General features: G+C 46.2%; 4 protein-coding genes and 4 non-coding genes across 11 annotated transcripts in view; 5 read left to right on the top strand and 3 right to left on the bottom strand.

Annotated features, from left to right (window-relative positions):
• Positions 1-18,583, bottom strand: part of stas (Transmembrane protein stas) — a 25,063-nt gene extending 6,480 nt beyond the window's left edge. The window contains exons 1-6 of one of the 3 annotated variants that reach the window (XM_065450333.1): positions 18,422-18,583; positions 14,739-14,868; positions 13,226-13,354; positions 9,450-9,543; positions 4,841-4,945; positions 3,019-3,157 (exon numbers count right to left, since the gene is read on the bottom strand). In XM_065450333.1, coding sequence (XP_065306405.1) covers positions 3,019-3,157; positions 4,841-4,945; positions 9,450-9,543; positions 13,226-13,354; positions 14,739-14,868; positions 18,422-18,455 — 631 coding nt within the window. In that variant the 5' untranslated portion in view covers positions 18,456-18,583. Of the gene's footprint in view, positions 1-3,018; positions 3,158-4,840; positions 4,946-9,449; positions 9,544-13,225; positions 13,355-14,738; positions 14,872-18,212; positions 18,238-18,421 lie in introns of those variants that run through there. The other 2 variants (XM_065450332.1, XM_065450334.1) reach the window with 2 other exon arrangements.
• Positions 18,584-44,079: 25,496 nt separating this feature from the next.
• On the top strand, positions 44,080-105,301 carry LOC135916895 (acyl-CoA synthetase short-chain family member 3, mitochondrial). Its single transcript, XM_065450338.1, has 16 exons — positions 44,080-44,401; positions 47,283-47,427; positions 50,974-51,162; positions 53,110-53,244; positions 53,832-53,972; positions 55,684-55,860; positions 58,075-58,185; positions 58,247-58,287; positions 60,682-60,785; positions 61,525-61,620; positions 63,876-63,939; positions 66,848-66,929; positions 67,000-67,122; positions 68,016-68,115; positions 101,472-101,647; positions 103,598-105,301. The coding sequence occupies exons 1-16, from the start codon at positions 44,124-44,126 to the stop codon at positions 103,691-103,693; spliced, it is 2,058 nt and encodes a 685-aa protein (XP_065306410.1). The 5' UTR covers positions 44,080-44,123; the 3' UTR covers positions 103,694-105,301.
• Positions 80,358-83,372, top strand: LOC135916893 (uncharacterized). Its single transcript, XM_065450335.2, has 2 exons — positions 80,358-81,400; positions 83,366-83,372. Exons 1-2 carry the CDS (start codon positions 80,358-80,360, stop codon positions 83,370-83,372), a joined length of 1,050 nt encoding a protein of 349 aa, XP_065306407.2.
• On the top strand, positions 97,203-97,283 carry TRNAS-GCU (transfer RNA serine (anticodon GCU)). Its single transcript has one exon. It is a non-coding gene; the product is annotated as a tRNA-Ser (tRNA).
• Positions 97,445-97,526, top strand: TRNAS-GCU (transfer RNA serine (anticodon GCU)). The gene has a single exon. It is a non-coding gene; the product is annotated as a tRNA-Ser (tRNA).
• On the top strand, positions 97,685-97,766 carry TRNAS-GCU (transfer RNA serine (anticodon GCU)). The gene has a single exon. It is a non-coding gene; the product is annotated as a tRNA-Ser (tRNA).
• On the bottom strand, positions 100,509-100,590 carry TRNAS-GCU (transfer RNA serine (anticodon GCU)). Its single transcript has one exon. It is a non-coding gene; the product is annotated as a tRNA-Ser (tRNA).
• cass (apoptosis inhibitor cassowary) lies at positions 104,311-142,691 on the bottom strand. 2 transcript variants are annotated; one of them, XM_065450340.1, is made up of 11 exons: positions 142,492-142,691; positions 142,010-142,171; positions 136,693-137,010; positions 134,291-134,521; positions 131,370-131,552; positions 128,602-128,786; positions 125,725-125,818; positions 120,321-120,446; positions 110,589-110,632; positions 109,745-109,895; positions 104,311-105,732 (listed from the first exon to the last, which is right to left on the bottom strand). In XM_065450340.1, exons 1-11 carry the CDS (start codon positions 142,558-142,560, stop codon positions 105,724-105,726), a joined length of 1,572 nt encoding a protein of 523 aa, XP_065306412.1. In that variant the 5' UTR covers positions 142,561-142,691; the 3' UTR covers positions 104,311-105,723. The 2 variants fall into 2 exon arrangements, with proteins under 2 accessions (XP_065306412.1, XP_065306411.1); XM_065450339.1 differs by having other exon boundaries at positions 109,753-109,895; positions 142,492-142,690.
• Positions 142,692-144,179: the final 1,488 nt, after the last annotated feature.

The raw sequence follows: 144,179 nt of genomic DNA, 5'->3' as shown, positions 1-144,179 counted from the left end.
TGCGTACCAGCCAATTCAGACGGATGACCCCTAGAAATAACGAGCACTGCAAATGTGTGACGCAAAGAGCAGTGTGTATGCAAATGACAAGAAAATGTTGTGCCACTTAAGTGCATTTAGCAACGTGCATGGCACCGCATGCCTTCAAGACTGCATGGTAGCCATCCATTGTCACCCGATGGCGACCATGAATTCATCTCTATCGGTTGCAGCGGGCACTGGTTTCACTTTAAGTTGGTACGCGGCAATTGAAGTGGTCAAATTGTCAAAAGTTTCAATTTTCTGACTTATTTTTTTTTTCGCAATCCACGGACCTTTATTTACTATGTGGTAAAATAATATAACGAGATACGCGGTAGAAATTGAGAAAACAGCACTTTCCTAGAGTGCTGTCTTCAAAAATTACGAAAAAATCTGGCTTCGGAAGGCCCCATCACACCTCGGAACGCACGGCTATCCGTTGACGCAGCGCCGCCATCTTTGTGTCATCGTAAAGAGGAGAGATCGGAGCTAAAGACAGCTGGAGCGACGTATTTCTCCTCCGAAAAATAAACCAGCAAACGCAAGCGAAACAAAGGCGAATGCAGCTTTGCGATTGAGCACAGGGCGCACTCCTAATGGCTGTCATGGATTTGAATTGCTGACGAGCCCCTCTCACTCACATTTGCACAGCAGCGAGCTGCGCCGCGTTCTGAGCAACATGATTGATGATCGTGGCAGCTTATGCACGTTTTCCGTGGTGAGCCCCAAAGGAACCAAGTTCGGAACGGCCCACGCGTATGGATGACCACGAAAGGCGTGGAAAAAAGGGAGAAAACTACTCATAGAAGCGGAGAAACTACACGTAGAAGCACGTCCGCGAGCAATGGTGAAGGCGCGACCACGAGCGATGGTGGCGGTGTGTCCGCATGTGGTCGTCACATCGGCGGAGCAGAAGTTTTCACGTCAAATATTTAACCGTGGATTTCACCAATAAGAGGTTGCGCAATGAGAGACAAGAGCAGACGTTTTGAATGCGCTGTCATCTACCTCTGCACGACAGATGGATGCATGATGACTAAAAAGGCAGCTAAGGTGCATGAAACTGCTGCAAGAAAGCGAAAAACTACATGAAAATGTAAAGAAAATGTGTCCTCACAGGCAAAGGACTACATCCCAGGCGAGTTTTAGGTGGTCAAAGTAAAGATTTAAATGTTTACAACAAACAAAAGTTAGAGCTCCGTTTTCTCAGCTTTAATTTTTTGTGCAGTTACTTTCAGTCAATCCAGTGCCATTTCACAACGAATGAAGACAAAATCATTGTCTTTTGCACTTGGATCCTGAAACATTGATGAGTGCAATAAACCCGTCCATGTTTAACTGCACCTCATGATAAAAGTTATAATGCGGTTTTTTTTTTTCAAAAGTCGTTAGTAAGACAGTATGCATGGGAAAGTTTAAAGGATACTTTCTTGCTAATTTCGGCATTTAGAAGATAAACCAATAGCTTTATTGCACAGAATGGGCCATTGTGAACATGCGGATGTGAAAATCTCAGCGAACTTATGAGTAATTAATGAATTCATTAATTTGGGGATGACCAATAGAGGCTGTCAATTGCTCTAACTCGAAAACTATGATAGGTAGCACAAAACTAATTTCCGTTATGATATCAGCATAACAAATCACACCTGTATGCCGAATTTCACTAATTTATTCCCATAAATAAACAAAAACGTTTTCGTTGCCCTTAATTCAGTACAATGAATGTAATGGCACAAACACTGCGGAAGCTGTTGAGAAAGAAAAGTCGGTCTACCGTGGCCTGTGTGCTGGTATCAAACCTGCCCGCTACACTCTGATCAATGATTAGTTGTCACTGACGAAAATATAATTGGAATGTGCACGTCATGGTGAATAGCACATCCACTTGGATGAAGACAGATATCTTGCACCGCTACTGCAGTGTGAACGAAGTTGCAAGGCCCTAGCTACCGCGAGCACTCATCAGTCACAAGAAGATTAAAATCGCAGCTGCCGCACAGATTTTGTGCAAAATGGAAGCGTGGGTAGTGGACCTATTTAGTAAACAAAGGCACATTGATAATTTAAGCATTTGGTTATTGCTTTCTCGGTCCACTTGTCAATTTTTCATTCTGTCAATTTGGACATTTTTTTTGTGCTGTGAAATCCAAATTAACTTTATTTTATTGCATATATAGAATGAACAAAAACAATCGACATTCACGGTCTAACATGCATATTCAGTAGTCAAATTTCATAAGCACATTTATATAAAATTACACACTTATGTTGAACTTATGAAGGCTTTCTTGCAAGTGCCAATATGAATGGGTGTGTCCATACAAAGGCAATCAAATGTGGTTGAATAAGGACTGCGAACAAAAGTAAATGTCAAGACCGCTAGATGATGGTGTTAGCATGCAGGCAGAAACACTGGCAAAGCTGAGCAAGCAGCTGAATGGGATCAAGCAAATTGGGATGTGCTACTGGACTGTTGACTGAAATGTGCAGCTACAGAAACAACAGACATACATACAGAGAAAAGGACCCAAGAAAGACATGGATAATGTGCGAAAAAAGATACGTTTTCTATGCCTCTTCCCCCAATCCCCTTTTTCTGCATCTTTGTCATTCCAGCAGCAGATTTCAGTGAACATGTGCGATCATCTAGCGCCAACCTTGACTCTTTTACTCGACTGCTCCTGCCTATTGTGCACTGTTGGCACACAAAGTAGAAGTGTCCGACGAAAACTCGTCTGACGAGAAAACATAATGGTGCCAAAAAAAAAAAAATTAATAACGTGCACTCACCAAGAATGAAATAAAAATAAAGAACCGACGTTTCGGGCCCCGTACTAATAAAAATAAAGAAACGACGTTTCAAGCCCCATACGGGGCCCGAAACATCGGTTCTTTATTTTTATTTAATTCTTGGCGAGTGCACGTTTTTTTTTTTGGCACTGTTGGCACACAAATGCTGACTGGCAAAACCGTCTGACAAAACGAGATGCTCACCTACAAATGTGCCCAGAAAGAAAGGGGCTATGGGCACATCTATGACGGGTGCTGTGACGTTGATGAACCAGTTGGGCAGGAACGGCGTGACGCGCAGGAAGATCATGTAGTTGAGCAGATTGTCCTGATGCCGTGCCACCTGCATTAAGGGCAAAGCAAGGAGTCAGGCAAAGGAGCCTGGTGATAGGGAAGCAATTCCAGATGCCAAGAATTACAATGCAGCAGAATAGCCCCAATGCAATTCATAAACATGGTACAAGGTTAGATCTATGGACGGCATACTGCACTTTGCAATTAGGCACGCATGCTTACTAAAAACAAGAAAAAGAAGAACATGCAAAAGGACACAGACAGCATTTCATGATACATTATTTTACTCTCGGAGACAAAATTTTAGCACGGTTTTCTTGTTGTCAATATCTGTTTGGAACAAGTACTGGTATTTAAAAACATTTAGTTTTTGTATTATAGAGCTCCATATTTTTTAGCCTTTTTTTTTTCCCCACTTTGCGCTACTATACTGTGGACCCCTCATAGGGGTCCACAGAATTATCTTGGCAGACCATGCACAACCATCATGAGCTTATCATCCCAATGTTATGCCAATGCACTAACAATGTAAGAAGATAACCTACAGCTTCTTTGCAGTAAGCAATTTCCAAGCAGTAAGAGGTGAAAATGGGCTGAGGGGTGATTGTAGACATTGAATCCCTCCTACAGCACAAGTAATTCCAACTAAGGTGAAAAAAATTCAAAAATGTGGAGTGCTTTGGTAGTAAAACATGTTTTCCAGTCATGTGTACATGGAAAACATCACCAGAAGTTCACTGTGATGTTACTTACACTGTTAGCACAAATTTAGCTCTAGGCTTTGTCGCTATAGTGCAATCATTTAATAGATGACTTCACTAAATTATTCAGTGCAGCTTTCCAGGACTGCTTGTTAGGTGGATGTCGAAAAAGTTAACATAGCCGTGTTTTCATCATAAAAAGTACAAGGCTTCATTGTCACAACCAACCCCACTGATCTGTGTAAGACATCATGATGTGGCCACAGCAATGAAAAATCTGTTGGTGTGTGCAAGAACTTTGTGAACAGATTTGTTATGTTACCACGTGTCATTGTATTACCTTATTTACATTGTTCGTTTTCATCAGATTACCATTGTTGTGAAGTTGCTCAGCGAAAGATGCACCTACGGCGTTCAAAATTTCTGTAACATTGTTGCCAATTCTAAACGAAAGGAGGCATGCTTGATGAGCTATCACATGTGTTGCGAATAGTGTTGTACATTCTCAAATTTACGCGAGTGCCAACGATTACTCTTTTAAGTGTACACTGAGTCATGTACAAATAGCGGACGCATATGGTCCAGGAGATCAGATACGACAACCGACCACTTGACTCACAGCTACCACTGTGATTTGACAGTCGCTCGTTTTTTCCGGGCACAATTTTGCCTAATAAAGAATTAGACAGTTAACTCAAACTTCTAGCAGTATTCGGTTCTTGACCGTCACTATAAAGTGACATCTGGTGGAGCTGCTTCTCTTTCAATGTTCAAGGCATACCTGGCAAGCCACGAGCCAAGCCTAAACTCATGGAAAATAATGCCAGCAGAAAGTAAAATGACGAGGCTGCGCTGAATTACAACAAATTGGATGAATCAGAGTAGCTTTGGCCTGGCAATGGCTACATTGTTGTAAGCAGTAGTAGTAATTAGTAAATTCTGATAAGGATAGAGAAAACTGTGCATGATGCAATGCCTTTGATGCCCTATGTTCACATCCTAAGGTGGTAAACTGCTGCAGTGGTCATTACCTGCTCGGACCACTTCAAGGCCTTGGCAGGAAAGTACTTGAACACCAGGCGCCTCCCGACCAGGTACGAGAAGAAGTAGCAGAAGGAGGCTCCCAATGCTGAGCACTGCAGAAGAGCAGGCACATGTCACTCACAGATCTCACAGATTGGTTGATTGACGACTTAAACAGAGAATGCATAAAAAAAGACAAATTAAGGAAGTGAAAATAATACTGGGCACTCATTGACCTTCGAACCAGACTGCACACACACTGTTGAAGTTTTCAGTCCTGGAGCAGCATCAGATATGTAAGAGAGTGAGCTAAGACAAAGCCTTGTTAAAAAAATATGAATGCATGTTTATATGTAGCATTTGTTCAGCGACGTAAGCCTACGTAACAGAGGAAACATTATACGCATCAACCAGGGGCATTTACCGAAATCTTTACTGCCTGCACACATCAAACACACAGTATTATTTTTACCTTGAGAAAGCTATACTAATATGCATTAAAAAGAGCCGTAACTCGGCAGTGGAATGCGCTCCCAAGTTCAACGGTCTATGCATTCTTATTTAAGGACATATAAACTGACCTAATTTCATTCAAAAAGTCAAGTTTCACTAATTTAACGTTAGCAAGACCATAAGATTTATTCAAATTACATGAAAGTTCAGATGAAAAGAAAAAGGTCTACTGGCTAGACGTCCACTAGGTATTCATCCAGAGTACCATTGTTTGCATTAAATTTTCATCAGTAATGCTGCACCAAAGTGGTGGAGTCTGCTGACTTCAGGCCATTGAGAAAACTTACTGGTTCATGGACAAAGAGGCAATTCAAGATAGTGCCAGCATAGCTCAGCAACACTGCAGCACTGAAACGCTGTTATCAGCCCTTTTGCCGGAATGTTAACGAACAACTCACAGTGAGAACCAACCTCTCGTCACAGTCAGCTTTCTGCGAAGTATTGAACTTAGAGTGTCACCACGAGTAATGTTAAGTTAAGCTGGATTGGAAAATTAATTAATTAATTATACTGCTGCAATACCAGAAATGTCACTCCTACTGTGAAAGGAGTCTTGGTAAACCAGGAATATGCAAAATCAAGTGACAGTTTACAGCTCTCACACTAGCTGCCCATGACATTGAGATTTCGGCAACGCCTGCTCAAAACTAGTTAGCATGTTCATCAGAATTACACTGCAGTCTAAAAGAAACAAGGACTCAGACGAGTGAACTTCGAAAAGCTTTCTGAATAAAAACAACTTTGGCATCTGAAAACAACTTAAAGTTCGCAATCTGTGGTATAAAGGTTATAAACAAAAATAAGATGCCTCAGAAAGGCTGGCCAACGTTTTGACAGGAGGACCTATATTCGTCAAATACGGCCTCGTCATCCTCGGCAGGTTAGTCTTGACGGGTTAATAGAGTGACGTTATGTGCGGTTGTTATCGGTGGCGGCTGGCTGTAAATGGAGGGACTGCAAAAAAAATGAGTGCTGTCGCCTGATGTCTCTAGGCGTGGTTTCTAAGATGACGGGAAAAGAGCAGGAGAGTGGGAAGGCAGGGAGAAAAAAAAACTAAAAGCAAGAGAAAAAGAAAAACAAGAAAAAGAAAGGCATAGGAGGGTGTTGGAGGAGCGAGATGTTAGCAAGCCTTCAGGGGTGTCGTTGGCAGCATGCTTTTGTGGCTTTAGAAGAGCCCGTCAGCCAGTCAGTGTGCAAGTAACAAAAAAGAAGAAACAAAAAATTTGCAATGTCATACGGAGGTTATTGGGAAAGTTTTGCAATATGATGCAACCAACATTCACACATCGTGACAAGTTCATTATGTTGAGACACTGCCCTAGAGCTGGCAACGAAAGCACAAAGTTTTAGTTTCTTCCGAGCTGTGCAAGTGCTCAAATTGCTGTCGTGGTTGAAAGCAGTTAGCCAGGAAATGTCACGCTACCACTCTGCATGTGGTGTGAGTGAAGACCAGGGTCTGGAAGAAATAACTCCGGTGCCGGGTGACCATTGCCCTCATTGCACAACAATATTCAGATGGTGGGTCTGTTCAGATGAGAATCCACAAACACCAACTTTTTTTAATTCAACAAAATTGTCATATCTTTCAGGCACCATTTAATTAAGTCCACTGAAAATTTAGTTTCACCACATTTTTTAAAATCTTTAGACTCATGAAAAGCAATTTAATTCTGGGGTTTTACGTGCCAAAACCACAATTAGGTTATGAGGCGTACAGTAGTGGGGCATCTCTGGATTAATTTTAACCACCAGGGGATCTTTAACGTGCCCCCAATGCACAGGACATGGGCGTTTTTGCGTTTCGTCCACACAGACATGCGGCCACCATGGCCGGGATTCACACCTGCAACCTCACGCCTAGCAGCGCAACACCATAGCCACTAAGCCACCGTGGCGGGTAATCATGAAAGGCATACTGCTGCAGAACAAAATTACAATTTACAATTCTTCAGTGTGTCTTGTTAAGTTTACAAAATGTATGTATGAATGTATAATTATGAATACTAACTCTAAACAGGAACAAAAGATATGAGAGAAACTATTTCATATCTAGCATACTTTGGAAGAACTGATCCTGCCACTTGAAATAGATGCTGGGTGTAAAACATCGTGAAAAACAATGAAAGAAGTGAACATGCTACATGATGACACACTGATACCGAGAGCAAACACCCAGGCGTCTATCTTGCAACACGTTTTACTAATACACCAAGCACATATTATTTAAACCTGCATTACAGGCTGAATAAGAAGTGTTTCAAGATGTTTGCGACACATTTTAAATACCGTATTTACTCGCATAATGATCGCACTTTTTTTGTCAGAAAAATTGACGCAAATTCAGGGGTGCGATCATTACGCGGGTTAAATTTCCCGCGAAAAAAAAATTTTTTTTTCGTCCCGCGTTTGCTGCGAGATGTGAGATTGCGGGTGTGGGACACCAAAACAAAAATGGTGGCTGGCGGAGCAAGCCGAACGCGCCGAACGCGATGTTTTTTTCTTCTCGTGAGTACATTACGTGCATTGAAACAGTTTCTTCCGTATCAGTGATGAATAATATCGTTAATATCGGCACGTTTGAGCAATAACGTAGCCATGTCCACTTTGAGTGGACAGAAAAAGGTGGGCGCGCTTACCTGCCAGTGACATATAAACACGTGACGGGCATGCTGCGGAAACTGCGGCATCTGTCTTCACTACTATCCTAATACGGCACGTTTCCGCTAAGGGTGGGCGAATATCTTAGCTGTTTTACAAGCGTCGGCGTATGAATAGGGTACACTTTTAACGTATCGGAGTAAACGTGGCTAATATCATTGCCGCGCGCGATTTGTTGCGTGCTCACGAGTGCAAAAGCAGATGAAAAGAATCGAAGTGCGCCTTTATTGTTTTTGTTGACATCAGCCATTATAAAGCCAACCCATAATAAAGGCAAGTTTGGTTGTACCTCATTTTGTCAAAGAAGTGCGGAAAGTGATGAAAGTAATGAAATGAGGCATCTACTTAAGAATGTTTAGTGCGTGCAGGCCGCTTGGCTTGTCTTAAAAAGAGTCGTTCGCGTAGCATTCGACAGATGGTAAGCGCGATCATTATTCGCTAGGCTTAGCACACGACATATCGCTGCGGCAAGTTCGGGGTGCGATCATTACGCGGGAAATAAACAAAAATAAAATTTTGACGACAAAATTTAGGGGTGCGATCATTACGCGAGTGCGATCATTATGCGAGTAAATACGGTATATCATTATTTTCATCAGTGCTTTTTCTTTCGATGCATTATGTTGGCGTCACGGTTCTCTCCTACAGTAGTCGGCAGTGGAATGCCACCCACCGTTCTGGTTAACCGGTCACAATTTTCAATTCTTTCTTTTTCCCCTGTTATCCTCGAGTGTTCCTTTATCATATGGGGAAATATCAGAAAGAAAGATAACATGTCAGTTGAGAAAATTTGACTTTTATAATGCACTGTCGGCAAAAACTGAGTAGAAAATCGAGCGTCGGGGGATGCCATCGCAACACAGTGCGTGACTTCCCACTGATGCAATGCCGCCATTTTGGAACCATCATAAAGAGGAGAGATCTGACCTTCAAATGACCATAGCACCATATTTCATCGCGCAGAAATAAAGCAAAAGAAGTGAAGGAAAAATGAAAATTACTAGTGTCAAAACTCATTACTGCTGCCACATGGACAAAGGAAGCACTCCTAGTAGCTGACGCAGATTTTAATCACCTGCGCGTACTTTGCGTGCATTTTGACAGCAGTGAGCTGTGCATTTGTTTGTCCCGACAAAGTTTTGCAATCGCAGTAGGATGTGTCGCTGGGTCCCATTATTTTCATTATTGCATCCAGAATTGGTGAACTTAAAATTCGAAATGATCGAATGGTCCTATAGAGAAAAGAAAGAGAGAGGGGCTAGTCGTGCATGTAACCCACCCACCCCTTTTTTCAGTCACAAAATGTCCGCCCCTCAAAAATTTCTGGGGAGAACCCTGCTTGGCGTGCACAATTGCATGGCGTGCACAGCGCATGAATGGATGCACCACAGCAAAATCATTCCACACATTAGAACCAAACTTATCTTTCCTAAGTGTCAAACTTACGAGGCAAACCAGGAACAGAGCCAATGGGAACGGAAAGAGGAAACCAGAGAGGATGCTCAGGAAGATTGAGCCTGGAATCGCAAAGGACTGCAAGCTGTACACACACTGCTGTCAAGGAAAAACACTTGTTCTTTTACAATTCAACTCATGCACTTCTCTATGCATGCAGCAGATAAGTGCAACTCATAAAGCTACATTTCTCAGTCCAGCACTGCCCATTCGAGAACTCCCAGTTCAAAGGTATTCCCACAAGCAAGCCAAAGCCTACTATACTAAAACAAGATATTATTAGCACAGTGCCATGTTAAAAGGTGCAATACTAGTCTCCTATCATAATGCCCGAGCCAAATACACCTATTTTTAAACGTAGGACAATTTTTTGTCACTGTGCCCATAAATGTAACCCTCGACGCTCCTCCCTTATGCGAGACAGAATCAGAATGCCTCAGGAACTTGAGACAGAAGTTTATTATATCAACTCTGTTTTGACTGACACAACACCAGAATCACAGCTGAACAAAGAACTTCATTTTCAAAACAACGGAAAATTCCATTTGAAACCAATGAAGGTCATGCACTTTGGTGGGGCTGTCTAGAGACTTGCATTCGCCATGCCACGACATACCAGTAGATTCCTTACAGTAACTAAATGACACTTTTTGATTATATAATACATTTCTTACTTTTTAATTTTTCTTTTCCCCTCTCCCCTTCCTGAAGTGTAAGGTAGCCAACAGGGCAAGGCCTTGGCCTTTCCTTCTTCTTGCTCTTTAATACAATGCATAACATTTTTATCTGCAGCAATATTTCAATTTTTCAATTACCGTTTGCAGTCTTTCAATTACCATTTGCAGGTGGCCCTGAACCACTTCTTGGACTTGGTGAAAAAATGGCAGTTTGCGGATAGCATATGCTGCTGTGAACACCTCAGCCAAATTTTGCACTAGTCATGCACGGCGCGTGGATCACGTGAGCAGAGAGTGAAGTTACCTTTCTCTCAAATGCCCTCTTTTTTAACAAAAGCCTTCTCCTCACTCTTTTCTGGTTGATGAGGTGACCTCACCTGAGAGTCAGTTACGGCGCTGTACTTATCTCTTCATGTTTCCACCTAAAAGACACATTCTCTCTTTTTTCTGGACACATTATTTCGTTATATAGCACATTCCCGTACACGGCTGCTACTTGTGAATAGCCGACATCAATCCAGAAGGGTGTTTGGATCAGCGCGCTTCTTCCTACTGTTATTGTGTGTTCATTGATGCAGTTTAATAAACAGGCTGACGTAAGCGAAAATCGCTTTCATATTTTGATAATTGAGTAGTTCTGAAAGAAGTCTACTACAGTCTGCTCACACTCAGTCGCGGCTACCAGTGCAGGAATTTAACTTTGGCCACCCTGCTTATCATTGTCATAGCCGTTGGGTCTCACTAATTTCGACTAGACTTGAATGCTCAACTAGCCTAGAACCACACGAAACTTAAGACTAGGCCACACGCATGCTTGTAAACGCCCCCTCACTCGCTGGCGGCTCCAGGTAAACATTGCTTCATAATGAGCAACTGATAGCGTTTCAAAATGCGCAAGTTGGATGTGGCTACTATCCGTCGGTCAAGCTGGTGCAGAATATAGTGAGTCCGCACCACATAGCACAGCCAGACAGGAGCACATGAGGGCAAGCGCACACTCTAGCCTTCTCGTGCACAAAGCAAAAGCTGCAGTTGCATGTTGCTGTGGCCTGCTACATACTAGCATAGATACCGTGGCTGCCGTGGGGTGCCGCGACAAGTCCACTGGCTAAGCGCACTGCAGCTTGCTGAGGACAACCACGTTTGGCCGTCGTAGGTGCCGAAGTCGGAAATAGTGGCGTCTACGTGAACATCCAAAATCAAATTTGAACTGCACACCACGGTGACGTTCAGTAGGCGGAGCATTGTGGGCACATCCCACTCCGCCATAGCCTTTGCTGTGCAAATCATTGAAGAAGGAGCGGAAGCACAGCGAACAGTATGTTTGACTGCCAAAAATTCCGCTTATGCTGAACGCACTGAAGACCTTTTGTGGCAAAGTATTTCCGAAATAGTCAAATTTAACTTCAAATCCATTTTTTGAATTTTATAAAAAGTGGTTCAGGGCCCCTTTAAATCTGCATTCAGCCTAGGAAAAATTTAGATTGCTGCTGCTCCAACCTTAGATTAGACTGGCACGCACATAACCTGACAACTACGAAAGCAAGGCAGTTGGAGCATGCAAAGCTGACATTTTTTTCTCAACAGCCTACATATTTCATTATTCACTACAGTACACTTTTAACTTCTAGACTCCGCTTCCACATGACAGATGTTAGAGCTTGCACATTGGAAAACTTTGTTCAGAGCACATTCATTAGATTCAGTGTAAAACTAGAATGTCCTGCCAATAATATTTTTTGCTGCAGTAAACAGTTATTTATTAAAGAAAGAAAGAAGGAAGAAAATAGCTTCAAATTTCAATTTTGAATCCACCGTGTTTGGTCAAATAAAAACAAGACTGTGAAATGCTTCTGTTTTATACAAATGTAACTGAACTATAACAAGCCTTGCTGTTACAATACTGCAGCTGAAACCTGTGATAATGAAATCCCATGACAACGAAATTCTCCCAACGAAACATTTCCTTATCGCCGGCGAACGCCCATAGGATTCAATGCATTTAGTACCTCTCGACAACGAAATGTTGCTGTACCACAATCCCGCATCAATGAAATTTGCCGGAATGTAACCCTGCACATTACTTACTCATGCAAGGCTAGCAGGCTCCAAAATGTGCTCAAATGCGATTGCTTTGCATCAAAATTGCATAAAATACCTTCACATTATACTTTCATGGGTGCCGCCATTTTTGTTTACAAAAACAACCAAGCGCCAGAAGCAATCGTATGTGCCACAAACATTTCATGGCCACCATCTTGTTTGTTGATGGCCCATTTGAAGCGGCACACATGTTGCCTCCGAGATGTGATGACGGTTTTTGCCCACCTAGTGCAGTGCATAATGTGCGCCTCGGCAACAAAAATGCAGCAAAAAGAAGGAAATACACGTTCCACCAATGTGGAATTGCTTATGGCACTTGAGATGGCGGTCGCAGCATGGAGTACCACGCATCGTGCAGTGTTTGAGCGATCGTCTGGGAATACGCATCCCTTGCTTCAAGAACGCTGGCTTTGGTGCCACCCATTAGGCATTGCGTGCAGATTCAGCACCAAATGGAGATTTGCACAAAGGGGCAGTTATCTCGAGCGATTGCCTTCACATATACGAGATACGAGCACTTTCGAGCTCAGCCCCAGATGCATCAGCGCCCAAGCGCTACAGCGTGCGCTGGAGGGTTGCTGCTGCCTGCGTGGTGCGTTGTTGCTCCGCATCCGGTGCCACGTTACGCAAAATCTCGTAAAAGTGATCGTATCTCACAAAGCAATTGACCGAGAATGCTGCTCCACAGCATTGCTGCCACTGTTTGTCGACGCATGCGGCGCACTTTGTGCCGTCGGCAATGCAGTTCTATATCCTCGAGCAAGCTTGCCAAAGTAAGCTAACGGAATTTTGACAGTAAAGTTTCATTCTTCAGCGCATTACCTTCCAGTGCTGGCTCATTTCGCATCAATGAAATTCTCGCAAAACCAATTTTTTTTCCGCTTTCCCCGCTCATTTCGTTATTGCGAGGCTCAACTGTATACCTATAAAACGCAATGTTTATGACCATTAAAAGAAGCACATCATCAACACATGTGAAAAGGATACAAGATGTAGGTGAAAAAGAAGCCAGATGTGACAGTGAAGAAATAACGATCTGTGTATCTGTTGAGCACTTGTCCCAAGCCTTTGGCGTCCTCTATATCTCGTGGCAGCTTCATGTGCTGCTTTTCAGACCTGCAATGTGGGTGGACAGGTGAAATCAGAATTTTAATGATTGAATTCTACTGATTGAGTTATCAACTGATTGGGCTACAGCCAAAATACACAAGTGAGACTACCGGAAACACCACAGTGGAGGGCTACAGATTAATTTTGAACAAATGGGACTCATTAAGATGCACCATTTTGATAAGTAAGCTTTATATATCCATTCCACTCCCATTGATAATACCAGCAATGGTCAACAGAAATAAAACCACACACTTGGACAAAACAAATCAAAAAGAATTCTTCTCTCTCTATATAACCGTGACACTATAGTCACGTGCAAAGCAGCGCAGTTTCTAGCGATTTTCAAAACATTCGGCCGGCACTATCGCATAAATTGCTTGATCTGTTGGAGCTGGCAATACTGGCAAAGAGGAATGAAACTGGTGACCTCCACAGCACGGCCATGGCAGCCACTCTGCTGTTGCTAATAAACAGCATTGCTGTACAGCCAAAGCTGAGTCTCGCTGTTTATAAGTGTTACCACCATCAGCCAGCATGTGGAGAGCAGCATTCGGTGAGTTGTCACATTTCTAATGTGAATGGGCGCCAAGCCGGGGCCAGGTAAGCACAGCTATGGCTTTTCGTACTGTCCCGTCCCAACCGTAGTTTCCCGAGAACTCTTGAGGTAGATGGCACTTGCTTGTTTGCATTCTTCGCTCAACAATCGGCACATGCTAAACACAAATTTTGAACATCAGTTAAATTCTGTAGTTTAGCACCTCTACATTCAGAAGTGCTGAAGTATGAGAAATTATTCATTGTAAAAAAATGAGGTGCTTGGCAAATGACTTAAAAATTGACTTCTTGCAAAATTCTGAAATTCGGTTTCCGTCACGGAGCAAGAATTATTGAGGAGGTGAAACAGGGCCCGCCCTCGGATGTCCCTGTAAAGTCACGGCATCAGGCATGGCGCCGACGCGCCCTCTGTCGTGAGTTGGCTTGCCAAAGAAAAACACATGCAGCGCGCTCTCCAATGAGGCAATATATGAGAAGATATCGAAATTTTTGTGCATCACGTCCATAAAAGAATATGTAAGCACAGTTTTCGCCGCAGCACGACAGATGACATGTAAGGCATGTAGGGCCCCTCGTGTGTTGTCACGGTCTAGCCAGATTCCTCTCCTCAAACACTCCTTGCTTCGTGACTTCTGTGCAATGCTCAAGTGTCACCAAGCTCTCTTGTTTACAGCCTACAGACAAGGACTGGCTGGCATTCCCTGCTTTCATTTCTGAACTACACATACAAGTTAGAAGTGGATATGGGAATGAGAACTTATGGTTAGAGCAAAGCCTTTAAGGGTGGGCAACGCACTATTTTGCAGATAATCTATTGGCACTTTATACTCACGGTTCAAGCGTCGGGAAATTCCAGTATACTAGAAAAAGGCACAGTAGTGAAGATAGAAATATCATCCCAAGAATCAACAATGATCGTCTTGTGCTCCCCCTTCCATGTTTCAAAGGCACTGACAGGGTCTCTGCTGATGGAGAACAAAGCAGAAAAAAAAAAAAAACGTTAATGCATGCCATAAGATTTCACCACAGTATTTGGATACAACTAAAGCACCTCACAAGTGTCAATGGACTAATAATTGGGGCTCACTGGTTTGACAGCATGACAGAACTTATAGTATAAATACACAGGCAGCCAAAAAAAGATGACAGATGAGCCCCAACTGGCTGGTCATTACCTATCATCTGTCGTCTATCTTTAGGTTTATCTGTGTGTTTCTGTACTACATTTTGTCAGCGCTAATAAGATTAGGCACTGATATTCACTGCTTTGTTGCGCGCCAGAAAGTTTATTACATAATAAAAAGCACACTGCACTAAGCCAACATGGTACAGAGATACCAGCAACGTTTAAAATGGGGATGCATGCAGTTCCTCTCATGTGTGTTGTTTTTTTATTAATCCCCATTCGCTCTGCAAAGTTCAATTTTCATTCACTTATGTTAGGAAGTTGAGCAATGCTAAGAATACCTCGAAAAGAAGACAGTGCGGCAACACAAAGTGTCAAATGTTGTTGCACTATTATAGCGTTGTCTTCTTGGTGCGGCTCAGTTTCCTAACGAAACAGATCAACTAGCCCAGCCTTCATCTAGTCATCCTATTTAGGCACAGCTGTCCAAACATTAAGTTGGCTCGTCTTGAACGCCATAGAAGTTGACCCTTTCCATGTCATGGATGAACCTCTCTCGTCCAAGTGTTCTTTTCGATATACAAAAGTGACGAGCTTCACTTGTCCAGAGATTTCCTTTCGTCCTCTGAGTACCCCAGATGTATGGCAGTAATTTTATCATGTTGATGACTGCTGCACTACTAAATGGTACAAGATTCCCAGAAAACTTCATTGTTGTGGTCACAGTTGGTGGAAATGCAGTTTAAGTCCGGCTCTCCTGGGTTTTAAAAATGGTAGCGCAGAGTTAAGCAGCTCTTTTTAATGCCACAAAACTGGTATTTTTATGCATCTCTTCACCTCAAGGAACAAAGCAGACGCAGAAAGTGTTAACGAGCCGCGTTTGAAGATCTAACTTGGTTTCTAACAATTGCGAGGATGAGTTTAAGTTTCTGGTGACCCCTCTCACATGGACGCAGCTCGACGGATACATTTGGCCGCCTGCATCTCTGCAATTTTCTTTTCTCACAGTGCCAGAAATTACCTGTTTCATGGAGACATCTAAAGCACGCTTGACTTTTGTGCCAAAAAATGTTAAGCCTTCTTCTATGGCTAAGCCTCTCTGCACCTCAAAGAACTGAAAAAGATTGATTGCAACAGACAAGATAAAATAAAAGACTGCTGATTTACTATAAGAAGAGCTGTTCACAATGAATCAGCCAAAAAATAATTTCAAAAATTTTGGGAATTTTCTGGAAGAGAAAATTTGGCACAGAAAGAGTTTACATCACTCACATATTCCAAGACAGGACACAGAATTGGACTGATAAGCATACTTTAGGTATGTGATCTTGTGCACACAATTGAGCCTTTCTACACATGAACCAGGTTTATCAAAATTTTTCTAAGGACACAAAATGACTACTAGTGAAAGACCCACAACAATGTTAAAGGAGCCATCTCTGTACATCACTGAACTATAACTGCCTCCGTGTGCTTTTGATGTGGCTATTAAATAGCAAATTTCTTGCCAGTTCTGCTTTCATAACATTTTATTCCTCTCAATGCTTGCGTCACAAGCTCTTTCAATTTATAAAGCAGCAAAGTTATTGTTTTTATTTTTTTTCATGCAATCTTCTTGCCATGTTAGTAGTTGACTGATGACGGGGCTTAGAGTTTTAAGAACTATGGGGTCATGAGTAGCACAGTAGTGGAGGGTTGGTGATTAATTTTTACCACCAGGTTTTTTTTTAATATGCCCCTAAATCTGAGTACTGCAAAAGTGTTTTTACATTTATGAACCCTCGCTAAAAAGATTTTCAAAGCTGGACAATCGTAAGACAAGAGGCAAAGCATTGCAGTAAAATCCAACAGTCAAGCATTAGATTACGCGACTACATTTCTTTAAACGAATGTCTCCATGAAAAATGTGGGTGACAGACAAGAATGGAACAATATGCTTTTTCAGGAATGCTTAGAACACAAGCACATATGAATCATAGTACAATTATAGTCAACACATTCACCACCGTTTTTAATGTGACAGCCTAAATATACGATCCACCCAGCTGTCACCCATCACCGCCTGTCACCACACAAACTAAAGAAAGGAAAAACTGCTTTAATGTCTGACACAACTTCCACATTTATGTGAACAATAAAACAGAATTTGTGTAAACACAAAACATTGGTGTTCATGCAGGAAATAACTTTCAAGCTACAGCCAAAAAAAAAAAAGTGGTAAGCAAGTTCTTGTTTCTACGGAAGGTTTTGCTTAGTAGTATATTGCAAGGCGTTCCAAACAAACTGAAAACATTTCACAAAAGAAAATATAGGGCAACTTCCAGTATTCTTCTTATAAAAGATATTTGATGTCTCTTTCTCATAGCTGAACATTTATGAAGCTAGTTTAACTTTGGTCAGACGCCTTTTCAAGACAAAAGCCCGAATTTTCTAAAGTGACACACGTTCCCAATAACGGAAAAACTTTTATTGTAGAAATGGGGTCATCAGGGAACTGGAAACGTAATGTGCTCGAATATGTTTGCAAAATCAAAACTTGAACGGCGCGACGCAGATCGCTTTTCTCGGCGTATTACCACAAGTATCGGACTTACAAGTGACCATCGCAATGCACGTTTCTTTCCTTCTCTCTGTCTTTCTTTTTGTCTCTTTCCAGTGCAATTCGAAAATAACAACCGCCACGCAGTGTGGAAACACTTGGAACACTCGTCCCCTCAAAACATCAGGTGATCTCACGGGCGCTTTGTTCATCGACCATAGAGCTCTGCGATTAACTGCGCAAGAAGGGTCAGCAGCCGAGCGCTCGGTCGTTGAAAGTGCAGCTGGCATCATGCGCGTTGCCTACGCACGAGAACCAAAACCCACATTTGTATGGCGAAACTATGTCAAGAACATGAACCTTTTCTATCCACCCAATGAAACAAACTCAAGCGTACGTCTCAGTTTGCAAATGTCAAAGATACATTTGACGCCGGCAGACGAATTTCATTCAAAGGGAAAAGGTCGCACTTGTTGACGCATATCCGTCATACGTTAACTGCTAGGCGCAGTTTCAATCTAGAATATTACGACATTCGCCTAAACTGGTTATAACCGACACGTGTACAGTGACGTGTTTCCCTTATTGAGCTACGCAGATCAATAAACCCATTTCTACGTATACCAACAAGCCCACTTAACCTTGAAACATAGCCGTCGCAACGGGCTACAACAAAGCTCAGTCCGGAAGCACGAACAGACTTCAGGGACGACGCAAGCTTTAGGTCAACCCTATTTTGAAGGACACATATACTACTGAAAGGACACCACATGCGCATGACGTTTAGGTATACGTGCGCCAATTTACGCCACGAAAGAATGAAACCACGCAGAAAAATTCTGAAACATACCTTGCTTCACACTCGCATCACACTCGGCTGCCATTTTTAAGCAACAAAATTTCCTTGATCCACCTGGTGGGGAACAAACGCGGTCCAGAAAGAAGAAAACAAGCCCCGCGAAGTCCCTGAAATCTCTTTTGAGAAAAGAGAAAACTGCAAGCTAAGGAAATGTTATGCCATGAATAGTAAAACATAAACTAAGCCCCACTACAACATTCGTTAGGAAAATGTGCAGCGAAAGAAATCAGCCAGTTTCAGTTTCATTTCAGTGCATCCCACTACAACACTACACGCGTAAGCAACGTATCTCAAATGGCTACATATGAAAATTTACCAGCCTTTCATCTTTTATAATTGCAATCATCGGCTTCATCATGAAACGCGCTTCTCAGTGAGTAGTGACCAGATGCTAAAGCATGACATTTAGCATCATGACATCTGACAGGCAAGGCTCCATTCTTTCAATGCTCTCAATAATAAACAATAATGCACATCCGATTCGCACGAAAAAGCCACTTTTGTTGATCGATTGATCAAGTATTCTACAAAATTCAAAAGGTGTAAATGGCGTGATGAAGCTCTCTGTTCCGGCATAGAGTTTGGCTGTCGTACAGCTCTGTACAAACTCGACAAATAACTACATCAGTGTCCTAGTAAAATAGCCAATAAATGGCGTGTGAGCACTGTCGACGTAAACTACATCCACAATGTCAATATCCCATTACAGTAAATATATACGATGTTCATATACATTTACCACAGCAGAGCACAAAAATTGGCACACTTGATGCAAAGATACGATTTGGGTAACTATAACATCACATGTCTACAATTAGGCAATGATGCAAAATACATTCGATTGAGCATAAAAAATATGAATTCCGTCAGAACTTCGACAGAACCAATCTCAACGACAAATGTCGCTGTTAATGCGATCAGCATTAAAGCAATATAGCAACAGACCGAATTGCCACCGTCGAAACGCGTCATGAGGCGCACTGTAGCTATAGTTCCTCTCTCGCGCTTTATGATGATAATGATTTATTGACATTCCCTTTGAAACGGGGCGGTGACAAATAGTTACCTAGCCTGCTTGAGTTAATCAGGTATACTCTACATGATTTTCATTCTAGTATTTTGTATACATATCCTTAATATCTTTTTTTTCTCTTCCTCAAAACTTTTAGTCTGCCTTGTACCACTACGTATGCCTGTAATGGTTGATGATGATGATTTATTGGCGTCGCCTTTTGAAACTGGGCGGTGACAAAGAATAACATAGCTAGCCTGCCTGAGTTACTCAGTTATGCCATACATGCTTTTCATTCTAGCATTCTCCTTAATCTGTTGTGTCTTCCTCAAAACTGCCTGGGCATGCTGCGCCATCTATCGATGCCGCCACGAAGTCCGTGCGTGACCTTCCCTTGGGTCGCGCGCTGATGCGTGCGAACGCTGAGAAACGCTTCATGTATAGTTTGAGGCTCTGTGCTGCAGTCGGTATCCTCTCTCGTGATTTCCTCTGAACACGCCGCGCCCCCTAGTGCCGCCGCCGCGAAGCCCGCGCGTGATGGCCTCCGAGATTCCGGTGCATGCGAACGCTGAGGATTGGTCTCTCGCTGCCCCGCTCGCATTCGGGGTGCAGCGCTAAAGCATCCGGCAGCTGTGTTTGAGGAACCCGCGTGACGCGAGTTCTGTTCCGCCTTGCAGCACCGGACATACATTAAATGATTTTTTTGTCTTTTTTTGCACTGAAGAGGCATTGTGAAAGAGGTTGATATCGCGGCGTACCCCACATCATACATACATACATACATACATACATACATACATACATACATACATACATACATACATACATACATACATACATACATACATACATACATACATACATACATACATACATACATATACACACACACATATACACATACATACATACCACAACGCGGGTTATGTTCCCCATGATGCTAATCGCATTAAAAATTGCATTATCCATCATTATCCATAAATATTGGAAGCGCAGAAACTTGGGAACTGAAACTAACATAGTGCCATAAGTAACTTCCAAAAAATATACTTCGCGAACGCGTAACGCAATCTTGGGGTGGCTAGCGTGTAAACACGAGGGTAAAGGAACATAAATGATTGTTGAAAGGGGCTGCACACATATGCCTCGCGATTGTGGCGGTATTCCGGTTTCGCAAGGCACAAGGATCGTCTACGGACACAGGAAAATGATAACGCTTAAAATAGCTGATAGGTTTGTAATAATCAAATGTCGCGACGCGAGTCTATCTGCCCCTCGCTTGGCTTATGCGATCGCGAAGGGGCCTTTTTGGAAGGTAGATGTGGCACTATACGTGAATTTTCGTCCCAAAGTTGTCTCATAAAATAAAAATTCGCATGAAATGAGTTTTTGGGTACAGTACGAAAGCCGATGTCCTTTATTGCATAAACTGATGAACCATTTTCCCCTCTTTATTTGTGGGCAGTTCTTACAGCGCAACGATATATGATAGTGTTCATCTCTTCTTAGTTTCTCGAAATTCGGAGTGTATTTTATGCGAAGCATATTACGAGAGCTCAACCCAGCTTCTCAGGCGCGGCGGTGACCATGAAACCACGTGACACCGTGACGTCACGACAGAGGAGAAGTGGCTTTGGCTCAACTCTTGCAAGACGGGCTGGGTGGGAATCGAACCAGGGTCTCCAGAGTGTGGGACGGAGACGCTACCACTGAGCCACGAGTACGATGCTTCAAAGCGGTACAAAGGCGCCTCTAGTGAATGCGGTGTTGCCTTAGAAACGAGCTGTTTCTAAGGCGTGCGTCTCTTGCTCAGGCGCACATTTCGTTGCCGCGCCGAACGCTGCTTTGCTCGACGCTCACCGCGTCCAATGCGGGGCGCGTAGTCGCTGCCCTGTAGCCCATTGTCTTACACCCCTTGGCGGGTCGACGGGAACGCTATCGCGTTCCACTCTTGAAGGCGAAGCAGTAATGCAAGAGTTGTTTCTTCGTCTAGCCGAACCAAATATAGCCAAGCAACAGCAGTTCACCAGGCTAAACAGTGGTTCAACAACTAAAATAAAGGCTAGTATGCTTCGCATCCTGGGCTTAACCTTACCTAAGCCACAGCCATTTTTTTGATCTTTCACTTCCACTACGAAATTTGTACGCTTTCTTTTTTATTGTTTTTCAGAAAACACATATTTTCCAGTAGATCTTTCCCTGTCTTTTTCTCGATGTATAATTTTTCGCGTGTACTTAAGCATTTCTAAAAATTTCGCGCAGTTAGTGTTTCTTTCTTTTTGTTCGTTTGTTTTCGGTTTAAACTGAAAATGCTAAACCCTAGCTTTATGAGATAACATAATGAACTATATTTTTCAATTTTAGCAAGCTTCGCTAATTTTGTGAGTAACAAATGGCCCATAAGCGCTGAGTGATTGCTGAGTGCACAGGTTTGCGCAATTTTGTAATAGGCACTTCGTCCCGAAATTCGGGCTCAGAAATCTCAGCGTCTCGTAAGATATCGCGCTTCATATTCATATGATCTCAATAGGGACGTTCAAACAGGACTGTGTTGACTCATACAATTAGGATAGACTAAACGCGACGAATATTTTTTTTTAATTTTTACTTAATATTTCGCAACGAAAACTTTTTTTCGCTTTTTTGTCAATGCGCTTCCCGTTGCCGCGTAAAGATGCCAGTCAAGTGACACGAAGTTTTTGAATGACTGTAAAATGTAGAGAGGTCGGCCGGATAATGGAGCATCTGGCCTGCTACTCTACGTAAGGGAAGAGGAAGAGGGGAAGAAAAATGGTCACAATGGGGGATGATAATGGGAGGAACGAGGTGGAGGACACATTACACAACTGGTATCGCAGGCGTGAGTCCAGGCCCGTGTCACCTAGGAAACGTGAAAGAGCACGCATTGTCTCTGTCGTCTGCCAACTCTGTGGCCATGCGCCTGGCAAGAGGTCCTCCGACAGTGGTCCATTGTGTAAATGTCTCAAGGTATCTGCCATTGTCAGGTGACACATTTAAATTATAATCCGGGGTTTTGATTACGTTGCAAAAAGCACGGTATTAATATATGAGGCACCCTGTGGTGACCACCCGAGGTACCTTAACGTGCAGCTACATTTAAGTATACACGGGCGTTCTTGCATTTCGCCCCCCACCGCAATGCATGCCGCTGTGGTCAGGATCGAACCCGCGACAAGTAGACGACAATACACAGCGATATGTGGTTGTGCGGTTCCACTTGACGGAGGTAAGACTGAGGCTGTTCGTAGCGACCCCATGCGGAGAAGAAAACAACTTCGGATAGGGAGCCTACATGAACCTCACCACCGAAGGCGGTCATATGTATATGCTTGGGAGTAAAACCCCTTGCTAATTTGAAAGTAGCGACACTCTCCTCCTCGTGGCGCCTTCCCCCTCGATTCTCCTCACCCGCCGGCTGCGCACGGCACGCTTTTTCTCCTGGGATCCCGCGGACGGGCCGCAGCATTCTATCGAGGCGTGTTACTTTGGGCCAGTCGCGCGCCCCAGTGGTGTTGAAAATTTTGAGAAATGCTCTTAAAAGAATCGATAATGCTGAAGGCAACGTTTATGAGTAGGTTGGTATTTTCTCAAAGCCGTATGAACGGGCTATAGTGATGTAAAAGGAGCTCTGAGGCGACTTCTATACTACAGACAATTTTTTTGCCACGTGATGAGATACTTTACTTTGTGCGTCTGATCTAGTGTTGCTTGTGGCACATCCATTTGTGTGTGGCTTATTAAGCGAAAGCCTTAGATCTCTGTTTCAAGGTCGCATTGTGAGCTACAGAAAATATGACGTCACCAAAGGAAGGCATGTGCAGTCATGTAAATAGTGCAGACATGTGCAGTCATGTAAATAGATTATTATTGATTAGCAAAGTTAATGATTGATTTGTGATTGGATTAAGATGAATGAAGGTGTATTAAGGAGGATTAATGTGGATTAGAGTGAATGAAGGTGCATTATAGAGGTTATGGTGGATTAGGGAGGATTAAAGTGAATAAAGAAGTATTAAGGTCGATGAAGGTGAGTTATGGTGAATGAAGGTGGATTAAGGTGCATTAAGGAAGGATTGTGGAGGATTAGGGTGGATTAAAGTGAATGAAGGACGATTAGGGTGGATTAATGAGGATTAGGGTGGGTTAATGTCGATGAAGGTGTATTAGGGCGTATTAAGGAGGATTATCATGGATTAGGGTGCATTAAAGTGAATGAAAGAGGATTGTGAAGAAATAAGGAGGATTAAGGTGCATTAGGAAGGATTCGGGTAGATTAAGGTCGATGAAAGGTTGGCATGAATTAAGGTTTATTACAGTAGGCTTTACAACCTTAATCCTCCTTCAACCACCCTAATCCTCCGTAATACAACTTAATCCACCTTATTCCACCCTAAGCGTTCTTAATATTTTCGTCAAGCCTAATTCACCTTAATGCACCTTAATGCTCTTTCATCCACCTTAATCCCCTTTCATAACCTTTGTAACTTTCATAACCTTTGTTGGAACAAAGTTATTTCGGCCAATGTTATGTAGCCACTGCTTCCTGCGCAAGCCGTCACGCTTTCCTTGCGATATCATAAATAAAGGCATAACCACCTTCAAGTTTCTTATTGCGGTTATATGTGCAACAGCACGGCATAGCGCTATCACATAGAGCAGTAAACACAGCATACAACGTTCGCTACGCCGACCTAAAGCGCCGAGCCAGCCGAGCTGAGGAGAGAAATGGCGCGAACGAAAAAGAAAAACACAAGCAAAACGCGAGATCCGTGCGTTTCCAAGGGCAACGGCAAGGAGACCAAACGTCGTGCAGAACAACGGGGGCAAAACTGGCTGGTGGGGGGGGGGGACGCGCAAGGGCCGAGCAGGTACTTGCCTTCAGAGGCTATGCGGCGAAGGCGAAACACGATGCAAATTTTCAGACCAGTTGGAAACAAATAAAAAAAACAAAGAAAAAAACCAGCTGAATCGCTTGAAACTACTTTGATAAAGATTTCTCAGTTTAGAAACTATACAATGTGCCATGAGATGTAGTATTTGGAACATTTTCACGGTGACCGCCTTAGTATTCAATTGGTGGCTTAACGTACGCTAGAAATAACTTTCTTTTTTTTTCATATTTATCGTCACTAATGCGCACTACCGCACAATATGTCTGCCTGAAAATATATATCGCTACATTGTATTTAACTAAAGCTACTGAGAAAATGTAGATGGTATAGCTTTTATAAAATTGAAGTTATTGTTTCAAGCCATCTTTTCGAACAAAATGCGGAAATATTTTGGGAATTACATTTTGTTCATTTCTAACGGGATATATATATATATATATATATATATATATATATATATATATATATATATATATATATATATATATATATATATATATATATATATATATATATATGTATATATTGGAGGAGTGAATAATAATATATGAATGCAATTTTTTGTGTAAGGCCTCCCTTCATTCTCCCGAGAAAAATTAGTCTGGCTTTTTTAATGAATGACCGCGCTTTATGGCGACACCTTTTATGGCGTATATACTTTCGCGGCATACGAGTAAGTTCCGGTGGTGCACCTGGGCGGAAAATAAGCCGGTGCAAAAAAAAAGACAAGTCAGCGAAAAATATTTTACGAAATGACTTTTGCGTTCTACTGAAGCGCCTAAAATTTTTAAACTAAAAAAACCGCAATATGACCGAGAGCCACGTTTGGTTGAGACAGTTGGTTAAAGGCTGAGACAGTTATAAGGTTGACATAATGACACGTGTACTTGTTTATCTTTCTCGCGTGAACTGCTTTTCGCCGGCTAACGAAAGTTATCGCTCGACGCAGGAACCGCCTGCGTGTATCGGAAAGTTTCTCGAATGTTATCGACGGTTCCATCCGTTGTCTGTTGTCACGGGACCAGGCGTAATCTGATTGTACACACGTATCCGCGTCGCGAATCGTGCACCACTTTCCGCAGGACATGCGCGTGCAGCAGCGATTACGGTGGAACCTCCGACGACCGCTGTGGATAAGAGCTCGACCCGCTCGGGACATTTTCGACGATCGCCGACTTTGCTCGCCGCCATCGTCGTGCGCTCGAGTTCGCCCAATAAGGAGTTATATTTGTAACTCAGCGTTTCGACACTGCGTCTCGCTTCACTGCCACGTGGCAATATTATTCAGCTGTATTATACACCAATAAATGTATTATTATTATTATTATTATTATTATTATTATTATTATTATTATTATTATTATTATTATTATTATTATTATTATTATTATTATTATTATTATTATTATTATTATTATTATTATTATTATTCACGTTGCGCCTTGTTGTACGCAGTACAGTGTTCCTTTTATTGATCGTTTATTTTTATACTTATATTCCGCTGGAATATGAACCTGGCAACGTTTAATGCTAGAACGTTATCTAGTGAGGCGAGTCTAGCAGTGCTATTGGAGGAATTAGAGGGCAGTAAATGGGATATGATAGGGCTCAGTGAAGTTAGGAGGCCAAAAGAAGCATATACAGTGCTAAATAGCGGGCACGTCCTGTGCTACCGGGGCTTAGCGGAGAGACGAGAACTAGGAGTCGGATTCCTGATTAATAAGAACATAGCTGGTAACATACAGGAATTCTATAGCATTAACGAGAGGGTTGCAGGTCTTGTTGTGAAACTTAATAAGAGGTACAAAATGAAGATTGTACAGGTCTACGCCCCTACATCAAGTCATGATGACCAGGAAGTCGAAAGCTTCTATGAAGACGTGGAATCGGCGATGGGTAGAGTGAAAACTAAATACACTATACTAATGGGCGACTTTAATGCCAAGGTAGGCAAGAAGCAGGCTGGAGACAAGGCAGTGGGGGAATATGGCATAGGCACTAGGAATAGCAGGGGAGAGTTATTAGTAGAGTTTGCGGAACAGAATAATATGAGGATAATGAATACCTTCTTCCGCAAGCGGGATAGCCGAAAGTGGACGTGGAGGAGCCCGAATGGTGAGACTAGAAATGAAATCGACTTCACACTCTGCGCGAACCCTGGCATCATACAAGATGTGGACGTGCTCGGCAACGTGCGCTGCAGTGACCACAGGATGGTAAGAACTCGAATTAGCCTAGACCTGAGGAGGGAACGGAAGAAACTGGTACATAAGAAGCCGATCAATGAGTTAGCAGTAAGAGGGAAAATAGAGGAATTCCAGATCAAGCTACAGAACAGGTATTCAGCTTTAACTCAGGAAGAGGACCTTAGTGTCGAAGCAATGAACGACAATCTTGTGGGCATCATTAAGGAGTGTGCAATGGAAGTCGGTGGTAACGCCGTTAGGCAGGATACCAGCAAACTATCGCAGGAGACGAAAGATCTGATCAAGAAACGCCAATGTATGAAAGCATCTAACCCTACAGCTAGAATAGAACTGGCAGAACTTTCGAAGTTAATCAACAAGCGTAAGACAGCTGACATAAGGAAGTATAATATGGATAGAATTGAACATGCTCTCAGGAACGGAGGAAGCCTAAAAACAGTGAAGAAGAAACTAGGAATTGGCAAGAATCAGATGTATGCATTAAGAGACAAAGCCGGCAATATCATTACTAATATGGATGAGATAGTTGAAGTGGCTGAGGAGTTCTATAGAGATTTATACAGTACCAGTGGCACCCACGACGATAATGGAAGAGAAAATAATCTAGAGGAATTCGAAATCCCGAAGGTAACGCCGGAAGAAGTAAAAAATGCCTTGGGAGATATGCAAAGGGGGAAGGCAGCTGGGGAGGATCAGGTAACAGCAGATTTGTTGAAGGATGGTGGACAGATTGTTCTAGAGAAACTGGCCACCCTGTATACGCAATGCCTCATGACCTCGAGCGTACCGGAATCTTGGAAGAACGCTAACATAATCCTAATCCATAAGAAAGGGGACGCCAAAGACTTGAAAAATTATAGGCCGATCAGCTTACTGTCCGTTGCCTACAAACTATTTACTAAGGTAATCGCAAATAGAATTAGGAACACCTTAGACTTCTGTCAAGCAAAGGACCAGGCAGGATTCCGTAAAGGCTACTCAACAATAGATCATATTCACACTATCAATCAAGTGATAGACAAATGTGCAGAATATAACCGACCCTTATATATAGCTTTCATTGATTACGAGAAAGCGTTTGATTCTGTCGAAACCTCAGCAGTCATGGAGGCATTACGGAATCAGCGTGTAGATGAGCCATATGTAAAAATACTGGAAGATATCTATAGCGGCTCCACAGCCACCGTAGTCCTACACAAAGAAAGCAACGAAATCCCAATAAAGAAAGGCGTCAGACAGGGAGATACGATCTCTCCAATGCTATTCACAGCATGTTTACAGGAGGTATTCAGAGACCTGGAGTGGGAAGAATTGGGGATAAGAGTTGATGGAGAATACCTTAGCAACTTGCGATTCGCTGATGATATCGCCTTGCTTAGTAACTCAGGGGACCAATTGCAATGCGTGCTCACTAACCTGGAGAGGCAAAGCAGAAGAGTGGGTCTAAAAGTTAATCTGCAGAAAACTAAAGTAATGTTTAACAGTCTCGGAAGAGAGCAGCAATTTACAATAGGTAGCGAGGCACTGGAAATCGTAAGGGAATACATCTACTTAGGACAGGTATTGACGGCGGATCGGGATCATGAGACGGAAATAATCAGAAGAATAAGAATGGGCTGGGGTGCGTTTGGCAGGCATTCCCAAATCATGAACAGCAGGTTGCCATTATCCCTCAAGAGAAAAGTATATAATAGCTGTGTCTTACCAGTACTCACTTACGGGGCAGAAACCTGGAGGCTTACGAAAAGGGTACTACTCAAATTAAGGACGACACAACGAGCTATGGAAAGAAGAATGATAGGTGTAACGTTAAGAGATAAGAAAAGAGCAGATTGGGTGAGGGAACAGACGCGAGTTAATGACATCTTAGTTGAAATCAAGAAAAAGAAATGGGCATGGGCAGGACATGTAATGAGGAGGGAAGATAACCGATGGTCATTAAGGGTTACGGACTGGATCTCAAGGGAAGGGAAGCGTAGCAGGGGGCGGCAGAAAGTTAGGTGGGCGGATGAGATTAAGAAGTTTGCAGGGACGGCATGGCCACAATTAGTACATGACCGGGGTTGTTGGAGAAATATGGGAGAGGCCTTTGCCCTGCAGTGGGCGTAACCAGGCTGATGATGATGATGATGATGATGATTATCATTGTTATTATTATTATTATTATTATTATTATTATTATTATTATTATTATTATTATTATTATTATTATTATTATTATTATTATTATTATTATTATTATTATTATTATTATTCCGCTGCAGTTTTGTTTTGTTTAGTGAATGCGTGCGCCAGCACTCAGACCTTATGGTTATGGTTGTTATATATGATTGATGATTGATTGATAGATAGATTATTATTATTGTTGCCTTGTTGAAGTAGTCAGGTGTCCTATGGCTGGACTTCAAAATGTACGTAGCAAGTATTCTGTCTGTATTGACATATTTTAGAGTTGCTTCTCCCCCCTCTTCTGTTCATATGTAAATAATGATGTTGTATATGATTAACTCCATTTTACGCCCCGACCAGCCCGTGTCGCGCCTTCTTTTAAAGTGCGGCAGTACAATAGCTCCGACCTGCTCTTGGGAACTATAATGAAACTTGATTGATTGATTGATTGATTGATTGATTGATTGATTGATTGATTGATTGATTGATTGATTGATTGATTGATTGATTGATTGATTGAGAAAAGAAGGCCGGGGGCGTCTTAACACCGCAGGAGACATTAGTGGGCGTGGCACCGGCAAGCTAAGGTTTGTTATCAAATTGCGCTTCTGCAATGGAAAAACGGCTACGGTTATCGAGAGATAAGAATTGGTATAAGTCAGAACTGGCGCAAAAGCAAGCGACGGTTGACGACGCCGCCCTGAACTTACCGCCACGAGGTCGCTGTGACGTCATAAATTTCAACATCGTCTGCTCGGGCCTAGATTATTGTTTATAGGTAAAAGCGCGACTAGATATCGCATACTAACGAAGCCAGGCACTCAACTTTAGCAAGCTTCGGATACTTTTCGTCCTCAAAATTAAGTCCCGAATATAAGGATTACTTTGGCATCAAAAGCGTCTCACAGAATTGAAGCATGATTTAACATCGCTTTTAGTGTTTAATTCAGTTTTAGGAACATCTCGCCGCTTATGCTGTCTCACGAGTTCTCAGTGCCGTGCGGCTGAAGCTGCAGCCAATCAGGACGAGGACCGGCTGCCTGCAGCAGAGGAAGTTAGAAGGCTTCCTTTATTTTGCGTCTCGAATCCTTGCGTTATCCTTCCATCTATCCCGTGTCCCGGACTGTCAGTGCACGACGGAGGAGCCCTCCTTGTGGTTCTCGTTCCGGTTGCCTGACGCGAGCCGCCCGCATAAACATAGCCTCGCTGCACTGCTGGGAACTAGCGGGGCGCAGCACAGTAAAACACGGTTCCTCGAGCGCTAAATGTGTTTCGATATATCGAGTAATTCCATGCATCCGAATTCGGCATAACGAACTGTTATGATGAGTTCGTTGTACACACGCGTGCACAATAGAGCCGCGCGTCATTGCTGAAACACCCCCATGATGACTGACTCCCGCAGCAGCATGCGGCAAACCCGATAGTGTATCTGCCTTTCCGCCATGTTGTACACCATGTACGTCATATCACACCCAGGAGCATAACCAGGGGTGGGAAAAGAACATTGGACATCCGCAATTTCTGTGCACCAGGATCTTTCTGTCCAAACCCCCACCCTCTTTTCCTTCCCACCCCCTCCATCTCCGGTCAAGTGCAACCCCGCCCCCCGCCCCCCATTCCATTAAACGATATCCTGTCTACGCCACTGCTATACCCGATTACTTCCGAACATGCTGTCAATATATAGAGCGCAACTCGCTTCGCCCAGGTTCGTTATAAGTGGCTTTGAGTTTATATATGATGTGACAGCGTTCATGGAAAAGGGAGAGTTTTGCGCCGAGTTAGCACTAACAGGGGCGTAGCCAGGGGGGGGGGGCTTATGGGGCTTCAGCCCCCCCCGAAATTTTTTCGTGCTGTCCATGCACCGCCGACCAAAGCGACCTCCGGCGCCGGAAATCACTCTGGATTTTGTCTAGAATGTCTTTTTGACGCTCGAAAAGACATTTAACCGCGAAGATTACGAACTCGGGCTGGATTTCGTGGCAACGCCCATACACGGGCAGTCACATAACGCCAACCAGTCCCATCCGAGGACAAAGTTTCAAGGGCGCTTTGATGGTGAGCGGGCTCGCCGCGGCATCTCACTGAGGCCACGGAATCTATGGAGCGCATGGATATCAATTGCGAAACTTTATGGGTATAAATCTCATAGGCTCTTGATGTGAAACGTGCATTGACATTTCCAAAGTTGGGCTTTAAATTTTCAATTGCGGAACTTTGTGGGTTTAATGTTGTTATAAACATTTGACGCCAAAGGTCCATTGACTTTTTTAAAGTCTTACATCGGAACATACAACGAGACAAGCCAAATCAACACACTAGCAGACGAGTTGACAAAGCACGCAGCGAGGTACAATGAGACGATGTGTTGGGGTGGTTCATTTGTGCCGTCATGTCACATAAAAAAATATCAACACTTTTTTAACCTACGCCGGAACATCCATGTCAAGACGCTAAAGCAAGCCAAATTAACTACATTCTTATTTGTTTTTTCTGCTTTGACTTTTATTCGCCGAGGACACATTAAGCCTCTTCATTTTTTTTTTTGCTTTCGCTACCCTACCCGCGGGCTGCCAGAGCAAGCCAGAGCGCATATGTTTTTCTCGTATGGCCCCGACCACCGCGCGGTGCACTTCGGTGGGCGTTCGGTTTGCTCTGGCCGAGTGGATTTTCACCTGACAGAGTTTTGGAAGCTTTCTGGCTAGCAGACGAGAAAAAAAAATACAATGCTCGCTTGCCGCCATCACTGTGGGGACTCGAAGGATTGCACCGCGTTCCTTGAGCGGAACCTTTCCGGAATGTCTTGTTTCGCCGGTGTAGGATACTGAGCAATATGCGTATGGTTCTCAGTGGGCCAATCGTCTCATGTTTTCTTCGGTATTAATTCCGTAACCCCATTAGGTGCCCGATGTAGGCATTCGATTCTGACCAACATACTTTCCTATGCGTTTTTTTTTTTCATTTCGGTGCCTCCGCCCCACAGAAAAAAAAAATACATTGTTGCGGCGCAGCGAATTTTCGTATGGTGAAAGTTCTATTTTGATACTTCTTTTGCGGAAAGTAATGGGCGACGGGACGCTTCAGTTGTCAGATACGTTTATTATATTATTGCGAAAGCAATTATATGGACACTCCAGGCGCATTCCTGCCGTCGCCGTCGCCCTCATGTTTCGTATAAAGTCCAAGGGTGATAACATCGTGACCACGCGCTGCATGCTGTATGTACGAGTGAAAGCGTAGGAGGGGAGGTGGAATGGGTAAGCCGACGATGGTGGCTCAGTATTGTGTGCGCAAAGGAGAAAAGCGGGGAGCAAGCGCGCCGCCTTCCGTCGCGCGCTTGCTCCCCGCTGGATGGAATGGGGCGGAATCTAGGATTCTGCGAACCTATGATTGTGCAACATGTTTATTTGCCTTGTTTGACGCATTACATACAATTACTTTTTCTCACATACATAGACTCATTGGAGACTTATATGTATACTTAAATATTTTGTTGCGATGTTTTGTGTATACATGCAGTGAACTTTGTTTCCAGTGACACTTTTTTGTCCCTTATCAAGCCGTATTTTCGCATTTGTATATCCCATTGTATCTTTGCATTTCTAATGTACGAGGGCGAGTCAAATGAAAGTGCGCCTACCCTAACCGCGCAATATTGGTTCGGTTCAATATCTGCGAGGCATGCGCGTAGGAGAACGGCATGTCTCATTTACAAAAGTGACACGCAGGTGTGAAGATAAATATTCTTTAATGCTCTCATACACTGGGTTGAATATGGTTGCGTCATATAATGTACACTTCAAAAGTTGAGCAGCTCGGTGTCGTGAAGTTTTTGACAGCTAAAGGTGTTTCCAAAACAGAAATTAATCGCCGTATGGCTGCCGTTTACGTCGAACACGGCATTTAATTGACCACTGAAGTGTTGGAGTAAACGGTTCAAAGGACGTTGTAAAGACATTCCAAGACCGGGCCAAAACCATCGTGCAATCACCCCCCACACAATTTCAAAGGTTCATGAGCTGATGAAACAAGAACGGAGGATAAGCATCGATGAACTGGCAGACCGTCAGAACATCAATCACAGTTCGGTTCACGCCATAATTCATGAGCTTCTCGGTTATCGGCTCTTTGATGCGCAATGGATCCCCAAGATTTTGATCCATCGCGAGAACACGGAGAACTTTCGCGCTGCCTTGACTCATCTGATCGGGTATCACAATGAGGATGACGACTTCTTGTTTGCAATTGTGATCGGGGACGAACCTTGGTGCCACAACTACGAGCCTGAAACACGACGGCAAAGCTTACAGTGGAAACATTCGAATTTATCATGCCCAAAGAATGCAAAGGCCATCATTTCCGCTGGAAAGGTGTTGTTGACTTTTCTTTCGGCCGTCAGGGTCCATTACACAACTACGAGCCTGAAACACGACGGCAAAGCTTACAGTGGAAACATTCGAATTTATCATGCCCAAAGAATGCAAAGGCCATCATTTCCGCTGGAAAGGTGTTGTTGACTTTTCTTTCGGCCGCCAGGGTCCATTACTGATAGAATTTGCTAAATCTTGAGAGGCTATCAATTGTTTCCGATATTGTGAAACGCCAGAACGGCAGTGTGTCGCAATCAAGAACGAACAACGTGAAAAATTGACGAATGCGGTCATCTTGTTCTACGAAAATGCCTGTCCCCACGTCGCTTATGTGGTTAATACAAAACTGGCAAAGACCTGTCACCTTGCGACTTCTACATTTTGAGGCAACCGAAAAAACAGCTGAAGGGAACCAGATACAGACTTTTTGAAGCAGCAACCTAAGGAGTTTTATAAGACGGGAATCACGCGACTCGTTAGTCATTGGGACAAATGTCTAAATTCTCATGGAGACTTCTTTTAAATAAAGTACCCCGTTGTTGGCTCACATTCATTTGACTTGCCCTCGTATATCATGGAGAATTCCTGCTTTTTATACGTGCCCTCTGTTGCGACTATGATTTCGGTGCAATTACTCACGATACACAACCGGTGACAGCTGCTTTTGCGTAATACATTAAAACAAATTACAGCGTCATTGAGATTTTTCACTGGCCATAGCATATATACAAGAATGTAAGCACGGTTCTTGAATGACAAAGTTTTATTAACATATTTGTCCTCAACTTGTTCAGTTCATTGCCTTTTAATTTTTCATATCAGTGGCATGCACTGCTTTCCTGGTTTCGAATTGATATAGTTCTAAATTTCGTGTGATATTTTCTTTACTTAGATAGACAAAAATATGGAAGCATTGATATCAGTTATTTTGGGCAAAAGTTTTGGCACATACGAGTACATTCTTTTATGAAAAAATACGTATTTTATTGTTTTGACTGTGCGTAGCGTTCAAGAATTCGTTTGCAGCATCTTTGGCAATGACAATGCAGGTATTATTCATGGATTTGATCCCTTGACATATTGTTTAAGAGGAAGCTTTAGCTCGGGCCCAATCCGACGCGGCCTATTCAAATACTTGTAAAATGCAGAAACGCATTTTTTAGATAATCCTGCTAATCGCTTTCATTGAAATTTGTTGCATTTGAGAGAGAAAGTTAAATCCTAGTTCTGTTGGAAACACAACTTTGATTTAGGGCCTGAATTTTGTTTAAAATATTTTGAAAATTTTGAAAGTTTGAAAAAATAGGAGCACGACGTTTACAAACGAATAGCTATGCATGAAGAACAGACATTGTGGTTCTGTAAACGACATCTACTATAACAGTCAAAGCGGACAAGTTTGCTATGTCAATTTGTATCTTACGTGAATTGGTTACGTTGTGTACAAGGGTTCTGCACAAGCCGTATTTCCACAATACTAAATTTTTTTGAGATTCATGTGTAACATATCCGTTTTGTCTGCTGTAGATGTACTATTAGATGCAATTCACAGAATTGTGATATCATTTTTCATTGTTGAGTCACGGAGTTTTATACTTGATAGGTTCGTTTTCTGAAAATTTTCGATTTGGCCATTTTTTTATAAATAATTGACCACCTAAATGAAAAATTCGAAACCAGTAGTAACTGGAATTAAACTTTTTCTTTTAAATGCAACAAACCTCCTCAAATTTGGTGAAGTGGTTGCAGAAAAAAACGAATTCCCCTTCTACATGTATGTGAATAGGAGCACCCGAGCTAAAGCTTCCTCGAACAAAATTTCTGGCTACGCCACTGGCCCCATGTGTGTGTATATATATATATATATATATATATATATATATATATATATATATATATATATATATATATATATATATATATATATATATATATATATATATATATATATGGGGCCACTGGCCCCATGTGTATATATATATATATATATATATATATATATATATATATATATATATATATATATATATATATATATATATATATATATATATATTATATAGATATATACATACATGGGGCCAGTGGCGTAGCCCCCCCCCGAACAAAATTTCTGGCTACGCCACTGAGCACTAATAATACAAAAACATAAGCGACGGGGATTCCCCACTTTACCGTGGAAGAAACGAAAATAGAGGCGTGGCCATTTCATTCAAATAATATGTGCGTGGCATATAAACACAAAAGCGTCTTTCAACGGCCCACCAGACCGCTTCCTAATCGTTTTTTTTTTCTGGAGTCGTTTGCTTATTGTATACGCCATGCTGAGCTACTTTGCCAGTAATGAGCGCAGCGCAAGGCAAAGACACGTCTCCATTGACCCAGACGCATGCCTAATCGTTTTGCTTCCGGAGCCACAATCGCCCGGCAGACGTACAGCATATCATAAAGCCGTCTGCTTGAGGCCGCATACATGACATACACAACGCAAGCCTCGGGTTCTTTTTTTTTCATAATTTAATGGCGCTGCTGCGTATGATGTCTATAATGAGGCTGTTGTGCCCTCCTCGGTCGATTCATCCACGTCGGAAGTGGCAGAATGATGTCAGCACCGCTCGTTCGGCGAAGTCGTTCCTTCGCATTTAACCTCTAAAACTCTCGATATCGTTTCCACACTCAACTAAAAACGGCAAAGGAGCGTCAGAGAACTTTCTTTCTTTTCTTTTCTCGTTGTTTTGAGCCTTTCGTTTCACTTTCTCCATTTCGCGCACATGAATAAACCAACGGTGCGTATACCTTGTAATGCGCCACGGGCGAGCCTTTCCGTTCCGACGCACACCGCGGGATCGTCCATGCGTGCGGGGCATTTACGGCAGAGATTCCCCGTTGCCGAAGCTGTAGCGTGCCTGCTCGCAACAGTGGCCGTATCCTGCGGGCGGCGACCATCGGTGCCCAGTCGTCGTCGTCGTCATCCTCGTTGCGCTGTTTCTCGACCGCGACTCGAACAAGGAAGCCACGCTTGCAAGGCAGTGACGGTGATTGAGAGAGATTGGGTTGAGAGCGCTGGCGACGTTGCACTTCGCAACATTGTTGCCTTCCGTGCAGCGTTCTGGGGCGAAGCTTAAAGCATTTCGCCGAAGCCCTTGACTGCCGTCGTAAATAGTGAGCTGTCGCTGTGTGCGCCACAAGAAAAAAGGAAGGGTTTAACGTTCATCATGACGCCCCCCAAAAAGTGTATATATCGGTGCTGACGGAAATCGGTTCGATCTGACCAGCTGCAACGAAAGGTATAATCATTTACGGCAGCGACTGTTCCTGCCGGCACGGCAGCCATTTGCAGCTATACCACAGTCGCCGACGCGCGCTGTGGCAGTTTAGTGCCCGAAGAAGGACGACATGGCGTCCAAGGTGGCTCTGTGCTGCAGCGTCAAGCTGGGGCTGGGTGTCGACACGAACAACGTGAACGCCATCAGAGACTGTTGCGCTCCTTCGAGGCCCTACGTTCGCGACTGCAGACGGGCCCTGGACGAGCCCGAGAACTTCTGGGCCGAGACGGCCGCGAGGCTCACCTGGTACCGCAAGTGGGACAGGGTGCTCGACCAGTCCAGGAGGCCACGGACCAAGTGGCAAGTAGCGTTCGTATATACAGCGCACTAGATATGCATGCTTTCACGGGTCGCACGTCTAGAGTGTCAAAATTTTCCAAGCCGTCTGCTCCTCTGCGAGCGACAATATCGGTCATCGGGCCTGGTGCTCCGAAGCAGGGCAGATCCAGTGAGAAGCTCTTGTGTATTAGGCTTAGTATCTACCACCGGGTTTCGATACGCGGCTCAAGCGTGAGGTCCGGTTTCACGCGTAGCAGCTTTAAAGAACCCTAATATAAGAACTTTAATATAAACTCAAAATTCATATTTGTATATGTTTAGATGTGGCGCTAATATTCGTTCAATGTTTTTTCTCCGTTTCGTTCGGCCAAAGTTCATTGAATGTTTATCTTTGTTTCGTTCGTCTTGGGCGAATTATCCGGGACCTTGGAACTTGGGTATCAGTGTGGGCTGCGGCAGGTCTGCCCAGTATAACAGCACCCCTACGGTTAAACATGACACTTACCGGAGCAACAGGTGCAACATTTGCGGGATAGGCCAGGTGGCCGCTAAACAGTGACGCAGTTAGGGTGCCCACAACTTGTTTTCCCCTTCGATATCCTGCTTTTTTGCCTTCTTTAATATAGAATGCCAATAAACAGTCGATCAATCAAGGTGTAACTGCGTCCAGGCAACTGCAAACGGGAACAATAGATGAAGAATCGAAAATCGTCAACGCTCACGTAGGAGAGGTGTAACACATTTTCAAAGAAAATACAAGTTTAAGACAGATACGGCCCAATTACATACCACTACCCAAACAAGAAAGTATTACTTAATAACTAACAGTCGTTCGTAATTACGTGTGCGCAAAATGTCTGAAAACAACACGTTGCGCAAACATGCACACACACGCGCGCGCACCCATACAATAAATATAATTGCAGAGAGAGAAACGCAGAATAACAATAAAAGAACGTATTCGCGCAGCCGTGTGTGAGATGAATTATTAAATATTGCATACGAAATCTGAAATCATCATGCACAGGTGCGAAATTGCGCACTTCCTTTTGTTGGTCAGCGGTGGAAACACGGCTGCTCTATAGTTTATTCGATGGTAACACTGTAATCAAAATATTGCCTCCTGAGGAGCACAACCGTAAGTATGGCCCTTGCTCATTCCAACCTTCATATTTGTAATATGGACTCTCAATATGCCAACGATGATATGGCGTCGAATCGGTCTGTACGTATATCGCAGAAACTTTTAAAGCTGGCTACTCCGCAACAACAGTGCTTATAAGAAGAAGCTTGCTTCTGAAAACCCCATAAATTTGTTGGCGAAGCATTTACCAATGCATGCGTGTAGTTAAAAAAAAATGTTGCCATGGAAACGGCAAGCGCCCTTTTGATTCATAAATAAATAACAAAGGCAGGTCAGCAGCTATCGAACACGTTGCATATTGATTCGGACAACGGCGAACCCAACCGATTGCAACATCACTTGCGACCAAGTGGGCCGTGTGCACGCAGTCTGCTGAACGCTGGCAGCTACTGCAGCGTCCGCTAGAGTAATAGTGACGTCACGATTGGTGCACGTCAAAGGAATGGAAATTATGGCGGGTAGACGTAAAACGGGTGCAATTTGGAAAAAAAGAGTCACGAAAGCAAGGCAAATCGTCGGTCATGTCGGAAGCTAGTGCAGTCGACTCGTGTTAACTCGAGTACCTAGCCAGGGGCTACGGATATTTAAATAGATAGCACGTTCCCAATAAAGGACACTGAATAAGCAGAATAAAGTAAGTGCGAATCCAGGAAGCTGCCTGGAACCCACCGGCTTTTTTTTTTTCCTTATAGGTAGAGATGTCTTCCGGTCTGGTTATCGGCAGGTTGTGGCGTGTCCTTAACTGTAGAGTTTTCTATATATGGTTGCCGTCTTCCAAACACAAATTGGCGTGTAGTAGAGCACCCGCCAATGTTCGGGAGGCCAACCAGAGCAGCTGCCGGTAAGCCACCTGTGAAATAAGCAGAACGTACTCCCGGCCAGGTGCTCGGCCATTACGGTATCCTAAAGCACCAAGAACGGGCCTTTTCCCAACCCGAGGGCGCACACATCTGTAAGGTGCCGCATGTATGCCACAGATAATTTCCACGGTTTTCACTGGTCCCCACATGACGTAGATTAAGTATTGTAAAGTGTGATGCGGAATAGAGTTGGGGCTCATTGCTTACAGAATTGGTGGTGTAGAACCACGACATGAACAGTTTATGGGGACATACATACGTTACATCTCGCGTGCATTTCGGGGAGGCTGGTGGCACCATTTCCCAGTGGCGATTGAGATTAGATAGATAGATAGATAGATAGATAGATAGATAGATAGATAGATAGATAGATAGATAGATAGATAGATAGATAGATAGATAGATAGATAGATAGATAGATAGATAGATAGATAGATAGATAGACAGACAGACAGACAGACAGACAGACAGACAGACAGACAGACAGACAGACAGACAGACAGACAGACAGACAGACAGACAGACAGACAGACAGACAGACAGACAGACAGACAGATAGATAGATAGATAGATAGATAGATAGATAGATAGATAGATAGATAGATAGATAGATAGATAGATAGATAGATAGATAGATAGATAGATAGATAGATAGATAGATAGATAGATAGATAGATAGATAGATAGATAGATAGATAGATAGATAGATAGATAGATAGATAGATAGATAGATAGATAGATAGATAGATAGATAGAAGGCCGGCCGGATGGACGGACGGACTCTTTATTGGAAGCAAATATTTTTGAAGGCGTGCATATTACTGTTGACGTGCTACTTAAATTCGCATATGGAGGGAAAAGGGGATCGAAAGATCCCAGGGGAAGAGAGAGAGAGAGAAACATTATTTGGTTCCTTCAAGAATTTAGCGTCTCGAGGTCTCCGTCGTCTTCTTGAAGAATAAGGGGAAAATGTGCGGGTAAACCTGCAGGTGACACAATGGCGAAAAATTCAGGCCCTTTGACGACGTGGGGTGAACCATGGTTAACGCTTTCCTAGAGGCTCAATTTCTGAGGGGCATCGGAGCAATAAATCCAAGGCCCGCTGCCGTTCTGAAGGGCAGGACATAGGACCTAAAATGCCGCGTGACGTATTAGCGGAGTGTGACAAACCATGTACATTTGGCGCTCAAGACGAGATCTCTCGTCGAGGTACGCGGGCCGTGTTCCACTGTTTCTAAACTGACGCGCTGTGGTGGCTTTAGTGACTCGTTGCGCTGCTAAGCACGAGGTCGCGGGCTCGATTCCCTGCGGCGGTGGCCGCATTTAGATAAGGGCGAAATGCAAGCACGTGCTCGTATACCGTGCATTTGGCGCACGTTAAAAAGCCCCAGGTGGTCAAAATAATTCCGGTGTCCCCCGCTACAATGTGCCTCATAATCAGATAACGGTTCTGGCACGTAAAACCCCAGAATTTCATTGTTGGTTTATAAACTGGCCACATTTATCGCCTCGCCACCATACACGGCAGCCTTGAAATATCAAACGAAGGTGTGTTTAACTATTCATGAGATTTAATTTTTTTCCACTCATTAGACATCTTCGTCTTTATTTATATTCGAAAAACCAACAATTTTGAATTGACCAAAATCCATCAACTGGCCTATTTGGTTTAAGCCGCTTGTTCTTGAGCGGTTTGAAAACGTATAGCGAGGTGGTGACTACCAAAATTTTGAATGTGTCTGAATTAGGCGGGAATTTCGGATTACACCCAAGTTTGAACTGTCGCGAGTTGACTGCGCTCGGAAATTTGTTAGAGATGGAGCCAAATCTAGTCCAAGGCGGTCGCGTCGTTAAACATCCTAAGTGACAACAGTGGCACTGCCTATTGAACAGAGGCTGATCGGCCACAGCCCCGTGAAAGGCCCGATTGCCTTTGCACCATCGAATCATAGTTCGCAAACAGGCACGATAAACAAGTCACTATACCGCATCCGCGTGCTAGCGTGCTCATTTTGTCGCAAACAGGAAGACAAGAGAAAAAAGGAGATAAACAAGCCGAGTTAGCGAGAGAGAAAAACAGCATAATGGCCTCACAGCGAAGAAAGTTCACCGATCAGTGTCTGCCCCCCCTCCCCTCCTCCATTTCTCCCTCAGCGGCGTTTTATGTCAAGCGTTTAAAAGCGACCTTCAGTCCTTGGAACTGCAAGTCCTTCCTCCAGGGCGGCGCCTTTAACGACTGTGAGAGGTTAATTACGTCGTTATATATGCCGCCCACCATCGTTTGCGCGAAGCATTAAGGTTGAATGCGCACGGAAACGAACGAGTTGACGCGAGCGCACTGCCTATACAAGGAAGAGAGCGGTTCGAGCGCGTTCTCCCTGGTGCACTTAAGTTCTAAGCACGTTAAGGAGGTACTCCTGCGCGGGAAGCACAGCGCGAAACTTCACGTGGGTAAAAAATTGTGTGCATGGACATCCAACGCAGCCGCGCCTTGCTTCGCAAACGTCTAACCACACCGATAGATCGAGCTTCCTGCTACGTGATCTTGGTGTGAAACGCGTATGATCACAGTCGAGGCGAAACGGAATGTCAGTGGAGAAAGTGGGGATTCACCACGCCTGGCAGTATACGTCACACAGGCAGATGTACTGTTTGCGGCCGGATATTCTATCCAAACGTACACGGAACCTTAATCTTGCGAGTACGTGTAGAAATCGTTAGGTATCGTCTAGAAAAAGAAGAAATATATTACAATGTGAGGAAGCTACACTGCACGAACATGTATGTATTGTAAAGCTTTGCAGAGCGCGGGGTCCGTATGCCTTCATTCTTTAAAGATAACGCGCCATCTCGAAACAGCATAAATTTTATATCGACTGACAGCAGTTGCCAGACAGGGACATAGTGATATCTAATGCAGTGATATCCATACGTAACGTTGATTGAAAGTCGCATATAGTTAAGGAGGGAGGTACTATGTACAGTCGTCCGTTGGGAAAGAGGCAGCTTTGTAAGGATGCACCTTGGTCAAGTCGGTCCCATGCAGGAAGATGACGTCTTTGTCGGGTACTGAGTCGTTAGACGAGTGGTCTGCTATGCTGAGAATGAACCCCCCCCCCGCCACCCCCCCACCCACCCCTCCTTTCCGCGAAAGGGGTTAATAAGAATCTATATACACCACTCTGCGCAGGCTACCTTTGACTCCTCAATATCGTGAAAACGAAACCTGCGCACCCGAATTACCGTGAGCAATGTGTCACGGTAATCTGTGTTTTTGTTTGACTGCGTGGCCTTTCCCCCGGGTCCGAATGCGGTGTACTGCACGATTAAGTGCAATACATGCTATATAATGTAGTAAGGTGCTAAAAATAGCAGACTAGAAGCGGCTTGCAATAACCAAACAATATAAGGTGGACGATCGAGCGAGACTAAGCGCGCGCAGAAACGTCAGCAACGTATTAAACGTCATAGTAGTGTAGTGCAGCGTTCCTAGCAAGAAGTGCTGTATAAAGGACGCAATCTTACTGAGACGGATGCTGTCCGCCATTTAATCTCACTTCTTCTCCCTTCCTCCCATTTTTTTTCTTCTTTCATGTGTCCAACTACAGTGCAGACCTCTTCACGTAGTTTTATCAATCCTTTATTAGATATCAAAGGACTCTGCTTTTATATATACTGCAGGAGGTCACAGACACATATATGTTTGTCACTTAAGTCGTTTTTCAACCGGCATAGCCGCGGTTTCGATTTCACGGAGCCGGCTTGAACCCCACACCAGCCCGCCGGTTTCTCGTTTTCCTGTTCTCCCATAACTTGCATCGAAACGCCCTCTAGGATGTTCGGCCTACCAGACAATTGACTGAAGTGTTCTTAATTTCTTAATTACTCAAACTCTTCTACACGCAAGACCGTACCCCCCGCCCTTTCGTTCTCATTTTTTTATTTCCTGAGCGCACCATCTGATTCTCTATGATGCATGCCTTCTCAGCGATATTACCAATTTTTGGCGCTTGTTGGCGTCAGCTGGCGCAACTATGGTGGGCCAACATGAGAAACACGGACGCGCATCGTTCGTTTTCCTACCCTCACGCATACCCGGAATTACGTGATCTTCGAGCGGTTGACGATGATATGTGGTGTTTAATGGCGCAAGGGCCAAGTATGGCCAAAGAGCGCCATGCCCATGGTATCTACGAGCGGGCTAAGTTTTATATAAAGCCGTAGAATAAATTGTTTAGAAATAATCGCTATCGCGCTCCCTCATCACTGTTACGAGCATGTTTACAACGTACGACTTCATGATCGCGATCGCGACTGGATGTCGAAAAATTTTGACTAAAAAAAAATATGTGCCACGACGCTTTTCATGTTGCCACTGCAGGATTGGACACTGTGACCGGTTAGCTTCCCGTCGTACTTACAAAAAAGAAGAATAAAAGTAATCTTAACTTTCCGTTGATTTGCAAACCACAAGAATTAAATAAAGCCCTTCAAAATTTCCTACCTACCATTAGGTACTCCTGCAAATCCTCAAAGTATTCTCCCCTTCGTGGCTTCTGCATAGAACCTTACATCTAGAGGAACGTCTGCAATGACATTCGCGAATAGCTCTGAGACACAAGGAGGAACGTACCACGTTAGTTTTCTGAGTCAATATTTGGATCCTTCACAAGATTGCCGATCGTTTTCGAAATAATTTCATTACGGTCCAATTCGCTGTATATATGTAAATCGCCCGACCGTGTTTTTTTTTTTTTTAAATCTGACTCTCTAAAACGAGTCTACTTCCGTATAATCAGCAGAATTTCCGCTTCCATACCCCGCCTTACTTTCTCTTTTAAGTTTTCTCTCGTCTCGTTCCTTTGACCGCCGGGACTGCGGTCAAGCTTACTGCGGTTTACTTTACTGCGGTTAGAAAAAGATGGTTGGAAATACCTTTTCAAAGAATTGGCCTGGACTTGACAGAACCTGCTATTCTTTCGTTCGGAGCGTCCACTTTGGGATTCAGCCACATGGATGCATGCTTCGCTGTCCGAACATTCCTTACGGAATCTAAACGAATGCTCTGCTAAATTCCTTTCTTTTTGTTTTTACTTTTGAGTTAATTATTACTCATTCAATATGACCTTCCTGATTTTATTCAACAGGTAATTCCTCGCAATTCAATGCTATTTCAGTAGCTATAAGGAAATTTATGCTCCATAATAATTTCGAATAATCCACACATTTCTTGGCCAGTCCCCCATCGTGGGTAGGAGCCACACGCATCACAGGCTACAACAACAACAACAACAACAACGACTATCGGTCGATCCCCCCCCGTGTGCTATATAGTGGGTAAGCGCCACGGGTATGAGGAGCAAACGAGCAATCGTACGAACGGTCGCTGTAGCGCGCATGCCGACCGAGCATGCTGCTTGTTCGGCGGCTGCTTCTGCCGCGCGGCCACACGTCGCGCTGCTGGTCGCCGTTGCCATGGACGCGCGGACGCCGGCACTGCCACGGACGCGCGTTTACCGAGAGGTACTCGCGCGGCGGTTCGAACCTCTTGGGCGCCGACTACGCGGACGCCTACCGGTCAGCGCTCGAGGAGCCCGATGCCTTCTGGCCCGAGGTGGCCCGCAGGCTCGTCTGGGAGCGAAAGTGGATGCGCGTCATTGACGACCACCGAAGTCCTTTCACCAAGTGGTGAGAGAGGACGCTATAGGGGTCTGTCTGTCTGTCTGTCTGTCTGTCTGTCTGTCTGTCTGTCTGTCTGTCTGTCTGTCTGTCTGTCTGTCTTGTCTGTCTGTCTGCTTGTTGTCTGTCTTGTCTGTCTGTCTGTCTGTCTGTCTGTCTGTCTGTCTGTCTGTCTGTCTGTCTGTCTGTCTGTCTGTCTGTCTGTCTGTCTGTCTGTCTGTCTGTCTGTCTGTCTGTCTTGTCTGTCTGTCTGCTTGTTGTCTGTCTTGTCTGTCTGTCTGTCTGTCTGTCTGTCTGTCTGTCTGTCTGTCTGTCTGTCTGTCTGTCTGTCTGTCTTGTCTGTCTGTCTGTCTGTCTGTCTGTCTGTCTGTCTGTCTGTCTGTCTGTCTGTCTGTCTGTCTGTCTGTCTGTCTGTCTGTCTGTCTGTCTGTCTGTCTGTCTGTCTGTCTGTCTGTCTGCTTGTTGTCTGTCTTGTCTGTCTGTCTGCTTGTTGTCTGTCTGTCTGTCTGTCTGTCTGTCTGTCTGTCTGTCTGTCTGTCTGTCTGTCTGTCTGTCTGTCTGTCTGTCTGTCTGTCTGTCTGTCTGTCTGTCTGTCTGTCTGTCTGTCTGTCTGTCTGTCTGTCTGTTATCTGTCTGTCTGTCTGCTTGTTGTCTGTCTGTCTGCTTGTTGTCTGTCTTGTCTGTCTGTCTGTCTGTCTGTCTGTCTGTCTGTCTGTCTGTCTGTCTGTCTGTCTGTCTGTCTGTCTGTCTGTCTGTCTGTCTGTCTGTCTGTCTTGTCTGTCTGTCTGCTTGTTGTCTGTCTTGTCTGTCTGTCTGTCTGTCTGTCTGTCTGTCTGTCTGTCTGTCTGTCTGTCTGTCTGTCTGTCTGTCTGTCTGTCTGTCTGTCTGTCTGTCTGTCTGTCTGTCTGTCTGTCTGTCTTGTCTGTCTGTCTGTCTGTCTGTCTGTCTGTCTGTCTGTCTGTCTGTCTGTCTGTCTGTCTGTCTGTCTGTCTGTCTGTCTGTCTGTCTGTCTGTCTGTCTGTCTGTCTGTCTGTCTGCTTGTTGTCTGTCTTGTCTGTCTGTCTGCTTGTTGTCTGTCTGTCTGTCTGTCTGTCTGTCTGTCTGTCTGTCTGTCTGTCTGTCTGTCTGTCTGTCTGTCTGTCTGTCTGTCTGTCTGTCTGTCTGTCTGTCTGTCTGTCTGTCTGTTATCTGTCTGTCTGTCTGCTTGTTGTCTGTCTGTCTGCTTGTTGTCTGTCTGCTTGTTGTCTGTCTGTCTGTCTGTCTGTCTGTCTGTCTGTCTGTCTGTCTGTCTGTCTGTCTGTCTGTCTGTCTGTCTGCAGAATGGGAACGCTGGGAACGAGGATTATACGGCTATACCGCCGGAGGTGTACGTACAATCCAAGATAAAAAGAAAGTTATCTTGGGTCGTGAAGCCCAGGCACGAGGCAACGATTCATCAACGCACCAGCAGCCACTCCCTTTTCCCGCCCTTCCCCTGTTGTATATGCGCCACGAACGACCCGGCAACGTGTTTTAGTGTTTGCGACGCAACGAACTCGGGAGGCGCTCATCCTACTATATATCGCGCCACGTCAGCTGTCTCGTCGCACCGCTAAAAAAATTATAAGTAGAGGAAATGCATGGCCTGGCCACGAGTTGGACGGGCCTGAGAAGGCGCCGCCGCAGCGACTGACTCTGCACAGCGGATGAAGAAGGGGGAGGAGGCGGTGTCCTCATGTCAGCTAACGGGGACTCTCAAAGCCCTGCTGCGTTTTTTTCAAGCCTCCGTTAACGTTTTTCGACGGTGCAGTTTCTTGCGGCCGTACGTAGCCATATCGAATATCCGCATTCCTTTTTTTTTTATTTGTCACGCGCCATTGTGCATAAACCGTTTTCACTCCCACTGAGCAGGGTAGCGACCCAAAATCTACCTTGGTGAACTTTTCTTTTTCTTTGTTTCTTCCCTCCTGGAGCACCATGGTGACGCGTCGCCGTCGCCGAACAAAAAAAAGTCCATCCATTGAAAATCCAACTATTGCTTCGCCAACCGATACCACCGGGGCAGCTGTCTAGGTGGCCTTCCCCTTTCCCGAAGGGAACGTTCACGCTGCCACACTTTGGGACAATGTCGAAAGAGGGGAGAGTGAATCAAAAGTTGGAGGAAGGAGAAAGAGGATAACCGTTCTACAGCTTGTAAAGCATCTGCTCGAATGGCTCTGAGCATTCATATGTCGTTGATTCCTGAATACAAAAAAAAAACGTCAAGTAATAAGGCGCAAGATATTGATATGTGACTTCGCCATCTTGAAAGTATTGAGATAAGTGGACAACAATATAAGCCTCTCATCTTCATCGCCGGCTCTGACGGCAAACACGCGCTTGAGTCAAGTAAACAGTGTCTGTATAGTTCCACCGCTGCTCGTAGCGTTACCGCGTAACGCAATGCGCGCCAGGTGCTTTAGCCAGAAAACACATTAAGCCCGTAAAGACACGTACTCTTAAAGACCAATTAAACACTTAGTCAATAAAACGTACACTCCGCGCTGTTTCCACAGTTGGCTATACGTAGCGTGCCACCAGTCGCTATCTGTTCCCGCTCCCGCCACATTTCTCTTTTGTACGCCCTTTGTTTTAGTCAAACTAACTAAGTTAGATGAACTAAGGCGAAGTCAGGATGCGATGCCGTGATCGGTCTTTGTGAGGGTGCCTTGATCGACGGTCATAAAATGGGCAGAAATGCGTAATTACAATGAATCAACGAGCCCAAGAATGCAGAACCACACGCTTAGTTACATACACGCATTATAACGGCGAGACCACGTCACGATTTACTCAGCGGTGCAGACACTGCGCAACTGGTTACGCGGTCGAGTGACGTCGGTATACCGGCTTGCATGCGCGCGCTCTGCAGGTTTCCAGGTGGCGAGATCAGCGTGTGCTACAACGCCGTCGACCGGCACGTGGAGGCTGGGCGAGGGGACAACGTGGCCATTATCTACGACAGCCCCGTGACCAACGTGGTGGCTAAGATCACCTACAAGGAGCTCAAGGAAGAGGTGCGCACGTCCACGGGTCTCGTTACTGTTAGCAACGTGCGTATTGCCCTCAATGTCGGCGGCACGATCTCCCGACAACAGCGTTCTACTCCGGTGGCTGCTGCGTATGGCGCTGCCGCGCAAGCCCCATCTTGAAAGGGTGGTTTTCTACTCCGGCGGCTGCTTCGCACGGCGCGGCCGCGCGAGCCCTATCTTAAAAGCGATCTGCGATGATATGGTATGGTACAACTTTATCGAGGTCTTGCTGATCGTGAGTCATCATGAAGCGGGCCACTCCCACGTGGGAACCAGAAGGCCGAGCCTATCGGCCGCATCGTGGGCCTGCTGGAAAGCCCAGAGTTGGTCAGCCAGAAAAGGGCTGCGGAGAGCGGCCTCCCATCTGGCCGAGCAGTTATCGATGATAGAGTGTGACTACGAACACCTGCAGAGCATGTGCTCTAACGTGGCTTTTTCTCCGCAATCGCGGCAAGTACTATGGGTGTAACTATACGAATAGATTGCATGTAAGAACGATGGATTAGGATACGTATTAGTTTGTAGTAGACGAAGCGTTAGTGCTTGAGCTCTATTGAGCCGCGGATGAGGAACGAGGTAGGTTACGGCTTATATAGTAGTATTTAGCAATCTGATCGTTGTAGGTGGAGGGCGTGTCCCTGTTCTCTGGAGAGTCGACTTCCGATTGGTCAGGGGCTGCGCGGGGGGCAAGTTCGCGCGCAGCCCCCTAAGCCGACTCGTTGAGGTTGGGAAGAGCTCCCGATATATCTGACCCTGATGTGCGGGAAACCAATAGATGAAGTAGTGCGTGATTTCGTTGCCCCCAAGAAGTATGTGTGCCTGTTTTGAAACGTTGCCTTTTTCAAATGTTCAAACTGCAGACCTTGAATCGCTATAGATAACATCCCGTGACCTATCCAGCAGGGCTAGCGCAATAGCCATTTGTTGAGAAATTCCCGAGCCCCTGGTCAGAACCGAGGCAGCATTGGTGATTCCTTGCCGACCATCGACCGTGACGATGGTGAACACCCGACGTCCCTTACAAGAGGCTGCATCCACAAAGCTGACCTGTCGCTGATCACTGTGTCCTAAGGAGGTTGGCGATGCGGACAGTTTATAGGCTGTAGGCGCACCGCGGGCAGATATAAGCTTCGAGTGCACTATAGCACCCATACGTTTGTGCTTCACCCGCGTTCACGAAGTGAAACGTCACTGTGACGTTTTTGAGAAACTCCCGTTTGGGTTTCCTTTGTAGCTTCGTGCTACATAATCGGGTGGATGACGGTTCTCTCCCTTTCGTGAACCATCCTCCACCTTGCTGGCTTCCGCGCGGAACTGATTTGCCAAATTCAGTCGTCCCGCGCTTCGAGTCGGCGATTGATTCCACCTTGCTCTGTGATCTGTTTGCCTCGTGGTTAGCTCAGATAATAGGGCGACTGCTCCGGAAAGGCGTAGGGCCAGGGTTAGATTCCCACCTCAGGATGAACTTTTCCTCTATTAGACGATAAAAAAAAAGGTTGTGTGGTTTTACGTGCCGAAACCAAGGTTTTGCACGTGCCCCTCGTATGATTACGAGGCACCCGATTAGAAGATAATGAACCGCGGATTATGCGAAGGAAAACGTGCACAAAAGTAATTCTTAAAATGGGATGGAGCATACAGCAAAGTCATGACCAGCAGTAAGCCTTCATCTACAGAGAAACGAAGAGGGTACAGTCATCATTTCATTCTGCCGGTACTAGTATACGGGTCAGAAACTCGGCCGCCAGCGTACAAGTCTGAGAAGCTACGAACCGCGCGGCGAACGGTGGAACGAAAAATGTTAGGCGCAACTTTAGGATACAGGAAGGCACCGGTGTGGATTAGAGTCGCAAGTGGGGGTAGCCGATATTCTGGCTGACAGAAAGAACCAGAAAGAAAGTCGAGCACGTAGCCGTGGATTTATGAGGGTTATACCGAATCTGTGTCAAAGTAAGGGAAGCGCATTTGCGCGTGGCAGAGAGATCTCTGCCATTATTATTATTATTATTATTATTATTATTATTATTATTATTATTATTATTATTATTATTATTATTATTATTATTATTATTATTATTATTATTATTATTATTATTATTATTATTATTATTATTATTATTATTATTCAAATATTATATCAAATATAACGTGTACGTTTCATACTGTTGTGTATATGCGTATATCCGTATTGTTAAAGCGAAAATCAGACATCCACCCGTTCAACAAATTCAACTTAGCCTTGCCATCTGCTAGCCCCCTGGTTAGCTCAGATGGTAGAGCGGCTGCCCCGGAAAGGCGGTGGTCCCGGGTTCGAGTCCCGGACCAGGACGAATTTTTCTTCCACTCTGAAGCTTTTCTTTCGAGCAACCCGTACGGGTTTCCTTTGCGGCAATTGCTACGAACGGGTAAATGTCTGATTTTCCCTTTATTAATTACTTCCCTCCACCTTGCGGGTTTCCGCAGAACTGCCACGTCACCCATATTGTTCTGTATAACTGTTGTCATGCTTGGTGCCATAGCGCATCTTTGCACACTGCTTTGATTCATATACTTCTAGTGTTTGCCTGTTCTTGTCCTAAGTGAGTCACAGTTGCTTTAACTGAAAAGCCCATTTCATGCACCCAACCAAATACTGTGACGTGGGCGCTTGACCGGATGTGTAAGTATTGTGGGGTCTCACACGTGCCCTTGCGATAAAGGAACGACAGCATAGTAGTGCAGGTAATCACAAGGACATTTATTCCGCCTTTTATACACTAATATAGCCAGTCAAAACAGTACCGATAGAACATGCCGATAGGCGCTCGACAAATCGAGGAAGTCCGACTCACCGCGACCGAATAGCGAGCGAATATGTTCGCCCTCATGCCGGACGCCAGCGGATAATCGTTCGCGTGTACAGTCACGCGAACGGTGGAGTGTTAGAACGACTGCGTTCGTCCATTCCGGTGTCCTGCTTCTAAGTTTTTAGTAGGACGGCCCCAGTAATGGCCGGCGAGCGCGCGAAAACCCCGAACCAAAGAGCAACAGGCTACTCCCTCTTGCGCCCGAGTAACCCCACCGTAAGGAGCTAGAGGGACTTTATTAGGAGAGCCACAGTCGCTCCATCTCTCGTACTAGTCTGCAACTACACCGACCGCCGACGGCGCAAAGCCAGGCGGCGAAGCCGGATTGCAGAAGACGCGAGCCATGCGTGGAAAACAATATCAGGGGACGCGTGAAAGTCCCATAGTCCCAGTGCCCCATAGTGTGTTATACCCAATTTTGCGCGCGCCAGTATCAAGACACTGCCAAGGCACTAGGGCACATTAATGAGATTGATTGATTGCTTGAGTGATTGATCGATCGATCGATTGATTGATTGATTGATTGATTGATTGATTGATTGATTGATTGATTGATTGATTGATTGATTGATTGATTGATTGATTGATTGATTGATTGATTGATGGAGATTGTCTAAGCCACTTCTCTCAGGTTAGACTTCGCGAACGAAGCAAACGAACCTCTCGAGAGTCGCTTCCCCTCCAGGTGTCCCGCGTGGCGGGCGTTCTGAAGGGGTGGGGCATCCGCAAGGGCGACCGCGTCATCATCTACATGCCCATGATCCCGGAGACCATCTACGCCATGCTGGCCTGCTCGCGCATCGGCGCCATACACTCGCTCGTCTTCGGAGGGTTCGCCGCCAAGGAGCTCGCCGTGCGAATCAACCACGCCAAGGTCAGTGGTGCGGTGTATACTACATATATAAGCCACATATCCTCCGCTAAAGCACACGATGCTTATACCGAAAGCGCGTCGGTACGCATACGCAGTATGCAAATGCGCTTCGAGGACGCACGTGTCGTTTCTTGCGCGTTTCTGCGATCTTCGCGTGCTCGCGTGACAAAATTCATTTGCTAGAGGCGAAGGCCAAAGAGGCTTAATGAGTTATATGTTACTACGGAAGCATGTTGGTACAATAGGTAAACGGCAGCCCTCACCGTGAAAGGTGGTTCGTTAAATCAGAAGATATATACGTAGGACGCCACATTGAAATTTACGCGACAGGTCATCGTGACGTCAAGGATTTTGACAGCGTCTGCAGTGCTGGCACAGAAAGGTATGAAGAGAAAGCAGGAGGGATCGACCGGAACAACGTGTCTCTAGTGGGCCTAGCCGATTCATTACGATAGCTTCATTCATCTGGCCACAATTAGGCCGCCTCTATACTAAAATAAATAAATAAAGTGTTGATAATGAAAGTAAATAATGAAAAGAGGGAGAACGGCATTTCCGCGTGTTGTTCAGTAAACCATAGTGAGTAATTATCACGTCAAGGTCATTAAATGTGGGTAACTGTACACCTCGAAGAAAGGAACAAACGAACAAGCAAACGATTAAGAAGAACAGTGCATTGCACGATGCAGCAATGTATCGTTGAACCGTGTGATGCGTTGGGTGCAGTTACTCGCAGTTTAAAGTTTTTGACATCATGATAATCGCTCACTGTGGTTTAATAAGCAACAGACGGAAATGTGGCTCTCCTTTTTCACTGTTTGCATTCTTCCTCAATACTTTCGTTTTCTTTTTTTTAGGATAGAGGCTACTTAATTGTGGCCATGGGTCTATATGAAGCTATGTTAATGAGTCGGATTTAGGCCCCACTAGAGACGCCTTCTTCCGGCCGACCTCTCATCCTTTCTCTTAATTAATATCTCCACCTGTGCCAGCACTGCAGACGTAGTCAAAATTTGTGACGTCACGGTGCGCTTACTCGTAAAATTCAACGCGGCATCGCCACCAGTCAATCGCTTCCACGTCTTTTCTGGCTTGACGAACATCCTTTCACTGTAAGAGTTGCCGTTTAGTTATTGCACAAATATGCTTCCATATTAATTGACATAGCAAGACTCATTGTTCCTCTTGAGCCTTCGCCTTTAGCAAATGAACTTATAGATAGATTGCAGCTTGTTTTTATAACAGCGACGTTTTAAAGATAAGAAGCAATTTATAGCCGTACTTTCGAAAGCACAGTTCGTACTAGTGAGCACTATGTATATGGATAAATATGCGAATTTATAGGGACCCTAATTTTTATAATCTGCTGTCTCCATCTGCGCGGGCAGCGAAGTTGAACAGCGAGCGTAATGGAGGAAACTACAGTTAGCCTAAACGTTCCGCAAAGACTACCACCGTTCAGCATAATAGACCACGGAGCAACGCGAAGTAGTAGTCTCCGCTAAATTAACCTCTATACGGCTCTTTATGCACCACGCATTTCGTGTGTTAAGAGGTATAGTTATAGTCCGCAAGAAATAGTAACCTAACATTTTGCTTGCGGTCACTTCTTACTGGTATTATTATCTTATTTTTCACAGTTGCATAAACTTAAACACGGGCAAGTCGAGAACTTCCGCAGTGATTCCTCGCGTTTTCAGGTTCAGCTGGGCATTTGTAACGGTCGCTTCATTCGCTCTCCAAAGTGCACAATGGGGACAACAACTAGCCACCGAGTGCTTGCAGGGTATATCCGGCGTTAATTTTAGTCGGTTTGTTTCCTGTTCGCGTTTCAAGTAAGAGAGGTTATGCGTACTGGGCTTCAAGAGCTACCAAGAAGGAGCATCAGTTGTGAAGCACAGCCTTTCCTATAGTAGCATCGTCTTTCTTTTTGCTCTGTTCACGCAGGCAGACGCCTGCCTGTCGGCCAACTTCGGCATCGAACCGAAAAGGACGGTGCCGTACAAGACGATCCTGGACGAAGCCATCAAGATATCCGAGTACAAGCCCAAGAAGTGCCTCATCTTCATCCGCCCGGGACAGGCAAGGCGCTAAGAGACGAAGTGTTTGGGCGATCGTTTCATCTCTAATCCGCAGCAGTAACGGTTCTTTTCTGCCAAGTAATGCAAGTAGAGTTATGAGAGGATATTTAGACAGTCTAACGCTCAATTTATTTCTGCTGCTTACGCTGGACGTTGCAGTTAGATGCAAGAGAATCAGGATAAACGCGTAGCTTTTCACCGAGCTTTGCTTTACAACATCATGGCAGTCGAGTGAAACCTTGACTCGGAATAGTTGGTAATCCAGAACGCTTAGATTTTTAGCGCACAATAACAGATGCGATAAAAGGCAGAAGGACATGCGCAACCGCTTGCGACTGTCTGCGTTTTGTCGTCTTTGTAATCACGCATTATAGCCGTTTTATCTTCTGCAGCAGTTGTCCTTGTCGTCTGCTCTAACCATTTGGTCGTCTGCACTGTAGTCGTCTTTGCCACCTCCACTAGCCGTTTTGTCGTCTGCACTTAGCCTGCACTACATGTCCAAGGGTCATGGCAGTCACGACGATTTGAGCGCATAACCCCGTAGACTATATGCCGCCTGTTCACGCAATGGACTTTGGGTGCGCTCAGGACGACATCCCCATGACTTCGGGTCGGGACGAAGTGTGGACGGAAGCGGTGGACGAAGCGCAGCCTGCCGAATGCGTCCCCATCGAGGCCATGGAACCCCTGTACATCCTCTACACCTCCGGAACCACCGGTCTGCCCAAGGTGCGCCACGAGAAATCTCATTAGAATTGGCACACCGCGTATGTCATGGCTGCTGCCTGGCCTGGCAGACAACTTGGGGCACTGAGTACGGGGACGTCCGAACTGACACCTTGATATGCAATGCTAGAACGATCAAAATCTAAATTAAACAGAAAAAAAAGCATGGTGAACATACAGAAGAGCTGCAAGCGCATTACTGCACGCAAGAAAAAGAAAAAAGAAAACGAAATATGTTCCGCAAAAAGATGAACATATCTATAGCAAATGAAAAAAAGAAAACGCAAAACATGCAAAGTTGGAGCAAGTGCATAAAATTATGATCAGGTACGACCACCAATTTACTGTAGAAGGTGGTGTTTGTTGTTTCATTCCACTCATTAATGGTACGGGCGGAAAAGAATATTGTAATCACTATTAGTCTACTGCATCGTTATCATATATATACATAGCCATGCATCATCATTCTCGATCTTCTGTTTCTTCGCGAAAAGGCCGGCGCGTTGTTTTTGGAATAAAGCGCGTGATTGCTCGGTTGGAAAACAAGAATTCACACATGAGGCAGGTACTATCGACGAAGAAGGGCAGAGCGTGGCGACAGAGATAGGTAGACGCTCGGCGAGGGTCGCCACAGCCGTTTCCTTAGGCAACAAGTCTAATTAAGTATATTAGCTCTTTTTCTCATTTACCTTATTTTAAGCCTACGTTCTGATACGGTGCGTGATGCAAACGTTAAGCAAATATTTCGGCTTGTTATTGCATGTATTATTATAAAAAATGTCACAAAAAATTTTAGACGCAAGAAACTATTTCATATCAATTTCAGTGCAGGTTAAAAGCTATAGATCTTCATTTTTTTAAAGTCAGCATGCACCGCCGAAGTACGTACATCTACGTGGAATCAGCAAACATATGCCGCGAAGATTACGCGTTGCACTGCGCGCCATATTGCACTCACAGTAGCGCCATCTGTGAGCTGGCTGACTTCGCCGCCATATTGACTTAATCGGGCGAATGCTCTGTTTTGTATACCAGTTATAGACTCGGCTGCATCTGGATTTGCTGGTGTGTTTCTTTTTTTCCGGGCTGGCACGGTGTACTTAGTATTACATGACGTTTTCTACGTTGGAAACAACTCTGCGAGGCGTACTCAGGTGATCGTACGCCACGTGGCCGGAGTTCCTGTTGCCGGTGAGGCGTATGAAACACCCAGTGCGACGCATGCATGCATTTGAACCTATAACGAGCCTCAGAGATCCGTTGCGTAACTATACTCGCAACATTCGTCTCGTAGTTCGCCCAAACTGTGGTGTAGTTATACGAGACGATCGTAATCGCATGGGTGCCATTCTACTGTTTGCATCGAAAATCGTTCAACTGTTATTTCTAGATACATTGCGCTACTGTAGTTCGTTAGTTGGACGTGGTTTTGGTTAGTATTAACAGCATGCCGTACGAGCCTCAAGGCACTCAAAGTAATATTTGTTGTTGTTGTTGTTGTTGTGTCTTGTTCGGCCTGTCCTCTCCGACGCACCCACGCACTTTGCGGAAACCGTATCCTCACATAGAACCGTCGCATTCTTTTAATACGGGAACCATTGCGTATATAACAATACAGCTCGACCCACGTTTAGCCAGGACATCCTGTACATAACGACTAACAGGCGACCTTCGTGGGAACGGCGTGCGATCACGTATACGCGTTTTCCCACAGGCTGTGGTCCGTCCAGCGGGCGGCCACGCGGTCAACCTGCTGTACACCCTGGAGAAGGTGTACGGAGTCAAGGACGACGACGTGTGGTGGGCCGCCTCGGACCTCGGCTGGGTGGTCGGGCACTCGTACATCTGCTACGCGCCCCTGCTCAAGGGTGTCACCACCGTCCTGTACGAGGTATACGCGCTGTCGGAACGTTGCCGAATGGTGGATGGACGTGGATTAGTCGTCGTACATATACTTTCCGTACCGTACACGCCGAACTTATTAAATTAATTAAACTATGGGGTTTTACGTTTCAGAACCACGATCTGATCATGAGGCTCGCCGTAGTGGGGTATACTCCGGAAATTTGGACCACCTGGGGTTCTTTAACGTGTACCTAAATCTAAAGTGCACGGGTGTTCTCGCATCTCGCCACGCGTCGAAATGTGGCGGCCGTGGCCGGGATTCGATCCCGCGACCTCCGTGCTCAGCAGCCCAACGCCATAGCCACTAAGCAGCCCTGGTGGGTTACCGAACTTATGACGTCATATAGAGGTCACATAATTTCCTTGATGACTGTTTGGCGGGAAAGCGAGCGTATACCCTCTTCGGCCTCCGAAGTCGTCGATCACTTTCAAATGCATCCGACCAAACTTTAAAAAATAATAAAAAAAAGCTTAGCGTACACTCCTGCAGCGCGTCCTTTGCTTGCAAACGTTGAGCTAATAGAATATTGCAGCAACAGCGTACCGAGTAGAATTGGCTTTCCATTTTGAATTGTGGGTACGTGGAGGAAGAAAAAAAAAAAAGACTTGGAGGAAACGTCGCGAGTCAATCTTGAAGTCTAAACATAAGAACCTGAAGGAAAAGCTCGTGGGAAATAGGTCCACTCTGCGTGATACGCAAGGAACAGTAGAACGGAGAACAGGCGGCGAGGGCCGATCGTGACCAGGGCGTAAGCTGTCTCGAACCAAACAGTGCCTTGAACGACCTGGGTACTGCTTCTCAAGAATCAACGCGCAGCTGGGTCCAGACGCAGTCGGGTGATGCTATAGCGTGCCGAGGCCTGTCGTTGTGCTCTTTCCTTCGTAGCCGTTTTCTTTCCTCCATGTGGGGAAGTACCGTGCAACGGGACTCATGAAGGAGCACAGATATGCGAGCGCGACGATGCACGTATAGCTTCCAGTGTGTTACTTTTCGTGCCTTTTTTTTTAATGGAATGAAACAGTGTAGTAGAGAGCTGAACGCTGGGCTTACCCGCCGTGGTTGCTCAGTGGCTATGGTGTTTGGCTGCTGAGCACGAGGTCGCGGGATCGAATCCCGGTCACGGGGGCCGCGTTTTGATGGGGGCGAGATGCGAAAACACACCTGTGTACTTGGATTTTAGATTGCCGTTAAAGAACCCCAGGTGGCCGAAATTTCCGGAGTCCTCCTCTACGGCGTGCCTCATAATGTCTCACAATGAAAAAGTGGTTTTGGTGCGTAAAACCCCAGAATTTAATTAATTTTTTTTAAAAGCTGGGCAAACTGACAAGCCGGTCGCGTATTGTCCACAGCAACTACGAAGTTTGGGAGAGTTGTGATATTTGTGCATCACAAAAGAAACGTCGCGAGAAAAAGGAGAAACGATACACGCACCTTTCTTTCCCCTATATTTCTTTTTTGCGTGCAAAAACTACGATTTGATGATGTTGCCCGCCGTAGTGGGGGACCCTCGATTAATTTTGACTACCAGGGGAACTTTATAACGCGCGCCCTATGCACGGGTCACGGGCATTATTCTTGCATTTCACCCTCATCGATATGCGGCCGCCGCCACCGGGATTTGATCCCGCAACCCCGTGCTTAGCAGCGCGACACCACAACCGCTAAGCCACCGCGACGGGTTGAATCTTTTTGTTCACCATGTGCCTATTTTCTTTTTTTTTTATTTGCCCTCTTTCACGATTTTTCTCGCCTCTTCGTTTCTGGTTTCTACGTTTCTACTAAAGTAATCTTTATTTTGCACTTTGGCTTCTTTACTTGTTCTTGGAAGCGTTCTTCGTGCGCTGCTTTCCTGCGCAAGTCCATTTGACGTATAGTTCCTTGTTTGTCAAGTAAAGGAAAGGTGTATCGCACAGGTGTACCTGTAAAATACACCTTATTTAATTTCTCTTTTGTGGGTTTACGCATTTTTATGGCGAATGGTGGACGTTATTCACATTTGTACTAGTAATGTACCCCCTAATTTGCATATAAGTTACCTCGGGTTCGGCCCCCCGAAATAAAATTCTGGGTACGTGCCTGTTATTCATGCATGCATGCGTGCGTGCGTGCGTGCGTGCGTGCGTGCCTGCCTGCCTGCCTCCGAGCACGGTGTGTGCAGACGTCTCGCGTGGCTCGCTTCGTCTCGTCCCCGGTGCGCAGGGCAAGCCCGTGGGCACTCCCGACGCGAGCAGCTTCTTCCGGGTGGTCAGCGAGTACGGCGTCTGCGGCATGTTCACCGCGCCCACGGCCATGAGGGTCATCCGCAAGGAGGTGCGCGCGCCGCTCGCTCAGTCGTGACAGCCTCAATCTGTGCCTCATTGCATACACGCAGGATCCAGAAGGACAGCTGGGAAAGAAGTTTCCTGGAAAAAAGTACGCACGGTGCATTGTTGCCCTTTTCTCTCTCTCTCTCTCTCTCTCTCGTTCACTGATAGATAGATAGATAGATAGATAGATAGATAGATAGATAGATAGATAGATAGATAGATAGATAGATAGATAGATAGATAGATAGATAGATAGATAGATAGATAGATAGATAGATAGATAGATAGATAGATAGATAGATAGATAGATAGATAGATAGATAGATAGATAGATAGATAGATAGATAGATAGATAGATAGATAGATAGATAGATAGATAGATAGATAGATAGATAGATAGATAGATAGATAGATAGATAGATAGATAGATAGATAGATAGATAATGGAGGACTCCCGTGGCCACTGTTTATTTCCTGAACCGACCAGCCAATAAGTTCCCGAAGCGTGCAGATGAAGCGACGGCTGCTAAGTCCGGGTGACTAAGCTAAATTCGACACATCGTCGCGTCTCGACCATAGCTCGACATAGCGTCGCGTCGCGACCGTCTAGGCTCACTACCGCCGAGTCTTTTTGAAATATACGTACTTAAATAGAGAGAAGATGCGACGAGTACGGCTAAAGACTCCGTGCAGAGGGGACAGAAATAAGAAACACGAGCGGCAGTCTATTGTGTCAGTGACCTAGTCATCCTCGATTCCGTGCGAAGACGAATGGGGTGATAAGAGCAAAGCAGCGGTTCTTGGCTACTGTCGCCGCTGAGGTGCGAGACCTCAGCTCTAATTACGTTCTCCGGTTCAACTAAAGCCAGCAAGTTCCCTCGCACTCTGACGGAGGTGCCCACGACTATCGATCCCACGTGCCTCTCGCATTACAATGATCAATGAATTGCACTAGAACGCTAGAGCAAAAGAATAGAAAGTTGGGCGAGTTAGTACAGTAACAAATTCTTGGTTTGTAGGTCTTATAGTCTACGTGTGTGTCCCTTCACGCTACAAACCAGGAATTTCTTCGTTGCTCGTATACAAAATCATTGTAGCAGTGCTTCGGTGTTCACCAAAGCAAACTTCACGCGGCGATAAATATAGAGTTCAACGTCAGACCTCGCTTTTAGCAAGGCTTATTATAAGGCACTGCGATGAGGTTAGACGCACCCGGAAACAAACCATTGACTTTGGTCGCCGCTGTGGAAACAATCGGTCTGGGATTCCAAGGAACTTCCGAAGTTACATGTCGTACACACGGAAATGTGTTTCGCGATGCGCCTATAGCAGACGAAAGGGCTCGTGTCTTCCAACTTATGCAGGTATATTAAGAACCGCGGCTTGATTTCCGCGCAGGTACACTGTGTGCGCGACCTTGTACACATTCACTGTAGTCGTAATAACGCCTCTATACTTGTTCCACACGAGGCACCCTGTTTGAGCAGACAGCTGCCGTCTGCGTTTTTGGCCCGAGCCCGTGGGGGACACTTCACGGGTGCTGGAGAATGCTCAACTTCCTCTTTACAGGTGGAGATGAGCTAGTGAAAGCGGATCGGATAGCATTTTTCTTTTTTGTCTTGATATAGTATAATACTCGAAACAAATACGCAAATAACTAAATGACCGCAAGTTAATTCGACACGCTTGTCGTTACGACGTCAGGCGCGTTATCTATAACGAGGAATTGTAGCTGGCGAGGCTGGAGGTTCTCAGACGCGTGTGCTTGAAGACAGGAAAATATATATCATGCGGTTCGAAGATAAAAACACCACGCATAAGAAGTGAAAACAAATTAAATTGTGTGGTTCAGCGTCCCGAAACAGCACAGTGGTTTATGAGGGACCCGCCGTACGTGGTGGAGGGCTGCGGATTAATTTTTACCGCCTGGGTTTCTTTAACGTGCACCTCAATCTAAGTGCCCGAGAGTATTTTGCATTTCGCCCCCATCGAAGTGCGGCCGCCGCGGCCGGGATTCGAACCAGCGACTTCGTGCTGAGCAGCAGAACGCCATAGCCATTGAACCATGTGGGGACGGGTGAGAAACAAAACGAAAACGACGTTTCGACTCCCTCGCGGGCGCCAATTAAGGGAATCTAAAGAAGACTATACGGCAAAGCAGTCACGTCCTTTCAGTTTTTTTTATTTCTCGTGGATGACGCCTTTGTTTTTTTACCTTCTGCCGTGCTTCATTCCGAACAGACAGGCCTCCGTCAAATCTTGGATCCCCTAGTGAAGTTCTTTGCTTATACGCGTGCAGGCACTCTTGACGTCGTGTTCTTCCTATATAGAGATGACGTCGAGCTTGTCGTGCCTCGAAAACTGAGTACGTGTACTCGGTAAGGGGCGTGCGGAGGTCGGTATCTGAAAGGAGGGGGGCTGGACAGGGTGAGGGGAGGGGGGCTGAGAAATATCTCCAACAAGGGACGCGTCAAGCAACCACCTCGGATAACCCCGCCAGGCTGCGGCACCTGTTCCTGGCCGGCGAGCGGTGCGACCAGGAGACACTCCGGTGGGCCGAGCAGGCGTTCGGCGTTCCCACGCTCGACAACTGGTGGCAGACCGGTGAGTAAACACACACGTACGCACTAGTGGGAAGGACCTGAAACATGTACGTGTAATGACCAATAATGAATAAGAGAAAATTGTGGCCGAATGGCTATAGAGCATCGGGCTGTTATGTTGCGAGGCCGTAGTTCGATCACGTCATTACGTGCTAACTAACCTATAACGTTAATTTTGTGTCCACCATAGGATACGTAACTGTGTTACTTTCTACGTGTGCGCAAAGGCGGTAGCAGCCGAGGTCAGCAAAGTCTTGGAGGATTCGCTAAGGAACATTTGCTTTAAGATCTACACCTTTACGAAAGTTACCGCGTCAGAGTGTAGTACGATACACGACACACGCATGACATTTTACAAGCCTGCACGTATCTGCTGCTTGCGGTGGGCCTCGACAGCTTGCAGTGCACAGCATGCCGAACAATGTTTGCGAGAGATGGCTTCTTCGCAACTCCAGTATGCATGAGGAGAAGCCCACTTCAACAATTCACTTCGTTTTACAGGAGGCGGCTTTTTCGCTGGAAACACGTATGAGCTTGCGTGTATGCCTTTGTAACCGAAAATGAAACTATTTCTTTGCGTTTATTCCTTTTCTGATCTACCATTTGCTGCCTTACCATTAATTAAACGGTGTTGTTGAACGCCACACAATAAAGGATGATCGAGGAAGGTTTGCTTCGAAATAGCGCGACAGTTGTTTCCTTTCTTCATTTTATGCTCCTCAATTCTTTTCCTACTATAGAGACCGGTACGCCTGTGACTGCTACCTGTGTGGGACTAGGCAACACAACGCAGGTTCCAGATGAAGCGACGGGCCTGCCAGTTCCAGGATGGAACGGCAAGAGATTTTTTTCTTTTGTGTCTTTTATATCTCCGTGTACTGCAGCGAAAGCTACAGGTTGTGTAAGACTCATATCTTCAGTAAAAACCCGCTTATTTCACAAGCGATAATACTGCAAACTATGTCGTTTTACGCTTGTCTAATGAAAATATCAATAAGCTGCACACAATGGGCTTTCCCTGAAACACGCCGTCGGTTCTTGCTCCTGTTTGGCTGAATACTCCAAGCAGCTGACGTCGCGGAGCACAGAACACGTTATCACGTGACTCAGCTGACAGCGAGCTATGATCCAAAACGAACGTCACACTGTCACGGCACTTTTGCTTAAAAGCCGAGCAAATCGTTTAAAATAAATTGGTCGCATTCCAACGACTGGGCGGAATGACGGGTAGAGAGGGAGCGAGCATTATGGCGTCCATAAATATGTGACATACCCATAAAGACGCGCCGCTAAGCCACCGCTGCGGTCAAAATATCTACCTGAACCCAGTTGCCAACAGCTATTGTTAGCCGGGCCAATATTCAGAATTATGTAAATCTTGCAATAAAAAAAGCTAGCTTAGGTCAGATGATTTGGGCCTGCTCCAAGAGAAAGCTAGGTAACATGACCAACGGCCAGCAGTGGGAGGCCGTGCTGCTGAGCTCGGACCCGAAGGAACAACACCGCGTCGTCTAGCTCGCCGAAGACGCCGCCAGGGCCCAAGGGCTCCTGGCCGACGACTAGGCCCGGGACTGCAAAACCTCCTTAAAAAAAGCTGGACAACGAAAATGCTTTTTCTCCTCCTGACGTACACACACGCACACACAGACACCATCAGCGTCAGGCGCGCCGAGGGGAAGGATGGAACATGTTTCGTTAGAATGTGAAGATGTCTACCCAGCTGTCTGTTAGGGTTCCACTGGCCTCGCTGAAGCCCTTGGGTTCAGCGATAGGAGCGGGAAAGTAAACATGTCCGCAGTAGAGATTAGTAAAAGGCGAATGGAAGTTTGACGGCGGAAAAGTAGGGATACCACAAAAGGCACGGAAGTGTACAAAAACAAAGTTGCCTATAGTTGTTCATAAAATTTTAAGCTGGGAATTGTTTGTCTGTTAACAAGAAAAAAATATAGGTAGGGCATTAGGCAAAAAAAAAAGAAAAAAAAGAGCTTGGTGGCGTAGCTCACCATCCTGCTTCAAAGGGGGCGCTCATTGTATCTATGGATCCATCCAGGAGGCGCGAACGTGCTCACTATAGACTTTTAACCGTTGCAATTCTTCTCGGCGTCCTTTAAACGCCCGAGCTTTCGCCGCACTTTCGGTGGCGTGACACAAATTGTTTTTCACAGAGGCGAGTACTAACACTGCCTTGTAAGGAGGGCGCCCTAATGCCAGTCAATTGTGAGCAGGCGGTCAGTCTATGTACTATTTTTATTTCCACTATTTTCTATTTCTTCTAAATTAATACACTAATACAAATTAACCACACTCTCACGTGGTTCCCCGCTCACATGGGATCCATCACGGGAGGCCCCACAAACCTCAACGAGCTGGCCCACTCCAAGGCGCGAGGTCTCACTTTCCGCGACCATGGAGAACTCCAACGCCGGCCCGCAGCGGTGGAGAATAGAGATCAACCGACCACATATAACGAAATTGCGCAGCACTTTTATCTCGGCAGGAGAGAGTTTCCCCTTCCACACAAGAAGTTAAATAGAGCGCAGGCATTGAGATTACTGCATTTGATTACTGCATCTGATTACCTTCAGATTACTGCAAACAGGCTCATATCCCAGCCCGGCTTTATTCCACAAAATTTATCCCGACACCTATGCCACTAGTTCTTGCAGGCATTGCAATGACATCGCTAGCCTAGATCATATGCTCTGGCGTTGCCCCTCGTTACGAGGCACAGAAGAAATCAATGAAGACAAGTGGCTCTCCGCTATCAAGAGCCCTGATGCCGGGGTGCAACTATGGGCTGTCCAGAGGGCCCACGATGCGGCGGTCGGGCAAGGCCTGGCTGTCCCAACGTGGGAGCGGCCCGCAGCGCGCTGAGTCGCGTGCCTCAGGACCTTATTAAAGTTTCGCATCCATCCATCCATCCATCTAAATTAATAAAATTACACTCAACCGAAAGCGTCGCCTAGGCGCACTACAACTCTGCTCGATTTTGGTTTTGTCACAAAGATATATTAATGTAGCATTTACCAAATGGAAGCCGAGTCCACCTAATTATTTCTGCATATTATTGCTTTTTTTTTCACTGCTGCAGTGAAGGTATTGTTGGAGGACGGCTTGGAAGCGGCTCCCAACCAGCTGGGTAACGTGGCCATAAGGTGAACTATTTATTGATCACGACACGTTTGGTATTAACGCGGTAGGCGCACTGTGCATGGGTCCTTTCTTCAAAAGTCGAGGCGTTATTTAGTTTTGAAATTTCTCTATAAACTGGAAAACGTCAAAACCATTCTACCTGTTACACTTCTTTCGTGAATTGGTTCAACGATTTCCAGCTCATCTCACTATTATGCGACATCTACGTGCCGATGCGTAGCTTACAGGGTGTGCCATAATCACTGTCACGCACTCTGACCTATAATTGTGCCGCTTTCTTTCTTTTAATTTCTCCGCATCGTTTTTTTTTTCAAACATTTCTTAAATGTTTATTCTGTATTTTGATCGTGTTTTACGCTGGTTTGCTTATTGCATGACACGCCCTATAAACCACGTCAACCTGCAACCTCGTCATTGAGCGAGGCCGGACACTTTCCTTCCAAGTTCGCCGTAATTCTAAGAATTCATTGCAAAATGAATTGTCCACTGGGCTTTCAAGGGTGGGCCACTTAAGGACTTACCCCGCAGAGTTCGTCCTGTCCCTTTGACCACTTCTGACTTGAAAAAACAAACTGTGACGAAGAGGATCCAATATCCAACCACGGAGAAGAGTCCGAAAAATGTCCTTGGATCTGAATACGTGTCGGCGACAACAACGACAGCGTCCGTGCCTTTAAAGGAACGTCAAGATGGTCCCCTACAAACTCCGTATAGGAGATATGGGCTGACGGAGTTGCGGAGAAAGGGAAGACGGGGAAAAACAGCCGGCTGCTGTTAACACGGGCCGCGAATGGGGAACACTTGGCAACTGTCTTCACCGGTAAAGTCGAGGGTCTGGCGAAATGTCGTCTGGTCGGTAAAAGTATCATGGCGAGAACAGGAAGCAGACGACGAATTTCGCTGGGCTTCGTGGCTCTTCATTGTGAAGAGGGTTCCCCTGTTGGGGCCCGAAACGTCTGTTAAGAAACAAAAATTTCTCCCACCTTGGACGGCGTCTGCTTTGCTGTTCTCGCCATGCATTCACCGGTGAAAAAAAAATTCCCAGTAAAGGTCCGTCAAAACACTCGGAACTCTCGTGCACTTGCTCGGAAGTCAGAGCTTCCTGATGTAGCCATTTGGACGTTTCTTTTCTTTTTTTTTTTAGAAACTCGCATCGGGTGTCTGTCTGCGGTAACCACCACTGGTCACATTCCTCTTGTTTTTGTTTTGTTTGTTTTTGTTTTTCTGCCAAAAGGCTCAAATATCCACACCGACACATACCTTAAAGATATACTTAAGCCTCGTTCTCTGTCCTGGTCACATGGTCCCACTTCGGCGAGCAGTCTTTGTAGCAGCACAACATTCGAAGAACAAATCAACACCACAACAGCGCTGTCGCACTCTCACGCCCGACTTCATTACAGCTGAAGAGCAGCCGGCTAGCCACCCCGACCTAAATCGGAGGGCGATACTCTCGATAAAGATACTCTCGATACTCTCGAGCTATGGAAACGCTATGGAGCTATGGCAACGAGCTATGGAAAGAAGAATGATGGGTTTAGCGTTAAGGGATAAGAAAAGAGCAGTTTGGGGTGAGGGAACAAACGCGAGGTAATGACATCTTAGTTGAAATCAAGAAAAAGAAATGGGCATGGGCAGGACATGTAATGAGGAGGGAAGATAACCGATGGTCATTAAGGGTTACGGACTAGATTCCAAGGGAAGGGAAGCGTAGCAGGGGGCGGCAGAAAGTTAGGTGGGCGGATGACATTAAGACGTTTGCAGGGACGACATGGCCGCTATTAGTACATGACCGGGGTTGTTGGAGAAGTATGGGAGAGGCCTTTGCCCTGCAGTGGGCGTAACCAGGCTGGTGATGATGATTATGACGATGATGATGATGATGATGACACTCTCGATACGATTTATGGGCGATACTCTCGATAAAAAGGCCCGCACCATTCAGCTCACCAGCAGGGTAGCCCTGAAAGCATCGCTGGAGCGAACGCAGAGAAATATTCCCCTGCGGATACATCGCTGGCCGCAATTGAATCCCAACTAGAACGTTGAGAGGCCGTGATCAAGACCAGTAGCGGAGATATTGAATAAAATGTTTTATCTGGCATTCCCAATATATCGGGTAAATGCCCTACAACAGATTTTTAAAAATTTTAAACTAAAGTAGTAGGCATAAATCTTGCGACAGCATTTATGGCGCACCCTGTAAAGGAGAAATAATCAACTACTCTTGTACTTTAGCAGATCGAGCTTGCAGCACCATTTGCAGTTATAACTTTTGCATTATCCCGCTAAAGCAATAAACGGACAGCATAAAAACTATTCAGTTTCACCGAAAGGGCGAAACAACGAATGCGATAGCAACATGTTAGAATATTACGTGAAATGTAAGACTAGTAGCCGTAGCGGCAGTGTGAATTGAAGAAAACGCTAACTGTCTAAAAAAAATTTAAAAAACGAGCTGTTGCGCTAGAGATACCCCGTTTGAAACCTGCCATCAATCAATTTCATGCGTGTTTATTTATTAAAGCCAACGTATTTCCTAGCGACTTCCCCACCACATTTCCGTATCGGGTATGCTCCAAACCTCTTTCCTGGGCCTATCCCGGAGGTAGTCCCGCAATGTAATTAGTTAAGCACTATTTAGATGAATTGTTCATTAGTCCAACACGCATTCTGATAAGCATAGCACATTCGGTGTGCGTGCGCCAGTTAGCTCGATTCAAGGTACTGTTTGATTTCTCGTGCGGCAGGTATGCAATGTCTGCCAATTCGTTGAATCCAGCCCAACGACTAGAATTGTGCTATAGCTGCCACGAGCGACTTAGTGCATATATATAGTCTAAAAAAAAAAATACACCTGGTATGTTTGTGTGGTTGACGTGAATATGTGGTTCGCGCTTTTCCCCGTAGGTTGCCGATGCCGCCAGGAGCCCTGTCGACATTGTTCAGAGCAGACGACGTTTTCTATGTCAAGTACTTCGAGAAATATCCGGTGAGGTTTACAGGACACGCGCGTCCTGCACGGCAGTGCGAGGCTATATTATAGGACGCGTCTCTCACAGGGCTACTACGACACCATGGACACCGGCATGCTGCATAAGAACGGCTACGTCAGCATCTTTTCTAGGAGCGACGACGTCATCAACGTCGCCGGACACCGCCTGTCAACGTCACAGATTGAAGAGGTAGGTTGTTCGTTGGCCATTTCAGGCTGTCAGCAAGAGAGGGCCCACACTCGATACTTCAACATTAAGAATAATAATAATAAAGAAAATAAGAAATAACAAAATAAAAATTGCAACTTTGTGCGACCAATTAGAACGAAAAGATAATAATAATCAAGAAGGTTCAGAGAGAGCGACACGGTTAGGAAGAGAACAGAAACTGTCAGTAAAGGTTATCTTCACGGTGAGCACATTAGTATTTTAACAAACAGGCAATGCAGCTTCGTAAATTCACTTTGAGGGCGTCTGCGGATTAATTTGACGTCGGGTATTCTACAAGAGAGCGTGGAAGCCTACTCCATTGCAGAAGGGTGACAGATGCCTATGCATTCGGGAACCGACATGAAAAAAAAAAGTTTTTGAGTACCTCAGTTCAGTAGGAAAGATCATTCGACTGTTCCTTAAAGCGATATATGTGCGTATCGTTCAACAAAACCTGGCAAACCACGTCACAATGCTACTTGGCCCGAAATTTCCATTGCCAAGGCTGGCGTGACGAAAGCGGTGACGTCAAAGTCACTGTTGCTTACTCGGGAGCATCCCCATTAGATTCTATGGCAGTCGGGCCAGGTAGCATGACGTCATGGATATGAGTGCACAGGCCTTGTGCTATCTAGGTGGTGTTGCTATGTGTGCTGTACGTTTTCTCCTTGTTCACATCCCCTTTGCGCTACCCACCATAAGATACACGATATAATTGCCGCGTGGGGTAGTCGGACGGAGGTCAAGAACCGTTGTGACGTGCCACAGCAATGGCGCCGACTGACCGCTATGTAAGCGGTTGCACATCGTGAACGAGGAGTATGTGCACTGAGCTCTTCCGCGCTTTCCACGCATGCTTCCCTGGCGCGAAGGCCATCATGAAGCACGACGGCGTCGCGGAGTGCGCGGTCATCGGCGTTCCGGATCCGATCAAGGGAGAGGTCCCGCTCGCCCTCTTCGTTGTCAAAGATGGTAAATATGGCGTCGAACTCATCCCGCGTTCTTGTTCTCCTGTTATCCGCAACGGGGTAAGACACGTTCCTGCTGCAAAAAAAAAGAAAAGATAAAGAAGCTGTAGACGCGTCTCGGCTTATTGTAGTGGAATGCCTAGATGTACATAGTATGCACGCGACGTCACATCCGCTGCTGTCGTCTGCTTCCGCCACCTTCCGCCATCTTGGGGTACCTTATCAACAGGCACGAGCATAGGCCTATAGGTTCCCCAACATGGCGCTGCCGTAAACCGTAAGTCGCGAAGTGTAATTGAATGACGTACGTGCATACTGTGTATTCCCCAAGACGAAACCGTAGTGAAGGTTCACTTTCCAGAAGTGCTGTCGAGGCGTTTAGAATGTTCAGAGAAAAAACAAAGGTAGGGAAGAGATGGGGGACGATCGTCGCTGGCTAATGATACACCTTTGCGAAATAAAGCAGGGATAGGCACAGGGATATAGAGTACGATTATGGTAACGCGCAATTAAGCATAGCTCGCACAGGCTGACTATATTAATAGCCTCTCCTGCTCAAAGCCGATACCATTATAAACCACCGTAACCACCATTAGCATCGTTTGGTTCTTTCGAGATCGCGTCACTGCTTTAGAAGAGGTATTGTCGTTTACTTTCAAACTATGGAGCGTACCACCCCAGAGGACGTACAAGCGGTAAATCTACGTATGCGTAAGCTTCCGGTGTTGTAGCATTTATACTTTGTGAAAACTACAACTCGATTTCAGGAGTTTAAATTTTTACTTCAAAAAAATTTGGTCTTATAATTCGGTGTGAATTTGGTTGCGTGAAAATGTGCAAAAGTTGGTTGAAACCATCAGCGTAATATAACCCATAGATGCCGACAAATATAAAGGAACAGTTTTTTTTTTTCGGATGAAATGACAGGGTCGGTGCTTTTTTTTTTTCTATGCCATCTGTCGTGACCCTGCATGCATTGGATAACAGATAGCAATAACTGTGATTGAACTCCAAGCGGGAGTACGTCGACCCCTTGAACCTGTGTGATCCGAAGCGAACTATGACACGACAAGCCAGAGCGCCATATCCTGTCCAATTTACAGGATCGTACAGACCATACAGATCCTGTACGGGCTCGTTCACGTTTATAGGAATTGCCCCGGTATAGTACCACACCGTAAAACGGAGATTTTACTTTGACGTTCCACCGGTCGATAAGATGCCTTAGGAAGATATCTATTAACGAAAGCTTGAGCCGCAGGCTTTGATTGCAAACTTGAAGTGACGTGCAAGAGAGAGAGAGAGAGAGAGAAGGTTGAGCTGTGTTAGTAAATCACCCGTTTACAGTAACCCACGCCTCAAAGAGAGAGAGAGAGAGAGAGAGGCGACAAGCTAAGCAGAAAAAAAAAAAAGAACGAAAGACAGGTGGCGACGCCGCATGGATGTTCGCGCACCATCTCGCCGGGACGTGACGGATTTTGACGGTGTCTGCTCAAGCCTACTTATTGCTTTTATCGATAAAGATTGACTACATTGTTTTTTAGAACAGCCGCCAGAGATTGGACTAAGTTTCAAGAGCTTTTACTGAACCACAACGGCCCGAATAGGAAAAAGAAGGTATTCAAAGATCCCTGACGTCACACTGAGGTACCGGTGCTGCGGTTCATTCAAATTCATTCAAATAACTTTATTCAGTGCCCTGCGATTTAGTGGGGCGGGCCTGGACCCCGCCTAGGTTTCAGCCAAGGGTTGTTGGCCCTTGCCAGCTTCCTCGGCTCGCTGGACGGCCCAGAGTTGGTGCTGCAGGTCGGAGCTGAGCAACGCAGACTCCCAGCGCGCGCGGAGGCTGTCGCTGTTTGAGGCTGCATCACCGTTACCCTGCATTACAGCCGTACATTCCCATAGGATATGCTCGAGGGTGGCTCTAGAGTTGCAATGTGTGCACTTGTCGGTTGGGTATAAATCTGGGTGTATTAGGTGCATGATAGCTGGACTCGGATAGGAACTGGTCTGTAACTGCCGCCATTCTACAGACTGGTTTTTGCTTAATTTTGGGTGCGGTGGCGGGAATGTACGCCTCTGTAATCTATGGTGTTGTGTAATTTCGTGAAATTTGGTCATTCGATCTTCCCACTCCCACTCATTGGTAGTCGGTGAGGCGGGGCTAACCGAGGCTCGGTCCGTAAGTTCTCGAGCCATGCGGTGCGCCACCTCATTGCTACCGTCTGGTAGTGTGTGAGCGCGTGTCCAGATGAGGTCGATATTTTTGTCGCAGTTATTAGCTTATTTCAGGAGTCGTAGTGCCTCTGGGGAGATTCGACCGTTGGCGAAGTTTCGTATGGCCGTCTGGGAATCACTGATAATTACGCCTGCTCGTGTTTGTGCCATGGCTAGCGCAATAGCTATTTCCTCTGCGGTTTCTGCATGTAGCGTGTTAACTGTAGCGCTCGTCGTGCATTTTCCCTCGCAATTTATCACCACTGCTGTGTAGGCGCGCTTGTGTCTGTATCTAGCTGCGTCTACAAATGTGGTGTCCTTGCTGTTACCGAATTTCTTCTGTATATTGCGTGCTCTTCTTTCGCGTCTACCCTGATGGTCGGTAGGATGCATATTCTTGGGTATTGGAGGGATGGTTATCATGTCTCTGATGTGTCTGGGCATATCTACTTTGACGCCATGTTGGGTATGATACCTTATACTATAGGCGATCTAATATTTGCCTGCCGGTTTTAGTTTTGGACAGGCGTTCGTACTGTGCTATTCGTTGTGCCTCGATTAGCTCATCCAGTGTATTGTAGACCTAGCTGCAGTAGTCTATCGTTGCTGGTGGTGATGGAGAGTCCGATTGCTTGCTTGTAGATTTTTCTTACTAGGCAGTCTAATTTGTATTTTTCTGACGAGTACCATCGTAGGTACGGTGCCACGTATACTATTCTGCTTATTACGAACGCTTGGACTAGTTGAATCAGATTGCCTTCTTTCATTCCACTATATTTGTTGGCTATTCGCTTAAGTAGCCGCATGATTTGAGATGTTATGTTGTCTAATTTGCGTATGGTCTCTCCATTGTAGCCGTTACTTTCAATGTTGAGGCCCAATAATCTGATCTTGTCAACCTTGGGTATGGGCATACCTTCTGCCGTAGTTAGCTGAATTTCCGGATTGTTTCGTTGCTCGCAGTTGCGTGGTTTTCGGCCACGTCGTGACGGTACATAAATGAGGAGCTCAGATTTCTCTGCCGAGCACGCCAGTCCGGTTCCTGTTAGGTATTGTTCAACTGCTTCTATGGCACGTTGTAATGTGTTTTCAACCTGTCCATCGTTGCCATCGCTCACCCAGAGGGGGATATCGTCGGCGTAGATGGTATGATTGAGGCCATCGTTTTCGGCGCGAAATAAAACAGCAGCAACAAAAATAAATAAGATCTGACCTATTTTCTATTTTAATAGTCAACTTATCGTCGCGAAATTAACGAGAGTTTTCGAAGAATACATCATCAGTTTGAATTGGTTGTTCCTCTTTAATTTATGTGACCGGATTCATCAAACGCCAAAGCGGGACAGGAGGGAAAGGGGGGGGGGGGGTTGTCAGAGATACAACATTAATTACATTCAACATTTATTCCACGTTAGGTTTATGTGAAGGGAAAAATCTTTTCTAAGCTCTTGAGTAAATTTGCACTTGCTTTCCGGCATTATTCCACGTGCTTCCAACACCACATTCGTCACAAGCAAGACGCCGTCGCCAGTGCACTTTGGTTTGGCTACGCCGCGTAAGTCAATGCATCGATAAGTCCATTGTGGCTGGATCGAGAAAATGTACGAGCCGTAAAAGTGGTTGTGCGTTCTTGGACGGGTGCAATCTGATAACCGCTCGGAAAGCGAGCCTTTCCCATGACCTCGCGTGATTGACGAGAGAATCGCGCTCTCGTAAGCAAAATGGCCATCGTTGCCAGCCACCCGAAGGCAAGCGAACGGTTCGCTTTCCGAACCGTTATGAGATAACAGGCGCTGTTGCCTCAATTCTGGCCATGTTTCGCTATGTCGCCCGCCTCTAAAATCCTTTCTTTAAGGTAGCGCCACCACACGCCAAAAGCGAATAGCCGATTCGGCACCACAGGGCAGGTATTTCGGAACAACTCTCGAGGTCCGGATAGGCAAAAAGTGGGACAAAACATCGTCCCGCAGGTAAGCCAGGGGACACCGGGACCACGGCGGTAAGAACGGGACATGTCCCTCTTAGACCGGGACGTCTGGTCACCTTTAGTGCCCCTTTAAACTGTCATAAATATCGGATTATTAATAGAGACCTTTAGCCTGTCCGCCATTCCGGTAAACGGGAGCGGTTTGGGCGGATTACCAGATGGTCGGGGCGTAAACGTGAGCGGCCAGAGTGGTGCAGCCGCCTGGTAGCGTAGAATTCAACCAGACAAACACAGAGCTAAAACTGCAGTGCCCCACTATATCCTGCTTCGCTACTGGCGCAAATTTTTGGCAGCGGCGTAATTGTGAACACAATCACGCCACTGTCGAAAATTTACACCAGCAGCTAAGCAGAATATAGTAATTAGCTTTGTGTTTGTGTCGTTGAGCTTTGCGCCACCAGCTGGCGCCACCAATCTGGCCGCTCACGTTTACGGCACCGCTAAACCGGCAAACCGCCCGCGCTTGCCGGAATACCGGACACGCTAAAAGTCTCTAATAAAGTAAACGTTGCCTAATTAATCAACGTAAAGGAAAGCATGGCGACCTTGTAATGCGTACAATAGGATTGATTTGTGTCCTTTAGCGAGATAGATCATCAATGAGGTACAGACGCCGTAGTAAATGGTTCGAGATTAATCTTGGCCAGCTATCCTAGTGTTTCTGTATATCGGTCCCATCGCAATGCGACCGGGGATCGAACCAGCAACCTCGTGCTCAGCAGTGGAACGAACGCCATGGCCACTGGATCAACGCGGCCAGTCTACGCATGCGTACGTTTTTAATGGCATCGAGAATAGAATGACTTGCACGATCGCCGTAATGCGACATCAGAGAGTGATGATATGTGGCCTAAAAAGGCGAAATTGGGATTCTTGTAGTCCTCAGATTAATGCCAGTTTTATATTACACATTTGGTTTAACTTACTGATTTTAGCCGAAAAACTGTCGCTGTACGCCGATCTTTCGATCGGCTGAATTGGGACAAGTCGAAATACTTTGCGGCTAAGCAAGGGAAAACTTTCCTTATAAATGATATAACGATGTCTTTAACCATGATAGCAGTATTATTAGCTTAATTTTCTTTGTAGTCCTAATTAAAATGTATTTAGTACCGGTTCTGCTTGTTCAAAGCCCAAGCGGCGCTAAGCAACGTTTACAGAGCTGAGGTTGGCGCCAAGTGAGCCTTAGGACAAACAAAGGACTCCGAATCGAAACAAGCTCAGAACGGCTCACGTCGAAAACACTCTGCGACGATTGTAAAAGTTGGTCAGCTTGACGAAAATTCTGTAAAAAATGCTCATGCGATCATTGGCCGTAATCCGGTTTCTCGTCGCATTCACAACCTGCCCTGCATATAGTTTTCATCCCCCCCTTTTTTTTGCACAGCCACATGCTTAAAGTGTTTCAAACTACTCCGCCCCCCCCCCTTTATTTTTTTATTTGCTGCGGCCTCCTTTCGTGCCAGGCCTTGCAAGACGCCATTGTGTCTGACGAGGTGGCCGAGTGGACGACTTCCGGCCACCGAGCGTGACGGACGTGTGTTTCATGGGCTCCCAAGGAGCGGCTTTAGCGGCCCAGCCGGGTCGCGGTATCAGGAGCACTGAAATGCCTGCCCAGGATTATGAAATGGTTGTTCCGCATCTGCCATCAGGTTCGAGTGTTTTGAACACAGTATTTTTGCATGGTGATGTCTCCGCCAGGCCTTATCGCGTCGAGCATTTTCGCGACGCCCTAGCGCGTCTGTCATTGCTGCCGGATGTGGTTGCCCTTGGGGCTGTAGGGGTTGTAGTACGGGACTTCGGGATGAAAACCCCAAACTTGGGAGGGATTTATTCTACATTATGTACAGGGACGGTGAGCGTCCAGTAACATTAGTACAGTCATTACGGGCCGGCAGCAACTCGGACGCTGCGGCCCGCGGCAAGAGGTTCGAGAGAGGTGAAACAGGGAAACAGGGCATGTCCCAGAATTTCAGGTCTCTCTGGAAGGCTTCTTATCCTCCTGAGACCCGGGATGCATTTGGGTGCACAGATTTTTTCCAAACTTTCCGAATAAATCAGTAGGGTTATGAAGGTGAAAAGTGTTAACTATTTTTTCAACAGCCCTGATAGTTTCAGCTTAGCGCGATGTCCAATATATTGGACACTGGGATGCTACCTGTCTTTTTTCACTCAGCGCGCACGTAATGACGTAGCGCAGATATTGCGCTCAAACTCGTGTGCAAAAATATTTTATTAACTGGAAAGGCAAAGTAGGAAATAAAGTACATAAAAAGAGCATTCCTATACTCAACAAAAATTTTCGCACTTGTGTTCACTTCCTGTGGGCAATTCCAAAACACCTTTTTGTCCTTGGTGATGCAGAAAAAGAGTCGACATTTAGTGCAAAAGAACTTTGTTTTCATGTCGCAGCCCTGTAGTCTGCATCGCGCAGCGTTTGCAGTGTCTACCAGCATTTAGCAGTGGGTAGTGCTCTTTTCTTGGGGTTCTCGAGGAAACACAGTCGAGCCTGCTTTGATGGCAGATGCCACTTGGCTTCGTTATCACTCTCCGTTTCATCCTGCTTCTTCCCTTGAGCCACGAGAGTCTCAGCAACAGATTGGCGGAACTGCACATATTTGAGTATTTCTTTCCGCTGTTTCTTCAGGGAGCGTATGTCCTGCATGTACTGCACCCAGGAGTTGCTGAGGGCAATGTCGAAGAGGTGAAAGATGGCTCTGACTATACACTTGTTGACGCGTGCTTTTATCCTGTAGTAACTTATCGTTCGGTCTGCCTTGTCAACACCACCCATGTTGACGTTTTACATGCGCACAATATCTGGTAGAGGGATTTGGATGTTTTTTTCCGTACGAGACCACCTGCGACAGGCGTCTTGCGGGACCTAGCCACGGATTAAAAAAAGAAAAGTTATCGGCTTAATTCATCAGACACGCGAGGTCGGTGCCCTAAAGAAAAAAAGTGACGCGATTTCGTCCGCAAGCCGCTAAATGCCAACAGTAGTCGCATGCTGTTCATAACAAGGCTATCACAAAAGCGCGGTCAAAATAACCGGGTTGAGTCCTAGCGTCCAACGTAATGGACACGCCAAATAAAAGGAAGCGTAAAAAAAGTAAGCGCGCGAACAGTTTAAATTTCGTATTCTGCGCGTACGCTGTTGTATTACCTTCAATATAAAATCAAAAATATACCCTGAAAGCAGGTAGAAATACGAGAAACCGTGCTTACTTCTCCGGCAGCTGCCGTAAAACGCCGCGCCGCTGAATGCCGCCACTGTGGAACTGTTTCGGCGGGAATTTGAACGATGTATTTTCATCAATGCTGCATAGATGGCGCAAGCAGGTGTCCAATAAGTTGGACAGTGCGGTTTTATGAGGATGAAAGCCTTGTCACAGGAGTACTGTCTCATTTCTGAATGTCCAATATATTGGACAAATCCCCACAGCGGGGTCTCAGGAGGTTATAAGCCCTTCGAGCACTGCAAGTCACGTCATGTTTGACCAATGGGAGAGTCCACTCCGATGACGCCACTTGCAGCCAATGGTAGGCGCCCGTGTCGTGGTGTCACACCTGGCGGGGCTCTCTGCTGTCTTGCCTCGCAGACTGGCAATCCACTTGTAGGCTGGAGAAGGAGCGGGGTCACACCTGGCGGGGCTCTCTGCTGTCTTGCCTCGCAGACTGGCAATCCACTTGTAGGCTGGAGAAGGAGCGGGGGGGCGCCCGTGCACCTGCTTCATTGTCGGATGCCCACCTGCTCCCGGTGACTCGGCTCCGCAGTGGTGGCAAATGCCTTCTTCAAAGACGAAGGGGGTCGATTGCGCTCCATTGTCCCAGGCCCCCTTCTAATCCCGGCGACGCACGAACTTGTTGCCTTAAACTTGTTTGCTCGGCCGCTTCTCTGGAATGCGCTTTCCTGCTTCCGCATTCCTCAATTAGCTGTGCTGCCACTCGAAGCGGTTTGGGGAACTCGAAGTAGCCTCAGGAACCAGCTCCATATCTAACAGCTCGTCCTCGCCCCGGTTGTTCTGAATGGCCGGTGAACTCAATTCGCTGGCCAGGAGGAACGCTGAAAGAAGCTGCAGGGTACTGGGGTCGAGCCTCGTTTGACGAACTTCGGGATCCTAGGCCCTGGAGAACAAACGTCAAACAAACAAAACAGCACAGCGCTGCACCACGCGTAAGCGCAGGCTCTTCACCCCTGACTCGCCAGACTATTACTGAGTCAAAATCAACCCTGATCTTTTAGTTCCCCAATTTTGACAACAGTTCCAACCACCCTTCCAAACAGCTATCCATTTCTCCTCGATTGCCGACAAGACCAGAGTACTATTGTTGTTGCAAAACAAAAGGGTCGTCGACGATGCAAACAACAAATGAAAACAGCCGAACATAACATAAGTGGCCTAACTACACGAACAGCATGTTTCCAATTTATCGCAGTGGCGTACTTATCGCACGTAATGGTGCCACTGAACAATCTGGTCAACCTCACAAGTACGTAATCACAAGTGCACCAGCCTTGTGGTCACTAAACAGAACGCGTACTTGCATTGTAGGCAAACTTTTCATTCACGCTTACTCACGTTTCTTTCCTGAAAGTCCTACAGGACACGTGACATAAACGAACAATTAAACTTGCGGGACTTACACACTCCGCAGAACCCTTAAAATAATGCGTCTTAATAACTCGTTCCACGCATACTTATCAGAGAAGTCAGAATACGGCTGCCCTAACACACACGAGCAACCCAGTCATAAAGTCTGCTTCTTTCCGTCCACACAGGACACGCGCTAATGGAACTAAGAACGCTTCTCCGTGCAAATCATGCACTCACTGAAAATCTACGCGCTTAACCTTAGAAAATTCAAAAACACTTAAAAAGAAAGAAGGTTAAATAACACACACGCGCGTTACGATAGGCCTCTCAACAATAACCTTGACCCTCAGGTTACTCACACACACAAAAAAAAGCCTATCTACTTATTAATGAGCATCTCGCGAGACTACATGTTTACACAAAACGCATCTTTCAAATCTCGGAGCTTTCTCAAACGAAAACAAACAAAGCTCAAACCTTACACATTGAAAGAAATCCTAGTCTCAAATCGCGAAATTTTCCGATGCTCAAAAATAAAACCAAATAACACGTTTTGCTTCTACGGAAGCTCTCTTGGCCTTCCGTTCCCGATTGCTTACGACTGGCTCATACTTTCAGCCTGACCCGCGGTGGGCGAAGTTTCAAAGCTACTCTGGCTGCCGAGAGACAACAAAAGGGCTGACTAACTATCAGCTCCCCCAAGACGTTACGGTCTACTGCCAATTTGCGTCCCCGCGCCCCGCTTTCAACAGGACCTCGACTGACCGCGTCGCTACTCCCCACCTGGTCTCGTCCTGCCACCTTGCGTTTCTTCGAACTGCACGCTGAGCTGTGAAAAGAACTACGGAACGACGAGGAGCTTAACTGCCTCGTGCCCTTTGTCCGCGTCCGTGCAGAACATTCTTCGCGGTCCCCTTTTGACCTGTGGCTCGAACGTTCTGGATGCGTCAACATCGTCCTAGACGACCGCACCTTCTTCCTCGCGCCCTGCCCTTTTGGGTTTCTCGCCATCTTTGGCGGCGCTACATTAATTACCGACTTTCGGTCTTTAACGCGCTTCTTTTTACGGCGCTTTCTCTTCGCACTCACTTTCATGTCGCCTCGTGCTTCGTGCTGGCCGGTACACATTTCGTCGGCCCGGATCGGCCTCTTACCCGCACAGTCCGAGTGATTTACATTTAAATCTACTCTCACTTTGCCTCGACTGGCGGACAGCCCAACCGACTCTGGCACAATGCAGCAGGCTTTACTCGAGTAAGACAACTCGCACTCTTGCGAACTGCCCTCTACTACATTGCCCAGCGCACGCTGTGAATCGGCACACAGCCCGTCGGTATCGATCGCTGTCTCACGCGCACAGTCCGAATGATTATTAACTGAACCATCCCTCTCTAGGCTATCTAGACTGGCGGAGAGCCGCACCGATCCCTGAACAATGCAGTTGTTTTCTCGTGAGCTACGGAGCTCGCCACCCCGAGAACTATTCTCAACTGCATCGTCCAGCTCGCACTCCACTTCTGCACGCACCTCTGGCCTGACATGGGTGCTCGCTTCTGTCGGGTCAGAAGTACCCTTTTTTTCGCTAGCAACCTCGCTAACCTTACCAGCGACGCACACACGCGGTAACTGTGCCAATTTGTTCGCAGCTGGCCTAGCTGTCTCCACAGTCATCTGTTGGCACAGCACCTCGTCGCTCTCACTCTGGCCTTTAACGGCCTCTATTGCCACTAAGGCATCGTTAGCAGCTAGCCTTTTCCCTTCGCTTATGAATCGGCAGCCAATCTCACAGGCACTACTCTTATTGTCGGCTTCTGGCGAAAGTCCGCTAGACACTTCCTCATTATTTCGCTCTGTACTACCTACAGAATTTTCAGACAGCCGTTCTCTCTGTGCCAATAACTGATCACAATACTGTAGCTCTTTGATCAGTGCTGCCTTCTCTCTCTCATACTTTTCCTCTCGCTCACGTTCGCGTGCCTTCTCACGTTCGTGACGCTGACACCTAAGAGTAAGTTCTTGAAGCTCCTGCTTCCGTTCATTCTCGCGTTCTTCACGCTGACGCTCACTCCTAAGCTCACGACGCTCTCGCAAACGTACACGACGCACACGCTCCCGTGGCTCCTGTATCACCTCCCAAGCAAGCCTAATACTTTCATCATCATTGCCACTATCGTTAATCGCCTTTATGATAGCTGGCGTTTCCATCCGTTCGTCCGCCTCAACTCCCAAATCGTCGCACACCAACAACAAGTCTAACCTCGTCAACCTTCTAAGATCCATGGCAGCTGCCCCGACCGGTGGTTAAAACTGTTTTCCTTATTTAATTTGTGCAAACACACAATGCATCAAACTCCCGATTCCCAGAACTATCAAAATTGAACACACAACCTTTGAGTCTGGCGAATCATAAGGAAAAAAACCACGCGCTCACTTACGGTTGCAGCACCCTGCCATCCGGTTCATTTGTCCGCTGTTCCCGGTTCCTTCCGGACTCCCTGGGTCGAAGGCTCGCTCCTTCTTCGATACTCCCAGTCTCTTCGGACCTCTTTCGACGAAGGCTCTCTCTTCTTCGCTCTTCCCGGTTCCTTACGATCTCTCTGGACGAAGGTTGATCTGTAGCGCTGCCACCAGCTGATGCATTCGGAGGCGATCCTACCGCTGCCAACCAGATGTAGGGGTTGAAGGACGGGACGTCGCGATGAAAACCCCAAACTTGGGAGGGATTTATTCTACATTATGTACAGGGACGGTGAGCGTCCAGTAACATTAGTACAGTCATTACGGGCCGGCAGCAACTCGGACGCTGCGGCCCGCGGCAAGAGGTTCGAGAGAGGTGAAACAGGGAAACAGGGCATGTCCCAGAATTTCAGGTCTCTCTGGAAGGCTTCTTATAAGCCCTTCGAGCACTGCAAGTCACGTCATGTTTGACCAATGGGAGAGTCCACTCCGATGACGCCACTTGCAGCCAATGGTAGGCGCCCGTGTCGTGGTGTCACACCTGGCGGGGCTCTCTGCTGTCTTGCCTCGCAGACTGGCAATCCACTTGTAGGCTGGAGAAGGAGCGGGGTCACACCTGGCGGGGCTCTCTGCTGTCTTGCCTCGCAGACTGGCAATCCACTTGTAGGCTGGAGAAGGAGCGGGGGGGGGCGCCCGTGCACCTGCTTCATTGTCGGATGCCCACCTGCTCCCGGTGACTCGGCTCCGCAGTGGTGGCAAATGCCTTCTTCAAAGACGAAGGGGGTCGATTGCGCTCCATTGTCCCAGGCCCCCTTCTAATCCCGGCGACGCACGAACTTGTTGCCTTAAACTTGTTTGCTCGGCCGCTTCTCTGGAATGCGCTTTCCTGCTTCCGCATTCCTCAATTAGCTGTGCTGCCACTCGAAGCGGTTTGGGGAACTCGAAGTAGCCTCAGGAACCAGCTCCATATCTAACAGGGCATATCAGATGAACCACCTGTGGGCCGTTACTTTCAACAGCGAAGGAGCGAAGGCAAAGATTCTGCAGGCTGAAGCTTTCAATGTGAAAGACCACCGCTGCGTGGTTATTGACCCGACCAACCGAGGTGTCAGGCTGAAGCTGTTTTGGCTGCTCCACGGTGTGCAAGACGACGACGTGCGAGTGGCATTAGCAGCGTTCGGAAAAGTGACTGAAATAACCCGCGATAAATGGAGGGTTAAAGGCTGCGTCGACAAGGCTTCAACAACACGGTCGGTTACACTGAAACTGAAGGTGGGTGTTACCATCGAGGACTTGCCCCATCAGTTGCGTGTTGGTGAGGACGTTGCCCTCGTCCATGTTCCTGGTAGGGCTCCGCTCTGCCTTCGGTGCCGTGGAAAAGGACATATACGCCGTGAGTGTCGGGTGCCACGCTGCGGGCTATGCCGGCGTTTCGGCCACGATGAGAGCCAGTGCGTGCGTAGCTACGCTAATGTTACGGGCCAGGCACGAAGTGATGAAATGGCCGAACACCTCATGGATGAAGCAGACGCGGTTGAAGCAACCCACGGAAGTGAGGGAGATGATGCCACCAAGGAGTCAACATCCAAGGAAACCGCACCCGCACCCCGTGCAGATACCAGCCAAGCCGGTAAGGACCAAACCCAGCCGGCCGTCGCATCAAAGCCAGCGTTCCATCCGGAAAAAGCGGATAGCGTGACTGCTGTAAGCCTGGTTACGACTGGGCAGCAGGACGACATCCAGGAAGTCGCCGATACCGAGATGCCTGCCGCGTCAAGTGTACCAGTGAAGCGGGCTCACGAGGATTCGGATATTGGTGGTGGTGGAAAAACTTTATTAATTATTGAGAGGGAAGAGGGGAGTAAGGAAAAGGGTAGGGTGGGAGGGAAGCGGTTGGGTGGGTCCCTATTCCAGGACACCAGTGATCCTGGCTACTCTCTCCGCCTGGTCCAAGAGGCCCCTTTGGGCCCCCAGCCCCGGCCGGGCGAGGAGGATCTCCCACGGCTCCCTATTGTAGGCAAGCATCTCAGGCGAGTTCGCTTCTCGTGGTCTTTCTGTACATTCCCACGTCACATGTGGCAGCGACGGCCATGCACCGCACCATGGACAAGCGCTGGCATGTAGTGTGGGATTTATGTGGTGTGCTCTTCCCAAGTGGGGATAGGTGTGCGTCTGTATTCGTCTGTATGCGCGGGCTTCTTGTACCCCCAGTTGCCGATGCGGGGGGGCAAGGCGCTCTCTCGTGCGACGTTGGTGTTCGAGGATGTCTCGGGCTGTAAGTGGACAGTCTTGGAAAGGGCTGTGGTTCCCCGCTCGGTTTGTGAGTTCTCGAGCTAGGGAGTGTGCCCTCTCATTGCCTGGGATGCCCTCGTGTCCTGGACACCATATGATTGAATGCTCTTCGTGGAGCGCGTCGCCTAAAATTCTCAGCGCGATTCGTGGCAATCTGCCTTGCACGTACATTCTGCATGCTGCTTGAGAGTCGGAGATAACCAGTGCCGAGTGCCCGGTGCTGTCGCTGTGTTTGATTGCCATCGCGATTGCTGAAGCTTCAGCAGTGGCTGTGCATGTTGTATTTATTGAGGCCGTTATTTCGGCTCTTTTCCGCTGGGTGTTGCGAACTGCTACAATGACGTGTCCTCTAGCAGTCCGAGCGGCGTCCGTGTATTGCACTTCTTGATTATTTCCAAAGCTTTTGATGAGTTGCTTGGCTCTGGCTTGTCTTCGGCCTTTGTGGTATTTGGGATTCATGTTCTTTGGTATCGGTGTGGCTTGTATTTGCTTCCTGATGGGGCCTGGTATCTGATGGATTTGGTCACTGCAATATTGCGGTTTCACCGAATATCTTAGTTCAGTCAGTAGTTGTTGTCCGGCTTGTGTGAGACACAGGCGCTCTGTCTGATTTATCATAACCGCTGCCTTGAGCTCTTCAAAGGTGTTGTAAACTCCTGTGTCGTGTAGTCTTTCATTTGCGGTGTTCACCGGTAATCCTAGCGCCACCTTGTACGCGCACCGTATGATCTGGTCCACCATCTTGATTTCTGTGCGATTTAAGTTCTGATAGGGAAGAGCATATGTTATCCGGCTGATGACAAAAGCTTGAACGAGTCGTATCGTTTCGTTTTCGCATAGGCCTCTCCCTTTCTTTGTGATTCGTCCTATTAGTCTTGCTATTTGCTTCGTTGTCGCTTTCAGGGTCGCGATAGTGTGATCCGCTCGCCTGTTGCTTTGGATCCAGAGGCCCAACACACGAACCTTGGACTTTTCTGGAAGCATTCGGTTCTCTAGTTGGAGGTGTAGGTTTGGCCTGTTACGGTAATTTCGTCCATGGACTCTGACCCATTCCGACTTTTCTGGTGCACAGGCCATGCCGTGTTCTGCCACGAAGTTTTGAACGGTGTTGATGGCTTCTTGTAGGGTGCTTTCTTTGTGGCCTAACGATCCCTTGTGCATCCATAAGGTGATATCATCCGCATAGAGCGCGAATTTGAGATCTTGGATTTGATGCAACCTTCTTGCCAAATTGTTCATGCCAATGTTAAACAATAATGGTGAGAGTATAGCTCCCTGTGGAGTTCCTTTGTTGGGGAGATTGAGCTTGGGTGATCGCATATCTTCTAAACCTATCGTGGCAGTCCTACCAGTTAAGAAGGATTTCACGTAGTCAAAAATTCTCTTGCCGCATCCCATTTTTTCTAGTTCCTCCATGATGAGCTTATGCGACATAGTGTCGAATGCGCTCTTTAGGTCCAACGCCACCACTATGTTTTCTTCACCAGTCGCCACGTTGTTTATTACTTCGTCTCTTAGCCTAAGGAAAACATCCTGTGTTGACAGATGTTTGCGGAAACCATACATGTACACCGATAGGAGGTTGTGACTTTCGATATAATCAGTTAACCTGGTGAGTATCACTTTTTCAAACAGCTTCCCGAGACATGACGTTAGTGATATTGGTCTCAAGTTCTGAATAGTTTTCTGTTTTCCCGGTTTAGGGATTAGGACTATGGTGGCTTCCTTCCACTGCTGTGGAATGGTACCAGTTTCCCATATGCCCTTGTTGAAGTAGTCGACTAGTCGTCCGAGTTGCTCATTGCTGAGGTTGCGCAGCATTGCATTGGTGACGCCGTCCGCTCCGGGTGCTGTGTTTCGTCTGATGTCCTGCGCCGCTGCATACAATTCGGCAACCGTAACGGGCTCATCTAGAGGTTTGTTTGCCAGCCCTTTGTAGCTGAGAGATTCGACACTATCGCCCCCTGTGTTAATGTATTTCTCCCTGAGCGCTTGGATCAGTTTATCGGTGTCACCTTTGTATTCACCTACTAGGGTGCGTATCGTTCTCGCTGTTGCCGTCTTTGTAGAGTCCGGGTCTATCATGCTACGTAAGATAGCCCATGTCTTAGCGGTGGATAGCGTCCCTCTCAGTGAATCACAAAATTGGAGCCAATTTTCCGCTTGCAGCTCTCTGGCATACTCATTTGCTTGTTCTGTTAGCGTTGCTATTCTTGCCCTAAGTTTTCTGTTCAGTCTTTGAGTTTTCCAGCGCTTGGTTAAGCTACGCCGGCCCTCCCACAGGTGCAGCAGATGTGGGTCTACTGCAGGTGTTTTCGCGTTAATGGATATGTTTCGTGTTGTGGCTTCGTGCGCGACTTTGAGTTCCTTTGCCCAGTCCTCAGCTGTGTTGGGGGGTGTTGTGGACATTGGATATTTTCTGTATGCCGTCCAGTTTGTGATTCAAGCCTGCTTTGGTGGAAGTTTGAGCCGGGGTGTGGTCATTGAATAACTAATAATATAGTGGTCACTTCCCAGATTTTCGTCTAAATTTCTCCATTGCCCATCCGCTATGTTTAGCGTGAAGGTTAGGTCGGGGTAGGTGTCCCCGCACACGCTATTTCCTAATCTAGTGGGTGTTAGTGGGAGAGTTACTAGTTCTAGATTTTGGGGGTATCTCGTCGGTATCCCCAATGGGTGTGGGGAGCGTTGAAGTCGCCTAGGAGTACAAATTTGTCTTTTCCTTTCAGGTGGCCTAATGCGTATTCTATAATTGCCGCAAAGTCCGGTCGACGTTCTTTGGGAGGACTGTATACGTTACAAATAAAGGTCTTTGCTCTCCCTTTCTTCGATGTGTGTATTTCAATGATTTGGTGCTCGGTTGCGCATTGAGCGACATAGTGTGAGCTCACCGCTATTCCTTTATGCACTAATGTAGCAACCCGCGGGTACTGCTGATTCGTAACTGTGTAGTAATCCCTTAGCTTGACTGTACCCTTTCCTACTTCTTGGAGGCATATAATATCAGGTTTGCTGATGGCCGAATCGATGAAAGTCTGTAGCGCTGCCGCTCTTCTTTGGAAAGAGCGGCAGTTCCAATGCCATATCTCAGCGGTGTCTACGATTCTGGGTGTTTTACTGGCCATTGTTGATCACGCTTTCGACGTCCGTCGAGTCCGAGATTATGCCATTCTTGGCTTTTCTAGCCGACGGTGCGCTGGGGTTGCTATTCGCTCTTTTACGCAGTGGTCTTTGTCGGGCTAGCGTTTCTTCCACGTATCCTTTAAGTCCCTGTAAATCAGCGTATAGTTGTTCTTGGAAGTTTTGGATGCTTTGCATCTGCTGCACTAGGAGTTGTAGTGTTTTGTCCTTAGTGGGTGTCACTTTCGTGTGTTCTTGTTGTGCCACATGTGTGGGTTTTGCTTGTTCCGCCTTAGCTATGAGTTGGCTTTTAAGTGCGGCGATCTCCAGCCTCAGTTCTTCTAAGCTTCGCTTGAGTTGCCTATTTTCTAATACAATTTTTTGGTATTCTGGGTTTGATGTTATGGGAGCCGTGGTACGAACCATCCCCGCCCAGCTCACCTTGTTGTCGGTGGGTTCCTTCTTCCTTGTTGGAGTGGGAGATCTTTGCCTGGACCCTGTAAGAATGGGCTGGCGGTGGGAAGTGGGGTGGTCTGAAGAGTCAGAGTCCTTATGTCGCCTTCGTCGCTCTCTTGATCGGGATCGCTGTCGTCGTGGCGACGCCGCTGGTAGGTCTTCTTGTCGCTTTAATGGTGGCCATCCGTCGTCGTCCGTTTCATCTGTGTCGTACCACCGTGGCCTTGGTACAGACTCCTTGATCGGAGTTTTGAGTAGTCTGGAGGAAGACTTCCTATGCGTTTTGTTGTTCTGCCGTGGCTGTTTGTACCGTTTCTTGCAGTCCTTCGAACCGGCAAGATGCTCCTCTCCACAAGTGGAGCAGGTGGGTTTACATTCGTGCTCTGGCTGTGGCTCCTTAGTGCCACATTTGCTGCATACTGAGGTATGGGGCTGAGGGCACACGTCCGTTCTGTGGCCTGTTTGCATGCAGGCGTTGCAGAATTGTACGGTGTTCTTGAATGGGTAACAGGGTATTTCTCCTCCCATGTAGTAGACAAAGCGTGGTATCATGGGGCCATAGAAAGTAATGACCGCTGTCTTTGTTTCCCCAAGCATGCGCGCTCGTAGTATCTCCACTCCTTGGGTTCTGATGCGCAGGTTGGCTTGGAGTGTTTCCGGACTCGTGTGCGGTGCAAATCCGTGCACTACACCTTTCTTTGTGTCTTCTCCGGCCGTCACGTAAGCGTTCACTGCGTGTTGTTTGCCGTTGATAACGAGCGTCGTTATCTTCCTGACTATATCTGCTACCTCTTGTATGGGGGTAGATATGATAAAGATGTTTGATCCTGGCTTTAGCCGTAAAAGGAAGTGTTCCCCTCTCACCTTCCTTTGTGTGGCCATGATGACCGCTTCGGAAATCTGCGGAGCCGTCAAGTCTTTAATTGGTAGCCCTTGATGTGGTCGGACTATTATTTTGAAGTCTTCCTTTGGTAACGGAGGTAGTCTGTTGACTCGTGGCTTTTTCTTCATCGGCGGCTTCTTGGCTGGTCCGAGGTGCTGGCTCGACGAGTCGTGGGCACCTCCTGCTCCCATGGTTTTTCTTCCAACTCTTGCGAGAGCCTTCTTCTGGCGAACAGTTAACACCGTTTGCCAGTCTCCTGTGTCCTCCTCCTGCCCGACGCGTGTGACGGGCATATCGGTGTCTTGTAGGATGATACTATCCCCTTCGTCGGTGTCTTGGTACTCCATTTGTTCCCGGTCCTGGTCCGAGAGCGTCGCTCGTACTTTTAGTGGTTCGTGCGAGCTTGAAGCTTCAATGTAGTTTGGTTTAGGCGTGCTCGTCGTAGCGTTCGTCGCCCCCGTGGGCGTCGCAGCTGCGGACGCAGCCGGCGTCTCCATCTGTTGCGGCAGCGCGCGCGGCGTCTCCCGCGCAGCAGCCACCGCCGCCGTAGTCGGCGTTAGTGTTAGCAATCTGCACACTGTTGTGCCATTACCACAAGCCCGGATCCCGAATCTGCAAGATGCAGAATCTATCCTGCGAGCGCCATAATTCTCCCTTCACCAGTCAAGATGCTGCGCCTTCGTGCGGGAGAAGCCTCGGCGGAGCAGCGTGTTTTGACGTGTCCGCGTGTGCCCGACGGCCCGGCGCCGCACCTCCCTTGCCGGGAGGTCACCGCGCGCGCGAACTTTGAACCGAGTGGCCAGCGCGGTCGCTGGTTGGACCCTTCGGACGACCGTCGTGTGCTGACTTTGTATTGGGCCGTTTGAGTGACAATGGGCCTCGGGGATTATAAAAGCAGCGACACGGCGCTCGAAAACAGGATCTGCCGACCCCACCTGGAGAGAGGGTCGCTCCCGACTGGGGTGAGATGTGTCACGCGTTTTCGCCGGACGCCGTCGTGCGAGAACAGTCGCGTTTGTGTGAGCTCTCGGCCCCAGTGCCGATCCGTTCATGTCCTGTATGATAACCTGTATATAATGTATAAAGTCCCTTTTGTTATTCTCATCGACGCCAGGCTCGGAGTCTTCGCTACCAACGCTCTGTCACGAAACGGGTGAAGAGCGCTACGGGACCACAAAGCCGTAATCGTGGTGCAGCGGTGCAAGTTCGGAACACTGGCGGCACCGGTTGGATGTCGTAATACTGGTGGCACCGGTTGGAAGTCCGTAACACTGGTGGCACCGGTTGGAAGTTCGTAACACTGGTGGCAGCGGTGGGATTGACCGGCATCAGCTACCTCGGCGCGGTGAGTGCCTGAAGTTTACCTCAAACACCAGACTTTCTCTGACACAGGTTATAGTAGCTTAGGGAAGGATTTGGTGTTGCATTGTGATAACCTTGTGTGTTTCAAGCCTAGTAAGAGTGTTTTGGAAACCAGGGGATGCTGAGGGGGTAAACAGGGCAGTGTGTGAAATACTTGCATATGTCTTACTAGTAGCATTATAGTAGCGTTCGGCAGGTATATTCAAAAAGGGTAAACAGCAGGAGGACAGTGTGAACGATGGAGAAGTACAAGGTGAAGGAACTTCTCGAAATTTGTGAGGAGTTGGGCATTGAGTTGGGCTCAACCAAAAGAAAGAATGCGATCCTTGAGGTCATGAGGACTGGGGACGTAACGGCTGAGGAAGCCGCAGAGGCCTGGGCGGATATCAATGAACGTCGGGAAAGGGAGGAAAGGGAGAAGGAACGTTGCGAGCAGGAAAGGAGAGAACAGCAACGTCGCGAGGAGGAAAAGAGGGAGAAGGAACGTTGCATGGAGGAAAGGACAGAGATTCGTGAGCACGAGCTTAAAATGAAAGAGTTGGAGACCCGAAATAGCTCGCCAGCGCCTAGTCTCACTTCTAATGTTCCCAGAATACGCGATCAACTTCCACCCTTTGTCGTCGGAGAGGATATGGCCAAATACCTCGTGAAATTTGAGCATGTGTGTGAACGGAATAGCATTGAGCGATCCCTTTGGGCACAGAATCTGTTAGCGTTGCTTCCTGGGGAGGCATCAGACGTAATAACTTGCTTATCGAAAGAGGCGTTTGAGAGCTACAGTGATGTGAAGGAAGCGCTACTGCGGAAGTACAAATTGTCGCCCGAAGCTTTCCGGCAGAGGTTCCGGTATGCAAAAAAGGGTAAGGAGTCGAATGTTGACTTCGCGTTTCGTCTAAAAGCCGACTTGGTGGAATGGCTGAAGGGCGAAGAGGTTTACGACGACCGCGACAAAATTGTCGAATGCATCGCGTTGGAGCAGTTCTACCGTTGCATTGATGAGGATGTCCGGCTCTGGCTGCAAGATAGGCTAAAAGAGGTTAAGCTAAACAAGGCAGCAGAGTTAGCGGAAGAGTATTACACACGCCGCAGCTTGCACAGCAAGGCAGTGCGCGTAGAAAAAGCTGATAGGAGAGATTGGTTTTCCGGGAAGCCCGACGAACGGAAGCAAATCACGCGTCGCGAGTTTCGGGACGACGAATCCCTTACCAAAGAAACTGTAAGGGAAGGACAGAATGCATCTCAGAATGATGACGATGGTCCGAAACAGCGAAACGAAATGACGCGTTCTTTTGAAAAACGGAAACCGTTAACCTGCTACAATTGCAAAAAGCAAGGGCACACCGCTGCAAGCTGCCCAGAGAGAATTGCTTTTGCAACGATACAGGAAACTCGCAAAAACATACGTCTATTGGAGCCCTATGTGCAGGAAATTAAGGTAAACGGCAAGAAGTGCCGAGCACTGCGGGACTCTGCAGCAACTATGGACGTTGTTCACCCATCTTTCGTCTCCTCGAGTGATTTTACGGGAGAGTGCGTTAGGATACGGCAAGTGGCCGAGAAGGAGAGTGTCTGTTTACCGATCGCAACGGTTATCATTGAAGGAGAGTTTGGGAAACTTAACACCGAAGCCGCTGTGTCAGCCGCCCTCCCGGAGCAATTTTCCTACCTCTTCTCCAATAGCTCGGAGCAGCTGCTGAGGGATCAGGGCAAATCATTCTTTGCCGACGTGGCGTACATGGCCCCCACGCGATCCAAAGCGCGCCCGCTGTCGAGGGAACTTGACTTAGCGTCGGTGAGCGAAAGGCGGTGCGGCACACGGACCGATCACGGTAACTTGAGTGGCGAGCAGTCACGGGAGAGGCAGAGCTCGGAGGCTGGCCTAGACGAGCGGGTCCTGGAGGTGAGTGGGAGTGACGCGTGCAGTGCTAGCCGCGATAGAGACGCGACGCCGCAATTAGGCGACGCGGGCTCCACACTCGCTCCGGTTTCCGCCAGCTGGCAGGAGCAGGCTGCAGTTGAAAGGGAAACTCGGATTCGCGAACAACAGGAAGATTGTTCACTAGCCGATCTGAGGAAGAGCGTCAAACGGGGAGTGAAAAAAAAGGAGGTTTCATTTGGCAAGGAATCTGGCTTATTGTACCGCCGCTACACGGATAAGCAGGGTCGCAAATATAAGCAGCTTCGGATTCCGCGAAAATATCGCCGGGAAAAATGAATGACCTCATTTGCTTCCTCAGAAGTATGTTTTCGGTCCAAGCGATTTCAAGGGGACCATTCTATTTGTAATTATTATTGCTGATTAATAATTGTTTCTATTTTGTTGAGTTGTTAATTTGAAAACTGGTTGTTTCAGCCTTGTGTACTAGATCGTACACCTGCCTCTTGTTGCAGCGGGAGAAAAAAGGGGAAAACAATTTAGTTAGGTTGATTTGAATTATGGCCTTGTCTGGTGTTTGACGGGAGACAGAGGGCACTTGTTCGTGTTGGGTGTTGCCTTTTGCCGGTCGGTTTTGCAAGCTGCAGAACGACCAAGCGGGACCAGTGGCGAGAAGCAAGGTCTTAGGAACGACCCGAGCGGAGCTGGTCAAGGTGCCTTGGCGACGACGTGGTGAGCAGAGCTCCTGTCCTGGCGAGTCGGACCTGGGCACGTGAGGTTACCTGGCGTCCCGACACTGGACGTGAACTTGGACGAGCCTGACGAACGTGCGCGCCTGGCATCCGAGCCACGTGGAGGTAGCTCGTCTTCCCGGCGCCTTATCTGAGGGCGGGGATGCTGTTGTGCCATTACCACAAGCCCGGATCCCGAATCTGCAAGATGCAGAATCTATCCTGCGAGCGCCATAATTCTCCCTTCACCAGTCAAGATGCTGCGCCTTCGTGCGGGAGAAGCCTCGGCGGAGCAGCGTGTTTTGACGTGTCCGCGTGTGCCCGACGGCCCGGCGCCGCACCTCCCTTGCCGGGAGGTCACCGCGCGCGCGAACTTTGAACCGAGTGGCCAGCGCGGTCGCTGGTTGGACCCTTCGGACGACCGTCGTGTGCTGACTTTGTATTGGGCCGTTTGAGTGACAATGGGCCTCGGGGATTATAAAAGCAGCGACACGGCGCTCGAAAACAGGATCTGCCGACCCCACCTGGAGAGAGGGTCGCTCCCGACTGGGGTGAGATGTGTCACGCGTTTTCGCCGGACGCCGTCGTGCGAGAACAGTCGCGTTTGTGTGAGCTCTCGGCCCCAGTGCCGATCCGTTCATGTCCTGTATGATAACCTGTATATAATGTATAAAGTCCCTTTTGTTATTCTCATCGACGCCAGGCTCGGAGTCTTCGCTACCAACGCTCTGTCACGAAACGGGTGAAGAGCGCTACGGGACCACAAAGCCGTAATCGTGGTGCAGCGGTGCAAGTTCGGAACACTGGCGGCACCGGTTGGATGTCGTAATACTGGTGGCACCGGTTGGAAGTCCGTAACACTGGTGGCACCGGTTGGAAGTTCGTAACAACACGTGTGGCGGGCACGTCCTGGCCGTTGTTTACGAAAATACGAAGGGCTCACCGCTAACGCTGGTGTGTACAGAGTCCTTAGATGTACCCGAATCACGTATTGCACACGAAATTCAGCACATCGTAGGAAAAACTGGTCAAAAGATAGAAAATCACGGAGCTCCATGCAGAGCCAACCACTCCGCTCGGCTCCACCTCGGCGTTCGGATATTCAGGAACCGAGATTGGTCGGTGAACGCGGCGAGGAGCCTCCGCCGAAGGCACCTTCAACGCGCCGCGGACCGTTCAAGCCCAAACCGAAATTGCCACCGGAACGCAGTACTGCGTCTGCACTCCCTCCGCCTTAGCGGAGGCTTCTTTTGCCACAACGGTTGAAGCCCGGTCTTTGATCGGGTCAGTACTAAGCTCAAACGCCTTAATTGATATGGTTTCACCCTGTTTGATGTGTGAGTAGACTGATCGGCGTCTCCCTTTTCCTTAGATGGCTACCAACCTCACGTCCAGCCTACGTGTTGCTACGCTTAATGTAAGGGGCCTGTCGGCGCGTAGAAGGCAACTGCAACTGAACCGCCTTCTGCTAGAAAACGAAAGAGATTTGCTCGCGGTTCAGGAAACTAAAATTGAAGACGAAGAACAAACAGACAGAATGGTAGCGGTCTATCGTAGCAGATACAGCGTTTGCGTATGTAATGCTGTTGGAAGAGCGGGTGGATGTGTTATTTTTTTAAGAAATGGTATTGGGGCTGTTGATACTGTGTTCTCGAGTGAAAGTGGGCGCCTTGTAATGTGTGATTTTGAATCGGATGGAGTGGCTTGGAGAGCTGTGTGTGTATACGCTCCGAATGCAATTGCTGAAAGGGAGAGTTTCTTCCGACAGGTGAAGCCTGTGCTGCTTACTGAAAGGCGGGTGATCTTGCTTGGTGATTTCAATTGCGTCTGTAGACCAGAGGATAGGACAACAAACCGTTCCTTTCGAGATCGGAGCGCCGAGTTACTTTCCGAAATTGTAGGTGAGCACGACCTTGAAGATGTAGGCTTGATATCGACGCATGAAGGCCAGGCAATGTACACTCACTTTCAGGGAGGCAGTCATGCTAGATTGGACCGTATATATATTCCTGTCGAATGTTCGCTGTTATGTTCTGACTACCAGACGATCTATGTCTCTTTTAGTGATCACTGCCTAGTCATGGTTACAATCGGTACGAAGAGAATAGCTGCGAAATTTAATTGGGACTTGTGGAAGTTTAATGATAAATTACTGGAAGATGAAGAGTACGTGACTAAAGTCAAGGATTATATAGCGAACATGCTGCGAAGTAACTCCGGAAGTTTTACGCAAGTATGGGAGCAGTTCAAATGTGATATTAAAATAGCCGCTATTGATAGATCATGTGCACTCCGGCGAAAAGAAAAACAACGAGTTAAAGAGCTGCAGAGTGCCCTAGATTTTATGCTAAGTACGGAGTGCTACGAGCCGGGATTGTTCACAAAGGAAATTAAAGAGACTAAAGCTAAGCTCGAGGCAATAGACGAAGAAATGTACCGTGGCGCAGTGATAAGGGCGCGTAACGAGAAACTGTGGTCCGGAGAGGCGCCTACCAAACGCGCGCTCAGTGATGAAAAAAGGCACGCTTTGTCGAAAGAGATAACGGAAATATGCTATCAAAACGAAATCACAAATCGAAGAGAAATAATCAAGTTTCAAGTTTTTTCAAGTTTTTTTATTGCTTCATTCATAGGTGGTACATATATGCAGTAGAAGTTATACAGAAAGAGGTCCCACAGTTATAAACTGCAGCGGGACCTCTTGTTCTTAGTTACATAATAATATATAAATAAAAAGGCGTCAGTTGCGGTTACAAACAAAGAATGAATTACACAATTTCTACAGTGTTAAAGTAGTATAACCTATGGCAACACATCAGAACAAAAAATAAATACATCAATAAGCAACATAAACATGCTTCAAAGAATAGATACAGTTTACAGGGTATTAATATAAGCTCTCAGTGAACGTTGGTATGATGATAATGTAGGTGAGGATTTCACGTGAGTAGGTAAATTATTCCACATTTTCACACTAGCAAAACCAACAGTTAGTTTGCCATAGTTGCTGCGCGATTTTGGAAGTAAAAGGTTATTTTGTAAAGAGAACCTGGTAGTGTTAGGATTAGCAAGACTATTCCTGCCAATGACATAATGTAATTGTGGGTTATGAAGAAGGCGGTAAATAACGATGCTGTGGTTGTACCAGATAATTTTATTTATTGTCAGGATACGTAACTCAGTGAAGATGGGGGTAACATGAGCGTTATAAGGAGCTGAAGCGATGATACGGACAGCGTTATTTTGGATGTGCTGCAAGGGAGCTATATGACAGCGATATGTAAGACCCCAAGAACTGATGCAGTAATTTAAGTGGCTATAAATGAAGGCATAATACAGTGTCAGGAGAGTGTGCTTTTGAAAGTACTGTCTGGCCTTTAAAAGCACTCTGATTCCATAGGCAGCTTTCTTTTTTATGAAGTTGACATGCAAATTAAATTTTAGAAAGGAGTCTAATTGAACACCTAAAAATGAGCACTCATTAGATGGAAATATTGGGTGAGAAGCTATGTACAGTGGTAGAAGGTTATGTCGAGGTTTACTGTGTGAACTAAAAACCACAAACTTTGTTTTCTGAGGGTTAATTAGCAATTTATTTTTTTTACACCAACTACTGACATTATTTAGTTCATCATTTAAAAGCTCAGTTAGCGTAAAGATGTCGTTATGTGAGGCGTAAATAGTGGTGTCGTCCGCGTACAAGAGACATTCAGTAGAAGTTAGGCAGTTTGGGAAATCATTAATGAAGATTAGAAATAAGAGGGGACCGAGTATGGACCCCTGTGGAACGCCAGTGTTAATTATTTTTGTGTCAGACAGCACTCCTGAAATGCAAACCTGTTGCTGTCTGTCGTATAGATAGCTGCGCAGTAGTTCCAAAGATGGACCTGTTATGCCATATGCGCCGAGTTTAGTAAAGAGAATGTTGTGGTTAATGGAATCGAATGCTTTCGAGTAGTCGATAAATACAGATCCTACGAATCTGCCCCCATCAATTTCCGCTTTGATCTTGTCAGTGAGGGTGATTAAAGCTAGGTTAGTAGAATATCCAGCACGAAAACCAAACTGTCTTGGTGTTAATAATTGGAACTTATCCAAGTAATTAGATAGGCGCTGTACTAAAAGTTTTTCTAGTACTTTACTGAAGCACGGCAAGATGGATATGGGCCTGTAGTTTGCTAGTAAGGTGACGTCTCCTTTTTTGTGCACAGGAATTATTTTTGACTTTTTCAAGTCACTAGGAAAAATGGCAGTTTTAAAGATTAAATTGACAACGTGACTGCAAGCTTCACATATGCTGTCAACAATTTCTTTGATATGATACGAGCATATGGAATCTAAACCAGGACTGCAATTTTTAAGATTCATAATTGTTGCTCGAACTTCACTGGGTGTAGTTGGGAAGAGATAAAATGATTGTTGTGTCAAGCGTGGCATGTGAGTGTCATTACCCCCAGGGATATCAGGCACAGTACCAAAAAAGTTGCTGAATGCGCATGCAATATCTTCAGGGTTTGTAAGTGTGCAGTCTTTTTCTTGTATTTTCGTTATTCTATTCCTAGTAGTATTCTTATTCAGAAACGCATTAAATATCTGCCATTGTTTCCGGGAATCATTCCCGGTTTCATTTATTACATTTTCATAGTAAGTTTTCTTTGCTTGTTTTAGTAGATTTGTCAGTAAGGCGCAAAACTTCTTGTACCGAAACTTAAGAGATTGGTTAAATGGTCTATTTTTGCATTTACGATACAGGTTTTCTTTCCTGCGCATGCTCTTCAACAATCCTGGTGAAAGCCAAGGGTTTGATGGGGAGGCAAAATGTTACGGCACTTAAACAGGCATTCGTCGAACATTACACAGATATTTTCGGCCTTAATACTCCGGACACTGACTACTTCAGAACAGAATTCCTATCGCTGATGCCGAGATTAGAGGATGACCTTGTGCACGCTCTAGAAGCCAGTATTACGGCTGAGGAAATTGAATCAGCGATTCTGGAGCTTAGTTCACACAAGTCACCTGGGCCAGACGGTCTCGGTGCATCTCTATATAAAGCCTTTAGAACAGAAATGGCAGTCGCACTTGAAAGACTGATTAGCGAATTCTATGAAACGAAAACAAGTCCTCCATCCTTCCGAGCGTCCCACGTAGTACTAATTCCTAAAACGACTGATCCGATTAAGTTGCAGTCTGTTGAATCATACCGTCCCATCAGTCTAACAAACGTGGACTATAAGATATTCATGAAGATTTTAGCTCGGCGCCTTCAAAGTGTTATTAAGTCACTTGTAGGGCCACATCAGACATGCGGCATAAAAGGCAGGTCAATCTTTACCAATGTTCACACTGCTAGAACTGTCCTTGAATGCTGTGACGGAATGTATGGGCGCGTGGCCATGTTGCAATTAGATCTGCACAAGGCGTTCGATAAAGTCGTACACGAAGTTCCGTTCTTGATCCTAGACCATATCAATGTTGGAACTGTTATTACAGAAGGTGTTAAAATGATGTACAATGGTTGTATAGCGAAGCTGATAATTAATAGGCAGTTAAGTGATGGTATTCCTGTGCTGTCGTCTGTGAGACAAGGCTGCCCTTTATCCTCCCTGCTTTTCGCTCTCTACCTCGAGCCCTTTTGTTTGCCGCTGCTGAAGAGCCCAAACATTCGGGGTTACACATTTCATAAAACTGAAGTTCGAGTTTTAGCATATGCTGGCGATGTAGCAGTGTTTTGTACGGACCATGACAGTGTTAAAGCAGTTGTACAAGAGGCTGTAAAATTTTGTACTGCAAGTGGAAGTGCTATAAACTGGAACAAGTGTCTTGGTTTTTGGCATGGGAATTGGCAATACAAGCCCGAGACTTTTTGTAACATGCAATGGGCGGTAACTCCAGGAACCTACCTAGGTGTCCCCCTCGAACATTATCGAGATAGCAAAGAATATTGGGACAATGAAGTTGTGCGAATGAAAACCCAGACCGGCAAATGGGGAGGGCATAAATTTTCAATGTTTGCAAGAGCCACAGTGTGTAATTTGTTTTTGGTCGCGAAAATCTTTTATGTGATGCAAGCGTTATGTCTGACGAGGATGTCTGTGCAAAAGCTACATAGAGTATTTGCGATGTTCATTTGGGCCTCAACATGGGAACGTACAAGTCGTAGTAATCTCTTCCATAGAGTGTTCAATGGGGGGCTGGGGTTGTCACATTTGTTCCTCAAACAGATTGTAAGCAGGTTTCTTTTTTTGCGTGATCAAAAGGATGCTTTTCTGAGAACAATGATTCAAGCTAGACTGCGTGATTCTTTGCCTGATTATGTAGTGTCGTCCATGTATACGGGGCCAATGCCTTTAAGTGCTTTTTTGCGTGAAGTGGTCGCGTCTTTCCGAATACTAAAAGCAAGATTTTCCAGTGAATATCTGGCCGTTGTTACTAGTAAGAAGTTGTACAAAGATCTTGTTGATGTATTCTTGCCTGTACCGTTGTATCGTACAGTATTTGTTTTAGGTTCAGAACGAGATGTTCTTAAGAGAGTTAAACGAATGCCGGTAAGAGCTTCTGTAAAATCTTTCTTTTTTCAACTACATACAGGCACTCTCCCAGTGAAACCGTGGCTGCAAAGCAAAGGCATTTTTGTACCTTGGTCTGTGAATTGCTTTATATGCAAAAAACCGGAGACGATTGAGCATATCTTTTTGGACTGTCATGACGCAGTGTTTTTGTGGGATATTCTAAAACGTAGCCTTAAAAAGGAATTGCCGTTAAGTGCTTTCGGAATACGCTTCCTGCCATGCGCGGAACCAGAGGGAGTGCCTGTCGATCTGTTAATGCTTTTGTGCATGCACAGTGTGTGGCGAACGCGTATGGATATTAGACATGAACGCATTGTTCAAGCCCCAGCACATGAATATTTCATTGAAAGTGTGTTATATATACGCGAATTTTTCTGTGCACAGAGTGACTCTCCTGATTGGCTAAGTGCTTTGGACAAAGTGACTAGCCTACATCGTTCTTATCACACCACACTGATCCGGCATTGACTAGTTGTTTTTATGGACATGTAATACTCACATTGTACCTTCTTTTGCCAAGCCGGTAATAAAGAAAAAAAAAACGAGGTGGCCGAGTGGTTAAGGCGTTGGACTGCTAATCCAATGGGCTCTGCCCGCGTGGTTCGAATCCCATCCTCGTCGTAAAACTCCAAATTCCTGTTCTTTTCTTTCTTTTCGGCATTGGTATCTTTGTTCGCCGACGATTACCCCCCCCCCCCCCCCTACACACACACTTCTTTTCCTTTTTTTATTCACTGCGGCCTCCTTTCGTGCCAGACCTGGCAGGACGCCATTGTGTGTCTGACGAGGTGGCCGAGTGGTTAAGGCGTTGGACTGCTAATCCAATGGGCTCTGCCCGCGTGGGTTCGAATCCCATCCTCGTCGTAAAACTCCAAATTCCTGTTCTTTTCTTTCTTTTCGGCATTGGTACCTTTGTTCGCCGACGATTACCCCCCCCCCCCCTACACACACACTTCTTTTCCTTTTTTTATTCACTGCGGCCTCCTTTCGTGCCAGACCTGGCAGGACGCCATTGTGTGTCTGACGAGGTGGCCGAGTGGTTAAGGCGTTGGACTGCTAATCCAATGGGCTCTGCCCGCGTGGGTTCGAATCCCATCCTCGTCGTAAAATTCCCCGTTCTCTTTTTTTCGGCATTCGTATCTTTTTCACCACGATATACATTTCTGGATAATTTGGGTGCATAAAGCTGCTAAATCAAGACACTTGTTAAGATTTAAAACTAGGCATTTTGGTATAGCGTACTAGATGTTGGATAGCGCAACATTTCGACGGGTCACTCAGCACTCCATTGTGTGTTTCTCTTCCGTGTGTTCCGTCAAAATGATGCGCAATCCAATATCTAAATGAAGAAACTGCTTTCCGACCGGAAACACGCGGGAACGAAGCGCCCGTCGTAATGGGGCTCGTGTATGGCGGCAAATTTGAATTCGAGTTTGACCATTACTGTTACAAAGGTAGAATCGAAGCACGGGGCTTCGATTCTTTCAACGGCTTGTTAGAGGTATGGTGCCAAATTCGAATTCGAGTTGCATGTGCCAGTTGCCCTTTCTGATAGAAAAGTGTCATGACTATGGCGGTGAACTTGAATTCAAGTTTTATGTGCCGATTGCCCTATATCAAGCGTGCAAGTAAAAAAATCAAAGCACGGGGCTGCCCCCACCCCTTCCAGTACCCTTCTTGTGATGTATGCTGCGGCAGCTGTGACCTCAGTAGCAGCTGTTTCGTAGCATAACTATACAGGGTGTTTCAGCGAACACTTAAAAAAAAAAATACCTGGGACAGACTGCACAATTTTCGTTCATGAGCTTTTCTACTTGAAGAGGCGGACATTGCTTGCCAAGAAATAAAAACGCATAATCGAATAATTAACAAAAATTTACCAATTAAGTTTTTAACTAATTACCTTATGGCACACATTGCAATTTACACATTCTATCCACTTAAAAATAATAATATCTACTTGAATATAATTGTGTGGATGACACCGTTTACGAGATATGCGTCGTTTAACTTGCAGTAAATATGCACTGCCGTTCCACTTACTCACTTAACAAAACGTCGTTTAGTGCATCGAAGCAGAAAAGTAACTGGAACGGCATTTCCCCGCGAAATTCGGGGATTAATATCTCGAAACTGGCGTCATCCTGAGAATTCGATCCAAGTGGATCCACCTTGCGAACTGCACGGCTAGAATTTGTAAATTGCCATATGCCCCACGGTAATTAGTTAAAAACTTAACTAGTAATTTTGTTCAATTAGCCGGTTATACATTTCATTTTTCTTCTTTTTTTTTGCACAAGTAATGTCCGCTTCTTCGAGTAGACCAGCTCATGGACTAGAATTGTGCTATATCTGCCACAGGACATTTTTTTTTTCAATTTTTTAAAGGTTCGCTGAAACACCCGGTATATGTAATAGACTAATCGTTCACGACAGAGGCCACGTGCAAGGAACAGGAGCGGTATACGATCACCTCGTCCACAATACGTATATAACATGTTTGCTTCGTTATCACCTCCAATCTACACAAAGCACATTGAAGTGTTATCGTTTGTTTCGTAGCTAATCGGAACAATTTTCAACCTATAGCATACCGGAGTCTCGACGAACATTTCACATTTACGAGATTCTCTTCTTCGTCTTTGCCTAGCGAAGCCCAACGCAAGCTTCACACACAGCATACGCCAACTTTCTTTTCTCTTTTTTAGTTCGGTCTTCATATGTTGGTTTTTCCAGTGACAGGTGTTCTGGGTCGCAGCTGCTTCGAATTTATCTCTGGCTGCGTCCTCTTATACAGTGTCGTTTTAACAGCTGTTTTTTATTTTATTTCACCAAAGTAACGTCTGCAAAAAAAGAAGACTAGACCGAAAAAGAGGAAGCAGAAGCGGGGGACTCGTATGGTAGCAGACAGCTCTTGACGTCCATGTATTTTCCCCGTTCGAGGTTCGACGGACACGCAAGGCCAGATGCCGGAAACAGCGAGAACAAAAGAATGGGCCCGCGTCTCGCTCGCCAAGCTTTTATTGCGCTCTACTTTTTAGTTGTGCATGCATGCAGGCGCTGTCCGCGAGATATATTCAGAATATGCCATGTCTGTAGCCCGAGAATAGCGTTGTTGCAAGAAACAAACAAAGGCAACACTTTTACCATTGCTTCATGCTTCTTTCTTTAACCGAAGTTTATTGAGAATAAACCGTTCCCGCAAGACAAACGCACAGGCAGCAGAGGTTGTCAGGAAGTCGCTACATCTCTAGGGATATCTGCGGGTGGCCAACGTGGCTTTCCGCTCATAGGTCATCGCGCTCAAACTCGTCATTTTAATCACATTTTGCGGAAACAAGCCGCCCTTCGGCACGTTTAGGTCGCGTTTGCTTGATCAACAGGTACATAAACTAAGGGATAGCATCAAACAGCTGCCATGGCGCGGTCTAGCTAACCGCATGCATTGGGCGATTGAGGCGATGGACAGTCCCTGATCCCCAGCAGGTACCTAGGAGCGATCCCCGACAGGATCCCTATGTACTCCCTAGAACTACTGTAGCTGCGTTGAGTGCCAGCCCAGCTAGGATTCGGACACATGTTGCTGCTACCCGTCACGTAATAAAGGTAACGGTGGTTCGATCGCCATATGGCGTGTACGGCCCTCTGAAATTTAATTAGGGAGCTTCTGCATTGCAAGCTTCCATAGATCAACACTCAACGGTGAAGCCTACATGCAGATACTTTAACGACACGCTTACAAAGCGATTACGGTTTCACAGCTATTCGCCTGCACTATGCGTGCTATTCGAACGAACACTGAAACTTGGCAAAAAAAAATTAATAATAAAAAGATAACTATAGGTTCGACGAGGATGGGATTCGAACCCACGCGGGCAGAGCCCATTGGATTAGCAGTCCAACGCCTTAACCACTCGGCCACCTCGTCACACAAAAACACGAAGCTTTATGAATAAGAATCTGCGTGACGTCAGCTGCCGGCACACCTGTCCTAAGCCTGCAGACGACGAATATATGGCTCTGGATCCGCCAGTCAGCCATACATCTTTGAACTTGACTATAGTGCACGGATTCGAAGGACGGATTTAGTTTTTCCTCTATGGCGTGAGCCTTGCAAAACTCCTCCATCGGGCCATGGGGCATTACGTTTCTGGCAAGGTGGACTTTTCCCGGAGTAAACCAGCGGACGTTATCACGGGAAATGGAAGTTTCTCGCTTCCATGTTGTATAATAGCACGTCAGGATAGTTCGCTGTTCGGCTAGTTCGACGAAAACGGGGGAAGAAATAACACGAAAGGCAAGAATTAAAGCAAAAAAAAAAATAGGCTGTTTTCATTCTGACACGATGTTCATACGTCTAATTCAGCTTCGGCAGATAGGAGGCTACGTCCAGAAGTGCGCTGGCTCACTTGGGATTAGTCCACCCTTGCCCAAAACGACACGCGTCGTATTAGTTAAAAAGTGTTTTAACGCTTTTCCAACGGTCGCATCATGTAATCAATTTCGAAGCAGATTATTCCGAAGACGTTAAATTACAACCGGCGTGCTTACCTCCGATACGCTCAACTTGTTCATCATCACTAGCCACTCGTGGTGAGAAAACTGTAAGCATGCACGATGCATGACGCCGTTAACGCCAACATTTTCGGCGCGACACCGCGAGCGCCATTGACAAGTGCGTGCCTATTTGACCCAAGAAGGTTAGAGAAAACCTGCGGAAGCCTGCAGGTTTTAAAGCAGGTTTAAACTGCAGGTTTAAAGAAACCTGCAGTTTTTCTTTAACCTCCTTGATTTGACCCTGTGCTGCAGACAAGTCGGAGGCGCTGGAGCAGGTACGCCGAGAGGTCATCGAACTGGTGCGCAGCGACGTGGGGCCCGTGGCCGCCTTCAGCCTGTGCAACCGAGTGCCGGCGCTGCCCAAGACGCGCTCGGGCAAGATACCCAGGAAGACCATCTCGGACCTGGCCCGCGGGAAGAGCGTCAAGGTGTGCACAGACTGCACTATGTCGTGTCATTCTGCTCCGCAGAAATGTTTCTCATACTGTATTCGTACGAAGCAGACACCCGCAAGTCGACAGAAGGCCTACGGCCTTTGAGCAGTGACCTAAAGTGCGAAGGCGAGGAGCCAACTGAAAAAGAAAAGTTTGAGCCACCGTAACGTAATTGCTCTCGCTTCCTGATGTTACGTCACAGCCCAAAATGCGCAAGCCTTCCATTATCAGGTGGAGTGACTTGTGGTGTCAGTTGCTCACCTTTTGGTGCCAGTATTGCTTTGTAATAGACACGAGACCGCCGTCATACTCGATGCAATGTAGTGAATATGGCTGCGACCTCTCTGAAGCTTTCCTTTTTTCGTGATGAAACGTTGTGGCGACCTCAATATAAGGAACACGGACATAGTGAATATAAAATTTGCTTTTTTTTCGCCGGTAGTGTACGCTTATAAGAAATATCGGATATAACGAATGTACTTTCGTGTCGGATACAACTTCGTTATAACGAGGCTCGAGTGCCAACAGCAGCACAAACAAGCAACTCCTGCTCGTGCGTGACCGCTCATGTTGTCTAGCGTTTACAATTGGAGTTTCGTGCGAGGCTAGGCGGTTTACCCTGAGAAATACTACCTTCAGCTTCTGCCTAGAGATCTTCACACGAGAAGGGGGTGCATTTTAGCACCCCCTTGATATCACGTACGTTCTCATAAGATGGAAAATTAACATGCACGTTTAGCTCACATTTTTGTTTTTCTTTTCGATACAAATGCCCCCCTGCTATAATGGCCATGTGACGCTGCAGGTACTCGTATAAATAAAGCCAGGAATGACCTACCCTTTACAACTCGGTGTAAACGACTTTCGTATGCAAGATGCAAACGAGGCACATTTTTTTAGCACATTTGGTCGGAGTGAACCAGTTAGAATTGTGCATTACATTTAAAGGCATTTCAAGTATAATAGAACCTCGTTCATACGCATTTCCGAGAGAGAGAGAAGAAACGTGAGAAAGCCATAGTAACCGGGAGAAACGTACAGCCCAAAGTAACTAGAACATTTGACAGACGCAAACTGTAGTCGACAGCTAGGTAACGCGAAACATTGCGCGAATAGTTGCGGCCCGAGACGCGTTTTGCTGTCCCACTGCGTAGCGTTTTACGACGGCGACAGGGAAAACGAAACGAAATCGTACTCGTAAGCGACGCCGGAACGAAAGCGTGACGCTCGCATCGCGCCGCCTGCAGCAGGTTACGGCGGCACGTTTGGATTATCGCCTACTAAAAGCGTGCAGTGCGCTTCTAACGGCACTACGCCCCACGCGCCGTAAAACAGATATGTGAAGATGCCTATCGCAATAGGGTTGGTGGCGACAGTTGTGAATGCGGTGCGAGGCGAGCCGGGAGATTTGCCGTTACCGGAATAAACTGAGCGCGCGCCGGCGTCGGGCATTGCGGTGAAGCTGCTGCAGTGAGCTGTTTTCGATCGCGCGCTCCTTACGCATCATTGCGCAGTTTCTTGTTTACATGGAGTCCAGCGGCCGGAAAACGTATCATACGATCGCAGTTCGGCATGTACTGAGCATTGGTGCCAAAAGATCGTGTTTTCCGGGAACGTACGCAAGGGGTAAGAAATTTACGCAATTCTATTGGGTCATTTTTTTGCGTTCCAGGGAAATCGTACGCATCTGGATCGCATCGACGAAGTTCTACTGTACTTTACAAGTTGATAAGCATACTGTGCTATACTTGTCAGCTTGCACGTTGAAGTTTTTGCATTACTAAAGTGCTAATGCCAAAATAGGCCTTTGCATCTTCAGATTCGCTTATAATGCTAGAACATGTGCTGAACATCGTGTTGCAAAAGTGGCGGAAATAAACGCAACACGCCCTGCTTGCAGACCAGTTCAGGGTTCAAGATCGTGAAATTTTTTTTTTCTTGCAGATCCCAGTCACAATCGAGGACCCTTTGGTGTACAAGGCAATCAAGGCAGCACTTTCTGAACTTGGATATGCAAAGGATGCACCCGATCCAAAATGAATAAAAAGTCTGCGTAGCTAAATGTAATAAAACCTTGCATTAAAAATATAGAAATTTTGAAGCCTGCTCATTGCCCACTTGCATCTATGACGTACTATGTATTCTATCAACAGACACAATAACCCCAAAATTAAGAACATTTTTATTGAGAGACATCTCAAAACCTTTGTGTAAATCCCAGTTCTAATCTTTGCTAAGCACCCACCTTGCAGAATACTGCAAAGCGCATTCAATAGAAGGCTGTACTTTGGGCGCATGCACATGCACAAATAATGCACAAAACCCAACATTTTCCAAACCAGGTTTGGACATCACCACACTAAATAGTTACCATTAACTCTTAAGGCATACTCAATGTACCTGAACAATATCAAGTAGAAATGACAACAATGTCTTCTAGCTACTAGATGGAAAAAGAGGTCAAAGTTGGAGGGGTTAGTGTTGGTTGTTTTTGTACACTAGTGTGCGTGCCATAAAGCCACCGGCACTTTTTTGAGTCAGGAGATTCAAAAAAAAAAAAAAAAGTACACACATTACCACAGTACAATGCCACTTACACAATTTATACAAGCACACTGTTAATCTAGAGCTTAATTTTCAGCAAGGCCACACAGTGATGGGCTTCATTAAAAACACTTTATTCAGATGTCGTACAAATTAAGCCAACGTTTTGAGCTCGGAAGCATCACATTTTGATGCAGACTGCTACACCAAGGAAGCTTTCCTTGTTCCCTAAGTTGGCAAACACCAGTGACCAGCCAATTGGTGTATTCTGCTTGGTTGTCCCCACAAGTGGATCATGGCACCCCAGCCTCATACTTGCAAGCCCCACGCGGCAGGGAAGGCTGATCAATCACTCACCTGCTTCGCCTCTCCCCCCCTTTCGTCCCACTCACCATTATCCCAACCTCACCATGACTACAATTTCACCAGACAGGATTTTTAACAAGGCACATGACGCTGTGCCGTGGATAAATGGCAAGCCAACTAGTGAAGCTGCACGAAAGCTGCATTGTGCAGCTTTGGCCACCAGAGTCTCTTTACTGTTTTTACATCCTTAAAAGAATACAAGTGCAGGCACAAAGGAAAAAGAATGTACGCACAAGTATTAAGGTGGGCTTTTAAGCAATCTCGCTGCACAACTTACTCTATTTACACTTGATCTCACATGATCAAAAAACACTTCCCAGCAGCACAATGGTGTAACGAAAACTGTTGGTGCTGTCGCTGGTGGCACAACTGTGAAAACTGCACGTTAGTTCCTCGCTGAGACCACGAAGAGCAAGCCAGAAAAGTAGTCCTAAAAATAAGGAATACATACGAGCCCCGATGTGCCTGCACAATAATAAAATTAAAACATGCAGCACAGCTTTAATTAACACGATGTTCACATGACGGCACACAACAGCTGAGCGAATTCTGAAACAGAGAACACCTGCTCTACGCTTACAACTTCTTTAGCTGCATGCAGTGGTAACTTTACGGCTCAGAGCAGCACATTCACACGGCTACGCTGCCTTTCTAAAGGCACCGCCAATACTCAAACCAACCACAGACCACCGCCACCTCATTCACAGCCAGTGAGCAACCGCAATGGAAGGTCACCTACATATTGCAGCCAGCCGCATTGATCTGGCACGGGCCAACGCCACATGGGAAATTAAAAAAAAAAAAAAAAAGAGAGCCAGCTGTACAGATGTGGCGTTGGCTGGCTTCTGTCATCTGGCCCTCCCTTCTTTTAACACCTGGACACCGGATGAGAGGTGAGAGGGGGGGAGAGGCATCGCAAGGTAGGCAAGCGCACAGACACAACGAAAACATGGGTAGGGGAGATGCTGACAATGGAAGAAGACGTGGATGCCGACAGCGACGCATGTGAGCGTGCGACGCAGGTGAGTGAGAGAGGGGAGAAGGAGATGTGAGAGGATGTGTGGCCCCAGCACCTCGGCCTGCTCACGAGTATATCCGACCCCGCCAGCCTCTGCTGCTGCCCCGGAACCTGTTGAAGCCGCCCCGGCCACCGCCACGGTTTACAGGCACTGCACGTTTTGAAAAAGTAGCAGTGAGACGACAGCATGCACTTTTGCTGCCGTCTCAACGGCTCGCATTGCATGTCATGCAGGATTATGAAACGATACTTTTCTTGCCCGAGGTATCCCAAGGGTACCTACAGAAAGTCTGAAGGGCTGTACATACAGTTGCGATCATACTTAACCAGAGCACTATCCTTAACCAGAGCCTTGAGTTCCTTTTCATTTCTCCTGCGGAGGGTTCAGGAGATTTCTGTTCTGGGTGCCACGAATGTGCTAGTTTAATGCGTGTTCCTTCCAAAGCATTCTCTTTCTTCTTTTTTTTGTCCTTACACTCCACATTTGTTAAAATTAACTATAGATGTGGTTTATTGCTTGGGTTAAGTCTGACAACAACTGTACATGTCAAGCATTTCATCATGCACAAATGAAATGCAAGCAAACTAATGCTAGATTAGGTAGGTTGTGTTTCATTATTCAATATGGTAGCAAAAGTACAGCCTGTGGCCAATGTTATCTTGCCAGATTGGGGAGCACTCGAATTACCAGCAAAAGTCCATGTCCGAAGTCATGTGTGGCTTTAGTGTTCGCCTCCTTTAGCTACTCTATGGCCAGTGATATCATAAGAAAGCAGAGGTAAATACACCGCAGTCCAACTTGAAGAGAATTTGCATAACTGCACCAGCCCTTCACTTTCGCTGACTTTCGAGGAATCGTAATGGATGCAAACTTCTTTTAACCAGGGGCGTGCGAATATCAAAATTTTCAAATATGAATAGAATACAGATACCTAGCTTCCAAATATCAAATAATGATTTGCACATGCATGTATTAGCCAGTTGGGTTAATTTGTTGTGTTGGAACATTACAATTCCATCGTCAACGCAAAAAAAAAAATAGACTAGTAAGCCGTTATGCTTAAACATTGTACATTTGGCTCATGTTAACTGGGAAAATTTAGTAATTCCCACTAGATGGCTTCGCCAACCTATGCCTTATTATACCGCACCAAATGCCCCTAAACATGGAGGGATTTGACCTTGTGGCAGTCGTCATTCATCGCACTTGCCGTCAAGTAATAAGCTCAGAATTGAGAATACGCTGCAATATATATATATATATATAAAGGAAGAGAGAGAGAGAGACAGAAAGTTAACCCTCGCTGTCTACAAACCCATGCCCCTTGGTATCGAGAGACTGGCTTTCCCGCAATGTTTCGGCGTTTAGTGGCTAAGTGTGATTTAGAGGTGAAATTTCGCTAGCAGCACGAAATCACCACAAAATTCAGCAAAAAATCCCTTCAATAATCTCAGATTAGATAAAAACAAATGCTAAGAACCATGTTTACTCCCACACAGGAAGCAATATGTTCAATTTGATAAGAAAATTTGTATCTGAGCGAATATTCAGACATTTTCAAATATATATTTTTCGAATCGAATATGAATATTAAAAATATAATATTACAACTTTTCGATTAATCACGCACCCCTACTTTCAACATCTGCGTCTCTCATCAACAAAGCTTTGGAGCATAGAGGCACACAAAACAGGTGCAGTGTGGCTTTGTCCTTGAAACTTGCGCTGAATAAAAAGGTTGTCACTGAGTACAGTTAATGTCATCTCCCTGACCATGCAATGAGAGAAGAATGCTCAGGCACTAGTTGTAAGGTGATGCTGGTGGACACAGTGCAAGCATCCACAATGAGGCAAAACATTTAGGTTCAGCATTGCATTTGTAAACAGGCTAGCTGATCGAAGGACAGCATCAACAGTCCTGGGAATGGAACAAGTTCACTCCGAAAACTTTTCGCATGACCACTGCTGCACTTTATTAATGTGACATGGGTAAAAACGGCAGTATGGCTTTGACCACATAACGACATTGCGATGGCAATTCTAAAGTGTTGGCGATGACATATTGACAGCAGAGTCACGGCAACGGCATGCTGGCATTGAGGTGACGAGGACTATACGAGGATGATCGCGTCCTTATCAGAAAAATTCTTGCAATAAATTCCTTGGACATTTCAACCAAATATGGTTTTTAGAGACTAAGCAATAAGCAGCTACCTAAGGTACATGAGCCACTGAGAAAACATCCAATGCCGCCATGAGAAAGCAATATTACAATGCCTGCTGCACCTTTATGAGCAATGGCTAAAAAACAGGAAGATGTACGCAGTCACGGCTGCAGTAAAGCTGTGAATGCATTACCGATGCAAGCTTGGCTAAAACCAACGTGTACTGTGATCTACGATTCAAGAAAGGAAGGAAAGAAGGAAGAAAAAGAAGAGCAAAGCATCTTGCACTTTGATTTCGCTGCACTTTCTAAACCGATTCTTGAGAAGGCTGGAAGCTGTGCTACACGAGTTCATGTGCCAATTCAGCTCTATGCCTCTGTTCCTTGTGACCCTTGCAAATGTAGGAGAAAAATGTAGCAACAATCGAACTCTATCATCTGCTACAGGTGCTTAATATACCTTTTCTTCAAATGTGCATGTAGTAATAGGGTTGGTATACATATTAAAGGGGCCCTGAACTACTTTTTATCGAATTGGAGAAAGGCATTTGAAGTGAAAATAGGCTATTTCAGAAATACTTTGCTGCAAAAGGTACTTCAATGCGTTCAGCAGAAGCGGAGTTATTGGCAATCAAACAAGGCCTCTGCTGCGCTCCCATTCTTTTTTCAATGCCTTACACTGTGAAGACTGCATGCCCACAATGCTCCGGCTTCTAAATGTCACCGTGGCGCACAGTTGAAATTTTATTTTAGTTGTTAACGTATGTAATGACTTCTGCCTCTGGTGCCTACGACGTGCGAAACGTAAGCCAAACGCGGTTGTCCTCAGCGAGCAGCAGTGCGCTTAGCCAGTGGAATCGAGGCAGCATCTCGCAGCGACCGCGGTATCTGCACCATGTAGCCGACTGCTGCTTGATATTAGCTATCGGTCAATAGCAGACATCTAAGGGAATGACGAAACAGTGCATCTAAAAAAGATTGCGGACAGGGCTTCTGTTGCGTACGACAGCAAAACTTGGCTGAGATGTTCACAGTAGCGTATGCTGCCCGCGGACTACGTTATTTCACAAAGCCCGAGGGGTGGTTCCGCGCCCCTTTAATGCAGTAATCACAACCATGGTAAAACACTACATGGCAGCCGTGGGTGCTATTTCTTCACTAGAAAATTGGTTTCAAAAGAAAACCCGATTAAACAAAAGCTTCTTACAAGCTTTTACCGACATGTCCTGACAAGCATTCATGCATCGAACTTGTATTAGTACCTTGCCTCCCTATACCAGCAAGCGCCACTGCTGTAACCAAAGCAAGAGAGTTTGTGCCCACCATATCCCGGGGGAACAAGTATGGATACTCATTCACGAATACTTTTGTAGGCTATGTACTTGCTCACACTCGTGTTACACTTGTCGGCACTCACTCGCATTCCTACTGAACAGCCCTAACTCGTGCTCACACTAGTTGTTTCCACTCACACTTACCAACAACAGCTTACGCTCATATTACTTGTGTCAACAGCTACTCACCGGCACTCACTCACATGCAAACTCATTGACTGTCACTCACATTCACATTTGCGTCCGCTCGAAATCACCATCACTGACTTTCATTTGTACTTGCGTTAATTGGCACTCAGTCCCATTCGTCTCTCACTGACACCCCATTTCATGCCCATCAAACCAGTGTGGCAACCGTGCAAGCCGGTCTACTCGTGAGTCGGTCTGCTCGTCGGCGAGTATGCAGACCTGTGCCGTGCACATACTGTGAATCAAATAGTGATGCCCTACGTCTGCAAGCAGGAGTTTGCACAACACCTGGACTTCCAAAGCAGTCAGTGCAGGAGAATCGCAAACGTGCGCTGAGCTGGCCTAGCATGAAGTCAAGCGAGGGACAAAAGTGCTGCACTCCCACAACTGGTGCAGAAAGTGTGGCCAAATTAAAGAGACCTAGGTGACAGTGCCCCAGTCCCCCCTCCTGTTGTGGCTGTACGAAACAAGAGACCTGCTCACTCTGGAAACCCTGAACTTTGGTGCTGTACTTCCCGCCAGGAGGACTGTAGAGCTCACGCTCGTTTTTGGACGTGGGAAGTGTCCTCTTTGTGCCTTTGTTCGTGTCCTCAGGGAAACTGATGCGCCGCTTCTCTCCTTTTGCCCTGAGCAGTGAAAAAGACACGTGGCAGCTGTATCAGCTACAGGCTCCAGCAGCACAGCTAAGCTCTAAAAAACACTTCGCACCCTTTCGGGCGCATCTTTGCCCCACAACGATAATCGTCACCTGTCCTGCTTGCGTTTTCTTGAAAAACTCTGCGTTCGCTACTTTCCTGTCAAGAATGCAATGTCATGCTGATAATGCGTATGCTGTTTGTGACCTGAATAAAAAAAAAAGGAAAGACATGCAAGACAGATGATGATTATTATGGGACAAAAATGTGCTCCCAAAGCATGTAGACTGTTTTTAATTAAATGTGCAGCCAACAACCGCCCCTGCATGCATCCTTCCATTCGTGCGAGGCGCCAACACAGCTGACAGACTACTTGGAACATTGTGATCAAACAGGAAGCGGCCTTCTGTTGTGCAGATGGCCAAGCTAGTGCGGTTCATGCGTGTCTGGCATGCAGTAAACCCAATTCCTGGCTACACCCCTTCTGCAAGCACCCAGGCTGTGCAGGCACATAGCCTGAGCCTCAGTGATGATACATAGAAGCAAAACAAAGAATGCAAGCAATAAAAACAATAAGTCCTTGCTGAAAAATTTTCGAGACATAAGGCCATTAAATAAAACAATCATCAAACGGAAACCTCGGAGATACATGCGAGGCTATAAATGTAAAGAAATACTGCTTACCCTGCTGTCGCAAGCGTCTGAGCGTTGTCAGAAACTGTCTTCTCCTAGAACACAAACAAATAAATAAGCTGTTTTAGTAAATTTACGTAACAAATTCATGTTACTTAAACAGTGCAAGTGCTCTTGTGCACTTCCTTTTCATTCCAGTCCATCATCAAATGCAGCGATGTTCAGCAGTGAGTTAACAAAGCTGTACTTTCGGCTGGAAATGCTAAAAGTGTAGATTTCATTAGCGCAGGACACGGGTCAAGAAGGTAAACTTTTGAAGTGTATGCTAGATTTGAATGAAATTCAAAGTGTGACTAATTGGAGGCTGTTACGAGCTCTAGCTTACACCCAGCCGTTCATCCTTTTCAGCAATCAGTACGAGCGCCCACTAGTGGTGCCACTAGGGAGCCTTTAGAAGGTACAGTAAAACCTCATTAATTCAAACTCGGTTAATTCAAACTCGGTTAATTCGAAATCCCGGATAATTCGAAGGTTTTCTGCGGTCCTGTATTTTCCAATACCGAATAATTAGAACCGGCGGCCTAGGCCTAGGCCAACCCGGTTAATTAGAAGATTTGAGTGCTATGCGGCCATTCCCGATCCTCATTTCACTGCAAACCCGACGAAATGACGGCCGTTCGGAGCCGCCAGGCCACGCCACATAGCAATCGCGATTATTTATAGACGAAGCACCAGACTCGTAGTACTGCTAGCACAAAAATCAGTCCACGGTATGCCCTGCGCACCACCAAAACACGCGCCTGCAGAGGAGATGTGCTTCACTGCCACACAGTGGGCATACCAGTTTTTGTCACATGCTCTTGTGCCCCACTCCGCATGCTCCTCGGAGTTGCAGCGTCAGCGCGTGTTCCGTGCCACTGCCACTGGCTGCCGTTCGCCCATTCTCTCTCTGCGCCTGCGACGCCGGCCTGCGCCGTTTCTTTGTGTACGGTGGTTAGGGGTGTTGCAGCTAGCATGTTTTTTTTTTGTTTTTTTCTGAACTGTGCAGAAGTGCCTGTGAGCGAACATGCCAAAGTATAAGACTTTAACGCTGCAGCAGAAGTTCTGCTTGATCCAAGAAGCGGGCAAGAACACGCATTCCAAGACAGAGTTGGCTGAAAGGTGCAGCAAGACATATTCATCGAAGCAGTCGCGAGTACGGGTTCCCACGTACCAAGATGTGAAATCAGCTTTACTTCGCTGGCTGCAGAAAGCAAACGCAGCCCATCTTCCCGAAACTGCGGGAGAAGGTCAACGACTTGGCTCTACAACATGGGCACGGAGAGTTGAAGTGTAGCAATGGTTGGCTCAGCCGTTTTAAAGAGCGCAATAATTTGACCTTCGTAGCTGTCTGTGGTGAAAGCAGCAGCGCAAACAAGAGCGTTGTCGACGACTGGAAGAAACACATGTTGGCTCCGTTGCTTAGCGAGTACGGTGCAGACGATGTGTACAACCTTGACAAGGCAGCCCTTTTTTTTCAAGATGCTGCCCACAAAAATGTTCGCAGCAAAGGACACCGCGGTCAAGGGTCGAAAGCAGGGCAAGGAAAGAATTACCTTTCTGTTCGGCGTGAAAATGTGCAGTAAACACAAGCTGCCGCTACTCATAGTTGGAAAGAATGGGAAGCCTCGCTGCTTTTAAAATGCGCGGCTGCCGCCAAGGGATGAGCTTATCTACTGGCACAACAAGAAAGCCTGGGTCACAGGCCCAATATTTTAAGATTACGTTCGGCAGCTTGACCACAAGTTCGCAGCCACAGGCACGCACATGCTCTGTGTTGTTGATAATTGCCTGGCGCATGGTGACATCCCACACCTGAAAGCTATCAGGATGGTATTTCTTTCTCCGAACACCATGTCGATCTCGCAACCAATGGATCAAGGCGTCATTCAGCACACGAAGAAGATTTACCGCCACCACCTGCTCAAGTGCATGCTCCTTTGCTACGACAACGGCAAGGAGTACTCCATCGACCTCCTCGGAGCCATATGTCTCATTGTGTATGCATGGAAGCAAGTGGAACCCACTTTGATCATGCGGTGTTTTGAACACGCTGGCTTTTCGAAGGGAAGCACCGTCGATGTTGGTGCTGACTATTTATGTGCACTTGATGAAGAAGGAGCCGAATATTGCGACCGCATCAATGCACTCATTACGTGTCCTGCCCATGCCCATTTCTTTTTCTTGATTTCAAATAAGATTTCATTAACTCGCGTTTGTTCCCTCACCCAATCTGCTCTTTTCTTATCCCTTAACGTTACACCTATCATTCTTCTTTCCATAGCTCGTTGCGTCGTCCTCAATTTGAGTAGAATCCTTTTCGTAAGCCTCCAGGTTTCTGCCCCGTAGGTGAGTACTGGTAAGACACAGCTATTATACACTTTTCTCTTGAGGGATAATGGCAACCTGCTGTTCATGATCTGAGAATGCCTGCCAAACGCACCCCAGCCCATTCTTATTCTTCTGATTATTTCCGTCTCATGATCCGGATCCGCAGTCACTACCTGCCCTAAGTAGATGTATTAAACTAATCATAGGTAAAAAATGTTACGTTTATTGCGCAGCTACAGATGAAGTATGCGAGATCGGACCAGCTAGGAGCGCGATTACCCCAACAAACAACAAACCATCCGGTCCGCAATCTTCACATTTGGGTGCAGCATAGCTATCTCGTGTTCCAAAGCAAGCAAACTGCTTATCACTTCTTTTTACAAATGTCCGAAGTATCGCCAACAAGCGCACATCACTGTCATCACATATCGACGCATGCTCAGCTGATATAGTTGTGCTCACCGAAACATGGCTTTCAGCAAAAATTAAAGATAGTGAAATACTAGACTGTCAAAAAACATATAACTTTTACAGGTACGATCGCGATTTCCGTACGGGCGGAGGTGTACTGATTGCCGTGAGTTCTGCTATCCCTTCCTTCACTATCCCCACTGACTCACCATTAGAAATAGTTTGCACTCGTGTTGGTTTTCCCACTGGGGACCTCATCTTTGGCGCGTGTTATAGGTCCCCATCCTCCACTACCAATTTCTGCACTGACCTTCATGACGTCCTTAACAAATTAGTTGTTCGATACCCAAAATCACATTTGTTCTTACTAGGTGATTTCAATTTTCCAAACATAGTGTGGCAAAATGGTTTTCCCTCCCTTAAGCAGTCATCTTCCGAGTGCACCCATTTTTTGGACATTTGCGCTGATTTTAATCTAACCCAGCTGATTCATGAACCCACACGCACTACCAGCACTTCGTCTAATACTTTAGACCTCTTTTTTACAACAGCTCCAGATTTGGTTTCTCCTCCAACATACCTTACAGGAATAAGTGACCACTCGCTTCTCCACTTAACACTTAAGAAGAAAGTTCGCTCGAAGAAAACAGTTAAAACTATATGTGATTACCATGCCGCCGATACTACATCCATTTTAAATGAGCTAGAATCATTCATTACTGACTACACAGTCAACTTTTTTGAACGTACCGTTGAAGAGAACTGGTCATTGTACAAGAACAAACTGCTAACACTAATGGATCGCTATGTACCTAAAAGAAAGATTGTTTCGAGTCCTTCCTCGCCATGGTTTACTGGAATTCTGCGCCGTCTGCGCAACAAAACGAAACGTATTTTTCGTCGCGCCAAAGCATCTAATCTTCCCGAACGCTGGGCAGCATATCATTGCATTCACGCAGAATATACTATCGCTATTACAAATGCAAAAAAGATTTTTTTCGATAACACCCTCCCATCACTTTTGCAGTCTAATCCATGTAAATTCTGGAATATTGTTGGTGGCAAAGAAAGCAAAACAATCCAACTAGCCCGTTCTGACAATGTCGCGATCCCTCCGAACCAGTGCTGTTCCGTTTTGAATGATGTATTTGCTTCTGTCTTTCACAAATGTGCTCCTGCCACTCTACCGTCGGTAACTAAATCCTCCTATTTACCAATGAACTCCATTTATATAGATTGGGTCGGCATACAAAAGTTGATTGAAAACCTGAAAATATCTTCTTCATCAGGTGAAGACTCAATTAACTGTAAAATGCTTAAAATTACTGAACCATATTCTTCCATTATGCTTTCGATGCTCTTTTCCCAGTCTCTAGGTTCCTCAGTTCTTCCAAGCGATTGGAGGGTTGGCAAGGTTGTTCCGGTCCCTAAATCAGGTAACACTCATTCCCCCGATAACTATCGTCCTATATCCCTGACAAGTATACCATGCAAAATATTGGAGCATATTATACATTCTCATCTGATTGATTTCCTTGAGTCTAATTCCTTCTTTTCGACTGAACAGCACGGTTTCAGGAAAACATTTTCATGTGAAACACAACTCATATGTTTTACTAATGACCTATTTACCCATACTGATATGGGCTTCGATGTAGACTGCGTGTTTTTGGACTATGCAAAAGCTTTCGACACTGTTTCACATGATCTTCTCATTCTTAAACTTAGCATGCTTAACATTGACCCTAATGTACTAAACTGGATTAAAAGCTTTCTGTCTAATCGAACTCAGTACGTTTCAGCTAATGAATGTTCATCCTCTCGCACTTCCGTAACATCGGGTGTACCACAGGGATCGGTACTGGGACCCCTCCTTTTCCTCATTTACATAAACGACCTTCCTAAATGCATTTCCCATTCATCTATCAGGCTTTTCGCAGATGACTGCGTCATTTATCGCAAAATAACTAACCACACTGATACTGATAGGCTTCAAGACGATCTCAGAAGCATATCCAACTGGTGCGATAAATGGCTCATGCGACTAAACGTTAATAAATGTAAAACAATGCATGTATCAAGCCGCACTAACACTGACAATACGCGTGTTTACTTACTTCACGATACTTCTCTTGAATCCGTCAACTCGTACAAATACCTAGGTGTCCATATTTCACGTAACTTATCATGGCATACGCACATCAAACACGTCACTAATAACGCTAACCGGGTTCTTGGATACTTGCGTCGAAATTTCTCTGCTGCGCCTATGCCGTTAAAGCTTACCCTCTACAAAACATTAGTGCGACCAAAGCTAGAATATGCATCCACCGTATGGGATCCCCATCAACTCACACTGATAAACACTCTAGAATCCATCCAGAATCGCGCAGCACGTTTTATCTTATCTAACTATTCCCGTTACGCCAGCATTACTTCCATGAAAAACACACTTACATTACCGGAGCTTTCATTGCGCCGTAAATGTTTTAGACTGTGTCTTTTCCACAGGCTGTATCACCACAACCCACTATTAAAGGATCATCTTATTACTAGCCCTTCATACATTTCATCCCGTTTCGATCACATGTTTAAAGTTGGTGTTCCATATTTTAGAACAAAGATGTGTCATGGTTCTTTTATTCCTAAAACCAGCGCTGACTGGAACGACCTTCCTCCCTCCATCGCTGCCATTTCTGACGTTGGCAACTTCAAAACTGCTGTATTTTCTGCCGTTTTGTAATGCCTATTATTGTATAATGATGTACTTTTTTTTTTGTTCACTTACCACTCCTTTCTGTAATGCCTTCGGGCCAGGAAAGTATCCGAAATAAATAAATAAATAAATAAATTCCCTTACGACTTCCAGTGCCTCGCTGCCTGTGGTAAATTGCTGTTCTCTTCCGAGACTGTTATACATTACTTTAGTTTTCTGCAGATTAATTTTTAGACCCACTCTTTTGCTTTGCCTCTCGAGGTCAGTGAGCATGCATTGCAGTTGGTCCCCTGAGTTACTAAGCAAGGCAATATCATCAGCGAATAGCAAGTTACTAAGGTATTCTCCATTAACTTTTATCCCCATTTCTTCCCAATCCAGGTCTCTGAATACCTCCTGTAAACACGCTGTGAATAGCATTGGAGAGATCGTATCTCCCTGCCTGACGCCTTTCTTTATTGGGATTTTGTTGCTTTCTTTGTGGAGGACTACGGTGGCTGTGGAGCCGCTATAGATATCTTTCAGTATTTTTACATAGGGCTCGTCTACACCCTGATTCCGTAATGCCTGCATGACTGCTGAGGTTTCGACAGAATCAAATGCTTTCTCGTAATCAATGAAAGCTATATATAAGGGTTGGTTATATTCCGCACATTTCTCTATAACCTGATTGATAGTGTGAATATGGTCTATTGTTGAGTAGCCTTTACGGAATCCTGCCTGGTCCTTTGGTTGACAGAAGTCTAAGGTGTTCCTGATTCTATTTGCGATTACCTTAGTAAATACTTTGTAGGCAAATGACAGCAACCTTATCGGTCTATAATTTTTTCAAGTCTTTGGCGTCCCCTTTCTTATGGATTAGGATTATGTTAGCGTTTTTCCAAGATTCCGGTACGCTCGACGTTATGAGGCATTGCGTATACAGGGTGGCCAGTTTCTGTAGAACAATCTGCCCACCATCCTTCAACAAATCTGCTGTTACCTGATCCTCCCCAGCTGCCTTCCCCCTTTGCATATCTCCCAATGCTTTCTTTACTTCTTCCGGCGTTACCTGTGGGATTTCCAATTCGTCTAGACTATTTTCTCTTCCATTATCGTCGTGGGTGCCACTGGTACTGTATAAATCTCTATAGAACTCCTCAGCCACTTGAACTATCTCATCCATATTAGTAATGATATTGCTGGCTTTGTCTCTCAACGCATACATCTGATTCTTGCCAATTCCCAGTTTCTTCTTCACTGTTTTTAGGCTTCCTCCGTTCCTGAGAGCATGTTCAATTCTATCCATATTATACTTCCTTATGTCAGCTGTCTTATGCTTGTTGATTAACTTCGAAAGTTCTGCCAGTTCTATTCTAGCTGTAGGGTTAGAGGCTTTCATACATTGGCGTTTCTTGATCAGATTTTTCGTCTCCTGCGATAGTTTACTAGTATCCTGCCTAACGGAGTTACCATCGACTTCCATTGCACACTCCTTAATGATGCCCATAAGATTGTCGTTCATTGCTTCAACACTATGGTCCTCTTCTTGAGTTAAAGCCGAATACCTGTTCTGTAGCTTCATCTGGAATTCCTCTATTTTCCCTCTTACCGCTAACTCATTGATTGGCTTCTTATGTACCAGTTTCTTCCGTTCCCTTCTCAGGTCTAGGCTAATTCGAGTTCTTACCCTCCTGTGGTCACTGCAGCGCACCTTGCCGAGCACGTCCACATCTTGTATGATGCCAGGGTTAGCGCAGAGTATGAAGGGAAGATAACCGATGGTCATTAAGGGTTACGGACTGGATTCCAAGGGAAGGGAAGCGTTGCAGGGGGCGGCAGAGAGTTAGGTGGGCGGATGAGATTAAGAAGTTTGCAGGGACGGCATGGCCACAATTAGTACATGACTGGGGTTGTTGGAGAAATATGGGAGAGGCCTTTGCCCTGCAGTGGGCATGACCAGGCTGATGATGACGATGATGATCAATGCACTCTGTGCAGAGGATAATGAATCCGGTGCAGTCTGCATCGCCAAGTATCTGAACTTTGAAAATGATCAACAAACATGCTACTCAGACTTGGAGAGTGAAGCTACTGCTGATGTGACCATGTGTGATGACCGCGACGGCGACGACGCTAATGAGCCTTCCTGCGCACCAGCTCTTGGGGAAGTTATCGGATCGCTGAACATTATCCACAGTTTTGTTGAGTGCCACGGTGGAAATTCTCAAATGCTACATGTTTTGTTTTTTTTGATGATACACAACCATACAGTTTTCTTGAGTGCGGGCACCTACGCAGTTCGATTGCGTTATGGATGTACATATTAGTGTAAGAGCAGGAACACTTCGGTCTTGCGAAATATCCTAGTGTGCGCATTTTCAAAGCCTTGAAGTATAACAATGGATACAATTTTCAATTCTTATAAGTCTATTTCCTTTTTTATTGTTGTTATTCATGAATGAAAGAGTACATATATACCAACGCAAAATATTTTTTTCTCACTTTACGGTCACCCTAGAAAAATTACGGTACATTTTTTTCGAAATAACTCCCTAAGAAGAATTGGAATCTGCAATAAAAAAAAATCGACCCTGGGCGGTCGCATCTGGCGAAAAAAATCGACCTTCAAAGGGTTAAAAAGGACTGTACTTGCTTAGCAAAGCGTTCTTTTTAAACAGGCTCTTCATCAGGCTTGCAAAGGAAGGCTGTTTGAGAGGATGTGGCCTCGGCAAAGTGAGCCATGTGCAGTGTGGCGGAATGGGAGTCGGACGGTGCGCATGGGTAATCTCAATATCTTTTTATGAAAAGCCTTCTTTTTCATAAGATTTGATAGCCAGCACCTGCTCATTTTGAAGTCACTCCGTATTAGCCCTTTCTGTAGGGCTAGCTGCATCGCCTGTACTTTGAGCAGATCAGTCGTCACAGGCTGCTGTGCCGATCGCTGCTCTTGCATGTATTCCGCGAGCAGCTCTTCATTTTGGCAAAGCGGCCCTGCTTAGGTCCACTGAAACCCTTCCTCGCTGCTTTGCTGGCAAAAATATTCTTCTGTTTGCCCCAGTCCCGCACGCAAGTTTCATGAACACCGAACGCTTGTGATGCGGCCTGATTTCCGTCTGTCTCCACGCACATTATAAGTTTCCTTTTAAGTGCGGCATCATGGTGGACTCGGCGTGTCTTCGCAGTCAGTGCTTCCATGCTGATTGAATAAATGCAGAAAACAGGAAGACAGGCAGTAGATTAGGTTACACCAGCGCCTGGTTACACATACAACATGGGGGTATGCATATGGAGGAAGCTACAGCCACTAGGATAGAAGCGCGTACAAGGCGGCCATTTTTCGAATGCCGATGGCAATGTGGTAACGCGGATTTAGGGCCGTACTCGATTCTAACGCGCATGCAATTTTTGGACCCGTTTTATCGGAAACAAGGTGGGCGCCAGATTCGTCTAAATACGGTACTTAATGTGAACATGCCGAGCTCACTCTATGTTATCATTGCTGTAGCCTCGCCGCTATATCCTAGACAACACGCACACTTGCGGGTGCGCGCAAGCTCGCGTCCGCGGGCCCATGCATGCGCAGACAGTGCGGTGTGGCTCACACGTTTCGAAACGCTGCACAATCTCGGTGAGCAGCTCCTCTCTGTTATCGCGCGCTTGTTTTCCTTATCACTGTCATCTCCTTTTTGAGGGACATGCAGAAAGTGTCCCCTGTGGCCTCCTCCAATGACGGACGTTTTTCTTATCGATGCTGATGTCCACACCCGGCTTGAATGTTTGACGATGCCTCCGCGGCTAGCACAGTTTTTCATTTGAAAGCGGCACTATAGTGGCATCGCCTGTTTGATGCCATTACGGTAACGCCACGTTATGGGCCACACCACTCGCCGATACGACACAGGTCAAAATAGCGACATTGCTGGTGTACTTCAGTTGGCTACTGATGCGGTTAATAGCGGCTGCGATACTGACTTTTCAAGATGGCACTGACTATGCACCATATTTATCATTTTAAATTACAACGTGGCACATTCTTTAAAATCCTCGAATCTAAGCCAACCCTGAGTTTGGCATATGATTATTTGAAAAAAACTATCGGCCTAGATTTGAATAAATACGGTAGGTATGGGTTGTGTCTGGTGCTAGTAATGTGAAATCTCACGGAAGTGATTCATATCTTCAAAGGGGGTCGACCGATACTGCCCCAGCAATGTCACAGAGCAGCCCTCCCACTCCTAGCAAACAGAGAGTCCAACTAGCCCAACAAAAAGTGCTGCTTAAACAGAGAGAAACTGGAGACATACATTTGTGGTGGCAGGCTTCCACGAAAGCGTGATTGTTGACTTGAAAGAGGGTGGAACGTGAAACAGGTCCCGGATGAGAGCATTAATGTTGGACGTGGTCTTCAAGGCAGCAACCTTCAACTTGTTCTGCAGCAAGGGGGAAACAAAACAAAACGAGCAAAGGGATCAGGTGAACCTGAGGACAGAGGTGCAATATTCCGTAACTCGTGCTTTAAACAAACATGACAATTGTTGACTCTTTGAGGCTTTTTGCTGCACATGTATGGCACTAATCTTATGTTTGATACTTCACACATTTGACACCAGTGCTTTCTGAGAGGTGCTCCCATCTCTATTGAGTCGCCTAATGTGACGTGATATTGTGTTTCCACTCACCGGTGTGCACAACAAGACTTGCTTACCTACCAGCGCTTGATCACATCACGTGTTCGCGCGTATGTTGTCTGCTACTTCTAAGGTGTTGAGCAAGACAAGAACAAGGTAAAAGCAGGAGCCATCGTTTTGACAAGTGGACTTATCTTTTTCAAGGTCTGTGCATAGAGGAGATGCTATCAATTTTTTATGGTTGCCGCTATCGCATTGCTGGTAGCCCAGTGCTGCCAATGTTCGGATAACCCGCCGTGGTTGCTCAGTGGCTATGGTGTTGGGCTGCTGCTGCTGAGCACGAGGTCGCGGGATCGAATCCCGGCCACGGCGGCCGCATTTCGATGGGGGCGAAATGCGAAAACACCCGTGTGCTTAGATTTAGGTGCACGTTAAAGAACCCCAGGTAGTCAAAATTTCCGGAGTCCTCCACTACGGCGTGCCTCATAATCAGAAAGTGGTTTTGGCACGTAAAACCCCATAATTTAATTTTAATGTTCGGATACTAATCAGTTTTCTTCTTCTTTGCCTTTGGTTGCAGTTCGCATATTCCCGTACACTGGGATGCACACAGTTGTAATTTCGGTACCGCGGTGGCGACTGCTCTAATGTTTCTTCGGACTTGTTTCTGACGTGTTTGTTCTGATAAAACAAGTTTTTAGGACAGTGAATTGATAGCCATACATTTTGCTGGAAATGTTTTTCCATTTCTTATCGTAAGTGTATTTGAGTGTACAGTGCTCACGGAATGAAACGCGACACGGAGCATTTAGTAAAACCCTGCATCATGCAAAGCACGCGAGAGCACCATGTCATGTCGCAAGGAATTTGGTCACCAAAGGTGACGAGGACTCCGATGTAAGTGTACGCACCGAAATTACGTCGATGTGACACGAACTACAGCCGGTGGAAGCGAAAGTATGCGCATTACTTAGCCCTAAATTGATGTACACTGTCGATGAAAGTAAAGCATTTTTGAGACAAAATATTGCCTGCAAAAATTTTTTGCTCTACTCACGAGTTTTTAAAAACTTCCTACTACTGGAAACTGCAATAAAATAAATTGGCCACACAGCATCACTCAAAGGGCTAATCAGGACTTTTCCCCCCACATCCACGTGGCCTCGACAGAGTCAATACACACAGTGAGTTGAAATTCTTGGCCCCATGCAATACTGTTAATGTTTAAAGCCCCACCTATACTTACTGCATAACGAATGCTGTATTCACTTGGAGATTTAAATGTAGAATGAAGGAACACCCGGCAAGTCTAAAAAGCGGTGCTGCAATAAGCAGCAACTCAGAAAGGAAAAGTAACTGCAGATGTTTGACAAAAGCCATATTGCTGCTGTGCGAAGTAGCTGGCTCACATGCTACAATCACCGACCGATAACAAGGGACATGGAAAAGTTGGACGACCTAGCGACACTGCTACTGGTTATATAGACTTAATGCACAAGGACAACCGAAACTTCGGACTGCGCCAGTTCAGTAATTAAAACTGCGCCTGCACAACTGGCTGCTAATTTGGACACAGAGCCGATCAGACAAAGTGATATTTTTGTTCTGATACATTGCCTATGGCGTACATTGCAGCGTGCTTGCCGGCCATATTGCAGGCGCCTTCTCAAAACCGAAACTAGCAACACCTAGTCCATGTAGTAAGTCATATGCACACAGAACAAGCCAAGCCAAGCAGCTGTGCTCTAAAGGCTGCATCTGCGATTTGTCGTGCAAGTTCCACGCGTCCAGCAATTGCTTGTTTACGTCAGTGACACGGTCCTGTGCGACCATGTGTCATCAAGCAGCTGCTTGATGACACTTGCCCCATTTGCAATGTATGCACCGACAAGGGTGGTGATAAGCGAGGGAAGTGCAGAGAAACGACTGTCGAACCTGCAATCATTCGGCTATTGCGACACAGATGACTTTGTCGTGTTAACAGGGGTTCGGTGCAGGAGATCCCAGGCAAGTGTATGTGCATGAAGAAATGCATTGACAAGGTTTTTGGCCACTTGTGAAATACTTAATGTTTATAAAATCCTATATTTTTTCCAATTATTCTAACATTTAGACAGTTCCCCATCAATTCCACATCATTGATCGGCCACTGTAGACCAGTCTTCCCTCTTCTCGTTCAGGCTTTGTGGAGCAAGTCTTTAAGATGCCAGGTGAAACCTAGTAAGAACCAACCATGTTCTGAAAACCAAGAGCTTTAGAATGAGAGATATTACAATAAAGCTTCACTTTTGTATTCTTGTTTGTATGTTTGGCATTGTTTTCACACAAAAGCAAAAATGCTGGTGATCAACATTTAAAAAAGATACAATAAAAAAAAAAGAGCACCACCTTCCAGATTCAAAAAAGTGGCTTATCCTTATATGTACTGTACTATCGGCGTCAAATGAAAGTTGAACAGCGGAGCCCGTGGCCCAAGCATAAGCGAAGATATAGTGCGCACCGTCCAGTCATCACCATTGACAGGCGCACGCATCCGGTTTGGCCGCGCTGCGCGATCCCCCTCTAGTCAGATAATGTCGCTTCTATTCTGCTTCTTACATTTGAACGGGAGAAAATGAAAAATAAAAATGAAGCTAGAATATTGCCGTTTACGCCGAGTCTTATCGCCCAGATCGCCGAAACAACAAGCGCTGTCGGCACGAACAGCGGTGCGCGTTGTGCAGTTTGCACCGTCATCGCAAGGTAGATTCACCCGCGCGGTTTGCAGCTTGCGCTCCACATTCGTTCTTTCGACCGGCAAACTTGCGCTGCGCGGTATCGCTGGCAGCCGCGACGGCGGCCGGCGTGGCGAGCGCATTTGGCCGTTTGACATGGTTTATGTCCAACGATAAGTCTTTCTGATTAGCCTGTCTGTAGCGATCAGTACTTTTTCTTCACCCTTAAGACAATACGGAGATCTACCAGCGTCAAGTGAACTGGAAATGCCGGGTGTTTCGCCCGAAGAGAGAGCGCGAATTGTTTCTCTTTACCGGCACCAAGTGCATCAGCGTGAGATTGCCAGAATAACGAATCGCTGTTTGCCTACAGTCAACAGAATTTGCCAGGAATTCCGTGATGATGGACGCCTCTGGAACCTTCCCCGTGGACACAGGCAGCGGGTGACCGACAGCAATAAGGACTTACTTGTCATAAAAGCTGCGGAAGACGCCCCGTTCTTGACATCTCGAGAAATCAAAGACAGCTTGAACCTCTCCGCCAGCACATCAACAATCAGACGTCGACTGCACGAGGCTGGCCTGCGAAGCAGGGTGCCGTCGCGAAAGCCTGCGCTCTCAGAAGCCAATAAGCACAGAAGATTTGTGTTTGCTGAAGACCATGCAACATGGACTGCGGAAGACTGGCGCTGTGTGATATTCTCAGACGAATCGACATTTTCCACCTGCTGGGACCAGCGTCAACGAATTTGGAGAACTGACAACACCAGGTTTGACATTCACCCCATTTAATCATGTCGGCTTTCTCGTTCTTTGAATGATTACTATAATTCACTGCGCATTACTTATTGCTATTGCGATTCGAAAACTAGCCCCTGTTTTGATATATTCAATACGATTTGGTATATTTTATAGGGAATTGTTACTAAGCTTGCCATTTTTCGCTATTTCTGGTGGTGACATAAGATATCGCAACTCATTCATTTCCGGTTTACAATCCTTCTTCAGATATGAGCCCAGGAACCTACAGCGTGTGGCAAGCAGCGGCCGCTGCTCCGTCAGCGTGTGGGGTGCGCTCTCCAAGGACGGTCTTTCACCGCTGGTTCGTCTACAGGGCAAATTCAATGCTGCCGCATATGGCGATGTAATCGAGAGCGTAGTTGTGCCCTATGCTTTGGATGGCCCGTTCTCTGACGGCATCTACTTCTTCCAACAGGACCGCAGCCCCATCCACATGGCCACATCAATAGCATGCTTGTTTGAACAGCTGGGAGTGATGCTTTTGGAGTGGCCTCTGCAAGGCGCCGACATGAACGTATGCGAGAATGTTTGGGGGGCAATGAAGAAGGCACTCTCGCGGCGGCCAATTGAGCGCGGCTCGCAGGACGCGCTGTGGGTCGCCATACAAGAGGAGTGGGAGCGCCTACGGGTAACGGACTTTGCGACCCATCTCTTCGACAGTCTTCCTCAAAGAATGGAAGCCGTTGTGGCCGCTGAAGGTGACTTTACTAAGTACTAAACATGAAGTAGCATTCAAATTTTCCCGCGGAAATCATCGTGCCTTCACCTGAGGCAAGGTCTCGTCGAAGTTTAAGCCCGATGCTTATCTTTTGCAGATTCCTGCAATCGCCTGCAATAAAGGTTTTTTTTTTTCTCGTTGGTCTTTTCTTCATTTACTTTCTAATTAGGATAATTTGGGCCCATACCAACTTCGGCGCACCTTTGTTTCCAGGCACAGTTATAATGCGCATGGCATCGCTGTCTCGGCAACCTTACACGCGAATTTATTTTAATGCTCGTGATCATAACCAGTATATTCCATATTTGAATAGCGTCTAGACGCCGATAACGCTGCGACGCTGTGGTAAAAGCGAAGCGCTGCGGGTTTGGGAGTGAAACCATGTCAAACGGCCAAATGCGCTCGCCACGCCGGCCGCCGTCGCGGCTGCCAGCGATACCGCGCAGCGCAAGTTTGCCGGTCGAAAGAACGAATGTGGAGCGCAAGCTGCAAACCGTGCGGGCGAATCTACCTTGCGATGACGGTGCAAACTGCACAACGCGCACCGCTGTTCGCGCCGACAGCGCTTGTTGTTTCGGCGATCTGGGCGATAAGACTCGGCGTAAACGGCAATATTCTAGCTTCATTTTTATTTTTCATTTTCTCCCGTTCAAATGTAAGAAGCAGAATAGAAGCGACATTATCTCACTAGAGGGGGATCGCGCAGCGCGGCCAAACCGGATGCGTGCGCCTGTCAATGGTGATGACTGGACGGTGCACACTATATCTTCGCTTATGCTTGGGCCACGGGCTCCGCTGTTCAACTTTCATTTGACGCCGATAGTACATCTGAAATGTGGCCACATACCTCCTCTGACTTCAGCTCGGAGGGTTTTTTCCCTTGAAGCGCCAAGCGAAGTTTTTTTATGTAGCCCTGGACACCACGTGCAAGGTACTGCAACCTGAAACAAATGGAAAAAAAGCACAGTTAGATGTGAGAGAAAACAGAGAAATGAACTACATTCATTAGGTACACTCTCTCATTAATGCAAGACAGATGATGATGTGGCTAACATTTGCCTTCTGTGACTGAAAGAAAATGGATAAAATGGATAAATGGAAAGAATAATGGATGAACTCTCCTGTTCTTTGTTTGTACTATTGTCACTTAGCAAGACTGCTCAGTATAAGAATCTATGCTTCACATACAAACAAAATCCACGTTCCTCATACAGCAGCAGAATCTCGATGATACGACTCTCTTGGAATGGCAAGAAAAATTCATGTTGCTCGAAGTTCGTATCAACCAAAAATATAAAGAAATCACGAGACTTCCAACTTGGGCAAATTTAAGTTTCATAATTCTTTTTCTGCAATTTTCTTTTTCTGCCATGTGTCTGGAGCCACAGCTAGCAGACTTGTCACGGCACCCTGCGGCGGCCACGGTATCTACGCTACGTAGCAAAAGCAGCTACACGTAACTGCAGTGCGTTGCACGACAGGACTGGAGTGTGTGCTCGCGCTCATGTGCTTCAGTCTGGCTGTGCTACATTGTGCGGACCAGCTTTGTCCTGCATCAGCTTGACCAACAGATAGTAGCCACATTCAAATTGCATGTTTTGAAGCATTGTCAATAGCTCAATGCAAAGTGATGTCTGCCAAGGTGTCGAGGCCGGAGCTGCCAGGGGTGAGTGCACACTGGCAAGCATACGTGTGGTCTGACCTTAAGTTTCGCGAGGTTCGAGGCTATCACTGAAATTAGCGAGTCCCGACAGCTACGACATTGATAAGCAGCACGGGCCAAATTTCCTTCCTGCACGAGCGGGCACGGCCGAGCGTGAGCCGACAATCTTCCGTAAGTACGTAATTGTTCTCGAAATTTGAAGCGCTGACTTTTGCCTACTTCAGACAGTTTAGTAAGCTGTGTCAATAAATATACACACTAACAACAGGAAGAACCGCAATGATCCAAACATGATTCTTTACTGATGTCAGCCACAAGGCCAAACGGAGTGCTCTATGGAAATCTGCCTGCCGACGTCAAGATTGCTGCTGGCAGCCCTGGAATGGGTGAGGAGGCTTCTGCTGAAAAGCATGTGCTTAGAAGGGTGTGTGTATATATATATACAGTAAAACCTCGTTAAACCGTACCCGCTTAAACAGTAGTTTCGGTTTAAAAGTAGTAAAGTCAATTCCCCGACTCAGCGGCCATTGAACATAATGTATTTTGTATCCGCATAAACTGTACCAGCTTATTGCGTACGCATCGGTTAAAACGTAGCGTTTCCACTTTTCGTCGCGCAAACACGGCGGTGCGTCGTCTCCATCGGGCGGCCCGGCAGAACAACATGCCTCAGAGATCGGTACAACGGCCTCCAAGCGCCCTGTGCGTTTGCACGTGAAGCCGCATCAACATCAACATCATTTCGACGCCCCATGGACGCCGTGCCGGAGAGCGTTGTGGCGTCGTGCGAGCGAGGACTCGCGTCATGCCGAAGCTAGCATAAAAAAGACGCCGGGTGCTCAGCATAGAAGAAAAATTAGACATCGTCCGTGTTACCGAACGTGACACGAAGAAGTCGGCGCTGGCCCGCGACATGCATCTGCTGTTGACTACAGTGTGTGGCATTTGTAATGCGAAGTTGCTCGGCAGCGCTGCTGCGACCGTGAAGAGATGTCAGCTACGAGGTTCGACTTTTCACCATCGTTGCCGCTGTTGTTGCCGAAATGTCAAGTAGCGATAGTGATGAGGACGACACGGAAAGCGACAGCACGGGCTACTCAGGCCCAACAGTGGCAGAAGCTGCGCGTTACGTCAGCCTCATGAATGCAATCGTCGCAAGGAGAACAGGGGCGCGATAACGTAACTATTCCAAACGAAAAGTTTTCCGAACTCCGGCACCCGGCAATGAAAATGGCGCCCCGGGACTTGTGCAGCACTACTGCGCGTGTGCACGGAGAATACGTAATGCCAACGAGGAATCTACCGTGCGAGTGTTTGCCGAGAGGAGGGGAGCTGGCTGAGAAGCTGCCACGCAGCTTCAGTAAGTTTGAGGCCCCTGTCGTCGTGCTAGGCCGCCGGGACATCAAACGAAAATAACACTTACGTCCCGCGAAGTGAATAAATACTGCATGTTTTTTCCCCTTTCATTGCACTCTGAGTTCCGTTTTTGACAGGTAAGTGGGCGATCTCATGCTATTTCGCTTAAACAGTACTACCGTTTAGTACGTACTTTTTGCGAGCTCCGGCCGACTACGGTTTAACGAGGTTTCACTGTATATATATATATACATATATATATATAAATGCAGCAGCAGCAACTGTGCGCTTTGCTTGTGTGTCCCATGTGTTGTACACGAGTGCAAAATTTTGATGAGAGGCTCACAGCAGCGAATGCTATCTGCAGAATGCTTTTTTCCACCATGCCGGAAGGGGGGTTCGGCTATAAAGGCTCACACTAGTGAGTACAGCAGACAGGATGGTGTACAGTATTTATTATATTCTAACGCGCCCTCAAGTGTAATGTGCACCCATTTCACAGTACCACGCACCTCATTCTGCGGCGATGCGTGGCAATGCACTGCACAGAACTATTTCCAGTGACTCACAGAATGTGCGCAAACAAGCGAAATGTGAAATTTTGCACAGAAGCTGCTCTACATCAACACTATGTGAAAGTAGGGTCTGCATGAGGTCCTAAATTGCACTGCAGTTGGCCTTTAAGGCCAAGTCTGTGTGACCTACCTGAGTTTGAAGTCCCGGAGCCGTTCAGCCGATTCGTCGGCGGTGAGGAACTGCGGGTTGCGCTTTGCCAGCTGGTGGAAGCCGTACATGAGGCACTCCACGTGGCTGAGCTGCAGCTCGGGCTCAGCCTGCTGGTCTGATGAATTCTCAGTCTCCTCCCCGGCCGGAGGTAGCGGCATGAGCTCCTGCAGAGGGTTAACGCCAAGGCAGGATATGGTATACAGTGCAGACCGCTTATAGGTCATCAGAATCACAAATATTTGCACTGTAAGTGGTACTGCAGCACTACAGCTATATCTTGATATAACAAAGACGGTAAAATTGGCACTTTACTTCCTTATATATAGAAATTCAACCTTTCATGTAAGGAGCAGTTGGTCGTCGATTTGAAAACACAATTTTTACATGGAAGGGGCCGTAAAAATGTGGGTAATGAATGACTTTTATCAATGAATTTCCCAATGAATTTCAACAACAACAACAACAACAACAAAGGTAAGATTATAATTAATGATCACAGTTTTGAGCTGGCTCTAGCACGCATATTATTAAGAATATTGGCCTGAAAATTGCCTGTGTTCTACCATCGGATATGAAACCAAGACCGTGTTCATGGGTGTTGGCAACAGTTTACCACGAGAGCCAGCATCACTGCCACCGCCATGAAAAGATGGTGGCAGAACATCTTTACGTGTAGGATAGTGGCAACGAGTCATATTCAGGAATGAATAACAAAAGCGCATTCAAAAGAGAAGTTATGTGAAGCTAGCAGTACCAGTCATGTCAAGTGCTTTTAGCACTCCAGAGACTTGCATGTGTCGCAGGATGAAATGGCAAAGTGGTTAGTCTAGGTGTGGTCCACCATCTAGTCGCCAATTGTATTAGTGGTTTGAGAAATGCAGAATTTCAAATGTAAAGAAATTTCAAGAAGGGTGATGTGTTGTCATTTATATAGTGACAAGAAATTGTCAGTGAGTGATGACAATGGATACGAAGAGTAAAGAAATTTCCATTCTACAAAGGTAAGCCCTCAGGATTCATCTCATTTCTGACTGCCAGAATAGGACAGGCTACATTATTTTTTTTTTTTCCGTTATAAAATTGGGTGCACATGAGAATGAAGCAGCAGGGTGTTTGGATGTTTTTCCCCCTAGACTCTCTCTAAAATACGACGTGCCAGAGAATTCAATTGATTCTGTTGCTCCCATCAAGGTTGAACTAATGAAAATAGACTGCGTTCTCATGTGGAAGCTACATACAGCTGCCATTCACTGCAGTGGTTTCTTGGCATTTAGCGTCTTCTCAGCTCTTGCTTTTGTTCTTCAGTCAAGAGGAATGAAGTTGTGATGGGGGACTTGGTATTACAATGAAACCTCATTAATTATAATTTTACGGGACAAAAAAAAATTTCAGAATGAACTAAACGTCAAATTACCAAGGGTATCAAGAAAATAACAAACAAATGCTGACTATGTCAACAGGCTTTTATTTCCTGAATGAATCAGCAAATAATGTTTCTGTGTTGCATAAAAGCAGTGTGGAAGCTGCAGTTTTTGTCATCTAGTGATTGATTAGCGCTTGCAGCGTCGAAGGCTCTGCTACTTTGCAGCACAGCCGCAGTGCACATTTTCACCTGAGACAAGCTTTTGACTATAGCACGCACATCTCAATTATTTTTTAGCCGGTGAGGTGCTCCTCAACCAATTGTCAGTCCATCATGATGTAGCCGATGCTTTTCATTCTCAACAGCTTTGCACTGAGTCAAAACAAAACTACTATTTGATGCAACGACTGCTAACAAAACCGAGGCCGCCACTGACACAATCAGACGGCAGTGTTGTGGTTCTGAAGGCCTGCAGCCGATGCAACAAGTATAAATGAAACTACTGTTTATTGCAACAACTGAGGACGAAACCGCAGTTGGCATTGACGTGACTGTGGAAGGCGACTAACCGTTCTGGAGGTACACAGTCGATGCACACAACAAGTCAAAATAAGACTACTGTTGACTGTAGCATGGTTTGGGTACGGGCTAATTGGTATTCTACGGTATCAATTGTCACTTACAGCGCATACATGGACGAGGGACAAGGACGACGAAGACAAGCGCTGACTTCCAATTGATTTTTATTTTGAGAAACAAACGTATATATACTGAGATACCAAGACAAAAGCGCCACCTACAAAGCATCAATCTGACATGAGTATGCATTCAAAATTCATGACCTAAGAGGAACGAGAGTGCATGTGAGACCTCAGAAAAACCAATTCTTTCTCTGTTAATGCATTTGATGGCTTACTAACTGAGTCACCATCGGCTTGGGGTTAGCGGAATAGCGCCAGCTGGCTCCAAGACATCCAGAAGTAGACGACACGTGGTATCATGATGCAGAGCCAATGAAGTCAAAGATTAGCATCAATCACTCGGCAAACGAGTTGAGGAGAAAAAGCACGGTTAGAGAGTAGGGCAACTTGTAATTGTCCGTAGCTCTCTTAACACGAGACGCTTCACACTAAATTCTACTGCAAATGTTTTACTACAGTTGTACCCTATGCGTATACAAATTTTTTTACAAACCATTTTAGGGATCCTTTAATTAAATTTTGGTTAGACATGTTGGAAGCATATTTGTACGACAGAAGGTATGCCATTGCACTTAGTGCGTAACGGTGCTTTACGCTAAGGGCACCAGGCTCACATCGTTTATGGGTGCCAGTCAGAAAACATGGGAGTTCAGTAGGGAACTTAATGTTCTGGTTGTACTCACCAGAAGCTTCTCAAAGACCAGCTTGAGACATGCCTGCAGATCCTCAGCTGAGAGGTTTGTGGCAAAGGGCACCATTTCAGCCAACAGTTTGAGGAGTTCCAAGGTCTCGGCATCCAACAAGGGCTGGCCAGGAAGCACTTGTTGACACAGGTGGGTGACAAACTTCGATGATGACACGTATGGCTGCACAGAGTGGACGGTTTACATTGATTGTTCTTTGACATTAGTGCAAACAGCAATTCAAGATTCTCTTTCCGGGTACACAGAATGCAGAATTAAATGTCCAAGAGCAAGTTCACATTTCCCCACCTATAGACCTTGGCACATTAGTTTAAGGGACTCCGACGTTACTCATCTGTCTTGTGCGTATATGACATCATGTTAAAAAATTGTACAGCATAGCAAGCAGTTTAATTTACTACTTAAAGAAATAACAAGTAACATAATGCAGCATCTGTTAGCTGAAATGCTGCTGCAGTTGTGTCGCGACAAAGCATCGATTGCGTTATTGCCCAAAAGTGAAAAGAAGTGCCATGGTTGCGAAGTTTAAACGCCTTTATCCTTTGACAGAACTCTCACAGTTTGCATTGTAACTAATGCCGATTACATCTGCTGCTGCAAAGGTAATAATATATGGGGTTTTACGTGCCAAAACCACTTTCTGATTATGAGGCACGCCGTAGTGGGGGACTCCGGAAATTTTGACCACCTGGGGTTCTTTAACTTCACCTAAATCTAAGTACACGGGTGTTTTCGCATTTCGCCCCCATCGAAATGCGGCCGCCGTGGCCAGGATTCGATCCCGCGACCTCATGCTCAGCAGCCTAACACCATAGCCACTGAGCAACCACGGCGGGTCTGCTGCAAAGGCGTGCATAACATTATTGCTTGTGGCCCCACTGTGGACATCTACCACACTGACTACTGATGAGGCTTCCTAGGTGAGGCACTGCCAACAGCAGACTCAAAATCACCTTTCGGTGACAGCAGGCACCTCTGCCCTTGCGTTGGAAAACAAGGCTGCATGAATACACGAAAATGGCACTCAACGCAGCACCATGAATTTCAAAAGTAGGATACTATTTTAATGAGTTAGCAATTATATGGGCAGCCCAAGCATACTTCTGCCGTCACCGTAATGTTCCGTATAAAGTATGAGGGTGATAACATTGTCCCTGTGTGCTGTATGTGCTAGTGAAAGCGTGCGAGGTTGAGCCGATGATGGCAGCTCAACCTCGTCCGTGCAAGGAAGGAAAGCAGGGAGCAAGCGTGCAGTTTTCCGTCACGTGTAATGCACTGGAGGGAGTGGAAGGAGGGGGCTTTCTACTCTGGCAGCCGCGTGGGCCCTATCTTGAAAGCGATCCGAGTTGGGACGGAGTCTAGGCATCTAGGTGCACTGAGGACCGATAGCTTCGTGTGCGCTGTGTTCCAGCCGCGTTGTTCGCACTTATGAGGGCGGCAGCATGAAGGTCAATTTGCTCACTCCTGTTGCTGCGCTTCCTCCCTCCAGTGTCTTGACAGCGAGTTTCCACGATTGTCGCGCGAGACATGTTCATGTTTGCTTGTGTGTGCAACACTACGCTTGTTAATTTAATTAGTAAGCAAATGTTCACAAGTCTACACGGCCGATAGAGCTACCATCCTTACTTCACATAGCTGTCTACTAATTTGCTATTGCAACCAGTACTTCGTCTTTCGGGCGAAACTGTGTGACTTCTTTTCATATTTGGGCTGTTCTGGTGAAAACATTTTTTATAGGAATTTGCTAGGTTCAGTCTTTCTTTTGTTTATTTAGAATGCAATGGGGTGCTTCTTTAACCCTTTCAGGGTCAATGACGTATATGCACGGCGCCATGAACAAGTGCAAAATGGTTAATGCCGTATATTTACAGCGCCGTCTGTGCGTTTAAAAGGCGCACCAATTTCCAAACTTTTTATTTCCTGGCATGTGCTGCTACTATGTGGGAATACTGGGGAATTTTTTTCTCACGCCTACCTCTCTCTGTTTTCATTGCATAGTTTGTTTTAGAGCTAGTTCATTCCAGCGCATCTGTATACTACCACTCACGCATTGGTGCCCGGGCGGGGCGAGTGGAGGTTTGGCTTTTGTTCCGCATGCGGTTTCAGTTTCTTGCGCTTGCAAAACTGACAGCTACCTCGTCACTAATGGCTCAAAGGGCGACCACCTGTTTCTTACTGTTTAGAGCTGGTTCTTTTCAATGCACATCTCACACTCAAATGCCAGTTCCTTGCAATATGACGCTTTTAGTGTCCCGACTAAAGAGTCGCAGTAAAGAAGAACTCAACTTGGTTGCCACCTTTTGATAGAACCAATGAGGTTCTGGCCAAAGCTTGAAAGGAAACAGGTCAAAATATGCGCCAACAACAAGCACAGGCAAAGCGACGCGTGCACTCCGCCACGTGGAAGCCCGGAGTGCATGAGCAATATCTAGAAGGATGATGCTTGACACATGATACAAGGGGCCTTTAAAAAGCTATGCAAGGCGGCATCCAACATTGTTTTGAAATGAATACATCATGCAAAATGACCGGTAACTCATTGATTCAAGGAAAAATGATTCATGTTAGTCAGTTGGGAAGTCTATTATAGTCATTATGTTGTTATAGCAAGGTTTAAATTCATTAACTTTTTATGGCTTATGTTACAACACAACCACAGTGCATTTTTCCCACTGGGATGGCATTCAGGAGCAGAAGCATGGTGCTTGAAACCAATACCTGTTCCTATATGTTGGACGCTTTGGACCGTATAAACACTTTGTGCAACGTAACTGGCTTGTCTACTGCTGCTGCTCTGCCACATCACAGCATGCTGGGAGCGAGAGGGTCTGCCCTCGGAGGGATCAAAACCAGGACAGCGCCCCGGACATTGAACCTGACAACACAGAAACCCTGCTCACCGAGAAGTAGGGCAAAGCCTGCCGTATGCACTGGACAAGCTTTGCAAGGGCCTCAACCCGGGAGGCTGTATCGCCTGCCCCTGCGGTTTCCCCAAGCGGCTTGCCCAGGTCGGCCTGCTCTGCGGCCAAGTCCACAAGTGCCTGCTGACCCGGAATAGTTTTGGCCAGCTTCAGCCCTGACAGCAGCTGCATCAGGCTCGTGAACTCCTGGCCTGTCACATCCTGCATCACCTGAGCATGCAACAAAGACATGCACGCTTTTTGAGAGGGCAACAGGCCTGCTATGCACTGAATAAAAAGATATAAAGTTCAGTTAGACTCGCAAGCTAAACTCGTGGAGCAGCAAATATGTGGTATTTACTGACAATGGACATTAGGCATGGAAGAAAAGTATGAATAAGCAAAAATATTTTTGATAGTAATCCCTTGAAATTGTCACACAGGAACTCAACATTATAGATGGTAGTGTCTGACTGGGTCTACTTAATAAAACCTACCGATGCTATTAATCCACAGCTATTCTGTAGCGCCAGGGTGTGTGCCGAGGTTGAAGGATCACATGAGCTCAAGTACATTTTAACGCGATAGCGTTAAGGAGCTCGTGTCGCAGAAAAGCCGGTGTCGTCGGCGTCGGGTGTCGGCGTCGGCGGCGTTGACCGTGAGCGATAAATCACGGCAGGCGCTTCATAAATAAAAAGCAACTTCCAAGATTGGCCCGGTGGGAATCGAACAAGGGTCTCCGGAGTGTGAGACGGAGGCGCTACCACTCAGCCACGAGTTCGATGCTTCCAAGCGGTGCAAACGCGCCTCTAGTGAATGCGGTGTTGCCTTCGAAACGAGCCGTGGAAAGTTATACTGCGGTGTATATCGGTAATTATGAACATGTAACGTACAGAAGTCACAATTACACGAGTTGCGAAGTGCGTTTCCGCTGCATTTCTTCTGCGCTTTCCGCACACGCAAAGCCATCTTGCGGCAAACACAGAAGACCCCCTCCTCTCAATGTACGGCGCTGCCCCAACAGGCGGCGCGCCGCACGCGCATTGGGACCGCTGCCAGGCGCGTCGCGGGACTCCCTCTCCCCTGACGACGCTTCGCCGTGCTCCCGGTTTAGATTACTATCTATCTCTCCGCCCGTGCCGATCACGACGTTTGGCTGGCGTAGACCGTTTCCCCTCCGAGACACCGAGTTCTTTGGTTCGTTCCGTTCGCTCAGGCGCATGTTTCGTTGACGCGCCGAACGCTGCGTTGCTCGACGCTCACCGCGTGATAGGTGGGCGCTAAGTCCGATGCGGGGCGCATCGTAAGTGATCGCTGTGCCGTAGCGCATTGTCTTATACCCCTTGGCGGGTCGACGGGAACGCCGTCGCGTCCCACTCTTGAAGGCGAAGCTTAAGCGTCCTCCAATTTTTTTTGCGGTCTAATATTTAATCCGGGAGTGTGGCTCATGCTTTATTGCAAGACAGAATTTCCAGCGAAAACTAAAACACAAGACTGCTTAACCCTTTGACGGTTTTCGCCATACATGTACAGCGGCGGTTTTCTGTTCCACAAGGTCTTTGCTGTACGAGTACGGTTTCGACTTTCCGTTTGTAATTTTGCGCCATAATGACGATGCACGCTCACTGGGAGGTGCTGCCACCTCTTAGGACTTACAAGAAGCGTTTGAAATTTGCGCGATAATTGCGGGAGATAAACATAACTGACTCCTAGCTTCAGCGTGTCGCGCAGACTGCGGCAACACCCTTTTTGCGGTTTCGGTTTCGCCGCGTGATCGCAACGAAGGCGCGCGAAACGCCATTTTTCTCTTTGTCAGCACTCTCTTGCAGATGCGGTGAAAGTTGATTTCTATCTTGATTGGCGCTGCTCTTAGCTTGTTTATAACCGCCGCTCGCGAGGTATTCTCGCTCTCAGCGGCAACACGCTTTGACGGTTTCGGTTCCGCCGCAACGGAGGCGTGCGAAACGCGATTTTTATCTTTGTCGGCACGCTATCGCAGAAGCGGCGGAAGCTGATTTCTATCTTGATTGGCACTGCTCTTAGCTCGTTTATCACCGCCGCTCATGAGGTATTCTCGCTCTCTGCGGCTGTTCGGGGACTCGTGTTTCAAGGAGTACACACTCTGAAATACTATTGAACATTTTGCAGTTTTGAGTGATGCCGACACCAAAATACTGTTCTTAATTTTTTTTTTACTATTTATTCCCGACTTTATACATCTTGTACATTCAAGATCCGCAATAAAGTAATTTGACCACCTGGGAAAGTTTTCTTCAAAATAATTCGACCCTCAAAGGGTTCAAATTTGACAGAAACAAAACCAGCAAGGGATAAGCGTAACAACGACGAGTGAGTAGGGGTAAGAGGGGGGGGGGGGAATGCAAGGGAATGTCTCAGTTTACCTTGCAGCACTCCTGAAAGAGGAATTCCTCAACCTCTTTGGTGAGCACATCGACACCCATGGAAGGCAGCTTGGTGCAGAGGAATTTGATTGCCCGCTCCCGCACCAAGTCCTCCCCAGCCACCACTTGGGAGAACACTCCGCCGAGGGTGCCCCGAGCATCGAGCTTGACGAGAGTCACCAGCGAGTGCTGAATCACCACCAACTCCGTGTGGTCTTCTGTCAGCAACAGCTGGGCCAGCACGTCGGCTATCTTTGGCACATACTCCTTGCTGTCCTTGCAAAAGCTTGGCAAGTCCTTGATGGCCTGCTTTCGAATCTGCAGATTCGAAATTGGTCTTGATAACAAGTTTTCTTGAAGCAAGCACAAGTAAGCCCTGAGTGCATCGAGCAAGTTATCTCAAGTGGGGACAGAACAAAAACACTTATCAATTCTGCACAAGTTTAAAGAGTATCAGATGATTCTTGAGAACTATCAGGCATGATTAGGCATACTGCTGCTGAGCATGAGGGTAGCAGTTTCAATTCTAGAATACATTAGCTTCATTAAAATGGAAGTCGAATGCGAAAGCACTTGTGCATTGTGACTTTACCCTTCCAGAAACCTTGCAGTGTTTGTTTCGTGACAAGAAACAACTTGGATTGAAAGGGTTGCACTCCGCTACCGGAACTCAAATTGTCCACAATCAGCGAGGAAGTGTGACGCAGCACATGCCATCAAACAGCGCTTCGCCACCGGAACTCAAATTGTCCACTATCAGCGAGGCAGTGTGATGCAGCACATGCCATCAAACAGCGCTCGAGAGACAGAACTAAGATTTATTGCGTCACATATGAAAGGGCAGCCAGAAACTGGGTCAATGCAGTGTGGTTAGCTGCATTCAAGAGACCCTGAAATGATTTTGACGATTTTTTACAAACGACCTGAGCCGTTAGGGTAGGTCCTTTTGATAATTAATTAACACATCTAATAGTTCCACGTAAAGTTTGTAATTTATTATAAGGTTTCAAAAATGTACATAGCTACCGATCGCAGCACGCCACTTGGCTGAGTTTTCAGCTGCCCCTGACCAGGTGAAGTGAGGTAACCCGACGGTGCCAGTAGGGCGAGCTATCCGACTGGATGCCCAGGGTGCACCATTGATAATTTTTCCAACTTTATGGCGAACAAATGTGGTTCATAATACTTAGAACGTTAGTTAATTTGCTTCTATAAAAAAAAGTTTTATCACCACACTCCAGACTTCCGGTACACGGCAAGTGTTGTCTGTGTTGTCTGCTTGTGTTACAACGTGTTCCGTGTTGACAAGAGCTCTGCGGTCAGTGTTGGTCTCGATCTTTCTTCTCGCGAGCACCATGGTTCGTCCTTGTTACGTTGTGGGCTGAAAACGTACCGACTTGCAATACGTCAACCTGCGACATCATGTCCCTCTGCAAGGCAGCAGATGAGTCGTCCCTTTATGACAGAGGATTACTACTACAATAGCGTTTTGCATTTCCGGTATTCGGATAAAGGCATGTGCAAACAGACTGGGCCCGGGCGTTTCACGGGATGAATGGAGGCACAAAGCTCAACCAAACATAGAACTAACATAGCAGTAACGAAATGCATTTTACTTTGCTGCCAAATGTAAAATATTTTACATATGGTTGCAGCAATATTACCTTTTTATTTGGCTAGTTATGCTCTGTGCCACCAGGTGGCTGGACCACGCAGACCGATCAGGACGCTCACGTACGTCTACACTAAAGCTCCTTCATTACAGCAATAGTGGCATGTAGGGGCTTTAGTTTATGCCTCCACTCACCCGTCGAAACGCCCAACTCGCCTGTGGTTACCAGAATACCTGACACGCTCGGTGCTGCGACAGAATGCTCACAACGCATGCTGCTTCGATAGCTCTCACTTAGGATCGACTGCCAGGCAGCTAAGTTGGAGAGGTTTCGCATGCTGGCTCCAAGACAACCGGAAGTAGACGACACGACATCCCATGATGATGCAGAGCCAGTGAAGGCAGAGCTTGAGGAGTTGAGAAAAAATGCATGGCTATAGGGGAGGGTAACTTGTAATCATCTGTAGCTCTCTTAATATGAGACACTTCACACAAATTGTGGCGCAAATGATTTACTGTAGCTGTACCCTACGCATCTACAACATATGTCCGGACTTTTCAGGGACCCTTTAACAAGTCAAAATGAAGTGTGTGCCTATCAGGAACAGGACATGCTGACAACTGCAAAGGCCCGTTGCCACAGACTTTGTTTGTTGACGCCATCGATAATATTTTGGCATGTGATGCTTGCCTCCATTCCAGCGGAGCAAGGTCATTACATAATGTGGACATGGTGTTTCCCTGCTGGTTGCAGTCAGCATGAGCTTCACAAGCAAAATGAGCACAGAACTACAAGCTATCAAAACTAACAAAACGTCAGAGCATGGGACATACGGGGCTGAGAGAAAACAAAACTTTTCGGCGACCCACAGCATCACAAAGGTGAATGTCAACTAATTCTTTGCAAGGATCAAATAGAAGTGGACAAGCAGCATTTGCTGCCATGATAAAATGAGACGTAATCGTTTCTTCTTTTTTTTTTTTAGTGGTTGACTACTACTGACAATTATAATGAGGCAGTGTGACATCGGGCTAGTACATGACAAAATGAGATGTAATCGTTTTTTTTGTGGTTGACTACTACTGACAATTATAATGATGCAGTGTGACATCGGGCTAGTACTTGAATCCTTATTCAGTTGCAAACTGTGCCCTACACTTACCAAGTTTTCTTGCTTACTGAATTCTCTGCGCTCTGTTTTCAGTAAAAGTGACCCCTTAAACATTTTCAAGCATTAATCTACCATCTCCACTTGACTTAATTGCCTTTAGTTTCCATTTCCACAACATGACCTCCAAAAACTTCTACGCTGTAGGCACCGCCTTGATCTCAAAGGTTAAGGCGTAGAGCTTCTGAACATTCAGTGTTATGTTGTCATTTTCGATGCACAGTAATAGTTTCGGTAGAAAAATATTATCTTTACAACCCTTCCGTGCCACAAAATTCTGCATAGAGACAGTTCAAAATTTTGCAGCAGTAGGCCTTTAAAGGCAATGGAGAAACTTAAAGCTGATACAGCATTGAAAACGACACTAGAAACATGATGCAGTGAAACTTAGGGGTGTGCTAACACTGCTGTCTGCCACGTAGTCAGAGATTAGCTGTGCAGAAGACCAAATAAGTTGGTAATGTTTATGGAAGATAGCAGATGCTAGTAGCTTCTTCTTCATTATCTGTTCTGTTTGCACTGACCTCCATCAAGGCTACAAATAAAAATTAAACCCACTTTTTCTTCAAGAAGTTGTCTGTTATACCTTATTACCTTTTTAAAGAATTCTCATGGTGAAAAGCAACGCTCTCTCTGCACAAATGAGTGGAACAACGGAACAGCAGCGGTCCTGTGGTGGCATGCGAGATGATTTTCTTTTTTTTTTTTTTGCCGGTTAAAACTGCTGTTAAGATGTGCGGTAAAGAGGCATGTTTCGAAGATCGCAAGTCCAAAAGTGTTAAGTGCACTTACAGCTATAAGAACACGTGGAACAACTGCTAAGGCCGATGTAAAAATGTGATATTTTTTGAAGACACAGCAAGACAGCCAGGATGTAACCCATTTGCTCCTGATCAGCACCAGTTTGAGTTTGATAAATCACATCTACTATGACCTAGTGAGCTCTCTCAAACACGACCATTCGTGCTAGGATGGACTAACACAGTGGTGAGATGAGCTATGCCTCCCTGAACGACAAGCGCGAGGCTAAAATGAGCTCCGATTGCATCATGTGTTGCACAACAATGACGCTATCTGCGTACGTGACACATGCATGATCAAGTAATGGCTAGTTTCCTTCACACAACCTGAAAGCAAAGTGCAAGACCTTTATTTACGCATGAGAAAGCTTACGTCTTTTAACCCATGATACAGATAGGGGTCTTCCAACAGTCTAAGCTTGCAATTGTGCTTGCTCCTTATTTGTAGTGTGCCCGCTGTAATCAAAGATGGTGGGTGCCAATTGGCATCCCTCTGTCTTGCTGCCAGAGACTCATTTCTGAACCCTGTGTGTAGACCCCTGTGTGTAGAACCGAGAAAGTGTGACATTTCTGCATAAAGGTGCACACTTGTAGGCTTATAACTCCTTATGAGCGCAGGTTTGACTTTGATGGATTACACATACAATAGCTGAGTGAGATCTTTCTAATGAGACAACTCCTGCTTGGATTGACAAATGTACTGCCATGCTGTGCATGTCTGAATGGCGAGCCAGAGGCTAAATTTAACTCTGATTGTGTCATGTGTGATGCGACAACGGCGCCACCTGTGCATGCGAGCCATGTATGACTAAGCAATGGCTTCTTTTCTCAATGTAACAATACCAAAGTAAGGCCTGTGGGTAGCACAGTGGCAAATATACAAGTGATAATAGGATTACAGGTTTTCGTTACACATGGTTTTAGCTAGTGATCCCCTCCAACTGATTTTAAATATATTTCACATTAAAAAAAAGGCAATGGGGCATCATAATAATAAACTGTTAGTATCATCAGGGCACATTTCATGTTCCCCTATCTTGTGTGTCCCTTTTCTATACAGGATTACGCTTTCCAGCTAATCTCTGCCCTTTACAGACTTGAAGGATGCTGCAGTCAAAGCTGCACATTTTGTCAAAGCCTAGAGACCTGGACAAGTACATACTGTGATGAGTGCACATTGCAGTGAGTGTCATTAGAAGTCTATCTCAGTCTGTGCACATGGCAATAACATCTAGGCACACTCGCTTGATCGGCCCTGAACCCCTTTCCACTTGGCAGACACATAAGTTGTGCATCTGCTTTGCATGTCCTTTATCACATGCTGTAGAATGTCAGAGGTTGACAACCTTGCGCAAGACCAATCATGTAATACTTATGTAGGTTTTTTTTTTGTTACATATGTGTCGGCAACACAACCAAAAGCGACTGTCCCACATGTGGATACGATTGCCTTATTGTAACCGGTTTTATTATTTTCTTTGAATCATTTCTAAACTTTGCAATCGGAACTAGAGATGCATACGTCACACAATACTGAATACATCATTTCACGAGTAGGTAGTGATCACACTAAATTAGAGGTGCACGTTCGGTCCACTGCCTTATATGCTGTTTAGCGAAACGAGTATTATTAGAAACACTGCAGATCGAGAAACGTATGACGACGACGCTTTCACGCACGGTTTTACGCAGATCGCATATATGCCCGGTAAGCAACGAACGAAGAAATCACTTACGGCAACATCAGCATCTTCGCATAAATCCAACTGGGCGTCAATGGCCTTCTCAGACAAATGCGGGAAGCTTTTGAAAAAGCGGGCGATGAACTGCGATGCCAGGCGTTTCTCGCTCGGCGTACCTTTGACGGATTCCAAAATGACTAAGTAGTCGCTCTCATGCTGCAAAAAAGGAAAATAAACAAGAAAGCCAGCAGGGTAAGAAAGTTGGAAAGTTAAGCTTGACAACATCTCGATGGCAATAACGAGTAGAGACGGGCTAACGCACATCGGCGCACGCCACCTCAGAATGCCAGTGAAAGAGACATGCGTACACCTAAAATTTACTTTTCGAAATGAGCGCGGCTCTTCTATTCGGTGTCACGCACGAAATTTCAGCAGGAGCTGACAGCAGATGCTCGCAATACCGGCGTTTTCGTTTGAGTAGGCCTAGGAGCTGCAGCCGCGCATAGGATCTACCATTCATACCGAGACGGTCTCACCTCGGAAACCTTGTCCCCTGCTGACGCGAGGACGTCGTATTTTTTGTACAGAAGGTCCACTTTATCCATCTTAGTCGGCTGTAACGCAAAACGTCAGGGAAAGAGAGCAAAAAGTCACATTAAAATCGCGAAACGTGTTTAGCGCGATCAAGTGTAGACCGCTTCGCTAAACAACATGGCCGAATATTTTGAGCGATGAAATCGGTGATAGAAATCGCAGCTCTCTACCGTAGCAAGTCAGTACTGAAGAAAATCAGTAGAAATTGGAATTGTAAGAAATAATTTCTTACTTTTTCAAGCCTAACAAAGCTTCAAGGCTTTGCTTATAAAACAATTTACGCCATCTATGTGGCTTCGAAACTACGGTGCGTAGTAAACTAAACGATAATTTAACATTAGGAAGTGTCGGCCTCTGGCGGCGTGAATGCAATGCTCTTAAAATTTGGCGCTCGCGGCACCGGTCCTAGGTTATTGTTCAAGCATGGTTACAGCGTACCTATATAGAAGGGTGGGCCCCTTGTAGCAGAAAATGGCGTTGACGTCGGCGTCCAGCGTAGCACGTCGTTTCGGCAAATAGAGCTTGAGTACACTTTGAATACTCGTAAATTGGTTGTCAGTAGACGATTGATGGGTAATGGTTTCAGTTATGTCTTCTTCTACTGCTTCCTCTAATGCTGGTTGGTGCATTAAGCTTCGCCATCAGGTGTGGAGCGAGATAGCATTTAAAGATCCCTGACTGCTTCTTACACTTCCGGGCCACTGCAGCTTTTACGTAACCGTAATTTTTACCGGGAAACGCTATGCACGAAGGTGAGATTTCTATTTGAAACGCGGCCTCATGCGTGGGCCGCGATGCGTCGGACGCGAGCGCCATCTAGAGATGTTTGCAAGCATGTTTGCAAGGCATCGGGCGCGCGACCCTCTCCTCCCCGTAGTAGCGATCCTCTCCTCCTCGCGGTGCTTTCCTCCTCGATTCTCCTTGCCCGCCGGCCGCGCGCGCTGCGCACGGCACGCTTTTTCTCCTGGGCTCCTGTGGACGGGCCGCAGCATTTTATAGAGGCGCGATATTTTGGACCAGTTGCACTCCCAGTGGTGAAGAAAATTTTGAGAAATGGTGATAACAGCATCGATAATGCTGAAGGCAACATTTACGATGAGGCTGGTTTTTTTCCTTAAAGCCGTATGAACGGAGTACACCGATGGAGAAGTAGCTTTGAGGCGAGTTCCGTACTAAGATGATGATGAAATGTTTTAGTTTGTGCGTCTGATCTAGTATTGCTTGTGGCACATCCCTCTGTGTGTGGCTTAAGTGAAATTCTTAGAGCTCTGTTTCAATGTCGCGATGTGAGGTATAGAAAATGTCACGTCACCTAAGCAAGGTCGGAAGCGGACCAAAACATGTCCAGCCGTGTATGATTAGCAAAGTTAACTAATGATTGAATAGGGATTGTATTAAGATGAATTAAGGTGTATTAAGGAGGATCAAGGTGTATTAAGGTCAAGGAAGGTGGATTAGGGCGAATTATGGAGGATTAGGGTGAATTAAGGTGAATGAAGGAGGATTATGGTGGATTAAGGAGGATGAAGGTGGATTAGGGTGAAACGCGCCGCAGCGTTAAAGATTCCTGTCTGCAGAATATTTGCTGCGTTATTATATCATGACCACAATCATGATTGATTGCTCAATC

This window comes from Dermacentor albipictus, chromosome 3, assembly GCF_038994185.2.
Source record: "Dermacentor albipictus isolate Rhodes 1998 colony chromosome 3, USDA_Dalb.pri_finalv2, whole genome shotgun sequence".
NCBI lineage: Eukaryota > Metazoa > Arthropoda > Arachnida > Ixodida > Ixodidae > Dermacentor > Dermacentor albipictus.
This window is presented reverse-complemented; position numbering and strand designations above follow the sequence as displayed.

Bases quoted from the DNA above. Each gene is read 5' to 3' on its own strand.
- LOC135916895 (XM_065450338.1), top strand. From the start codon at position 44,124: ATGCTGCTTGTTCGGCGGCTGCTTCTGCCGCGCGGCCACACGTCGCGC. The intron at 44,402-47,282 runs GTGAGAGAGGAC...CGCGCTCTGCAG, and splicing joins CGAAGTCCTTTCACCAAGTG to GTTTCCAGGTGGCGAGATCA. The intron at 58,288-60,681 runs GTACGCACGGTG...TAACCCCGCCAG, and splicing joins AAGAAGTTTCCTGGAAAAAA to GCTGCGGCACCTGTTCCTGG.
- LOC135916893 (XM_065450335.2), top strand. From the start codon at position 80,358: ATGAACCACCTGTGGGCCGTTACTTTCAACAGCGAAGGAGCGAAGGCA.
- cass (XM_065450339.1), bottom strand. From the start codon at position 142,560: ATGGATAAAGTGGACCTTCTGTACAAAAAATACGACGTCCTCGCGTCA. The intron at 137,011-142,009 runs GTAAGTGATTTC...TCGAATCTGCAG, and splicing joins GCGAAGATGCTGATGTTGCC to ATTCGAAAGCAGGCCATCAA. The intron at 105,733-109,752 runs GTGAGCAGGTCT...CAAAACGTGCAG, and splicing joins CAAAGTTCAGGGTTTCCAGA to TGCCTGTAAACCGTGGCGGT.